General features: G+C 45.1%; 1 protein-coding gene across 1 annotated transcript; it reads right to left on the reverse strand.

The window, feature by feature from the left end:
* Positions 1–19788: 19788 nt before the first annotated feature.
* LOC138582824 (myosin-4-like) lies at positions 19789–63408 on the reverse strand. Its single transcript, XM_069654488.1, has 41 exons — positions 63371–63408; positions 62909–62961; positions 57067–57283; positions 56829–56972; positions 55805–55961; positions 53838–53865; positions 53644–53752; positions 52288–52380; positions 50667–50730; positions 50476–50574; positions 50254–50357; positions 49197–49335; positions 46739–46857; positions 46496–46645; positions 46213–46383; positions 45116–45419; positions 39449–39516; positions 39263–39350; positions 38898–39015; positions 37814–37937; positions 37078–37214; positions 36330–36585; positions 35289–35531; positions 34411–34587; positions 34153–34298; positions 33086–33176; positions 31517–31906; positions 31288–31414; positions 31081–31199; positions 30405–30601; positions 28799–28982; positions 28041–28206; positions 27412–27536; positions 26955–27263; positions 26659–26862; positions 25828–25953; positions 22793–22963; positions 21425–21529; positions 21223–21318; positions 20444–20575; positions 19789–19922 (listed from the first exon to the last, which is right to left on the reverse strand). Exons 3-41 carry the CDS (start codon positions 57268–57270, stop codon positions 19908–19910), a joined length of 5799 nt encoding a protein of 1932 aa, XP_069510589.1. The 5' UTR covers positions 57271–57283; positions 62909–62961; positions 63371–63408; the 3' UTR covers positions 19789–19907.
* Between the last annotated feature and the right edge of the window lie 73471 nt (positions 63409–136879).

The raw sequence follows: 136879 nt of genomic DNA on the forward strand, positions 1-136879 counted from the left end.
CAAGTGTCACAGTAACCAGCGCCAAGATCCCTCTGGGTTCAGCGCGCGCTACAAATGCCAAACTAAATAAAGGATGAGTAGGGGAGACGGTTCTTTTATTTTTTTCAGGGTAAAATAACATGGTCTTGTTGAAGCTGATGTCTGTGTGTTCAATGCAAGCTATTGTCCAGGATAATGCCCAAGTCCTTAACTTTGGGACTAGGCCTAGTACAATGGCTGAAAGAGTCAGGCCAACAGGAAGGGGACCATCCATAGAATTTTTTGTTTATGACTAGAATTTCTGCTCTGTCTGGATACATTTTTAGGACATTTCTATCCATCCAGACCTTCATTGACAGCAGAGAGTTTTTGATTTTGTCTGACAGAATCTGGATGTCGTCAGCATAATTAGAACACTTTACACATGCATCATGGAGAACATCCGTCAAAGGTTGAAGATACAGATTAAAAAGGATGGGAGACAAAGCTGAGCCCTGGGGGACACCAAGTTTGAATGAGGGCGGAGAGGATAAAAAATAACCACATTGAATCTGATGGGTGCGATCGCACAGGAAGGTTTTGATCCACTCAAGCACTGTCGGTTAAATCCCCAATTTATATATCCTCTACTCCAATAAGTGATGGTTGATGCTGTCAAACGCTGCCAAAAGGTCGAGTAAGATTAAGGCTGTTGGTTCTTTATTTGCCTTCCTTTGTAAGTGTTCTAACTAAATCGGCTGTTTTGGCAAAGTTCTGTAGCTGAGAAACAACAGCCCTCTCTAACTGAAACACTTGTGTATAGGCGCGTTATAAATGCCATATCATATCATATCTATCATATCATATCATAACTGTCAAAAGAGGTATTAGGGTAATGATTCTGTAATTTGACAACTCCATAGGGTCAGCCGAGGGCGTTTTCATTAAATCCTTAATGTCTCAATGTTTCCAGTTGAGAGGGACAGTGCCAGATGAGAGGGATGCATTGAAGAGGGAAAGAATATTATTAACAAATATTGGCCTCGTCTCCTACCCAGCTTTAGGTGGAACAAGGTCCAAGGGAGAACCAGTTCTTTTTACTGTTGCTAGCAAGTGGTTGATCTCTGAGGAGCCAAGTTTGAAGAAAGTGCCCATGATCGCCATCATTGGCGATTTGTTCTGATCAGCACCAAATTATAGCACACCATTGGCAAGATTAACATGAGCTAATGATGTTCTAATTGTGTTGATCTGTCCAGTAAAGTACACAGCCAATCGTTCCATCAGACATTGCGACGTAATGATGCCTGAGACATTCGGCTCATTACAGAGCTCATTCACCACTGCAAATATCTGTTTGGAGGTGCTAGAAGTGTTATTGATTTCATGACTGTAAAAGGCCTTTACAGGCTAATTGGTGTTGTTTAAGATCCCTAAGAATGTCCTGATTCTTAGAGCTGTGCAATTTCCTTCCTAAATTTCTCACTTTCCAACACTGAAAATTAAGGTGGCGGGGTAACCGATTTTGGTTTCTGAGTATAAGCCAACCATGGGCTCAGTGGAACAAGAGGGGCCAACTTGTCAATTGTGTTGGTGATCAGACTAGCACGATTTGCAAGTAGGGTATTTGGGCCAATTTGCTCCACTGAATTTATAGTATATGCATTGGGATCCAGCAAATCTAGAACAGATTTTCTAGTGATCCTTACACCACTTAAAGTGAAATCTTCCAATGTAATTCAGTTGGCCCCTCTTAATAGAAGAAAGTGATGAGCATTGGCCCTTCAAAAGGATAATCACCATCACCTGAAAAATGACCCAAGAGAAAAGATGTTCCTATAATGCTGCCAGAAAAATATTAAAGGTGTGTACCTTATATCCAACAATCTATTCTGAAGTATTCCCTGCAAAGCAAAATCCCAAATACAAGACATGCTTTGATGACACTTTCATGTAGTCTTGTAGTTGTCTGCGCTCAGAATGTGATGACCTGGGATCAAATGCTGGTAGCCAAACACACAAGCAAACAAATCTTTTTTTATAATGCCAACCTCAAAATAACCCAAGGGGGATGGCATCCACCTTTTGGAAAAAGTATAGGGTCACTGTCCAACTACATGTGCTCTCAACTTGTACCTTGAAAATCATCACAGGGTCAGATCCAGGGAAAATAACTTCTCCAGTCTCCAGGCCAACAATCTCCCTTTGTGGGATGACTTGATCCTCTTTTGCTCTGCCATGCAGCATCACTGTGTTCTGACGGTGCCAAAAATAGTAAAATGGCTGCAAAACCCTTGTGCGTGCCAAAACCTCTGAAAATCGCGCTTTGCAACACAAAAAGCTGGCTGCCCAATCTGCCATGCATGTTGTCAGTGGTTGAACAGAGATCTCACTCCTGAAACATGTCACTGGGCTCCACAACAAGTGAAAATGGAGTACAGAAGGAAAAGCAGTGTGTTGCTAAAGGAAACCCCAAAACCTTGCTTTAAATCCTTTTTCTTTGTTGCTGAAACTGCAGAATGCCTTTACAAAACACCCTCAAACATCCAAAATTCTTGCTGGGTGCCACAATTCACTAAGTATAAGAAATCATTGTGAACTTACAACGTCCTGAAAAGCTGAAAGCATCAAGGGATTTCCACAGCAAAAATGGCCTATGGATCTGTCAAAATCTGGGCGCAGTACTCTCGGCCGCCTGAATGACAGCTGTCAGAAGCCTGCCTGAGTAAACTTTAAACCTGTATAAACTGAAATCAAATGTTTGCAATCTAAGTGGCCTGTTATTGTGAGTAACCTATGTTGTAATTGTTTTTATCCCATGGTTTAAAACCTAGAATGAGAATTTTAGCTGTTATTTTGAAAGCACAAGTTGGTTTAAGCTAAAGAAAAATGCACCAGAATTAACATTTAAATTTAAGCCTGGCTAAAGCCAACCAAACTGGAAAAACAGGTTTCTTCACAGAGGCCTTCTTCTTCTCCAGCACGAAATCACACCTATATGATACGTATAGGGTTTGGAAAGAATTTGGGCTGCAGTTGGGAAGAAAGCAATGAACAGCTGCAAGCAGGAAAGGCTAGGTGTGAGGACCGTCGTAAAATGGCCTCTGCCAAGAGAACAGACAGGGGACTGCTCCTGAACTGAAGTGAGACAATAAGAGGCGGAGACAAACAACCATCTGTGGCTAAACATTCACAAAGAACATTTTATTTTAACACATATAACTTGCCACTTTAAATTGTCAAAAACACAAAGGTAACAGATTGTAAATCTAAATTTTGGCTGCACATTTCAAGAGGCGGCAAACTCGTGTGACATAATTTGGAAGGAAATGGCAGAAAATATGATTTTATACCAAATGTATTTCTGCTAGAAGTATGAAACTTTATACACTTATGCCCACGTTATACACGCACACTTGTAGAAATTTGCTGATAAATGGGACATTGTGTTCCTGATGAAAAGGGGGAAATTCTGGGAAAAGCAGACACAAGATCCCACAGCTACGGGGTTTGGAAGAATAGCTCCTATATAAAGTATGTGACCTATATATGTGGTTGTTATAGAGGTTGCATATGTGTAAATACGTATTGTGTCAAAAGTAGATTTTGTGTTCAAGAGGCTAGGGGTGGACTCTAAGCCTCATAAACCCACACCATAAAGATGACACACTGTTTTTCTCCTCCTATCAAGGCAGAGAGGAGATTCTGACCAATCCTTGTCAAAGGGGTGAGCTTAGGCTAAACCATCACACACACCCCCTGTATCATAGCATAAATAGAGACAGCAGAGGGCAGAAAAAAGACAGACAGATTCACCCACTATCCGAATGCTGGCAGAGCACCCTGCTGCAGAACTTTCCATCTTCCTTGCTCCAGACTCCAGATACTTGGCAAAGCAGAACCCATGTCATAGCTGAACCACTTTCAGCTAGGCCTCAATTTCCAGAACCAGAACCACCCCCACAAACCTAAGGGGAACTAAAATGCAGCCGGGCTGCGCTGTACTGCTTGCCTGCTGAAATAATTATCATCAGAACCAAAAAGGGCAGCTCCAATCCAGTCTGGTGCCGTGCTGTGACCAGAGTGCATTGCAGATCAGATTCAGTCCTGTGCTGGGCGGTGTCCATAGCGCCTTGATGCTGCCCAAATCTGATGTGCCCAGCAGTCTGTCTTGACCAGAATCCCTGACCAGAATCCTGACGGTTCTGTTTGAAACATATCTAGTGAGTATCTATAGATAGAACTGTGCCACTAGCATATGTACCTTGCTTAGTCCAATCCCTATCTTAAATCCATCTTATCTTGTCTTCAGAACCTGCATTGTTAGGATTACTTTTGAATTGCCTGAACTATCTATCCAATCCGTCCTAGCTTCCTCATGTGCTAGTATTGCTAAAACCCTCTTTGCGCTGATCTTTTCTCATCTGAAGAAGGCGAGTCCCGGGCAGGCAGTCGCCCTGATCAAGTGGCTGTGTTCTTGTGGGGATTCGTTTTATTCGTAGTCATCCTCTCATGTTAGAAATCCTATTTGTCATTTTAAAAGCGCATACCCGTTTTTCCATTTTTGCAATTCTCAAAAAAATGACCTCCACAAAAAAGTCCATAACTTCCTCAGTTTATGTGCTGGAAACAAAATTCCAACTTCTGCTTGTAGCTAACATCCTCACCTTTAAATCACACCTAAGACCGCTCCCAATTCCATACAGTTATCGCAATTATCTTGCAGTGAAAAGTTTCCCGAGAATTTCGTTTTAGGGAAATTCTTACACGTGTAAAACAGCTTAATTTTAAGATTTCACATTGTTTCTTGGTATTGAATCATTGCTCGTGTTTGTGTGCAACTATCCAAAGCAGCTCCCATAAAAGTTATAACAATTTCATCAATTTAAACTATATTTAGTGTTTTTGCCCAATCCATTTTCAAGATAACTTTAAAAGTCATTCAGACAGCCTGACAGTCAATTTTGCTTTCTCTTGTGTTTGCTGGGGGAAAGTGGGATTGTTAATTTGTTTGAACTATGCCATTCCTGAATACCTGTTGTCTCCTCCTTTCTCTTTACATTGCCTATTGGGGAGGTTGAGGGGTGTGCAGGGGGAACCTTAACCACAGTGCAATCTGATCTGCACACACACACAAAAGTGTTATTTCTGTGCTTCATTGTTTTGCTTACTATTACTCCGAGTGTATTAAAGAGATTATTCTGTGTTACCTCACCACATGGGTGATTAAATTGTAAATACCTAAATAAATATTTTAACTTTGCAAACCAACCTGATTCCTAGTTCAGTGTGACCGGGGGGGGTTCCTGGAGAGGGGCGTGATATGAGTGGTATATCGTTCAAAATAAAGAACTTTTAGACAAAAATAAATAAGTATTTCAGCTGTGCATTTCACGGTAGGCATTGACTTGGGTGTGTGCCGGATTGAAATCACTTACAGCTTGGGGCCGGCCACGTCGTGGGATCCTGAATTAGACATACCACTTGTGACAGTCTAACACAGCGTGCTAACTGACCGGTACATACAGCTTGTTGGGCTACCACACTGTGCTACACTGTAAAAACACCCTTCAAGAAAAATACTCAAAGGAGTTGGGCCTGTTTTGTAAAAATAAAATAACCCTGAGATAAGTCAGAAGGAAATTAATATTTCCAGAATGGCGACCCCAGTGGAAATTAATATGGCAAAAGAACACCTACTGCACACATTTTTTGTCAGGGGTGAATGGTTTGAGCAGGATGAGAATGCTTGGCTGCAGGAAATCAAACAACAAGCCACTGTTACAGAATTAGATAGATGGCAGGACCAGGGTCCATTACACCAGGCACTTAGTGGACTGTATATGTCCCCAAGAGTAAAAGAAGAGCAATGTAAAATTGCCAAAATAGCGGCGTACCTTTACCTCCACATTGGATGGTAATACAGGAAAAATATGCCGAAAACCTAGACCTGGCAAAAAGGCAAGTACAATCCTTAGAAACGACCCAAACTGATCTGGACTCTGCAGAGCAAAGGCTACAAAAGTTCCAAGAATCAGAGAGTGAAACCAGACAGTACCTGACAAAAGTAAAAGAAGATCTGGATCTCCTGCAGCAAGAGAGGGTAGAGCAAGACACCAAATTACCGACAGTGCAAAAAGAGTGCCAAGAAAGGTTGGATACTCTACTACAGAGCCAACAAAAGCTGGAACAGCAATTAAATTATAATAGGGCCTGTGCAGGGCAGATAATTGCCCTGGAAAATCATATTGATGAGATAAATGAGGAAAATAATACATTAATTGTGAAGGAGCTCCACACTCAAACAGATTTTGATGAGGAGCACCAGAAATTATATGCCATTAGGAAACAAAGGGACGACCTGGCTGCACAGAGGGGTACTCTAATTTAGGCAAGAGACGCCTTAGGCCAGGAAGTCAGCCAGTTAAAAACAAAGAAGAAAATCACCTGGCCCTTCAGGGGCTGGGTGAACTCAAAATGGACTATGAAAAGCTGTTAGAGCACACCAGGAGGGTGGAAGATGCTCTGGAAAAGAATGACCAGGCCAGTAAGGACAGGACTCAGGAGGTGAGTCTCCTGCAGCAAAAATTGTCCCAACAGACCCAAAGCAGGCAGGAAGCACAGCGAGACTATGAGGCTCTCTGTGAGAAAAATGACAGGCTCCATAGACAAATTGCCATGCAGGAACAACTAATAGAGAGCAGTAAAGCCTTAATAGAAGAACAAAAGGGTCAGATTCTTGCATGCCATCAGAGAGTAGGGGATGAGAGAGATGAGGTCAGATGGGAGAGGGAAACCCCTGAGCATAACCTCAGGAACCCTGGCACCAGAGACTTTAATCTCTTCAATTCCATCGACTCTGCCACCCCCATGTCCACTGGCTCACATGAACCAAGGGCCACAGGCATGGTAGACTTCAACCCAATGGGGAATATGGGGCTAATAGGTCAGCTCCTCCCAGAAATGGATGGGTGGGCATCTATGTACAGGTTCCCAAGTGCTTGGCCCATCTTCTCTGAACAGGGAGACTCCAGTGAGGGGAGAATCAGAGAAATGGATCCTCAGAAATATTACTCATCAAGAGATCAGGCAGTGCAATTTGGTGGGGAATTCCATGACAGTAGGCCCGACAAGAGCATACTAAAAACCTCTTCCCAGCTAGGACAGTGGGGGGGTACTCAGCGAATCCTGGGAGCAAGGAAGAGTCCGAAGACTCTTCTGAGTGCCACAAGTCCCTAGAGACTAGGCCCCCACATTCTGCCTGCCATTCCCAAGAATCCGGGACTGTCTAGAAGACCAGACAGCCACCTCTGGTAGCAGTGCCTCTGAGTCAGAGGATGAGTGGACCAGGGTGACCCGAACTAAAAAGGCCAAAAAAGTCAAAAGGGCTTTACTCAAGTATCCCCTGAAACAAATAAAAGCTATTAGGGGCGTCATCACGCCCTACCACAAAAAGGCTAAATATTCAGTTTGGGAGCCCCTTGAATTATTTGAGTAGATGATGGAGACTTTCCATCTGAAGGACAGCCAAAGCTGTATTCAGTATGTAAAGTGGATGTTTTCTCCTGAGTACTCCAGCTTCTTTGTGGGGCTGAACGATCAGAACCAGTCCAGATGATCCACCTATAGGTCGGCCATCCCGAAACATTTTTCCATTCATAGGAACCCTCAAGAGGCTCGCAAGGCAGCCTACAACTTACAATTTGGGGAAGACCTGGCCCACAAGAATTTATTCAGGAATTGAAACGCGCCTTTGCGCAGAACACTAGAAGGGTGCGCACTGACAGTAAGGAATTTGTGAACACCTTCTTTCATGCTCTACCTAAGTACATTATGACCCAGCTAGTGAGGGACTTTCATGAGAAAAGATCACTAGACTGGTTCATTGAACAAGCCACGCGCATCTATGAAGTACAGAAGCCGTTGGAAAGTAAAAATCTTAGCAAAAGCCCCAAACCAACCAACACCCCTGCTGCTGCTAAGGTGGAGGAGGTGAAGGTTGTCCTCATTTTAGATCTGGAGATGGGGGGACCTAAGAACCTTCCCGTGCAGAATCCAACCAACCCCAAAGCCAGAAGGCCCTCGGGCCAATCCCAAACAGGGAGCCAGGGAGGTAACCCCACAAATGGGACTGCTAACTCTCCCGACAACATCGGCCCACGCTGCAAGGGAAATAGACCCATCCTGGGCTATGTGTGGACTCCTCCAGCCCAAGGGGGGAGGGGATACAACCAGACAGCTGGGAACCCAGGAAACTTCCCTCCTCACTTTCCCCAGGAGGGCAGTAATCCCCCAAATACCAGACAAATTTGTTTCCCCTATTCCAGCCGAACCTCAACCCCAAAACAACCCTTCTTTCTTTCCCCACTTTCCTGAGCCCAGACAGCCCAATCCGGGCGAGGTGAGGCCAAGGGTGGAGGGGTACCCAAACTTTCCTAACCAGGGGTATTTTGCGACAAGGGATAGTTACTCTTCCCGGGATCAACCCAGGGTAGATCTGAGGACCCCGTACCAGCCAGAGCGGGTGTCCCAACTAGAGCGCCAGGTCCAGAACATGGCACAGGATATTGGTCGCATGCTGAGGGCTCAACAGAACCCTCAGATGAGCATGGCGGCTCAGAATTCCTCAAATCCAGAGTCTGGTGCTCCAGAACAATGACAGGGAAGAACCCAGACAAACCACCGGTTCCCAGGGAGGAGGCACAAGGAGAAGGGGGGTGTAAAGCCTTGGAGGAAGTTTCCTTCCCCAATTGTGAAAAGCCCCTGGAAACCCAGGAACCGGAACCAAAATCTGCTGCCCCCGAAAGTCTGCAAACCAAGGAGCAGCGGGTGGGTAGGAGAAATAAAGAGCCTAAAAAGACCCATTTTGTGTAGGAGGTGCAAATCTTCCTGTTTGAAGGAAAGGATCTTCTCCTTCAGGGATGGGGGCACTCTTCCCAAAGAAAAATGGGCCCCAAAGGATCCCAATCCAGACTGGGTCGATGTGGGGACCGAGTTAAAACCACCCATCATCAGTACCCAGAATGACCAGCACGAAAATCCCCTGGTTCAAACCCATGCTGGTGACTGCCTCCAAAAAGGAGGGGCAGCCCAGAATCAGAACCAGGGGAATCCAAAACTTCCCCCATATCGAGCGGTCACCTTTTTCTTACAGGTTTCCAAGATCCCAAACAAAACCCAGCACAAATCACCTCTCTGTCGGTATACAAAGCAAGAAAATTAACCCACCAGTTGGCCAAAAATGTGCATTATCTTTGCCCCCTTGAGGAAAAGGAGGGAAGATTTTATGCCCCGGTCCAAATCAAAAAAGGGCCTTTGATCAACTGAATTTGGGAAGGGGCGAGAAATACCAAATTCCTCTCACCCCTCTTCCTGGACAACTTCAGAACTTCGATGGGAAGGAAATTCCTGTCGAGGGGACTGTGGATTTAGACATTAAAATTGGGCGACACAAGGTGAAGCACCCGGTCATAGTTGTGACTCCAGAGGGCACACCTTGTTTACTAGGAAATGACATCCTGTGTAGGTTGTCTCTCCTCATAGATTGGGTAAACAAGGTCCTCTGGACCCAGACTAACTGACCAATAAAATTGAAATATAGGGCCTCATTATAAGGCTGACGCTCCCGTAATGAAGGGGGCCGGTACAGGTCGGCCCCCTTCATTACAGCAGTGCCGATTACGAGTTTTGCATCGCGGGACCCTGATCAGACTTCTTTTCCGGGTCCCGCAAGGGGAAGAGGGAGGCAACAACGGGACGCTTGTGATGTGCCCGTTGTTACCTCCCTCCCCATTCCCATTGAGCCCTATGGGGGCTCAAATGAGAATGGGGATGGGTTCCTGCAAGGAGGACTTATCGGGTCCTTCTATGTCGGAGTAACCCGGTAAGTCCCTATTGCAGGAACCTGGTAATGGAGCCTGGTACGGAGGCAGCCCTGGAGCTAATAGCTCGTATTGAGGCCCATAGTGTCAACCATGTTAGTTTAAATGGTACATGCCACATGGTTGAACAAAATAACTGACCAAATAGAATTTCACTTCCAGAATAATCAAATCCCAGACGTAACAGTAATCGCAGTAGGACAACAAACTGGTGATGGGGAGTCCTCTCTATTTCTGAAAATCAACCTTCCTTCCAGTTTAAGGTGGCATTCCACACTAGAAGGAAACACTCTGAAATTCTATACAAATTCACAATCAGAAAATCCCATTCCTATAGTCCAAAAGGATGAGAAATCAGCTCAAAGCTTGGCTGATATTCAGAAAATTGGAGAGCAGTTGTTCATCCCTATTCAGTTAAATGAGGGGAAGGACTCTGTTCTCGCCCGAGTGTGTGTGAACAACGGTAAGAGCTTCATCAGCGAGGCCATGTTCCGCAAACTCCCAAAAGATCCAGCCATTCCCACATTTAAACTGATAGACAAATGGGAAATGGACCTGGAAACACCCAATTCCAAACATCTCCTGCATAGCAGGTGTATGCTCAAAATTTCCATAGGCAACAAGAGGATAGTCCATAATTGTTGGGTTGTGCGAGATGTCCCTGCTGCATTTTATTTAGGCAGTGACATTCTCAATCGCTTTGCCATTAGTTTGGACCTAATAAACTTCAAAGCTTGGTCCCAATTAGCGGGTAATCCCATGGACTTTGATGACCCAGAGAAAGCATTTCGGTCAGCACAACTGCTGCAATATGCAGTTGAAATTCAGATTGTAGAGGAAGTGACCATCTGAGAACGGACCCGACAATTCTTACTGGAAGTAAAAATTAAAAGAGGACAGAAACTGAAAAACCCTGACACCTATGTCCATCTTAATGTTCATTTCCAACAGCAAGGGTTGGTTGGATAAACCCAATACCACTAGTCAACATAGAACACAACACCATTCCAATAGAGGTGGATAACAGCGACCTAAAGAGTATCACTCTGGGCGCAGGCACCATTATTGGAATGGCGGTTGATGACTGACATTTTACCATAGATTTAGGTAATTAACTGTTAGGACCAATCCCCAAGGAATGTTTTGACAGTGATAGCGACGATGACACAACGCCAGAGAGGATCTTCACCCAGCATGGGGGGAATTTCCTGGTGTACTCTTCCTGCCCTTATGGTAAGGAAGATTTGACATGTGACTTCAGGAGGGATGAGGTGATCTTTCAAGTCCACGAGGACTGCAATCCACACCTGAAGCCATTAGTCCAAATCAGCATTTTGACCAGGGACTTCGCCACCCAGCTGGAGGTGGCCACTGAGATAGCCAAACCAGAAGTCTTTCCAGGCTTCAGGCAGATGGTTGAAGAGAGAGTCAACCTAGCTGATGCCTATGAGACTCTGGAGCAGAAGCAAAAATTGAAACAAGTTTTCCTAGATTTTCAAGATCTCTTTGCGGTGGATTAATATGACTGTGGTCGCACCAAAATCCATACAACAACAATTCCCACAGACCCTGGCATGACTCCAAAAGCAAACGTCTCAACTCTTCCTCGTGTTGGTAGTGCAGCAGAACAATTGCTTGATATTGAACTCATGGGGCCATCCCCATTTCACTCTCAATACAGACTCCATGTTGAGAGTCATCTATGAGAGGGCAGGCACTTGGCCAACTGGCATACTTTCTGCCCACAGCTACCCCTAGTGTCCATGGGTAAAGGAGGTCTATTGCAAAGAGATGTCCATCTCGCATCCAGCAACCTTAATGGTGAGGGGCCACAAAACACATTTTCAAGGGGGTGTTGGCATAACACAGTTTGAAGACCACTGCATTAAGGCGAAGCAGAGACAACTCACTGCATCCCTTGCCTTTACCTTTTCTATAGGCAGAGTGTGGCATACTATATGGTTAAGTGCGTGAGCTTTCAAAAATCCAGATCATTGTGAGGATGGGGAGTTAGGGATTTGAATGAGCAGCAATAAGTAGAAAGGATAAGGGCCAGAGTAGCTAGTTGGAGAATTTGAGTGGAGAATGTGTGTTATGGTGATGGGGAAATAGCAACTAAAAGCTGATATGGGGCCATATTACAGAAACTGTGCACCGGTGCAAGTGCAAAGTTTGCACGGTATCAGAACTAGGGCAAAGTTTGCCTTATTTTTAAAAACACGGAGACACATTAAAAAACCATTGCAACGGGGGGGACGCTGTTGCGTACTGCAGTGTTGGCCGCCAGATTTCAGAGCTCCCGCTCCACTAAGAATTCCTGTGCCTAATTATCCTCTTTGGAGCAGCCTGATGCGCTAAGAAGCATAGGTAGGGATTGTTCAAACATCAGTGTTTATTTCCTGAAACTCCTGGCAAGCTATGATCAGAAATCCCGAAGCTATGGCTGTGTGAACCCCAGCCGACTCACGCTGTGGGCAGAATCCAGCTGGGAGTTCCGCAGGTTTCTAACCCGAAGCCATGGATTCAGAGAGGCGGGAGCCGCAGTGGGGCAGAGCCTGCGCCTGTAACCAGCGCCCAGCCTGAATCCTTAACAGGCCGCTGGGGCGCTGACACGGAGAGGGCGAGTGGATTGAAGGAGAGCTGGCAGACCTCCCGATATGGCCTGGGCCTGCAGCGCTCTCCCGCTGTGGAGCCCAGAGGCCGCTCCTGCATCCTGCTGCCCACCGCGGAGCAGGTCATGCGGCGGTACCAGAACACCGCGGGGAACAGAGACCCGGAGAGACCACGACACACTCCATCCAGAGCCAAGTAAGGAGGGTGGAGGTGTGGCGGAGGGGGTGTGGGACAACTTAGACACAACTTAACCGGCGAGGGCCGGCGCACCCCACCCCCCTGCACGCCGCTGAACGGGCTGAATGTTGTCGGCGATTAACACAGGCGCGCCTTGCCCAGCCAAGCGCAGGCTGCCCGATCGCTAGAAGGATCATAATAACTGATCGAACAGGCCCGTGGGGCCCTCCTTCTGTGCGGCCGCAGAGGCTACCCATGTACTACAACTGTAGGCAAACGCGGACCACCGCACGCATAAAAAATTCAACATAACACGGAAGTGCGAGTCTCTTAAAACTGCACACCGGTGATGGTCCCTCAGACGCTTCACAACATTTAGGAGCACACCACCCCAGGCCGTCAGGAGAACACAGGCAAGCGGCTGGGACTAAAAGCTCTTAATAAAAAAAATTAAAAAAAACAGATCCAAACACCGCACACTAGCACCAGCTCTGTAATCCATCAACAAAATATGTTGGAGAATGCAGTCCACTCGTGGTGAGCGAACACCTAGCTCTAAAACCCTGTCCGGGTCCCCTTACAGGTACAGCATACGAGGAGCAGAAGTGAAGGGGCGCGGGAGTGGGACGAGCCCTATAACAGACCACTGAGGGCAACCAAACAGAAAATAGCACAACAACAATATGGGCGAGCCACACAAAGCAGGCAAAGCAGGCAAGACTCCTAGTAACAAGAAGAAAGGCCCAATGGATGCCTGTACTGGCAGCCAAACTCAAACTACTACTGTGGATATCCACACTAGCACCAATGAGGCCTTGGACCCAGAAGCTGGAGATCAGGAAGACAGGCTGACAACAATAGCGCCAAATGGATTTCGTGCAGTGAACATGAAGCCTGATGATATAGTATTCACTATTGGCTCCCTCAAGGCTAGAGTGGACAAACAGAGCGCACGTGTCACGGAAACTGAAAATAGAATAAGCACTAATGAAGATACCATTGCACAACATAACCGCGACATCACTCAGGTTAAAGACACTATGGGCCTCATTACGACCTCGGCGGTAGCCATGCCGCTATTGGCGGCATGGCTGCCGCCGAAATCACATCCGGGTTCCTAGAATGAGGAATTACCGGGCCATTCCGAGGTCGGAGGGCCTGGTAATTCCTTCTTCTAGGAACCCGGACCTTCCCCATTCCTATTTCAGCCCCATAGGGCTGAATGGGAATGGACGAGTGAGCAAACAATGGGCCGATTACGAGTGGCCCGTTGTTTGCTCCCTCCTCCCCACGCGGGACCCGCTCTGCACGTCTGGTGAAACCAGACATGCAGAGCGTGTCCCGCAAGGGGACCTCGTAATCAGACAGGACCGGGTTGACGCTGCTGGTACCTTTACCGGCGCCGTTAACCCCGTCCCGCCTGGGTTATAATGAGGCCCTATGTCCAAACTAGACAATAAATGCGAAGACCTCGAATCCAGATCAAGGCGAAACAACATCCGAGTAGTGGGCATGTCGGAATCATTCGGAAAAGGCCAAATGGAAAAGCAACTCGAACTACTACTTAAATCCTTATTCAGACCGGAGGTATTTTCGGAGCACTTCCTAGTCGAGAGAGCACATCGCACACTGGCCCCAAATCCCAAACCAGGCGCACCGCCACGCACGATAGTTGCAAGACTCCTTAATTATAGGAACAGAGACGCAATCCTGCGATTAGCAAGGGAGGCTGGAACACTCCAATATGAAGAAAACCGGATACATATATATCCGGACTTTTCAGTCGGGGTTCAGGTGAGCAGAAGATCCTATGAGCCAGTCAAACGACTCCTGAGAGAGCACCAAATTCTGTATGCCTTGATGTTCCCCACCAAGATGAGGATCCAACACGCAGGAAGGTCACATTTTTCGAATCCGTAGCCAAAGCCTCACAGTATATCGAAACCTCCATACCTCTTCCTCCCAGAGGGGGCAGACCAGCACAGAATAACAGGCCTCGGCCAGTGGATTAAAGGACACTTGATGGACGAATATGTGCTTAAACTACCGTACCCTTGAAGCTGCAGCCCTGACAGTTTGATGGCTAGGGCGGCCCCATGCAATGTCGTAAATTGGAGTGTTGGAGCCAAATCGGCGGCCATGTGGAGCAACATGGCTACTCCTGGAATACACCACAAGTTCAGATGGGAACATCGTCAAGTTGGGGGTGATGATGTGGGTGGAAGGGAGGGACGAGGGAGTGCAATTTGTTATTTTTGTCTTGAAATGGACCTATTATGGTACAATGAAGGGCTTTGTTGCCACTGGAAGGCGCTAGGTTTAAAAAACAGGTTCACAAAGGTTAAAGGTTGGTTGAATATTGAAAAGTCTGGCGCTGGCCGAATCGCACAGATATTATAACATAGTCCAAATATCTCCCTATAATTCACAGGTGACGGATTGAGGATACAACTGTTGACATGGAATGTGCGGGGATTAAATAATCAGATGAAAGTCAAAAAAATTGGTAATTACGTCACCGGACATTGCCCCCATATCCCAATGGGAGTGAACAACATGCACATACTGCCCAAATGGGGGAATTTGAGATTCCATACTGACTACTCCTCTCAATCTAGAGGGGTTATCAATCTCATTCATCTAAATCTGGGATTCAGGCTGGAGGGTCACAAGGTGGATCAGCTGGGCAGATATGTTATGGTATGGGGGAAGGTCGCAGATAAGCAATTGCTGCTGGTTAACACATATGAGCCAAACCTAGATGACCCCGTTTTCTATATGGATGTGTACCAGATGATTGTCTCACTTGATGTTTCCAATGTGATTTGGGGAGGGGACTTCAATGTGGCTCTGGATCCTGTGCTGGATAGGTCCACGAAAACTGTTAGATCCCCGAGCAAGACAGCTCAGACCCCGGGCCACGTTCTAACACAGCTGTCGCTGGTAGATGCCTGGCGGGAAATACATCCTCGCAGCAATAGATTCACATACTACTCCTCAACCCACGAATCTAGAATTGACTATTGGTTTGTTTCCTCAGCTATGACTGCTGCAATGAAAGCGTGTGAAATCCTGCCCCGCACACTATCAGATCATTCCCCAGTGTCACTGGAACTAACGCTGCGGGGTTGCCCCTGTCCTGCAAGGAGGTGGAGAATGCCGAGTGGAATGCTGGGGGACCCTGGGGTGGTGGAATCATTACATGTCGAAATAGCAGAGTTTTTTACTAATAATGTGGGGTTGGTTGGTAGGCTCTCCACAGTTTGGGAATCCTTCAAGATCTGGATAAGAGGGGTCCTGATGTCCAAGTCAGTCGGCATGATGAAGGGTGTGCGGGCCGAGCTAACAGATATTGAAAGTAAATTAGACACATTGGAAGAGGCTTACACCCGTACACAAGACAGAGAAATACTGGCGGATATACACACTCATCTCCAGGAATTTGACAAACTAGCCATCAGAGAAGTGCGCTATGTGGCAGCCCCTATACGGGTGCGCAGATATGGGGAGGGTAACAAGGCCGGCAAAACACTGTTCAACCTGCTCAGACAAGATAAACAACAAAATCAGATCACTAGCATACAAAATTAGCAGGGGGAGGTACTCCTGAGGGAAGAGGATATAAACGGGGAATTTGTTAAATTCTATAAAAATTATACGCAAATCAGGATAAGAAGTCGCACGACGAAATTAGGGCATATATTTTGGCTCTCCCCCTTCCAAAACTCACTGATGAAGATCGTCTAGCAATGGATCAGCCAGTAACTGCGGAGAAAATGACAGAAGCAATCAAAGCACTGTCATCAGGCAAGGCACCAGGGTCGGACGGGTTGGGAGCCGAATTCTACAAAGAGTTTCGTGAGGAACTCGTTCCGATATTAATCCAGGTATGGGAGGAATCCCTCAAGAGTAACATATTGCCCCCAACCATGAGAGAGGCTGTGATAACTGTTCTCCATAAGCCCCCTCGACCACCACAAGATGTATCGTCCTATAGGCCCCTGTCCCTTATAAATACTGATGCTAAAATATTTGCAAAGGTGCTTGCCAATCGACTTCTAATGGCTGTACCCACACTTTTCCATCCCGACCAAAATGGGTTTATCCCCACTAGATCCACAGCCTTGAAACTCTGCAAGCTCTTCGGCATAATGGCACAGATAGACCAAAGTAGAAGCGCGGTGGCTATATCCCTCGACGCCGAAAAAACCTTCGATTCGGTCTCATGGATCTATCTCCTGGCTGTACTGGAGGCATTTGGAGTGGGCCCCAATTTTATCAGATACGTTGAACTATTATACACCGATCCTGGCGCACGGGTGTTAACTAATAGATCCATCTCCGAATTGTTTCTGTTGGGCAGGGGCACTAGACAGGGATGTCCATTCTCGCCCCTGTTATTCGCATTGACCATAGAGCCAATGGCGGCTGCGGTGAGACTAAGACATTCAGACAGGGAGATACAAATGAAAGGGTCCACTCAGCTGATTTCATTATATGCTGATGATACATTATTATATATGCGGGAACCCGAGTTGAACTTAGCACCCATCATGTCAGAAATACAGGAGTTTGCAACTTACTCCGGATACACCGTGAACAGGGCCCAGTCTGAAATATTCCCACTTATACCAGCCACAAATGCCCCAACATAACAGACTCAAGTGGTCAGAACAACATATCAGATACTAGGGGTCCTTGTGTCTAGGGATAGACTCACATTATATGCAAACAATCACGAAGGCGCACTGCAAGCTCTACATACGAAACTTCAGATTTGGGGACAACTCCCAATCTCGCAATACGGCAGTATCTCGTAATTTTACCCAAGTTGCTTTATTTTTTTGTCAGTATCCCCATATGGCCTGTTAGGACTTTTAATCGCCAGATTCCAATCCTTGGTGGTAACATTCCTTTGGAATGGGAAGACAGTGAGGATAGGGTGGGAAAAAATGACGGAACCACATTCCCTGGGTGGTATAGCTGCCCCTGACTTTGAGCTTTATTTCTATGTCTCCCAAGCCTAATTTGCAAAATACTGGTATAATGTCTCAGAAAGAACACCCCACACATGTATAGAAGAATACACCACACACCTCACGAACATACAAGCAATTACCTTTGATTCACGATACAGAGACACCTGTGAGTACAATCCGGTGATCTGCACAGTCAGGGCATGGGAGGCCATATATAAAAGGCTGAAACTGGAAACACCCTATAACCGGGAAATACACTTATGGAACTTCCCGGGTATACCGCCTACACACGACAGCAGCATACAAGAATCCTGGGACCCAAATAGTGAGATGAGGGTGGGTGACATGTTGACATGTTTATTAATGGGAAATTTGCAACCCTGAGAGAAATTCTGAGGGCACTGGGAGATGGACCACTCAAGAGAGTGCAATACTACCGCATGAGATCTGTATTTCAGAAAAGATGGCCACTATTCACAGACGAGCCTCCACCACACCCATGTATACAGTTGATAACTGCTTAAGATGGCCTAGGAAACTCTAAGCTTTATTCAGCAATTCAGACTCACACCCCCATGGTAAACCAAATCAAAGAAAAATGGGAAAGGGACGTGCAGATCCCTATCAACGAGGAGAAATGGGCCAGGTATTGCTTGCTCACTAAGAATGTTTTACTTAATGCTGGGCGACGGCTAAACCAATTCAAAATCCTAAATAGACTACATTATACACCAGCTAAAATAGCAAAATTCGCACCAGATGGCTCTGATTCTTGCCCTAAATGCAATTCACCCCAAGCCGGAGCCTTTCATATGTATTGGGAATGTCCGGTTGTGGCAGGCTTTTGGAATGCTGTGGCTGTGATGTTGAAAGAGATAACGCAGATCCCCCCTGAACTAACTCCTCAAAAATACTTGTTTGGGGACATTGGCAAGTGCTCTGAGAAAGCTAGAAGATTGTTTAATATTTCATGCGCAGAGGCCAAAAAATGCATCCTACAAAAATGGAAAAACATAGGCCCACCCAGCATGGAACAATTTCTTCGCGAATTAACATATGTCAATGAAACAGAAGAACACTATGGCCTTCATTCTGACTCAGACGTTAAGGGGTTTACGGCGCCGTAAACGGCGCCGACCCTTAACGCCTGATTACAAGGTTCCCTTTGCGGGATGGCTTTTAACGGCTGCTTTTTTGCAGCCGTTAAAATCCATGCCACAAAGGGACCTTGGCGATAATTACGGCACCGTAATTTACGGTGCCGTAATTATCTCCTTTCGCCATTCCCATTATGCCTTATGGGGCGAAAATGGGAATGGGGAAGGGTAAAATGGGAAATGGGGATTTACCGCCCCACTCACCTTGGAATGGGGCGGTAAATCCGCCAACCACCATGGCGTAAACATAGTTTACGCCATGGTGGTAAGGGTACGACCCAGGCGGTAACTTACCGCCTGGGTCGTAATGAGGGCCTATGTCTTGACACAACCAGCGGCATCAGGCCAAAAGACATTTGGGGCCCTTTCAGAGGATATGTGTGCAATATGATTTCTGATAATGACGAGTCTCTGTAGAAACTGAATGTATAAATGAATTGAACAATGTATATTTGTGTAATGTTGGAGGTGCAATTTGGAACGGTGCTATGTATCTCTTTGTGACCACTAATAAAAAGAGTTAAAAAAAAAACATTGCAACTCGACAAGTGCAGTTTAGCATATTAAAAGCACCAGGGCTAAAATTGTCCAGGTGCAAAAATATGCATGTTCAAAAACATTTTTTCACCAGGGCAAAGTTTACCCTAGTGCTAATACAGAATGGTATTAGCATTAGGGCAAACTTTGCCCTAATGCATAAATGCATCAAAAATGTATCTTTTTAGCACTAGTGCAATTTTAACCCTGGTGCTTTTAATATGTCAAACTGCACTTGTGAAGGTGCAATGGTTTTTTAATGTATCCCTTTTTAAAAATAGGGCAAATTTTGACCTAGTGCTAATACCGTCCAAACTTTGCACTTGCAATGGGGCAAAGTTTCTGTAATCTGGCCCCAGGGAGCTATGCATCAGCACGTCCAAATCCTCAGCAGGGAATCTGCAATCCCAAGCATAGATTTAGGATTACATCCGCTTCTGGGTCCACAAGACAATACATACACATCACAGATTGATCAGAAACGGGTTTCTGCATATAATTTATTGTCACCTAGACCGCTCTGTATGGTACATTATGTACAATATACATTCAATCCCAAAGCCGTTCATATTCTATGAACCTCTTCAGCATTCCGCCTCCACTCCTCATTCTTCCACCTTCTGCAAGAAAATCAAACATGACATTGATTACCTTGGGTGCACTTCTATCACGTTAACTTACATTTAATAGCACATATGTCAGAAATGACTCAGAACTGTTTGGTGAATTGCAAGCATGGCATAGGATTCCAAGCTGGGCACGTGCTGGAGCCGCCACCTGGGCGAATAGCAGCTGGCCCTCTCTCCGAGTGTACCCGGGCAGCCATCTTTTGAAGGGTGAATGGGCAGACACCTGCCACTGCCCCGCTCCCCATCTTGGCATTATGAGAGAGAACATGAATCAGCCGCCACAATCATTTATGTTCCTCCCAATTATGTGCAATTCAACAAATGTGTGTGTCTAAAATTAGGATAGCGCAGGCCCGTTACGGAGGGTGTGGGGGGTAAACTCACCACTCAATGAAATTATTAAGAGAATGAATGAGAGAAAGGCACACACTAGCTACGTCTTCCACTAGGACAGGGTGGGTGGCTGGCCCTCCTCTCTCATCCTATGATAGGGATATCACAGTCTCTCTCACCTTGCCAATGTCTCGGCTCTTCACTCGCAGTTTGTTGACCTGCGACTCGGCGATGTCCGCGCGCTCGGAAGCCTCCTCCAGCTCATGCTGAGTCTTTCGGAATCGAGACAGGTGGGTGTTGGCCTGTTCCTCCTGAAACAGAGAGAACATTGCATCACAACATTAGCAATTCATGAGCACAACATCAACGTAGGCATCAACCTATTATGCTAAATGTAGAAGATAATGTGAAGAAGCATGGGAACGGGCAATGCATTATTGTGAGTACATATGTGACGTCTAGAAGGGCTGCAAGCAACGAGTATGTTGACTGTGATGAAACACGTGTTAACTCTCTTGCTCAATAATATCAATGAATATAAATGTGACTTGTGATACTGAACTTTCAGACTGATCACTGTTCAGTACCTGGCAGTGCATTTAACTAAATGAATACCCAATCTTGTGACCCTCCATTACATCAATCCCTATTGATCAACCCTATCTCCCCTTGCATCCTTACTGAAGAGCACACTCTAATCATCAATAGGTGAAAGAAGCTATGTCCCTAATTATATTCTCAAGACATGCTACAAAGACACCACTCACCTAAGAATAAGCAGGGCACTGTATTACCCAAGTGAACGTGCCACGCATGGATCTTACATGACTGTTTTGTAGAATTAGCGTAGTTCCACCCTGCTTCTAAATGAGGCCTGTGAACAACCGCATTGGTGAAGGGACGTTTCATGGGAGTCCTAGTGCTTGTAAAAAAAAGAATGCTTGAATTCTTCACTTACGGCCTCTTCCGATTGTCTCTTGTAGGCCTTCACCTTCAGCTGCAACTTGTCCACCAAGTCCTGGAGCCGCATCACGTTCTTCTTGTCCTCCTCAGACTGCCAAAGATAGAGAAGTTGATGAACAAGTGTTTGGCCGAGTAGCAAGACGTGCTAATAGCCTTGTGAAGACCATAGTGATCGGTCTACAGGGCTCTCTGATTACCTGGTAGGTGACCTCCTTGAGTCGTCGCTCGTACTTCCGCATCCCCTTAATAGCTTCTGCTCCACGCCGCTGCTCTGCCTCAAGCTCGTTCTCTAGTTCACGCACCTGCAAGAGAGTGTACTTTCATAAGAAGCAGTCTAGTTCCTGCAGAAGAACACCATGAACTGTGTTTCACCACACTCAGAGGCCCCTTTAGGAATGAGGCACTGGTTCCAGCAGGAGAAGAGGAGCAGCCGGTGATATAAGATTTAACAAGGAGCAAGGCCGGCCACACTACAGGAAACAGGGCATGTTCTTCAGAAACCCTTGTCACTTCTTCAGGGTAGAACATATTTTTGGATGTTGAAGTAGCTTTTATGGCTCATAAAGGTGCAGTGTCTGCATCTACTTGAATAGTTTTCTTCCACATAGGAACAATTGAGACTGTTGGGATAGGGATGCAGTAGAACAGGGGTCTGTAAAGTTGGCTCTGCATATTTCTTGGGCTAGAACTGGCATCATCCGTAGCCAGCATAGCCAATAGAGAGGATTCATGGAAATCATAGTCCAACACATTAGGAAAGCCACAGGTTGCAGACCCATGCAGTAAACTGTGAATTGGACACGTGCTCCAATGGGCGCTCCTTTGTGTGGAATAAGGTGATTAAGCTTTGTTTAAGGGGGACAGAGACAACAGTAAACAGCTTTTTCAAAGTATCCAAGAACACACACTTTACCTTTCCTAGATGTGTTTTTATGTTTTATTGTGTGGTCCTTTGAATGCACTGTTTCTATGTTGATTGGCTATTCTCAGAGAAATAGAATTGTATAGCAGCCTAGTAATGTCATGGCTAGAATGTTGGAGATCCAAGTCCAGCTCTGGTACTTACACATCTAATGAGTTTCACTTAACAGGTGTTCAGTGTAGCTCAGTTGGCAAGCGAACGCCACACTGGCATCACTGCAAGTGTGTTCACCTTTACAATAAGTGACTGTTTAATAGCTGGTTAACCTAAAGCGAGAGGCACTTCAGCATTGGCGGTACAGGAATGACTGCCAAAACCAAGGAAAAACCGCCTTCCTGGTATGTATCAATATTGCAACCAACTTTGACTGTGACATTACCTGCACTGGCACTTCCTACTGCTGGACACAAAAGAAAGCAGTGGGGCAGAAGTCGGTGCAGTCCTTGCACTTGCTCACAACTGTATGAGTCATTGGCACCACCGGATTATGGATCCCATTTGCAGTTCAGTTGTGTCAAAGCAAAAAGCCAGAACAAATTGCTGCTCCATCATTCCTCACAGTAACTTTAGGACTATAGGTTTCAACCCAGAGCATTTAAAATAGTGATTGTTAATCCAAAAGCGCTTCTAATGTGATTCATACCCTGGCCTCTAGTTTCTGGAGCTGCTTCTTGCCGCCCTTCAGCGCCAGCTGTTCCGCCTCGTCCAGGCGGTGCTGTAGGTCCTTCACCGTCTGATCCAGGTTCTTCTTCATCCTCTCAAGATGGGAACTTGTGTCCTGCTCCTTCTTCAGCTCCTCCGCCATCATGGCCGCCTAGTGAACGAAATACATCATTTGTAACTTCCATTAAAATACTTTCCCCAACAGCATTAACAAAGGTAAAAGCGTCTCTGCTATTATTGTACCATTGAATAATGGCAGGTTTTTACATTTTTTATTTAGAGAATTTTTGAAACAGTGTAAAGAAAGCAATAAAATACAAATGTAAGACAAAGCGAGCTTCATTAGTGTATAGCTTGTGACATAGCAGCAGGCACTCCTAGTGGAATACATGTTCATATATATCGCAACTCATTTTGGCAGAGGCATTATTAATTAAACAAATAAGCAATTTGCGTGCTCACTTCCGCTTAGATGAGCAACAAAAGCGTTCATTTGCTGATGAGGTTTATTGATGTCCTAGTCATAAGTTTGGGAGAGTCATTATCCTAAGTCTTGACGACCTGTCCCGAGGTACAAAGGGCAATTAGCGATTAGTGGCAATAGAAATACAAGTTTCAGGGTTTTGATGGTGAAGTAAATATTTAATGTAATAGTGAGTAAAGTAAATAGAGAGTCAGTAAATTAAATATGCTTTTATTTTATTTTGTAGTATTCAACTAGCAAAGTTTAATTGCAAACTTGGCTAAACTGGAGTGGGTTTACCATGAGCATGCATTGGGTGTCAAGTAAAACAAACAGTTTCTCGATAAGGGATAGCACTATCCCATGTTTCAGCATGATCGTTGGTGTGTTTTAGTGGAGCAAATGGTCCTCGGAGAGAGGAAGTGACTTGTTGGTAAAATTCTTTGCCTGGAAATTGTATTGTTGATTCTGTTTGTTTTTAAAGTTACAGTTACGAATGGAGTCAATACTAGTATTTATTGACTGCACTCTTATTTATTGAGCATCTGAACATTCTGATTGGCTGAGAGGAGGGCAATAACGATCTCCATGTGCTAATAGTCATTATATGTACCCTGCCTGTATAATTGTTGTTGTGCACATAACTGATGTGAATTGTCGATTTTGCAATCCAGTTAGTGAAAGGCAGTGGGCGAGGAGCGGTATTGGTGTGTGGGGGGCCTATGAAGGGGCAAAGAGACTGACGAGTGAAAGGGGTGACGGAGAGGCACGGGAGAGTGGGAGGAATGAAGTGGCAGTGGTGTCCCCAGGATAATGAACGATTAGAACTGGGGGCAGAGGGAGGGGGTTTGGTGGCAGGGGGCAGGTTTTCTGTGGGTGTCCCTGAAGAGTGAGGATAGGAAAGAGTGGGTGGTTGTGGCAAGGAGTGAGAGAGATCCCTTTCAGAGCTCCTAACGTGCAAAGGTCTATGCACAATAGGAGATTCAAAAGGGAACATTTTGCAACAATCCCATACAATCCAGAACAGTCCTATTGTTATATGTTCTGTGTAAAATAACATACATCAAGGTTTGCCCTGCATTGTCTTTGACTGTGTATCCCATAATGAATCTGCGTGATCACTGCATCGCCTGTAACGGCGCCGACGAAAATGTTGACGCCAATTACAGCGCGGCGCAGTGATCAAATAGATCACTTTACCCACGTCCTCTGGGCCGCATTCCCTTACCCGAACCCCCCCACCCCACTTACCTTTATGGCAGAACACTTATGCTTGCGCTGCCGACTCCCCGCTATCCCTGTGGCGTCGGTTCCTCCCACTTACGTGGGTCAGATCTGAAGCTGCAGGGTGGGTTTATTTGTTGCTTTTTCTTTCTTTTTTACTTTCTTGTCCCCCGCAACCCCTGACTCCTGTCACTGTGCCCAAGGAGAGCAGGGGACACCTCCGCAACGCCCACGCTGCTTTGGTGCAGTAAAGGGAGTGAGTATTTTGAGTGCCCCCAAAGTTGCAGTAACTGCGGGAGCGCACTACTGAGGGCGACATTTTTGTATATTTCCTCCCATAATAAAACATGTGGTGATATCTGAGCATTTTACATGGGCATTCAACACAGTGTGTGAGTCTTCCCCAATAACCATTGCTTAGGCCAAGACTTTTTATGAATTAAACACATCTTCACACTCTGCTGAACCTGGTCTAGAGCCACCATGTTGGTCTCTCGCAGATCTCTATTGTTAGTAATAGGAAAGCTCCAGCCCTGGAAACCTGTTCCTCAGTTGCCAGGACTGGAGCTTCCTTGTTACTAAGAATCCTACGCTCGCTGTTCCTACTCTTTCTCTCAGGTAGCAATGTCCATGACCCTGTCCATGCGCATTACACTGTTTCTCTACTTCCTTGTTGCATTTGATCATGCACTTCTGGCTCTGATTCTAGTTGGGAATGGTCTCTTTCTGGGTTTGTTCTATGCCAGCTCCGCTCTTCCTTCTCCCCCTATATGCAGTGGCTTCTTAGCATTGCCTGCTGCTGGTTAACCCATCCATTTAGGTAAACACACACTCACTTGGCAGGCACCTTTTCTGACCATTCTGAGACGGATGTTCTCTGTCTTTATGACCCAGCATTGGAGTTGGTGAACATCTCGGTGTGCCAGTGTTTCATTCCAGAAAACACTGTGTATGCACCCTAACAATGCACACTTTCCAATGCTTTAGCTCGAATGGACCTACAAACCATTTAATTCTAAATACTGATGATACAAAAGCAATAGGTTCCATATCCAACGTATCTGCCAATCAAACACTGTCTTTATTGATAGAAACACTTGTATACAGGCGCGTTATGAATGCCATATCATATCATATCATGCGTCCCCCGATATTAACACATGTGGACACAGCTGATGTCACAATAGACACTGCAGATGCACATCCCTAGGATGGCCTCTGACTGCATACTCCCAGAAAAGTTCAAGAGCAAGTCTTGGCTTTAAAATAGTAAAAGGGCCTTACATCATCAAAATGAAAGTGTATTTTGGTAAATAAACATAACTTACATCAGTGATTGATTTTTTGGCTTTTTCTTCTGCATTTCTCGCCTCCTGGACGGCTTCTTCCACTTCAGTCTGAAGCTGAGAGATGTCCGCCTCCATCTTCTTCTTTGTGTTGATGAGGCTGGTGTTCTGTGAATAATAATGTCATCATATTTAATCATTCATTTTCTGTATGTATATTTTCTTTTCAAGTTTTTTCCTAAGCATCTCTTTGGTTTCATGAATTTCATTCTGTTGCCTTTCACTACAGTCCTGAACCACGACATAGTAGAATAGTACCAGTGAAGCTTAGTTATCCGACACACTGCTTATTTAAATGTTCTTTTAACTGGCACGTGTCATGGCCATTAATAGTAGCATTCCAGAAGATACATTGCTGGATAACAAAGTTAAAAACTCAGGATAATATAGTACTGCGGATGGTACTGTGATCGTAAATAGAGAAGATGCATTGTAATAGTCTTTGTGCACTAGTTCTCAGCTCTCTGTCATCCAGAATGTAGACATTCTGTCATCCGGAAAAGGTTTGTCGTGCAACAACCTTTATTCACAAATGGGTGTGGAAAACCATGTATTTATTCTACGGTTGAATAATGACTATCATGAGGAACCTCAGTGCAGAGAAAACAAATGAAGATGTTTTTTGAGCCAGTGCCACAGAGGGGGGGCATCAAGAAATAAAAGCTGGTGGTGCCAGAAGATCTTGCAAACAGATGATGTTTGAAAAGAAGCCGAGTAAGATGCGCCAGAGAGTATATCCAGATAATGTCCTGCGGGTGAAAAGAAGGGCAAGCGAGAAAGGAGAATGGAAAGCCCTGTGCAGACGAGGTGTACCTGAGAGTGTAGCAGCTGCACACGCTCAGAAACATCGAGAAGTTCCTGTTCAGCCACTTTGCGGCCGCGCTCAGTCTGTTCCAGGGCCGCTCTCATCTCCTCAATTTCTGCTGCCATCAGGTTACTTCTGCGCTCAACCATGGCCACCTGTTCCTTCAGATCTTCATTGCTTCTGAGAGCATCATCCAGGTGCAGCTGGGCATCCTTTATGAGAAAGCAAAGAAAGACTATAATGTGTAATATTGCACTCTCTAGAGCAAACATCAATAGCAAATATGTCTGTAATGATGCATTACCTTGAGCTGTCCTTGCACATTCCTGAGCTGTTTCTGTGCCTCGGCTGCTTGGCGGTTGGCGTGTCCCAGCTGGATTTCCATCTCATTCAGGTCTCCCTCCATCTTCTTCTTCAACCTGAGGGCATCATTCCTGCTTCGGATCTCAGAATCCAGCGTGCTCTGCATGGATTCTAGAGCCCTCTGGCTGGTCCTCTTTATTTGGTCGATCTCCTCGTCCTTCTCAGCAATCTTTCTATCAATCTCACCTTTCACTTGGGTCAGCTCCAGTTGAATGCGGAGGATCTTTGCCTCTTCATGTTCCAGTGAGGCCTGTAGAGTTTAAGATGATTGGTTTATATGGCAACATTGCTTTGTTTGTATGCAAGTTGGAATTGAAGCGCTATCATTTACAATAATACATTTGTTATGTAATAATTTCTAATGGTTTGCACAAGGAGTGAGTCAGTCTTATACTTGCCTCAGCCTCTTCCAATGCAGAGTGAAGATCATTCTTTTCTTGCTCAAGTTGTTTCTTGGCTTTTTCCAATTCATGAATGCTCTTTCCACTTTCAGCAATTTGTTCGGTGAGATCAGAAATCTCCTCTGCAATTGGAATACATTTCGTTAAATGACTTCAGAATCTAATCGGTTTTGTGTTTCATAAAATGAGGACAATGTGTACATATAGGCAGCTCTATAGTGCCCAGCACATCTAAAATGGATGCTTCAGAAACAACAAATGTTAGAAACATGCTATTACAATTTTGTGAGTTGTCAAGTGTATGCACAAACCTACCCAAAATAAAAATCGGATGTTGCCCAAATTAGGAAATCCATCAAATTTTTTAGATAGATTGTATTCAGTACGGCACAGGATAGTATGAAAGAAAAGGACAAAAATACTGTCCACTTTAATGAGCTGTATTTTTTCTCAATGATTCATAATCCCGGATGGAGACGGATCAGAGAAAGTTATCAGCCTCTGAATGTCAAATGGGAAAATGGGCCAATCAGCTTATTTTCTTCTCAGATGGTTTTGGTTCTACCGGGGGCTCCCCTGAACAGTCAAAGCCAACAAGCTCCCACACCGCCGACACTGCAACTTACGTTGAAGGTTTTTGTTTTCTCTCTTGAGGGTCTCAAGATGTTCCAATGACTCCTCATATGCGTTCTTTATTTTGAAGACCTCTGTACTTAGCGATCGTGACTCTTTCAGGGCTGATTCAAGTTCTGCCTGAGCTTCATCGTGCTTTTGCTTCCATTCTGCCAGGATCTATGGAGTCAGGGAAAGCAAACATTATGGAAGTTCGGGCTTTTGGACAATACTCTCCTATTGCCAGCGCTTAATGAACTGATACAATATTTGTGAAATTACTCTTTCAATTCTATTGATACCCTGATACCCTGGCATCCTTCACAAAGTACATTCTAAGGCATTTGTTCTTTACATGAGAATTTCTACGTCTTTGTTAACCATTGTAGGGGCTTCAAAATGAGTTCAACCACAGAATCAGTCCATTGCATGAAAAGATATTTAAAGCTCAATTTCGGATACATGTAGAGTTTCCCTAGATTCTAGGTATTACTCAGGTTCATCTCCCTGTTTTGCGTCTGTTCCAATTTTTCCATAATACATCATTAAACATTACAAAAGATCATGTCTTAGTACATACTACTGAACATTGGAGTGAGCATGTTCCCTAGTTCCATGTGTGGCCTATGTGTTTCCAAAGACTTCTTTATATAGGGAAAGGCTAGTTCAGAAGCCTCCAGCATGCAATGCAAGGGATCTGAAGGAAGGCTCTTTGTATGTCATCGTCTATAGAAATGACCCCAAGAACGAACTATGTTGCCCTTTGCAATACCTTGTCAAAGTTCTTCTGTTTCTTGTCCAGAGCTGCACAGGCTGAGTTCGACCTCTCTACGTCAATCATGAGATCTTCAACTTCACCATTGAGTCTCTGTTTTGTCTTTTCCAATGAAGCACACTTTGAATTAACAGCCTCAATCTGTTCCTCTGCCTCCTGTAGTCGTTGGGCTAGCTTTTTCCTGAAGGAGAATAAACATTTATTTATTAGCACAGGACATTTAAAAACAGCGCAGCAAGCTGTGGATCAGATCATTTAAAAAACAAAAATTATGCACAATTGTGGTTGACAATAAAACGTCTTTTCTGTTTTGTATACAATATGTTGTCCCCATCAATAGTCTGTCTTGTAATTTGGAAATGTGGCTAACACGCCTCCTTTTTCAAAGCCACCAAGTCAGAATGTCTTCTTCCCTCAATCGTTGCACTAGACTGCTAGGTTTCTCCTTACTGCTCCACACCAGGTCTGGGAAAACGCCTTAAAAAGTGGCCCATGAATATTATCAGTGTCTTCATGCAAGCTATCCCCAACATAGAGATGTGTGCAGGTCAATGCGGGCTTCGGAGTAACACCACCCACTAGCCGTAGGATTTGGGAGCCTGTGCAGCACCTGTGCTAGAAACTGTATTTTTTCTATTTCTAATGCAGGCCAACCTACACTGAAATCAGAGAGCAAATAAGCAAATCCAGGGAAGAGTTCCCCATGCTGAAATTAGAAATCACAGGGGCCTGCGCTAAAAATTGTATTTTCCAAATGTATACTACCCTGGAGCCCATGCTAGGAATTGAATTAGTCACTGGTTAATGTACTTCGATTCAGCACATTTTAGGTGATTCAGGTTTGGGGCAAATTTGCTTTTTCAGGAGTGCTGCTCGCTGACTGCGAGCCCACACTGTATTATTATTAACTGAAAAAGACTATTATTTAGGTCACTTGTAGATCGTCTAATGTGCTGGCGACCCATTTTTAATTCTTCAGTAGCAGGCAGGTGAGCTGCCAGATTCTCTGTGGAATGTCGGTCCTTTAAAACATCTGCGTCAATAACTGTCATTTGGCAATGACCGTTACACTAATGTTCAGAACTGTCCACACTCTTCACCCCTGCTCAGGGTTGACCAAACCACATTCTTTTCTGCACTCCAACACCCATGGGTGTCTGGTTTGCAGAACATACATTCACAAATCACATTAAGTATATAAATACATTCCAACAATGTTGATGATTGCATTATGTATGTTAGAATTATTAGGATATATATCCCCATAACACATCTTTAAGTTAAGATAGGGAGGATAGCTCAGGGGCAACGTGCTCGCCTTGGAAGCAAGACAACACAGAGCAACACAGGTTCAATCCCCGCGTCCGCGCTTAGAAACCTCTGGGTATTATGCGCATTATAAATAACCAATTATAATTATAAAGATGAACACTAGGAAAAGGCCCTATCTTTATTGCAGAGGCAGTGATGCTTGAAAGACCACCACAAACAATGCTTTCATTGAATGTATTATGGGTATGTTGCAAAGAACCCATACACTACTCTCAAACACAATCACTCAAAAGCAACCCATGAACATTGTAAAGAGTCTTAACAAACTTACTTGGCCTCTTCCAGCTCCTCAGTGCGCTGGATGGCATCTGTCTCATACTTGGTCCTCCATTGGGCAACTTCACCATTGGCTTTAGACAATGCCCGCTGCAGCTCCGCCTTGGCCTCCTGCTCCTCTTCATATTGTTCCCGGAGCAAGTCGCAGTCATGGCGGGAAGATTGCAGACCATGCGCGAGAGCATTCTTAGCCTGCAGTAAGGGACACCAGCATAAGTTTGAAAAGAAATAGAATGACGTTATGGTTTCTCACCCCAAATAGAGCACAGTCTCAACAAATGTATTAAACTTAATTTGTATCATAATTCATCCAAACGCCTATTAATACATTGTGTTAATGTAACACAATGAGCTCCTTTTATCTTCACACCCAATAATGTATCATCTGTGAAATATGTTCAATTAGTGTTATAATTCACCCCAAAGATCCATTCTTGCATAAAGCTCTTTGCCTGCATACCTACACTTTACTTGTGATAGAACTTATCACAGCATTTACTTTTCTTAAACTAAGAGTTAGGGTTCCATTAGTATCTACCTCTTGTAATAATAACGTGGAGAGTGTCACTGAGACAAGTAAGCTGTGTTTTATAATTTGCTTAAATAGTGGCATATCTTGAAATAACATTGAAATCTATGTAGGCATGTTGCTTGAGGGTCACATCATCTACCTTTGTCTCTTCCTCCAGATGTCTCTTCAGCTCCTCCAGCTGCTGGGTGAAGGCTTGCTTGGCCCTGCTTAGCTGTGAAATCAAAGACTCCTTTTCATCTAACTGCCGAGAGAATTCACCTAAAGGTAGAGATTTTTAGAAAATGAACAAAGTTGTCTTTGCATTATCATTCTTATAGAAAAGTCCTGAATAGTATGCATGTTTTACCATTCTCTGTTGCCAGGCGAGCCCTGTGTGTATTTAGGTCAATGATTTGTCGTTGGTGTTCTTCATCTTTTGACTTCACTTCACTAAATTGGTCCTCTAGAGTTCTGCATGTTTTTTCCAGGTTAGCCTTTTTGAAAAAGGAAATTATATATACATTAATGATTTGTCAGTTTTGCAAAATAACTGAGGCAACAGCAATAAATACAAAACAAAAGTCAAATAAACCTGCCTTGGTTTTGGAGACGGACTCCATGTTACTGGCGAGGTCATCGATCTCCATCTTCAGCTCACTCTTCTCCTTCTCCAGCTTCTGTTTGACTCGCTGCAGGTTGTCGATTTGCTCCGCAAGTTCTGCGGCACTGTCCGCGTGCTTCTTGCGTAGAGCAGCAGCTGTAGCCTCATGCTGCAGTGTGGACTCTTCCAGGTCACGGCGCATTTTCTGGTATTCCGCCTCTCGCTTCTTGTTCATCTCAATCTGAGCTGAGGTGGCCCCGCCGGCCTCCTCCAGCCTCTCGCTGATCTCTTCAAGTTCCCTGGAGAGATCTGACCTCTGCTTCTCAGTTTTCGCACGGGACGCCCTTTCCGCCTCTATTTCCTCTTCAAGTTCTTCAATACGAGCCTGAAAATAGAAGTATAAATGCCTCAATGATATGACGGCCAAAAAGTATGGAATATTTTGGGTAATGTGGACGGTCTTTTAATGTTAAGAAAGTTTGCAAACCAATGTTTGGTGTGTGTGTCTATCACCCACGACATGCCTGTACAAAAATGTAATGAATGCATTGAGACAATATTTTCTATATATACCAGAAACCTGTTATAAAATACTTTCCAATAAGGTAATTTCTCCAGATTACTACCACCTCAATTTCTATCCCTTTTTTCACTTGAAAATAAGATCTTATTATTTATTTATTTTATGTATTACATTTGCGTGATGCCCAAACCCGTGGGTCTCAGGGCACATGAACCAGGTAGGTACAGTTGGTCATTCAGGCAGCGTGAGTAAAGGTCATAATGTGTTGGTTTGATTAGTTCGATTTGTTAAACAGCCAAGTTTTGAGAATTTAGAGGCAGTCAGAGAGTCTGGGTATGATTGGGCCAGCATGGCTTCCAGCTGCATTGTAACCATTTTCATGCGTGAGAGCTTTAAAGTCAGACTGTTGCTCAGGAGTGTTGTTATCAGCAGGCCACCCATGGTTGCTAAAACAAGCACAGTGGTGTGATGCTGGGCACCACAATAATGAGGACAGTTGTGGCTTGAAGTCACATCTTTGACTAATAAGGCATATTTCGTGGTGTCAAGATGTTTGTCAACTTTCATTCTGTTACTATTTCAGAGTGGGCAACATGTGGAATGTGCCTTTTAAGCTTCAAATTCAATATGGCTGAATATGTGTGCCGCCCTTCGCCCACCAGTGACTGGTGTTTATTATATTAGCAGTTTGTGATGGGAGGAGATTAACCTCTTAAAGTCCTTGGCAAATGCCCGACCAGTTTAGGAGATGTTGTATGCCAACAGGCTTCTCCTCTTTGTGACCACTTCCAGTATACATCCTGGCTTCGCTTAGAATGCAATCTTCAACTCAAAGAGGTGCTTATGGAAATGGTCACCCCGTACTAGTGCAGTCGAGTGATGGGACACAGACAGAGTTCCCCATAGTTGGCAGGATGCTATAACAGTGCAGTCTATTCTGTGCAGTTACTCACTGCATCCTAATTCCAAGCTTTTCAATCTGAATCTGTGGGAGACCCTATGCTCTTCCTGTTCTCAGAAATCAGAAATATTAAAACATACCTGCAGCTCCTTGATCTTCTTCTGCAGTTGCACACCTAGGATCTGCTCATCCTCAATCCTACTTTGGAATTGACTGATTTCAAACTCCTTCCTGATCAAATGAAACAAGTTAAGCACATTCACATGAGCACGATTTGTCTATCGCCATTCATAATCCTGGTGGAACAAAAACTGGTTAATTAACTGCAGTGTTGTGCACACTTACACACGTTTCCTGTACTATGCACCTTAAAACTCTGATGAGCACAATGATGTCATTTCATCTTTCCTCAACATGTATATGTTTTGTGGCCAAGAAACAGTTTTCACAGATCACCCTAAAAGTGATATCTGAGTTGAAATGTTGAAGTTGTCCCTCTTTTTTTAAGCAAGTAGAATTATTAACTTAGTGGTTGTCCAAAATACTGTTTTAGCTTGTGTCGATAATCCGTTTTTTTAATAAGAAGTTGCAAACCATGTGACCAATTCACTATACCATAGCTGGGCTTTGTTGGGATGAAGTGATTGAGTTGAAATCTACCACATGAACGAATGCTCTTGGCGATGACGCCAGCAATGTTTGGTTACCACTAAATGAGCTACTCTCTATCCCGGAAAGCTATGCCACTGAATTACCACTAAAGAGGAGAATAGCAATGGATATGTGAAAGTCTGTATCTACCTGACATATAATGGAGCTATGGTACGTACAATTGATACGTTCCTTATTGTGTGGAGATTAATTGAACACTATTGCACTGTGCAATTATTATGCAGTTTTGCAAAGTACACAATCCAGAAGAAGATAACGAAAATATGTTGCCCCACCCATACTATCCCTATACATGTACTAGTCATCTCTCCATGCAGAGTTCTCTAATCAAGATCACTGGTAGTGCAGGCCGAGTGAAGCCAACCTGCAATTTCAGTTACTGCGTGTTTACTGCACGTTCACTACTGGCTACCACTGGCTACTGACTGCATGTTTGGAAAGGGCCAGCAATTACTAAAGGTCACACATCACTTGTCATTCCAATCTGTTTCGTGCTAGAATTCTCATTCCTATGTGCAACCTTTAATACTCTTACTTTTTATTCTTTTCATCAAGTTGCTGCTTGTCATTTTCCATGTCCATAAGAGATTCCTGGGACAATTTAAGGTCACCTTCAAGCTTCCTCTTAGCTCTTTCCAAGTCCATGCGGAGCTTCTTCTCTTGTTCCAGGGAACCTTCAAGCTACAGTAAGGGAGAATGGAGGAACTCATCATTTTGATTATTTCAGGCAACTGTGAGAGATATTGTTATCTGTGATTGAACAGCTGTAGCTTTCTGTATGGCGGTGACTTACGTCATCCACTTGCTGCTCCAGCTTCGATTTTGCTTTGGTCAGAGTGTTGACTTTGTCTTCTTCAGCTTGAAGGTCATCCAAGGTCTGCTGATGAGCTTCTTGGAGAGCCTTCTTCTCCTTAGAGAGCTTAGCTATATTTTCATCCAGGATGGCCATTTCTTCAGTAAGATTTTTAACCTGTGATTGAAAATTGATAATTCATCTTATCTTAAATCCATACATCATTCAAAATCACAGTGTGTTGTACTCCCTTTCAGCACTAGCCTTTCATAAGGCCATCCCATAAACATTTTGCAGAAAAGTGTTGTTTGTTCTGAACCAGCAGACGTTTGGTGTGGAGTTCCCAATGTTGGTTAGGGTCATATTTATGCAAAATATTACAACTCCAAACAACATTCAAGCAATTATGTTCACTCTTAAAGATGAGACTTTAACTTGAACAAAACATGTGAACTTAGTTAATTTGACTTACAGATAGGCCACAATGTTGGGCCAAAATGTACCATAGCCTTGTTCTGCATCTCAGGTCTGATTATTCTAATCAATAACTGCTCAACTTTTTGTGCATTTCGTTCCTTGCTCACAGGCAACTTCCTCCATGTTTTCTTAGTTTTAAAAATTCACATTTATACATTATTTTTCAAAATGCTAAATGTGTTAAATGAAAAGCTTTCAACTTCTTTGTAAACATTGAGTTTGCTTATCTTGGTAACGCTTGTGGCAACTGCGCCTAAGTATGCACATTCTAAGTAAGCTCACAATAAGCAAGAAGGCACCTCTCATTGTGTGCTTTTCGTCAATCGGCAAAGAATGGCGTATTGATTTGATCAAAATCATTTTTGGGTGTGTCCTAAATCAATTTAAAACATATATGTTACCTTGTTCTCAGTGGCATGCTTCTCCTTTTCCACTTTGGCCAGTGTCAGCTCGAGGTCGTCGATGTCCTTCTTGAGCTCGGAGCACTCGTCCTCGAGTTTCCTCTTCTTGGCGGTCAGCTCAGCGTTGGATTCTTCCTCATCCTCCAGCCTTTCGGTAATTTCCTTAATTTTAGCCTCCAGGCCAATCTTGCTTTTGATGAGCTGCTCACACCTTTCCTCAGCATCCGACAGATTTTCTGTTTCCTATGAGATTTTAAATAAAATTACACAAGCACAAATGTAATATAGACCATTCATGGTTTTCGAATTTGACTAAATCACGTTAGTTATATGCCATTTAATAACATAAAGATAAAACAGTGAAATTGGAGTCTTATAAATTCTACTTCAATATTTGTAGGTGATATTTTTCTCATCATTTAAGGTAATCTACAACATTTAAACTTTCAAAATGTGCTATGTTATTAAATTTAGAAAGAATCATTGAATTCAGGTCACAGTTCAAGCAAATTAGGCATTTGGTACTTATTATCATGTGTCTCTACATTACGGGCCTTCTTTTTGCTGCACACCGCTGGCTTCTTCCTACTCCCACACATTGCACCCTAATCCCCCAGCCCAGCTCCCTCATAATCCCCACCCCCACCCCGGCTCTCACTAATAAGCCATTACCCAAAATGCAGTTTCATCCTTTGATGCCAGCTGTTTTCATCACTTCCTCGTGTTGCCGATTGTTCTACCACCACTGCTACCACCTGCTAGTTTGACGGTGGCTGCTAACAATGAAAACTATTGATATGATGTTAAAGTGGGCCATGGTGGCACAACCGTGAAACAACGACCTTCTCCCTGTTGGGATTTGATTCTATAATAAATAGTGCACTTATGGATTCTGGACACTGCAATGCTATTTCAGCGTCATTTTGAACAAATGTATTCAATTTACTTATTTTCCTTTTCATAGAACAATTCTGACTTTTTGCATTGCCTTTGTGTGTTATCAGATTAGAATACTGTTCTAGTATTATAGTTAGAACTTACAGACTGGACTTGAAGCAGCAGGTCATTCTTTTCCTGCATGACAGCAACCATTTTTTCTTCCAGTTCCTTCCTTCTGGCCTCGGATTTAGCCAGACTTTCTTTGGTTTTCTCAAACTCTTCCTTCATGTTGGCCATCTCCTTCTCAGACTCAGCGCTCTTCAGGAGGGGCTTAATCTTGAAGAACAGCTTCATCCATGACCAATGTTTGACATTCATGAAGGAGCGGACATTGTACTGAATGGTGAAGACGGCCTCCCTAAGAATGAATTAACAAATGTATTGATGGAGTATGTTCACCCCACTGGAGATTTGATGTTGAATTAAACTTCAAAACATTTATTTGTTGAAGTAGTTTCAAAATAATGGATGTATTTGTCTACATTGCACATATTTTGAGGATTAGTGTGTATTGATGAGTTCATTATAAGCAGCTTCATTAAAAACACATTTTTTTCATATTTAAAAAGGATTATTCCAATGAAGGCCAGGAAATACCCAATGAGAAATAGTGAGAAATCGACAGGTGAAAATGCCTCCTTGCAATGTTACAGTGCTCCAAGTGGTATGCTATACACGCTCTGCAGAAGGATAACGCCACAATCTGAATTAATGGAGTAGAAGTTTTTATGAAAAAGAAAGATAAATAAAGTAAGCCTCTACACTGGTCATTCCAACAAATGCAAAACTAACGTTTGATGAGTTTTCCATACATACTGAAAACTAATGTTCTCGTGTGAATGAGGTTTACCTCCTTTGCATCATCTTCTGGAATTCTACTCTCATCAGAAATCCTCTGCACATGGCCTGAGTTTTTGTGATCAGTTCAGCTAATTTTTCATCTCTCATCTCTTCAAGAACACCCAGAATACCAGCTTTGAAGAATACCTTTAGAACAAAATTAGCTGGTTAGACATGATATTTTTATAAGTCCTGGTAATGCCATCCACCTATGTATTTTCTTAATATCAAAGTAAATTCTTGATACATAAATATGAATAGGTAAACATTTGATAGCAAAGGTTTTAATTAACATTTTCGGGGGACGTCACAGCATTCATCGATTGCTGAATTATGCAACATATATGTAACAGTCTGAAGTCCATCGTGTGTCCTTCTGCATTCATACACCTACTATGCATGTAGACAGCTGTACTTTGTTCTTTTACAGGCTGTTGTTCTATATGTGATTCTCAATGTTTGTTTAGCTTTCTACTATATTATATTTATAAGGATATTTCATTGGATTTTCTGCAGTGCAGCAGACTAAGCAAACATCAACATATTTGAAAATGGTAAGAAGAGAATATCTAATTCTGACAGGCTACATATTCTCAAATACTCAAAAATAATGATGTGAAATATAGAAAATATAAAGCAAATATAAAGCAAGCAGACAAGTGTCCATATTTTAAGATCTCAATGGAGCCCAAACATGCAACACAAATTAGTTGGGAAGCACTGAAAAGAAAAGTTGAAATATTTACCTTGGTGTGTCCAAATTTGTACTGAGTATGATCAATATCAATGGAGCCAAGTAGTTTCTCAGAAGCCTTCTTGCTGTCAATAAATTGCCCCTCTGGGATAGCACTGGCATTTAAGACTTTGTAACTGTAGATGATAAGAAACATGTATTTACACATTATTGTGAAAAACATGCACCATGTGATGACAACTGAAGGACCAGTCTACAATAATTATGCATATATTGGCAAAGCATACGAATGATCATCAGGTATGCAAAACCAGGGCATGTGGTCTGAAGAAAAACGCAGATTGTGCTCCAAAATCTCCAACATTTTTAGAATATGAACTTCAATTTCCATAGATTTGTGGATAAATAATGTTAACATCAAAGCAGATTTTAAGCATTTCAATTTCTTTGTGTCATGTACAGGCAGAAAAGAGTGCATTAAACTTCCTCTATTTGTATACATGAATATAAACAAGGAAAATATATATATGATAGGTTATTCATAACACGCTTAATACTCAGAGGTTTCTAAGCACGGACCCAGGGATCGAACCTGTGTCGCTCCGTGTTGTCTTGCTTCCAAGGCGAGCACATTGCCCCTAAGCTATCCTCCCGAGACTTGGTGTATGGTGTATGGTGTAGTTGCTGGGAGTAAAGTGAATTGTGTAGGAGTGCACTTTGTTTACGCAGCTACGTTTTGTTTTGAGATTGAACTGAAACCATTTTTCATTAGGTGAAACTGTGTATTAGTTGATCGTGCTATGAGATTCTAGAAAGCAACCTGGCCATCCGTAAATCTCCACTCAGGCTCCCTGGCCTGTTCTCCATCCACCCACCTCATCCCAGTTCTTGCCTCTATGCATGTACACAATACAAATTACAACAAGCAAACGCCTAAATAGTGTTCTCTATATATCAATAGCAAACTATTTCATGAGCATTTGCTATGCTCAACTTGGAGAAAGACCACTCATATAATTTCAGAGATATCATCAAAAGAAATGTACACACATACATTTTTCAGACGTAATAAGAAACAATATTCCACATGATGTAGATATTTATCAGTTCACAGATATTTTGCATGCCCCATTTACCGTTGTTTGAAGTCCCCGTAAATGATTCTGCTGGGGAATCCCTTTCTGCAGATTCTGATGCCCTCCAGCACCCCGTTACACCTCAGCTGATGAATAACCAGGTGGTGATCCATGACACCTTAAAACAATGCAGATAACAGACTAAGTCGGTGTCAATAAAACATTTGAATCTAAATATTGCAATCTGATATAATTCCTCAACATGAATATATGAAACCTAGTCATATCTTAATAAATCAATAAACTGTGATATGATTGTCAACTAAACATGTACCTGGAATACCGGTTGAGGTAATCCGTCAGCGTATCTGCTTTACAAATGAACATGTCTGAGTGTTGTCAATACTGTCAATGCTGTCACTCACCGGGTGTCTTGGTCTCATTGGGGATGAGGCAGCGCACAAAGTGAGGGTGGGTGCTTCTCAGGTTGGACATCAGTTTGTTCAAGTTTTCCTGTAGTTTGAAGGAAGAGCTCATGTCAGCATTTAGGGGTACATTTGGCGCATTGGAACTGGAAAAAAAGAGTTCATTCTTGAGAAGAAATGACTCACCCTGAAGAGTGCAGACACAGTCTGGAAAGAGCCACCCTTCTTCTTGCCGGCCTTCTTGCCAGCGCCCTCTTGAATGAAAAACAAGCAGTTGCATGGTCAAATATTTGTTGAGTTTAATCACACATGATTGCCTCAGGGGCACTGCAAAATATGTTAAACCCCATTTAGGATGAGGTAAATGTGTCCTTTGCATGTGATTATGGATTAGCTTGTTTCACATGGACATAATCGATACATAGGGTCTGATTTACAGTGTTTCTCAGTAGGATGTTCCCATTGAAAACCACAATTGTAAATTAGACCAATCGTACTTTGGGGTGTGGGGGTTAATGCATTGTTTTGTAGGTTATCCTACATTGCATTCCTTATTAGTTTGGTTTCCCTTTCTCTTTAGATGCTAACATACCACTCCATAATAATTCCTCCAAAATGTTTTCAATTAATGCTTAAATGCAAACAGGATAGAGCAGGGATTGAACTCATAATCTTGCCTTTACGCCCAAATGGAGGATCTTGTCTCGGGTCTCCCTCCACCTGTACCCCATCAGGACAGCTCTCGTGGTACATTGAAACATTTGACCAGACACGCAATATTGGAGTGATTTCAATTTATTGACGGGAAGGGGTTTGCAAAAGATGGAGAGATACTCCCAGGTCTCCTATCCTATTGCCGAGGTGATGCTGCCAATGGATGCATGCAGGCTGCTGGTACCCATTCTAGGAGACCGGATGATCTCAACATTGCTAGATGCTTCCTAGCATTTGAAGAACACCCTAGTGATCATCTGCTACGTGTGCAAATTCAGAACGCAGAGGCTTAACAAGAACACCTTTAGTGTGGGGACATCATTAACTCTCTCTCACACCAGTGTCTATCACAGCTATGGTGTATGTGCTCCATATTTCTCAATTTCCATCTAGCGTTTTCATATTGGTAGCCTATTGTCCCAATGAACACAAATTCTATTTCAATTCATACGAGTCACTGTAACTTAAAGTGTATTCCTTGTCAAATCCGTAAACATTTTTAAAATGCTTGAGTTTATTAACACATATTGCAACTTTCTTAAGTGGAAACTAGCATATTTATATTTTAGGTAGTGTTTGCATATCTGTTCATTTGTAGCTCCCTCTTCATGTAAAATATGCTAATGTGGAATTTTAAATATTGCTGATTTTATACGGCTAGAATCTAACTACCATAGTGTGAAAACGAACTGTGTGTTTAGAATGATCAAAAATATATGTAAATAGTTTCCCTTGAAATCCATTATATGTTCATGTTTGTCACATAAATTAATTGTGGAGGTTCTAAAAACATAACTTGATTTGACTATTCAGCGGATCAACAAGCCCAACGCTGTTTTCTTGACCACAAAGATAGACTTACTCACGATGCCAACTGTATGGGGATTGGACCAGCTTGTGTGTTGGTAGTTGGTTCAAGATTGTGAGGGAATGCGGTACATACCAATGAAGATCTGTAGTGGTTATGACCACAGGGTGACCGGTGGAGTCAGAGCATCGATTAAGTCTACTCTTAGTCCTTAGTACTGATAAAAGGGCATGTGGGAACTGAGTGCCATAAGAAACCAAAGCATAACTGATCCTTTTTGATAGTCCTGTTTATTTGTTTGATTTGTGCATTTGAAAATCATTCCCAAATAATTGTTTTACAGAGCCCATTTTTGATACTATTTGTGTTTTATTGATATCTTACAGAGGTCCTCCAATCAAAATGTCTCCCTTTTGTTTCTTGTGGTCACCCATTCCATGAACCGTGGCTTATTATTATATAGCATCCGGGGCTTTAATTGACGTTCAACCTTAATAGATGAACTCGTTATGCATTGGTAGAGATTGGGAAAACCGTATCACATGTACCCATACAAACTTAAACTTTATTGCGAAACGTGCATTATTGGTAGATATCTGAAGAAGAATGCCTATTTTCTTCTTACGGGTCTGCCCTGTTTATCTATTGCTAGTGATATTGATAAGGGGACTCAAGCACAATAGGACTGATTTACAAAGACTTGCACTGGAGTAAATGAGGTGATGCAAATTAACAAGTGGGGGTCCTGGGAGTCCCTCTGCCAGACATTAGTCCTCCCAGGACCCCCCCTTGTCAATTTGCATATTTTTTTTAAGTAACTTTGGGTCTCACCCTAGGTTACTAGGGGAATCCAGACGTGGACCCCTTGCTCACTATTTTTTGGAGAGGCACATCTCCTACCTACTGATGAGGTCCAACCAGACCAAAACACGTGTCTGGGGATGCTGTTGGTACTCTTGTACTGATGAGGTCCAACCAGACCGAAACACATGTCTGAGGATGCTGTTGGTACTCTTGTACTGATGAGGTCCAACCAGACCGAAACACGTGTCTGGGGATGCTGTTGGTACTCTTGTACTGATGAGGTCCAACCAGACCGAAACACGTGTCTGGAGATGCTGTTGGTACTCTTGTTCAGAGGAGAATTGTCTAGCATTTCGGTGCTGGACTGCCCCAGGGCAGGACAAAGACTGATATGTTTAGGATATTTCTTCTCTGTGACAGACAGTGAGCGAAAGACTCTGGGTAAATCCCTCGTAACCAGGAATAATGTCTGGCAGAGGGACTCCCAGGACCCCCCCTTGTCAATTTGTATTTAAATAACTTTGGGTCTCATCCTAAATTACTAGGGGAATCCAGACGTGGACCCCTTGCTCACTATTCTTAGAGAGGCACAGCTCCTCCCTACTGATGAGGTCCAACCAGACCGAAACACGTGTCTGGAGATGCTGTTGGTACTCTTGTTCAGAGGAGAATTGCCTAGCATTTCGGTGCTGGACTGCCCCAGGGCAGGACAAAGACTGATATGTTTAGGATATTTCTTCTCTGTGAAAGATATTGAGCTAAAGACTCTGGGTAAGTCCTTCGTAACCAGGACTAATGTCTGGCAGAGGGACTCCCAGGACCCCCCCTTGTCAATTTGCATATTTAAGTAACTTTGGTTCTCACCCTAAGTTACTAGGGGAATCCAGATGTGGACCCCTTGCTCACTATTCTTAGAGAGGCACAGCTCCTCCCTACTGATGAGGTCCAACCAGACTGAAACACGTGTCTGGAGATGCTGTTGGTACTCGTGTTCAGAGGAGAATTGCCTAGCATTTGGGTGCTGGACTGCCCCAGGGCAGGACAAAGACTGATATGTTTAGGATATTTCTTCTCTGTGAAAGATATTGAGCTAAAGACTCTGGGTAAGTCCCTCGTAACCAGGACTAATGTCTGGCAGAGGGACTCCCAGGACCCCCCTTGTCTATTTGTATTTAAATAACTTTGGGTCTCACCCTAAATTACTAGGGGAATCCAGACGTGGACCCCTTGCTCACTATTCTTAGAGAGGCACAGCTCCTCCCTACTGATGAGGTCCAACCAGACCGAAACACGTGTCTGGGGATGCTGTTGGTACTCTTGTTCAGAGGAGAATTGCCTAGCATTTCGGTGCTGGACTGCGCCAGGTCAGGACAAAGACTGATATGTTTAGGATATTTCTTCTCTGTGAAAGATAGTGAGCTTACGACTCTGGGCAAGTCCATCGTAACAAGGACTAATGTCTGGCAGAGGGACTCCCAGCACCCCCCCTTGTCAATTTGCATATTTAAGTAACTTTGGGTCTCACCCTAAGTTACTAGGGGAATCCAGACGTGGACACCTTGCTCACTATCCTTAAAGAGGCACAGCTCCTCCCTACTGATGAGGTCCAACCAGACCAAAACACGTGTCTGGGGATGCTGTTGGTACTCTTGTACTGATGAGGTCCAACCAGACCGAAACACGTGTCTGGGGATGCTGTTGGTACTCTTGTTCAGAGGAGAATTGTCTAGCATTTCGGTGCTGGACTGCCCCAGGGCAGGACAAAGACTGATATGTTTAGGATATTTCTTCTCTGTGACAGACAGTGAGCTAAAGACTCTGGGTAAGTCCCTCGTAACCAGGAATAATGTCTGGCAGAGGGACTCCCAGGACCCCCCCTTGACAATTTGTATTTAAATAACTTTGGGTCTCACCCTAAATTACTAGGGGAATCCAGACGTGGACCCGTTGCTCACTATTCTTAGAGAGGCACAGCTCCTCCCTACTGATGAGGTCCAACCAGACCGAAACACGTGTCTGGAGATGCTGTTGGTACTCTTGTTCAGAGGAGAATTGCCTAGCATTTCGGTGCTGGACTGCCCCAGGGCAGGACAAAGACTGATATGTTTAGGATATTTCTTCTCTGTGAAAGATATTGAGCTAAAGACTCTGGGTAAGTCCCTCGTAACCAGGACTAATGTCTGGCAGAGGGACTCCCAGGACCCCCCCCTTTAAATTTGTATTTACATAACTTTGGGTCTCACCCTTAGTTACTAGGGGAATCCAGACATGGACCCCTTGCTCACTATTCTTAGAGAGGCACAGCTCCTCCCTACTGATGAGGTCCAACCAGACCGAAACACGTGTCTGGGGATGCTGTTGGTACTCTTGTTCAGCGGAGAATTGCCTAGCATTTCGGTGCTGGACTGCGCCAGGGCAGGACAAAGACTGATATGTTTAGGATATTTGTTCTCCGTGAAAGATAGTGAGCTAAAGACTCTGGGTAAGTCCCTCGTAACCAGGACTAATGTCTGGCAGAGGGACTCCCAGGACCCCCCCTTGTCAATTTGCATATTTAAGTAACTTTGGGTCTCACCCTAAATTACTAGGGGAATCCAGACGTCGACCCCTTGCTCACTATTCTTAGAGAGGCACAGCTCCTCCCTACTGATGAGGTCCAACCAGACCGAAACACGTGTCTGGGGATTCTGTTGGTACTCTTGTTCAGAGGAGAATTGCCTAGCATTTCGGTGCTGGACTGCCCCAGGGCAGGACAAAGACTGATATGTTTAGGATATTTCTTCTCTGTGAAAGATAGTGAGCTAAAGACTCTGAGTAAGTCCCTCATAACCAGGACTAATGTCTGGTAGAGGGACTCCCAGGACCCCCCCTTGTCAATTTGTAAATGAGGTGATGCCAGTCAGTATGCCTGATTTGCACCTGCTAACCTTATACCTGATTCACAAAGCCTAAAACCACAGCAAAACTGGAGATGCCCAAAACTTAAGATGCTCACATAAAAATATGACCCACATAGTCTGCCTCAATGGCATCACAGAGATGTTTGCTTCAGTGTTGGGCTCTGTGAAGCAGAAATAAGGCTAAAAGATACCAAACTGAGATGCTCACAGGAATGTCCTAATGTAATTCAGTGCAAATCTTTGTGTAACATGTTACCTCACCATCCTGGGTTTGTAATGTTATTACAATGTTGATTTGATAGTGTAATCTGTGGAAGTACCCAATGATTGCCTCTATATTTGTGTACTATTAGAACATATTTCTATTCTATGTAACCGCAGTCCCCTCTTCTTAGCAATCACCTTTGATCACTCAGTGCAAAATTAGTTAATGGAGTTCCCTCAATTGATTGACAGCGTGCAAAAAGCAATGTTCGTGCACAGCATGTAATAAACATATTGCAGTAGAAAGGTAGACATAGTTGTGTCTGTTCTATTAATTATTGGCATACAGCACAAGCAATACTTTGGGTTGCATCTAAAAGTAAAACAGTCTTCCTCCGTTAACACATGTCCTAATTAAAGTACCTTCAGCTCCATGGCTGGCATAGAGAAAACACAAGAGCTTCACAGAGGCCTTCTGGTAGAGCTGGATCACAGAGTCGTTCAGTGGGTCCTTGTTCTTCTCCAGCCAGCCGTTGATGTTGTAGTCCACGGTGCCGGCGTAGTGCACCAGTGCGAAGTGTGCCTCGGCCTTGCCCTTGGTAGGCTTGGGCTTCTGGAAGTTGTTGCACTTGCCCAGATGCTGGTCATAGAGCTTGTTTTTGAAGGATGTGTCTGTAGCCTTAGGGAACATGCACTCCTCTTCCAGGATGGAGAAGATGCCCATGGGCTAGAGGATGGGGGAAAACATGGGCATAGCTTAGAATAAAGAAGTTTTAAACATTTACACACAGTTTGTCAGTAAAACCTTAGAACATTAAGTGAAAAGGGTTAATGCGGGGTAAATGGCAGAGGCTTGGCTTATTGCACCTCTAAGGGGCTTTTGTTAATCATTCTTGAAATGTACCAAGTTGATTATGAATTATAATTGATGCAGTTGGTGCCCCCGTTAATCTTCGGCTTCTCCAGGGACCTCTTCCCTCCAAGGGCCCCAACCATTGGTTTGAAAAAAGGCTGGTATCTAGTAATTCATTGGCAAATAAAGAAATAAACTCTGAGATCTCATGCAGTAGATCATGATCCATCTTCAGATTAGTGAATAAATATTCACACCCTTTCCGTTTAATTCTTTCTAATTGCATGGAAATAGGTTCTCCTGTTCTGCTTCTTTGTTTAATTGCTGTAGACAAAGTATAATAGAGCTCGGAGATCTCTAGCGTTATAGGATGAATGTTCATGTTATCCTAAGTGATGCCTGCTATAAGATGAATTGTATTCCTCTGGTGTACTCTCTCTTTTGCCTTGTGCGTAATAAGTGTGAATGTATTCAGAAGCCTCCATAGGGTCTCTGGTATACCATTAAAAAAGCTCCAAACTAATACAGGTTTACCTAGTTTCAGAGTTGCTGTAGTTCCTTACCCATGGGTAGAAGCAGCAAGGTATTTTGTCATATATTATCTTGAAACTACCAGTCACTGCTTCAGGCCTCACAATCTTGATTAAGAGCAGCACACCAACCATACCTTCTCAATGAGCTCAATGCAGGCGGCCAGGTCCATGCCAAAGTCGATGAACGCCCACTCAATGCCTTCCTTCTTGTACTCCTCCTGCTCCAGGACGAACATGTGGTGGTTGAAGAACTGTTGCAGCTTCTCATTGGTGAAGTTGATGCACAGCTGCTCCAGGGTGTTGAACTGAACATTTAAGATACAGGATAGTTTAGTGGATTTGAAATTCCATGCATGTAATCGAGTGACACTTTAGCATTTGTACGGTACAGCTGCAGTGATCGCATAATTTACTTACATCAAAGATCTCAAAGCCGGCAATGTCCAGTACTCCAATGAAGTGCTGTCGCGCTTGCTTCGTGTCCAGCTGCTGGTTAATGCGAATGACCATCCACAAGAACATTTTCTCATAGACAGATTTGGCCAAAGCACCGACATTGTTGTACACCTGATCAAAGAGAATTGTAGCGTCAATGAGTATTTCTTTGGTTTTCAGAACACCTTGGGTTTCACATAGCAAATGGGGGCAACGCTACTGTACCTGGGCGACAGTTTGACCTTTGGTGACGTATTCATTGCCAACCTTCACTCGTGGGTAGCAGAGAGCCTTCAGCAGATCTGCAGAGTTCAGACCCATCAGGTAGGCGATCTTGTCAGCCACTGCAATCAAGGATATAGGTTTTTTTATGGATTGCTATACATTATGTAAATTTTGACAATGCGTTTGGACACGTTTCCAAAAGTCACTGGAAAACTGTTACTATTTTGTTGGAGTTTCAGATCTATGTCAATACTGTATTTTTGATACTGAAGTCAAATAAAACATTGTTATGCATTAGATCAACTGATTTGAAACCTTGCACACTTATATGCTTTGCATCATACTACCAATCGTTCAAACTCCAAATCTGACGCTACACAAAGTTTGGAGTAAAATCATCAACATATTTTTGGCTTTGCGTGCTGTGTTCCTCTGTGTACAGGCTGATAATCCAGAACCAAGAAGACGATTCATCAGCAGCCCTAAACACACACATTAGGAAAAAACAGATTATGTGTCTAACTCGCCTGTGCGTTGTGAGGCTGTGTGTGAGAAAGCAGATCCTTGAAAGTGGCTTGGGTAAGGTATCAAAGATAAATACCCTCCTTCAGAGACACAAAGTATCCTGGTTTCATTCAGTGAAGCACACAGTGTGCATTACAGTATGCAACCACATTGCCCAACACAGGCCATGGGGATGGCTGGCCTGCAAGAGCAAGTGTGATGCAGGGAGTCCCTCCATTTAAATTGCAAATATCAACCATGTGTCTGACACTCGCATGTGGCAGCTGGAAGGCATTCCAGGTGAGGAACCTTAAAGAGGAAGGTCCCTTACAAGAGGAACCTTGCAAGGCCCATGCTGTGGGAACGGGGTCCAAAGGCTAGGAACAAAAGACCGACTTTTAAAGAGGCCATGCATTTCTGTGGCTTACTTTTCTGTCTACCAGAAACCCTTTGCTTATTGCATGTGGCCGAAGTGCTAAGTTCTGGCTGGCAGTTAAGGGCTGGTACGCCATGTATAAGAACCTAAAAGACATACGGGCCTGATTTACAAAATAACAGTCCCATTGAAAACATTTCTGTAAATCAGGCCCCATTATATCATACATTTTATTTCGTGTGATATCTGTGATACATACGTGTTGCACACGTACATTACATTGTTTGTTCTTTACTATATGTTATGTATGACTGTTATTTAAAATAAAACATATATATATATATATATATAGGAAAGTCCATTTGAGGCTAGTCACACATTCCACAACGTCACCTGGTAGCCATCGCTGGAAGTTCACCTCCAGTTCTGAGCCACACAGCAAGGCATTGTGGGTATGAAAATTAGCTGAAATACAAACCTTTTTCTCCAGAAAATTGTCTTTGTCTAAGAGGGCAGTGCCACTTTATGCATAACTTAATCAGCCCAAGACAGACATTTGAAATGCTGCCAGGACAACTACATACCTGGTTTCACCCTATTAGAGATCATCAGTGCAGTATAGTCCTGACAGCCATGTGGTTGGAGCATTTAGCCATGTTTTCAGAACACCAAGAAAGTTATTGTTAAGCTATGTATAAAGTAACACTGCCCTCTTCGACAAAGAAAATGATCTGGAGAAAAAGGTTGCATTTGAGCTCATTTGCATACCCACAATGCCTTGCTGTTTGGCTCAGAATTGGAGGTGAACTTCCAGAGATGGCTACTAGGTGGTGTTGTGGAATATGTGACTCAAATGGACTTTCCTATTTTTAAATTTCAGGTGAAAGGTTTTTTTTTTCAAACCTTTTTGAACCCACTATAACTTTCTTGGTGTTGTGAATATATATATATATATATATATATATATATATATATATATATGCTAGCTGTATGTATCACATATATTTGGGCCATTAAAAAGTATCCCCCATAAAAGAATAAAGGTGAGCTGTGCCTGAAAATGGGCACAGCACATTGTTACTGCCCAGTTTCTACCTCTGTACTCCAGTCAACATTACATTCTGCTGTTACAAATACCTCATAGCAAAACAAAAGGAATGATGGCTGAAAGGTTTTGAATTCATCTTTGAGAACCACGTTGCACATCACTGATGAGGCACAACCAGGCTGAAACATGTCTGGAGTTGCTTGTGTTTCAGTGTAGACGTGGGTGGCCTAGCAGTTCGGACTGGACTGCTCCCATTGGTGGCAAGACTAACGTGCATATGGCTGCTCCACTCTGCGATGGTGCAGACAGGCTTAAAAACAATGATGTGGAAGGCAGCCCAGAGCAATGCCTCTCACAACCTTGCACCCATCACATTCTTTGGCTACAAATACCTCATAGAGCAAGCAGAGTGTCCATTTTCACTTCCTGTCACATAGAGCTCCCCCCACCGAATGTACGGATCAAAATCAGGTGTCTAGTCTCCATGGGTAGTAGACACAAATACTGTAACTTATTTCCACAATTTATACCTTCTGTGCCGTCGGGTTCCGCCTGCTCCTCTCGCTGCTTCTGCTTGAACTTCATGTTGCCGTGGTGCAACACTGCGCCGGTCAGCTTGTAGATACCCACTTTCTCATCTGAATTAAAGCCCAGGATGTCGATAGCACTCTGGGTGTAACAAAAAGACCCTTAGACATTTTGTTTTAATTTTGAAATAAAAATATACATAACTAGATCTATTCTTTTCACCTAATATACCAAATAGAGACATTTTCTAGCATGGCTGTCATATTGTATGCCTAAATATCAAGTTCTATAGTGTCTCAGTTCAGTGGTGACTATTCACTTGACCTTTTTCCTGGGAAATTAATTAATAATTCCAGAAATAGAATACTGGTATCATTACTTCCTAATTTAGCAAAGTTTTTCATGTCAATCGGTTAAACCTATCAATCATCATTTGCCGTCACAAAAAATATCTCTATCAAGTAAACATATAAATGTATTGTGGTGAATGTGTCAAAGCTCTCAGGTGTAGTTCAAATCATTTTTGTTAGTCTCATTTTGAAATGTATACTATGAAAGGACAACTTTTAAAAGATATATCATTTTAGTGTAATTTCTGGTAAAGGGCTGTACAAGAGACATATGCATGATGGTAAAGGTCTGAGCAAGAGATATACGCATGATAGCAAAGCGCTGTACAAGAAATATATGTATGATGTCAAAGGGCTGTACAAGAGATATTTGCATGATGGTAAAAGGCTGAGCAGGGGAGACATGCATGGTGGTAAAGGACTGCATGCACTCATACAAAGAACTCGCTTTCCAGGCATGAGCATCTGAGCAAATGTCATGCAGGAATATTAAGGATCTTTAATGTATCTGAGGCATTGCAGTGAGGCTGGTGAAATGCAATGCCCCAAGTCAGAAGCTCATGGGCCTTTCAGCCCATGCCTTACAAAGAGAGAATATAGGGTAGCATGGGCTAAACGGTGTGGATGCAAACGGGCAGCATCTCTGCACTATTTCCAGAGCTCTCCCATACACCCCGCGGAGAAAAAGAGTCGGACTTAATGTACTTACATCTGTAGCCATTAACTCCTCTGCGTCGTCAATGCTGGCCACAGTGATCTCGCCTTGACTCACAAATCCAAAATCATAGGGATTGGTTGTAATGAGGAGCATATCTGTGGGGAAATTGTTATAGTCAAGTTTAAATTTGAAATGTGCATGTGTTGTAAATTATACAGAATGGTCATAATCATGCAAGCAATTTTGGTTTTTTGTGTCATTGTGTCTACACACCAATGAGCTCCGGCTTCTTGTTGCACATGACCTGGTAAAAGATGTGGTAACTCCTTTCCGCTGACAGCTGGAATGTTACTCTGGATTTTTCCAGAAGATCTGTTCACAAAAAATAGCATCAATTATTTAATGCACAACATGGTACTGGCAAATAAGCGGCTCTTGTGATTAAGTGACTCGCTCGGTCTTACATGTTTCAATATCAGCAGAGGCCAGTTTTCCTGTAGCCCCAAAATGAATCCTGATGAATTTACCCTGTGGAATTATAAATAGGCATATGTCAATTTGTGTCACGTTCCCTCAGAGATCCTGAATTGGGAGGAATTCGTTTACTTTGGAATGTTGAATAATATACACATTTCTAATATCACAGTTTTCCACTAAATCTCGTAGAGTAAAAGAAAAGTATAATAAAGCGTTTGCAAAATCGGATGATCACAATTAGACACTTAAAGCAATACACCAAGGGGCCGATTCTAAGGTGCGTGCAAATGTAAGAAAGTGTTCTTCCATTATGGAGGAATACTTTACTTACAAACACCATATTCTGATGATGAAAGAAAGTGGTGCAGGGACATGAAAGCTTCGGCTTTTGCGGGTGCCTGACTGATGGCTTGACAACAGCCCTAGCAACCGTCAGGAATGCAGGGCAGCCACACAGAGGGGATTCTCCTTAGAATGACAAAAAATGTTGTACAGATATGGTACCTTTGAGGTGCCATTAAACTCCACTGCACACATTTTCCCCTTATAAACAATGCATTTCTTAGACTGCAGCACCACTTTTCTAGTTTAATGAAAGTTTAAGAAAACTTGACAGTCTATTAACAAATGCTCGCAATATCACTGGAGCAGATGTTTCCCCTACAACATGCGATTTTTATCAGCGTTTGCTGCAGGAAAGCACAGCATATCCCCTCCAATATTTCCACCCACCTCAGAGTGATGGTGCTGGAAACTGGAGGGGAGAATGTCGGTTTTCCACACACTTTTTATCACATCTGAATCAGGCCCCCAATCAACATGCATCACGAGATCAACCTATGGATGTGGGGTTTCCACTGAATCAATTTCTCGTCTATTTGCAGCAACTTTGCTGTGGGAAAACAGTGCAACTAAGAGGATGCCCTCTCCTTGAAAAATATGTGCTGCTCCTGGAGTAACTGTTTGCTATGAAAATAGTGCTCCTAAGTGGAATATTTTGCATCAGATGTGGTCCATGCTGCATGCCCCCTCATTATATAAATATGTCTTGTACATGGAAAAACATCTTTCTATGCAAATACTGCAACTGAGTGCATGTCCTCTTCTTCATAGAATATGTCCTGTAATATGTCCTGTACATGGAACAACTTATTGGTATGCAAATAGTGCTACTGAGTGCCAGAGTCTGTGTTGACATGGTCCATGCTGCATGTCCCCTCCTTAATAGAATTTGTCCTGTACATGGAACAACTTCTTGGTATGCTATAGTGCTACTGAGTGCCAACGTCTGTGTTGGACATGGTCCATGCTGCATGTCCCCTCCTTAATAGAATGTGTCCTGTACATGGAACAACTTCTTGATATGCAAATAGTGCTACTGAGTGCAAGAGTCTCTGCTGGACATGGTCCATGCTGCATGTCCTCTCCTTAAACAAATACTTTAAACAGCCTTTCGGCTGATTTACAAACACGTTTTCAATGGGATTTGCCCATTTCTAAACATGTTTATAAACATGTTTTGTCTTTGAAGTCTTTTATGTGTGGGGTGCATTTATAAATCACTTATTCTTGCTGTCTACTTTAGAGCTGAGGAATATCAATACTTACAAAACGCGAGGAGTTGTCGTTCCTCACGGTCTTGGCGTTGCCGAAGGCTTCCAGCAGCGGGTTGGCTGAGATGATTTGATCTTCCAGGGTGCCCTAGGGCCGAAATAAACATAGTAAGTTCATTTCCCAAGTTCTCTTATCGATTATTTAGTCAACAAACATAGAATCAATCGCTTTGTGTGACGCGTAAATAGCACAGAGCGGACCGCAACCACCAACCACCAACACATGGGTCTCTACCACCCGCCGCATGCTGATTTGTTTGTTTTAGTAAAGGGGTGTAAATTGGGCACATATGTCCAGGGCGTCCCAGGATTCTGTGCCTATTTATACTTTATAAGAAGCATAGTAGTTAGAGTGGCAGAGGTGCCATGGTGAAAACACAGTTATTCTTCCACAATCCACAATCATCATCAAAACGAAATTCAGAAAATCCTTTCTCTTGATGGTTGACGGTGTATGATTGGGTTTTGAGGCCCACTGTGACTTTGCCCTTTAAATGCCAGTCTTAGGGTACTCTTACCACGCTCGCCCCACTTTAAGCTAAGCCTGTGCATGTCTTTATCCTTTAAGTTACCCATGCACATATACTGCATATCTTGCCTTTTCTACAAATCCATATACAATGTTTATGTGTGTGTTTTTTTGTTTATGTAGAGCACCTGGGGCCAGATTACAGAAGTGCTGCACTGGTGCAAGTGCAAAGATTGCACAGTATTAGCACTAGGGCAGGGTTTGCACTTGGAAATATGAGGAAACCATTGCACCATGACAAGTGCATTTCGGCATGTCATAAGCATTAGGGAAAAAATTGCCCTAGTGAAAAAAAGATACTTTTTCACCGTATTTTTGCACCAGGCCAAAGTTTGCCCTAGTGGTAATACTGAATGGTATTAGCACTAGGGCAAACTTTGCCCTGGTGCAAATATGCATCGAAAATGTATCTTTTTTGCACTGGGGAAATGTTTGCCTTGGTGCTTATACCATGTCAAATTGCACTTGTCATGGTGCACTGTTTATTAAATATCTTCAAGTGTTTTTAGAAATAGAACAAACTTTGCTTTAGTGCTAATCCCGTGCAAACTTTGCAATTGCACCAGTGGAGACCATGCAAATGGTAGAGGTGTGTGGTATAATTCAACATAACATAACATGTACCGTGAATGGCCAACAACTAAATTGCCTTTAGGTGCTGTATTTCCAACTACTTAACTAAAGAATTTGGAGGGCAGCAAACACATGCAACCGTTCATCGGCAAGAAAAAAAGAACAGCTTTCCAGTATATGGCTATGCTGAATTCTCAAGAACTCCACATTTTAAAAGAATCACAGACCTACAATTTGCTATTACAATACCTGTATTTTTCCTGGCTCCTGCTTCTTCTTGTCACCAGAGGCAGCGATTGATGCAAAGTACTGGATGACACGCTTCGTGTTCACAGTCTTCCCAGCACCGGATTCTCCGCTGTGGAATGAAGCGCACACATGTTGCATCCTGATGGACAATGCGAAGCATTACAAATACAAGGAAGGCCTGGACGCATACTTACGTGATCAGGATGGACTGGTTTTCCCGATCTGGGGAAGAAGAGAATCAGAGTTATCAGATGACATTTTGAATACTTAAAAGACGGATTTGATAGCTTCATAGATGGTACCACAAATCATTGCTACTTGTTTCAGAGGGGTCACTCATTGTGTGGCCCTCCAGATGTTGGGGACTTCAACTCCCACTCACTCTAGTGAGGCATAGTCAGTTGTGAGTACACCTGGGAGCTTGCGTCTGTAATTGCCGAAAACATTTCAAATGCCCCCTTGCCATGGTGATGTGTACAGTGATGCCGGTGGTACATGATGGCATGATGTTGGGTGTCAACTGGAAGCATGGCAGCCCAAGAGTAAATGTTTCTCAATAAAAAAGTGGAGGCACAGAGAATCTATTTGTGCCACTTGATTAAATTACAAGTCTGTGGGAAAGAAGCCGCATTGTGTGTGCCATCCATCACAACAATATGAAGAGCACATTATATGGGCCATGAGTATACCAAGGGGGTAGCTCCACCTTTATTGGTAGCCTACACCCAGAAATCTGCCAAGGTGTGGGACATACATGTGAATGCATGAGATGGGCAGGATCCTGAGGGATACGCATGACTTTAGTGAACTGCTGTGATGCCAGAACCCCTGTACTCATCACACCCCCCACAATGGCGTGTAGTTCCTTTCTCAGCACAGCAGCATCCCCCTCGCCTTCTCTCATTCCTTTTGGATGCCTGCAGTAGACCCCCCACACACACTATGAGACATGTATCTCCTCTCATGTGTTTGCCATCAATGCTTTTCACCATCAACCTTTTTTCCAACAAAATGCTCTGAAGCTTTCTCTGGGCATTGCAGGTCGCAAGATCCTGAATCATACTCAGTCTAATCTCAATGATACAGAAATGCTCCCCTGTTGCAAAAAACATACTGCAAGCACCAGGTTTCATTGACTGTTCGAGTAAACTGAAAATCAGGGCCCCGCACGCGTCAGCTAATCATACGTACTCGGGTACAGTATATGGAATGCCTCGGCCATCCCACACCTGAACTCAGCCCCTATATGTTGTCACCCTCGACCTTTGACTCCCCGGACCTCATATTTAGCAGGACTGATTCACCAGTCTAGCATCCTGCTAGCCAATGCAGGCAAGAGGCATCCCTGAGTAAAGGTCTGGAGAAGCAAAGATCATATAGTGGTAAAGTGTCTTGGACAAGAACAGGATATGGGGGGGCACCATGCACCCGTCTTATCGAAAGCAAGGAAGCCGCATTTTTTGCACTGCACACAGGTTGGAAGGGGTCTTTTAGGCATGCGTTTGGCCCGGCTTTTTGTGTATATGTCCTGTGTTGACTGTGTTTGTATTTCCCATTAATGTGAACTCTTAACACTCACTTTAGGTTGATGTTGAACTTTCCTCCAGGACTTGATGTATATAGGTGGTTGTGTGACCTACCGGTGGGACATCTCTGTCTTCGCGAGGGTATGAGCAGCCGGCATCAGATGGCAAGCCACAGAACTAGATATGACACTCCCAGGCCCAGCCTATGGGGCCACTGTGCCAGTCTCCAGGGAAACAGGGGCGCCCGGCTGCTTAATCAGAAGCCCATGACAGGAATCTGACCATAAGAGCCGCATACACGTGTTTTTCTTTCCTCCTGAAAGCGCTATTTCCCAGTGTGCACTAAGCATTCTCTAGGTGGCTGCACACTGTGCCCTCGAAACAGCCCCACACCCTGGCAAGAGGAGAGAAGGTGTCTGGTGCATAGCTTGAAAAGGAATTCCAATACGAAATCAACTGTTGTCTCCTGTGTTGCATTTTCTTTTGGCCAGTTTCAATACCTAAATCTTAAATGTTAGAAATAAATATATTGATAGCCCCTCCGCCCATTCGATGATTTGAGAAATCTGTGTGACTCTCCTACGTTGTTTGAGGTCGTTTTGCCCAAGGCAATGTCCATCGCGTGACTCACTCACCAGTCAGCATGAACTGATAGGCGTTATCAGAGATGGAGAAGATGTGTGGCGGGGCCTCCTGGCGCTTCTTTCCCCGGTAGCCGCTCACCACTTCGGGGTTGTAGACTGGCAGCCACTTGTAGGGGTTGACAGTTGCACAGAAGAGACCTGAATATGTCTGGGAAACACAAGAAAATGCTTAGCATCGTCCACCTGGGCAACGAACCTGTAGAAAATGCTACTACTTCATAATATAGGTTATAAGCAGAGTTTTGGTGTCATAACTGAAAACACGGGAGAGAACATGGCATGTACCATATAAGATTGAGAAGCAATGCTAATTCCTTGCGGCCCAGAATGCATCTGAGAACAGGGAGTGCTTAGAATACTGGTTAGAGTGCTACAAAGCAGAACGCAAGCACAGTGGTCCATGTATCGGGGATCATATTAGGTTCTCCTAGGCTACGTCGACACTTCTAGTAGCCACATTGCTAGGATTGTCCTCCACTAAGCCCATGTTAGTCAAGAGCCCACATTTCAAACTACAAAAGATTCTGGGACCATCCCAGTTGGCAGTGTGGAAGAAGTGTAACCAAGTGCCCTTAATGTCCCAACTATGCACACTCTCGTGTAAAATGTCCTACAAAATATTCTGCAGCAGAACCAGTCTCGTAAACCAATTCACGATCATGTTACAGAAGGTTTTTGTAGAACTATCAGTAGGCTCTGAATTGTGGATAGAGTGGTGTTAAGGGCCCAAAAGTAAGTTCTACAACTGCTGCTCTTGCCAGATAGTAACTTACTAACTCACGTTACCCATGTAGTCACTGCATGCTATTGAGCAATCTCCCAAACAATACAGAAAGGATTTAATCTCGATTTCCTTTATTAAGCAATAAAATAAGACAGTTTACATTTTTTTCTCTGGACATATAAGAAGAGAGCCAGTTGATTGTTCCACTGGCCAGAGTATGTGTATAGAAAATGAAAACTATCACATTATCACTAATGCCACGAAGAGTTGCATTCTTCTCAGTGTACTCACATAGATCATCCAGGCTGCATAGCGCTCTTTGAGGTTATACAGCACAGTTGGTTCATTCAGGTGGGTCATCATAGCCATGTCCTCAATTTTATCATACTTGGGGGGATTCATCGGGAAGACTTGGTCATCCTTGACAGTGAGAGTCTTTGAAGGAATTGAGGTATAGGATGTATTAATATTGGATTGAAGTTGAGCCTTGTTAAAGGATATTGACTAAGTTAAATCAATTTCTACTTACTTGACCGCCCTCAGTTTTTACTGTGACTTTGCCACCCTCTTTACTCTGGATTACACCCTTTACGAATAACTCCTTTGGCTCACAGACAAAGCAGGAGGTTTTAGCATCAAAGGGCCGATTCTGGTCCTCAATTCTTTCCTTCTCAGTCTTTCGGAGGAACTGAGCCGCCACGCCAAAGACGGCCATTTCAGCGTCTGAACTCATGGCTGGAGAGTTCCTGCAGCATCAAGGAGATACAATTTGAATGTGGTTCTGAGCAATGATTTTACATTCGTATATAAACAGCGAAAAGATCATTATCGCACAAAAGCTGAAGGTTTAGAGGTGCCACATAATCATAACACCGGTGCCATCATATTAAGTGATGTAGGAAATGCCACCATGAATATCATAAGTTATAACATTAGCAAGTACACAATATGTGTTGCCAGAAAATTGGGATCAAAGCACCCTCTAGCAAACAGTGCCCAACTGCTAAACTGCCCTTTCCTAACTTTTAAACAACACAGTCAGTGACCATGGACCAAAGTCAGCTTCTAAATAACTTGGTCTCTGTCCTCCTGGAATATTGAAACAGGCCAAATCCTGGATAGGAACGGTCACAATCCCCTAATTTGTGGACCGTCAGTAATGGTGTCAGAAGTGTGACCCTACTTGTCCCCACCAATACTGATCATTCTGATATCTTCGATAATGGAAGACTCTGGATGCCTTGCTCAGCGAGAGCTTCACTGCATAGCATTGTTATGTGATTTCTACCCGCCTCTACAAAGGGACACTGTAAAATGTTCAGGCGACCTCTGATATATCTATGATGATAGCATGGAGACCACGTCAAGGGTGTGCACAGAAAGGGAACACTTCCCCCTCTTGCATCTCAACTGGTAGTGATATGAAACTCAATGAGCTTCAGTTGGCTCAAAAGAACCCTCGTCAACAATCCACCAGTCTCTGAATGGAGGGATGATGGCTATCGGCCCGTGCTTGGCTGAAGCTCCTCACTCAGTGGCCCGTCCATTACTGGTGGACTATGACTTCTCACTTGCTCTCTAGGTTGCATTCCAGGGTAATATTCTGCTAAATATTCACGTTGTGGGAATGTCTAGATCTCACGTGTGCCATTAAATACATGGGTTCCATTTGCCTGACATATTGCAAGAGTCCTCACCAGGGCCTCCAAGGTGCTTGCATCAAACACCTGGCCTGGGTTCACATTGCAGCTATCTGCCTGCACAGAAGCGGTTAGAGTCGAGCCAGCCCTTGCATGGCGCATTCACAGTGCTTCTTCTGGACACTCAAACCCATAGTAGGGTGCACTCAGGCTGCTCCTTCTGTACACTGAGAGCCATTGTACCGTGCTTATTGTGTACATCCCGTGTGGTGTACACTCAGAGAGCGTGCTCTATACACCCAGCACCCGTGTATTCTACACCCAGAGCTCTTGTTCTGTTTGCACTGCTCGCCTACGTGTCCTGTACTGGACTCTTATAACATCTGTTCTGAACACCCAGAGAACCTCCGCTGTATTTCTCACATTAGAATATTGCCGACAACCATCGTCTGCCTTTTGAAGTCTGCCATATTCATTGGGGATATTATGGGATGTTTTAATTTTTACCAAACCATATCAGAAGAACATCAAAATGGCAAAAGGGAGTCCTATAAAAAGTAAAGCTAGGTATAAAAAAGTAAAAAATCAACTGTCCATATCAGTGAGGGAGGAAGTGAGAGAGAGAAAGAGAGAGAGATAGAGAGGGTGGGGAGAAGAAATAGAGAGGGAAAGAGAGAGGGAGAGAGGTACAAGGGAAAGAGAGAGAGGGAAGAGAGAGAAAGAGAGAGAGGGAAGAGAGAGAATGACAAAGAAAGAGAGGGAGAGAAAGAGAGAGATAGAGAGTGTGGGGAGAGAGAGGGAAAGAGAGAGAGGGAGGGACAAGGGAAAGAGTTAGAAACAGAGAGAGTTAGAGAGGGTTGGGGAGAGAAAGAGAGAGATGAAATAGAGTGAGAGAGGGGGCAAGAGAAAGTGAGAGAGAGAAAGAGAGAGATAGAGGGGGCGCGGGAGAGAAAGAGAGAGAGAGAGATGTACAAGGGAAAGAGAGAGAGTGAGAGAGGGGGTGGGGAGAGAAAGAGAGAGAGGGAAGATAGAGAGGGGCAAGGAAAAGAGAGAGAGAATGAGAGAGAGAAAGAGATAGAGTGGGGAGAGAAAGTGAGAGATGGAAAGAGGCAGGAAGGTTGAGGACAGGGGTAAGTGAGAGAGAGAAAGAGATAGACAGGGTGGGGGAGAGAAAAGAGAGGGAAAGAGGGGGTGAGCGGGGTACAAAGGAAAGAGAGAGAGAAAGAGAGAGAGGGGGCAAGGGAACGAGAGAGAATGAGAGAGATAGAGAGTGTGGGGAGAGAAAGAGAGAGGGAAAGAGAGGAGGGAAGGACAAGGGAAAGAGAGAGTGAATTAGAGAGAGATAGAGAGGGTGGGGGAGAGAAAGGGAGAGGAACAAAGAGAGAGAAAGAGAGAGAGAGGGAGAGACAGAGAGAAATACAGATGGTGCGAAAGAGAGAGGTGGGCAAGGGAAAGTGAGAGAGAGGGAGGGTGGGGGAGAGAAAGAGGGAGAGGGAAAGAGAGAGGGAGGGGCAATGAAAAAAGAGAGAGAGAGAGAGAAATAGAGAGAGGTACAAAGGGTGGGGGAGAGAAAGAGAGAGGGAGAGAGAGAGAGGGGACAAGGGAAAGAAGGAGAAAAAGAGAGAAATAGAGAGGGTTGGGGAGAGAAAGGGAGAGATGGAAGAGAGAGAGGGGGAAAAGGAAAGAGATAGAGAGAGAGAGAGAGAGAGAGAGAGAGAGAGAACGAGAGAGATAGAGAGTGTGGGGGAGAAAGAGAGGGAAAGAGAGTGGGAGAGAGGTACAAGGGAAATGAGAGAGTTTGGGTTGGGGAGAGAAATAGAGAGGGGGAAGAGAGAGAGGGGCAAGGGAAAGAGAGAGAGAGTGGGTGGGGGAGGGAAAGAGTGAGGGAAAGAGAGAGAGGGAGGGACAAGGGAAAGAGAGATAGAGAAACAGAGAGAGATAGAGAGGGTAAGAGGGAGGGAGAGGGCAGGGGAAAGTGTGAGAGAGAGGGGGTGGGGGAGAGAAACAGAGAGGGAAAGAGAGAGGGAGGTACAAAGGAAAGCGATAGAGGGAGAGGGTGGAGGAGGGGGCAAGGGAAAGAGAGAGAGAGAGACGAGAGGGATAGAGAGTGTTGGATAGATAAAGAGAGAGGGAAAGAGAGAGAGGGAGGGACAAGGGAAAGAGAGAGAGAAAAAGAGATAGAGAGGTTGGGAGAGAGAGGGAAAGAGAGAGGAAGAGGGCGAGGGAATGAGAGAGAGGGGGCAGCGGCGGAATGAAAGAGAGAGAGGGAAAGAGCAAGGGAGAGGGCAAGGCACAGAGAAGGAGAAAGAGAAACAGAGAGATAGAGAGGGTGGGGAGATAAAGAGAGAGAGGGAAAGAGAGAGGGAGCGGGAAAGAGAGAGAGAGAGAAATAGAGAGAGAGAGGGTCGGGGAGAGAAAGAGAGACGGAGGGGTCAAGGGAAAGAGAGAGAGTACGAGAAGGAGAGAAAGAAACGAATGAATGAAAGAGATAAAAGGGAAATGATAAGCCAGAGAGAGCTAGAGATGGGGAGAGAGAAAATATTGGGGATGCAATTGGAGATAGAAGCGAGGGCGAGCAAGTCAAGCACAGAGGAAGAGAAACTGAAGAAAATGATATTCAGGCACAGAGAATGGGAGAGACAGAGCTGAAACACAGAAAGAGGAAGAGTGAGATCAGAGATGCAAGGTGAAGAAAGAGAAAGCAGGGCAAATAAACCAAGAGGAAGAGAAACGGGAGGGAGATTGAAAGGCATACAGAGTCAGAGCAAGAAACAGGAAGAGGAAGAAAGAGAGAGTCAAGTATGAGTGAGAGAAGGAAGAGAAGGGAAGAGAAAGAGAGAGAGAGAGAAAGAGAGAGAGAGAGAAAGAGAGATAGAGAGAGAGAGAGAGAGAGATATGAGTGGGTGAAAGTATATGCATATGGTTGCAATCAGGTTGCCACAACACTAACCCCAAATAGACGGAGCCCGGAGCCAGGGTCAGAGTTTGAATTAAAACCAAAAAAAAACCTACAGAGACACGAATGTAGTGGCAGTGCAAGGTGGTCCTTGCATTCAGTATCTTCTGCCAGTAAGTGATGTCATGATATTTGATCACTTTAGGTGGAGCACCTGGCATCAGCACTCGACACAAGTAAGGAAGACCAAGGGTATGTTTCCAGTTTATGGGGTAGGTAGGCACCTACACCCGTGATAGGGGCTGCAGGAAAGGAAGCACTTACTGTGCCAGGTAAGTTATTGTTTCTCCTTCCTGAAAGCTAGAATGGAATTGTGATCCCTAGAGGACCCACTAGGACCTTTCGGATTTATCTTTTTTAGTTCTGAAGCAGAGAAGAACTTTGACTGTCTGTGAGGAGCTTTGTTGACCAGGGTTTTAGATTGGAGATCAGGTGGGTTCAGGTTCCAAGAGGAACCAAGAGGGACAAACTTGCGATAACCAGGGGTACGTTTCCGCGATATGTAGGGATTAGAGTCAGACAGGGCGAGCAGCAAGTTTGCCACCTGCTTGCCATCCCTTTCTGAAATGATGCCATTCAATGCAGGACTTGGACACCATTAAATATGGCAGGAGGCGCTGTGCAAATATAAGGTAACATAGCATACTTTCATTTCCAAACTTGGTTGAAAGTTCCAAGTCGCTGAGTAGTATTGGCCCATGGTACTCTATGTGGAAAGCAGCTGGGAGGCAAGTTGAGCAAAGAGCACCAGACAGTGTAAGGCGGGTACTCGGGGTTGACCAGGCATCAGACATGAATGACTAGGTGGGCATGAGTTCCTCTTGCTGGTCAAAGCCCAGACAGAAGGTTCTTGCAAGGGCTAGAGGTCATGCATCCCTCAACACATCATTTTGTTGTAGGCCTCGCATCGCTCAGGGATAGTTTTGTATCTAAAAGAAGTTTGACCAACAAAACGAATTCGGCCATAGTCACAATACAGAGTTACAATCCTGCCATTCAAAACACGAGCATGTTGATGGCGTTCAACATTCACTGGGCCTGTTATAGTGGTATACGTGGTATACCGATAAGGGAATTGCAAGAACGGAATTACAGCAAAAAAAGAACTCTGCACAGACGCAGAGATAGAAATAGCATGTTAGCTCAAGGAGAAGTCAGCACAGCTCAGTAGGAGTCAGCGCCCGTTGAGGTAGGACACATAAACACTTCTGCTGGCATCATTTCTATCTTTAGCTGTAAGTTTGCTTCATGTTAACAAAGAAATATGTGGCCCTCAATTGAATGTTCTTCCCTCCTCCACGTAGAGGTAGAATCTGAGTCTGACTGTACGGTAAAAAAATGATATTACTTCCCTTACCAGCTTTTTGGGTGGAATGGAATTACCACCATTTGTATTGCACCATCAAATTACAAATGTGCCCTTCCAGAGGGGGAATTTCCTCCAGCAATTTTCTGGAGTAAACTCCCTCACTTTAATAGCATAAACTGGAGGAGTTACTGTGGGTGGAATTACCACCCAGAGTATTGCCACCAATGCCCTCCTAGATTCCTATGGACTCCATGAATGAGGGTTCAGAGATAACTCCCCAATACTGCCACCTGTAACCTGACATGAATTCTACAGGAATGGGTGGCAGCATTGGTAACTGAGTTTGAGGGTACCTGAACTAGAATGACCACCCAACTCGAAAGAGGCCCACACTTCTATACATTGTCGGTGCATCAAAGGTTTGTGTACTTGTGTAAAATAAGCAGCGTTCCGTAAAGGCACTTACCTTCACTTACTCCCCCGATGGAAAAACCGTAGGGCCTCGAGGCACCCTGAAAACTGAAGCAGAGAGAGAACAGGTGTAGTCCAGGGTGTTTTATAATTAGTCTCAAGCATTGTTGTGACTCCTTATTTAACTGAGTCATGCCAAGGGAGGTTTAGCAGCAACATCTAAAGCATTCATCACTTAGCATTGCTGAGTTCCCGGCTCCTGGGCACGGACTGGGCACATAGTGTTTGGGAGTTGGGTTTCAGCGACATTATTTCAGGCATGCCCCCCATGGGAAAGGCGCAGATGCACAATGGTCCCACACTCGTATGAGTTCAGTTCAATAGTTACATGCAGATTTGCTACAAATTATATTTAGCTTAAAAGTACCAGGGAGGCACTGCCTGTAGAACCCACTCCTTACACACCAGACTGGTGAGATACAAGGAGCACACACACACACACACAAGTGGTCCTTACCTCTGGAAGCCGGGCTGGAGGCGGAATAAAGGCCATCCCAAAGGCTGCTCTTTTATAAGCTGAGACCTGCCAACTCAGCAGGGCGGCCGTCTATATTTGGTCAAATATTGTCTAGGGATCCGTCTATCAAATTCTCAAGGCTTTGATGTCTCTTCACTTCGTCATCGTGGGATATAATTGGCTGGCAGATGGAAGCTGGGCACCAATGGATGCTTTGCGTTCTTTTGTTCTGAAATTCGACCACATGGAGCAGTCTGGCGGGGAGCGTCGTGGGAGATGCTCGCCCTCCCTCTCTTCAGTGCATCTGTGATCCGGGAGCGGGGAAGACTTACCAGGGAAAACTAAGAAAGCCCAGGAAACACAGCAAGAGCCAGAATCCAAGAAGAAACAGACTCGGGATTCAACTAAAACATCGAGGACTTGCCAATTCTTTCTTCTTATTATTGTTATTTTGTTAATTTCCTAGGAACTCAACTTTTCACTCTTAAATGGAAGGGTCTTGCCTAGTGGGATGGCCAGCAATGTTATATGGTTCGAAGGTAAAAAATCTTATTTCTGGTATTTTGTTAATTTCCTAGGAACTCAACTATTCACACCTAAATGGAAGGGTCTTGCCTAGTAGGATGGACAGTAATGGTACATGGTTCGAAGGTCAAAAGGATGCAGCCTCTGATAGTGTTAGCACGCGTAGTCTGGAAATGGCGAATAAATACACTTCAGGAAACAGATGTCACATTTTCAGTGAAGGGGCCATGGTATTTTATGGCAATTGAACGTGACTGGTCTGCATTTTGTAAACTAGCAGCTGCAGAAGTCTATATTAATGGAAAGTGTATTTAAGTTTTAATGGGCATTTCCTTGGATTTTATTTCATTTATTATCTGTGTTTTGTAAACAGTGCGCATTTCCCAGGTGAAGCCCGTATGCAACACTGAGCAGCAGGGCAGGGCAACCTTTTGCTACTTGAGAATGCGTGTGCCTGCTTGTGAAAGGGGAGTGTGCCATGTGCTTCTTACTACAGTGGTGAATGTATACATGTAGTGCCACTTGCACATCATGGGGCATTCTCTAGTTGATGTATTAACATCTTTTCACATTTATGAAGATAGTCGTTACCATGCCTGGGATTGAATGAAATGTAGATTACTGGTGCTCATCCCTTTTTGATACACCTGTTCGCCATTATTCAGTCCACTGCCTTCCCTAAAAGCCCAACATGTTTCTATCCTTAGTGAGGATAGATGGATATTCATCAGGGTAAGCCGCATACTATAAATGTGAACATTGTTTATGGATGTATCGAGACGGCAGTGGAATTCCAGATTGAGAACTGCCGTCTGATCACCATAGTTATATGTTTCCTTGGGCCAGTGTGTGTCTTCTTCCTCCAGCCACAGGGTAGATTTGGGGCAGAAGATCAAGGCATGGAAATGTGGTATGAGACGTATCTTGATCAGCGTCTCCCCGTCCCATTCTCACCAGTTCTATGTTTTTTTAATAACTAGCTGAGATCCGGAGACTATTTTAAGCACACTGACTTTCCAAGATGCAGACACAGAGTTTCACAGAACTACTCAACATTGTTTCTGGAATGGGCTTGCCTGCACTGCCATTCAACATTGCATTCCAATGTATGAATGTATGTGTGTATAAGCGCGCACCGCGTCAGCTTGCCTTGTCGTACAGGAAGGCGTTGTTAATTGGAACTCAATCTGACCTAATATATCAGTTGTCACTGTCCCCTTAGCAGGGTTCCCACTTGTCATATCATGGTGCAGCTGGAGGCCAGAACATAATGACTGTGATGATGGAATAAACTAGAATGACAACACTAACAACACTCGTCATGAGCCTGTGTCCAGAGGGGTGTTACAGGGAGTGCTACAGTACTACAGTAAGGGGAGTGCTCTTTAAAGTACATGGCTCAAATGTATCGTCCAAATCGAAGAAATGTCTGCAGAGGAGCAAGCCTCTTTATATAACGAGGCAAAAGTGAGGCCACCAACGTCAGGTGAAAACGCCAGCCACTTAAGTTTGACAGGGCAGGGGGGGGGCACAGCCACGGCTTTCAGTGGGGTACAGGTTCTGTCTCTCGCTTTGTTACACACCGTACCCCATGTGAGTACTGGGGCGTATGCATCACTGCACAGGCCACTTAGACTGGATCAGAGGTGCCATCCGCGCAGAGCAGGGAGATGAACACATCCTAATGTTATCAGGTAGGTGTGGGTGGCTGTTGACCTGGGTCCAGATGGCCCCACTGTCTGCACCTTTCACTTTAATCGGGACTCCTGGAGGTGAAGGGTCCCTGGCGCCAATGCATATGGGAGGGGCGTGCCTGAAGGCTAAGGTTTTGGGTAGCCACGCATTGACCTGGGGCTATTGTGGACTAATGAGCCCTATGACAACGTTGGGCATTTGCTTTAGGGTCGAGGCTAGGGAAATTATGTAATAACGCAGCTGTTATTTTCCAGGATGCTTCCTGATCCCCGTGTCTGATGCCAAATGTTATTCAAACTGCCCCGCCAGAGACCTGTGCCTGCCCACAGGCTGATATGTGCACCATGGCACATGCAGTGCTGCACCTACACACTGTGATTCTTAGGAGCACTCATGTCTTGTGCTGAAGCACCGCAGGAGGGAAAGCACAGGAGAGTCACCAGCAAACCTCCTGTCTACTTGTCATCAAAAGCCGCACCACCGAATATCACTGTGCATACATTGCAATGGCGACAAAGATAAGCTTAATAGCCGCTGATTATGATATGATATGATGTGGCATTTGTAAGGCGCCTATACACAAGTGTTTCAAGGCACAACGAGGCAAGGAAGGGGGAACAGAGGGAGGACTGAGACAACACTTACTAAGCCAAGTGACATTGAGATTGCGCAGGTTCAGGGGGGGCAGTGCTGTACATGGGATCAAAACAATAACAAGAAGTGCAGCCAGCAGGTGGCAAGGGCAAGGATAAGTGCATACAGCATGTGTCCAAAAGTGCAGGTAGCGGGACTGCAGGGTTACAGCTACAGACCCAAGGGCAAGGGTTGCCGGGAGGCGGTGCGGGTGTGCAACTGGGCGGGCAGGAACCTGGGCCCGAAATCAGAGGATAACCAGGTGATCAGTGCAGTATCAGACAGGAAATCAGAAGGGGAGAGGAAGAGAGAAGGCAGAAACAAAGAGGAAGTTCTTGAGGTGCTTGCGGAACTGGAGATAGTCCTCCTCAAATTTCACAGAGGCAGAGAGGCTGTTCCAGAGGGAGGCCCCATCCGAGGAAAGAGATCTACCATCAACTTGGTGCTTGCAGAAGTGACTGACCCTGGGGGAGTTGGAGGAGCGAAGAGCTTGAGTAGGAAGGTAATTACGAAGAGAGGGTTGGAGGTATTGAGGACCCATGCCCCAGAAGGCCTTGTGGACAATGCAGAGGGTCTTGAACTTAATCCGTGCAGCCACTGGGAGCCAATGCAGAGATTTCAGTGTTGCAGAGATAGGATCTCTGGGCTTAAGGCCAAGGACAAGTCTTGCTGTCCTGTTCTGGATGAGTTGCAGAGAGCAGAGAGTATAAGCAGGTAGATTTAGAAAGAGGCTGTTGCAGTAGTCCAGCCTAGAGAGAACCAGAGCTCTAGAGACAGTGCAGTGAGCTTCTGGGGGAAGGAGAGGAAAGGAAGAATACCTCTGAGGAGGTGCAGTTAGTAGTTTGACTTCTTAGAGACGTCAGAAATGTGAGGAGAAAAGGAGAGTGTGGAGTCGAAGATGACCCCAAGGTTCTTAGCCTCACAGATGGGAGCAGGAAGAGGGCCAAGGGAGGCCAGCCAGAGACAGGAAAGGAGGGTGCAGGTGTGCCGATGTCATGACCCTTGCCCCTGGCCCTCACTGGCAAGTCAGCCTTCCAGTTAGGGCCAGGTCAAAGGCCTTAAAACCTCATCCAAGACTCTCTTGGAGTCAGTCTTTTGGCGCCAGGCTCATAACCATCATGAACATGAAGACCAACATTAGAATGGGACTATTTACTAGGGACTATTTAACTTGGGGGGGGTTTCAGCCAACATGGAGGCACACACATAGCTCAGTTACAAGGAACTGAGCTATGCGGTCTAGTCCTTTGGGTATGGCAGGCCTGGGAATATTTTACCTGGACTACTTTACCTGAGACTATTTAAACAACACCCAAACAGCAGAACATGCTTTGCGTTATTCTGCTGTGGGCAGCGTAACGCTCACCGTGTCCAGTTCTTTGATGCCAGCTTACCTGAAACCAAGGACCTGCAGAGAGAGAAAGAATACTACAAAACTTACCTGGAACAGTATCCTGTCTTCAATCCATCGCTGACTTCAGTTCCACTCACCTGAAGGTACGAACTCCAACATCCGGCACCACATGCATCCTGGAATACCATAACCTGGAAAGAGGAGAAAGAAAGACAGCATTAGTAAGCGTTTACTCATGTTTCCTCCTGAATGAAGAAAGCCACACAATTCTTACCTGTGTAGTCATCTCCTGGTCAATATTATTGCTGGAACATAACAGCGCTCGGCGAGGAACATCGCAACCTGCAAGGAGAGAAAAGACACAGGTTAGCAATATAAAAGTAGAAACATCGCCGCGCATCGCGCATTACTCACCGGACAGCATCGCGCACACTGCGCTTTCGCCTAACGGCCCATGCTCATCTTCAAACTGCACAACAACACCAAAATACCTTTCCATACCTAAAAGAAAAGAAGCAAGACATTATTATTCGAACTAAGAGGAACATAAGAACTGCATATAAAGACTGAAAAGCAGCAAACCTGCGGAGTCGCAGCAGGCCTGGATTCCCACAGGGGGGCTTGCACCAGTGAAGTAACTTGGTTACTGCTCACCCCCCACATCTACGTGCCACTGCCACGAGGAGCAGGACAGATAATCCACCTCTTAAAATATTAAGGTGAGGAGAAGGCCCAAGGGGGAGGAAGGAGTTGAGGCCAAGGGAGGTGGGAAAACATAAAGACAATCTGGTATTGAATCCAGCTCTCCTATATTGCAGATCCATCTTTAACCAGAGGCCTTACCAAGGGACCGGGAGAGGGTTTGAGAGTGCAAATCATCCAACCAGGGCTAGGTGGCGCCCCCTCGGATACCAGGTGAGTGTAACACCGATGAGGAGAATCTCCGTCTTACTGACATTAAGGCAGAGATCGTTGGTGGCACACCACTCCTGGATAGCAGACAGACAGTCAAAGATGAGAGAAGGAGAAGAGGAGGCAGAGTGGAGCCTGAAAGCGAGCTGAGTGGCATCCGCATAGCACTGAAAGTTGGAGCAGAAAGCGGCAATGTGGTGGGCGAGAGGTGCCAGGTATTGGTTGAAACTAGACGGCCAGCCAGCAGCTCTCTTAACCACTAAATGCCCACTGAAGAGCTATAAACCCTTCTTTGTCAGCAAATGGCTGATATGGAGGAACCAGTGTTTAATGGCAATGGGGTGGTAACACTGATGCCCTTTGGAAGTGATGCCGGAAAGGCTCCAGGAAACGCAGCTTGTAATGTGAGCGCTGCAAAGCGCAATTTTAACCCCCGGAACAACAATGCATAAAGGAATTTATTGCTTTGTTACAAGAATGCTTACTGGCAACATGGGGGCAGTTGCTAGGGGCCCCCCAGAGGCTCGTTTCCCCTTTCATTTGGAAAAGTTGAAAGGTCCTGACGCCCTCTTATGATTTACCACGGATACTGAAATGCTGGCAGCTGGGGCAGTGTCTGCCCCATGAAAGGATGCATCCTCAGCCCTACCAGGTCTGACAGGGAACGTGAAACTGGAGGGCATCTAAAAATCCGGGTCATTGATGGTTGATGCATGCACGGCTGAGGGAGGCTGACGACTTGGAGCATCTGGAGCTTGCAGAGGCAGGCAGGGCTGGGGTGTTCGTGCAGAGCTGGGAGAGCTGGGCAGGGCCGGCATATGTTTGTTCAGGGTTGGCACTTGGCAGAGTCAGGCTGGGCTGGGGTCTTTTGTAGGGCTGGGGGAGGCAGGTGGGTAGGGGTGTTTGTGCAGGGAAAGGGGTGAAGGTCTGGCAGAGTTAGGCAGTGCTGGGGTGTTTCAGCAGGGTCGGGAGAGGCAGTAAGGCTGGGGTGTTTGGACAGGTCTGGCAGAGACAGGCATGTGTGGGGTGCATGTTCAAGGCTAGCAGAGTCAGGCAGGGCTGGGATATTTGTGCAAGGCTTGGAGAGTCAGGCAGGCCAGGGGTGTTTGTACATGGCACAAATATATTGCTTTCCCTTTGACTTTTTATAAGTAAATAAATGGCTTGAAGAGGCTGGGGTGTTTGTGCACGGCTGGGAGAGTCAGGCAACTCTTGGCTCTTTGTGCAGGGTTCACAGAGGCAGACACGACTGTGGCGTATGTGCAGGGCTAGCAGGGTTAGGCAGGGATGGGGTGTTTTTGCAGGGCTGGGGAGGCAGATAGTTCTGTGGTGTTTGTGCAGGGCTGGCGGATACAGTCAGTTCTGGGGTGTTTGTGCATGGCTGGGGGATGCAGGAAGTTCTGGGGTGTGTGTGCAGGGCAGGGGGATAAAGGCAGTTCTGGGGTGTGTGTTTGTGCAGGGCTGGGGGATGCAGGCAGTTCTGGGGTGTTTGTGTGGGGCAGAGAGAGGCAGGCAGTTCTGGGGTGTTTGTGCAGGGCTGTGGGATGCATTCAGTTCTGCGATGTTTGTGCGGGGCAGAGGGAGGCAGGTAGTCCTGGGGTGTTTGTGCAGGGCTGGGGATGCATGCAATTCTGGGGTGTTTGTGCAGGGCTGTGGTATGCAGGCAGTTCTGGGGTGTTTGTGCGGGGCAGAGGGAGGCAGGTAATTCTGGGGTGTTTGTGCAGGGCTGGGGGATGCAGGCAGTTCTGGGGTGTTTGTTCAGGGCAGTGAGATGCAGGCAGTTCTGGGGTGTTTGTGCGGGTTAGAGGGAGGCAGGTAGTTCTGGAGTGTTTGTGCAGGGCTGGGGGATGCAGGCAATTCTGGGGTGTTTGTGCAGGGTTGTGGGATGCTAGCAGTTCAGGTGTGTTTGTGCAGGGCTGTGGGATGAACTATGACAAAAGTGATGGGTAGCAGCTCAGCCCGAACTGCTAGGCCAGGTCCCCTCTGCACAGAAAACCAAGCAACCCCAGACATGTTTCGGCCTTGTTGGACCTCCTCAGTGAGGTGCAGCCTGGTTCCCTATGAGGCAGAGGGAGGCAGTCAGTTCTGGGGTGTCTGTGCAGGGCTGGGGGATGCAGGCAGTCCTGGGGTTTTTGTGCGGGGCAATGGGAGGCAGGTAGTTCTGCGTTGTTTGTGCAGGGCTGGGGGAGGTAAGCAGTTCTGGGGTGTTGGTGCAGGGCTGGTGGAGGCAGGCAGTCCTGGGGTGTTTGTGCGGGGCAAGGGGAGGCAGGTAGTTCTGCTGTGTTTATGCAGGGCTGGGGGATGCAGGCAGTCCTGGGGTGTTTGTGCGGGGCAAGGGCAGGCAGGTAGTTCTGCGGTGTTTGTGCAGGGCTGGGGGATGCAGGCAGTCCTGGGGTGTTTGTGCAATGCTGGTGGAGGCATACAGTTCTGGGGTGTTTGTGCAGCGCTGCGGGATGAGGGCAGTTCTGGGGTATTCGTGCAGAGTGTGCAGAGAGAGGAAGAGCTTGTGATCATAAAGGCTAAGGGGGCTTTTTTAGGCGGGTACCTCTGCTGTGGCCTTAGAACCTGATGTGTTGTGAGTCGTGTAGCTTTGGTGGTAAATTGAGAAGGATACATATCAGTCTGGGATAATCTGAGGACGACGGGGTTTCAGGCCTCGGTGGTATGCTTGGCTCAGGTGTCATCTAACATCTTAGACTGGGGTGTCTGTGGGGTCGTGGATTGTAGGATAAATTGAGAAGGCACGGCGAGTGGATATGCAGCGTTGTGGGAATATCATGTAGGAGGGTACCTGAGTTTTGTGCAGGGCTGCGTGGATATTAGTGTGTGGGGCCGCTGAGGAATGCAGACATACATGGCTGAGGGTCAGAGAGGCCTGGGAGCAATGCCGGGGGGCACATTGGCAGGGCCTGTGGCCTTTGCAGAAGGGGGCACATGTCCCTTCTCTGGTAGTCATACTGACGAATCATGCTTTACCACATGTACCCACAGCCTAACTTGATGGTGCCAGGTGAGAGTCACACATATATTACACATTTGCCCCTTAATGACACTGCACTAGTTTGAAACTATAGTGGGTGGCCCCAGAATATTTTCTTTTTGTCACAGGCCCCATTCAACGGCGTGGCTGCCATGGTGGTAGGGGAATATGGCTGAACATAAGTAAAGCAGGAGTCCTGCTGATTAGCTGGGCGACCCTCGCTAATGGGTCACTATTCAGAACACAAGACAAATACTGGAGGGAACTTTGAGTTATGGCTCCACGCTAATACGTGCACCACCACGAAAGCTATGCCTTTTCTAAATCATCCTGCACTTGCATCACAGTTTCATGGCAGGCAGGTCTAAGTATTCAAGCCTCCTAAACTTTCAGGACCTGATTCATGGAATATTTCCCGGTTCAAAGTGAATTTGCACTGCTGAAAAGTGACTTTGCACTGCCGACACAAACCCTGATTCATGGAACTGTGCAAAGTGTTCTTTTGCCGTGCAAAGTCCAGGCAAATTTATATTGTCCTGCAAAAATGACCATGCGCTGACTTTGCCAGACTTCTCAAGGCAAAAATACACTTTGCACAGTTCCATGAATCAAGTTTTTTTGGTCTTATATTATTTGGATGAATGGGTTGGTGATAGCTGCAACAGTTACAATACAACCCCTTTATGTTGTGCTGTGAAGCCTTGATCTAAAACTGCACTTCATGCACCCATTCATTCATTTGCTCATAGTCCTCGCTGTGCTGCACCGAAGGCATAGACCAACGACTGGGACAAATCAAAAGACCAAACTGCATTTCCACAAGGTGGATCCTGTCAGGTTTGTGCGTGTATTTGTGTATCACACTGGATAGTCTGTAACCCAGAAGAGTCCATTGATATCTAACCTTAAAATAGGACACTATGAGCCAAAGTTCTGTTTCTTTTTTTTTTTTTTTTAATTTGTTGTATTTATCCAGTTTTATGGATTTTAACAAATGCTCGGTTTTGTTTTGATCAGACGATAACTTAGGCTGACGCCCCTTGTGAGCACTGCGCTAAGGCGTCCTGTAGGATTTTTGCTGCTGCAATAGACCAGTTTGTCTTCTGGCCGCTGATTAGACGGACCCACCATGTTTCCTCTTCACTCACGACATGAGTTTCCAGGAGAGGGTGTAGGTAGGATTGTCGAGCCTGTTCAGTCCCAGGACACTGGAGTAGCAGATGTCTAACTGTTTCTGTGTCGGCTTTGCAGAGGCGGCAAATTTTGGAGGGCGACTGACCTCTCATGAACAGGATCTCGTTGGTATGTAGCAAGTTTAAACGTGCTCTTAGGAGGAATTGCCGCAATGGTTTGCTTGGGAATCTTCTGAATAGTTGTGTTGTTTGGTTTAACTTCTTTGGGGTTTGGGGAAAAAGAGCCAGTGTTTTGTTTCCTTTGGCGCTCTCTTGGGTGTCAATCCAGTCCGCCTCTTCCAGTTTTTTTTAAATTTTGTTTTGATTCTTGATGAGATCCTCGTTAGAGCATCCAATTACGGCCAACTTCGATTGTATCTGCTCAGCCCATTTGACGATCATCCTGCAAGTGCCTGCTTTGATCTCCAGGTCTATTAGGTTGTAGTTCTGTTTCCAGTCCAGCATCGTTCAGAAGCATTCACTCAACACACATTCAAGGAAAAATAGGAATGCATTTGTATACTGAACTGTCTTCACTTGAAGTGATTACTAGATGCAAAGCCAGGGTCTTAAGTCATTACCTTTTTTATTTTCCTAACAGGAAAAATAATCGATTTAGAAAGACTGCTCCGTGATCCCATGGATCGGTCTTAATAAATGGAACTGTCACGCCCCTGCCACACACGAGTGCACGCAGGGCCCGACAGGCGGAGCGAGACGGAGAGGACGGGCCACGGGAGTGCTGGGTAGTATATGACTGTGTTTGTGTGACTGTGCGCGAAAAGGGTGGGGGGAGACAGCGGGAAGGAGCAATTGGGAGCTTGGGGGGAGGGGGTGAAACTCCATGAATTAAAAAAAAAAAACACCACAGGTATGTCCTTTTTCCAGCTTCCTGAGGACCGCGTTAAATCGATGGAAAAAAAATGGTTTTCATTTGTGCAACCTTCAGAAAGCGGGAAAATGACAGAGAAGCAAAGCCAGAGATCGAGCACACCAGACACAGGCCCCAGAAAAGGGCACTTTACAATGCAGTGTTAATCAGGAATGACGTGGGGTCTCCTGATCCCAAGATAGCGCCTTTCTATTGAAAGTCCAAGGAGTTTTACAAGGTTACAGCCGACCCACAAAATATCCCCGAGCCTGCTCCCAGCAGCGAAGAAAGCAAAGCAGACCCTGAAAAACATTCCTCCTAGGAACACAGAGCACTGGCAGGAATTCACAAGCACACTTTCGCTGCGGAGGCCTGAGAGTGGCACCGCAAATAGATTTATGAAGTTGGCACTGCATTTTAAAGGTTATCATGGAGGTCACAAGCAGCCAAGTGGCTTCCTTGGTAAAGGAGAAACAAGATCTCCAATTCCCCTTTCCGTGATCCAAAGGTCGTCTGTGCCTTCAATCATCTCGGTCTGTGAGGGTGCTGTGATCCTGCCTGCAGGATGAGTGATTGGAGGGGGGGCTGGGGGAGTCTACTCGCTCTAGCTGGAGCCAAGCTTCAAGTCATTCAAATAATGAGTGCGTCGAGCGGCCCCTGAAAGAGATATAAACCTTAAAAATGCTTGGTTTGACTTTTTTGTAGCCGGAATGCATTCTTACTAGTTTGAACCACAGCCGTATGTTGGTTTCCATCATTTTGTATCGCAAATAAAGAACTAATATCAGAATAAAATAAAATCAATATCAATAAATAATATTAGTAAATACGAATTAAAAATGTGTGGAAGAAGAAAAAGCTGCCAAAATTGGAACCTGATTGAGCCAACAAACAGGGCCCTAGGATGTGTTGGGCCCTGGGTGGCAAAAGCATCACAGAATGAGTCTGTAATACTCCATGTGTTCATGTAAAGTTTCATACAGGAATAAGCATGATAACATATGAGAAATAAAGTATGATATTGACTTTATGAGTGGTCACAGCCAGCTATGACATAATTGGCAATATGGGGAGTAAGGCTTTTTGGAACAGCAGACAATGTGAGCTGTATCACTTATAGAGACTCCTCATTTTGTTAGGCAAGTAAAGGTGAGAAAATGATTTGCCCAGGAGCACACACTTTGGCTAACTGGAAAATACAGATATGAGACTAGTTTGGAACCAATGCACTTTCACAGACATTTACCTAGCCGTAGTTGGTAGAAATGTTGTTTACCACAGGAGCTTTTGCAACTTTGGTTTGAAAACTCCGTCTGACTTTGTAATGCATTGCAAACAAATGTGATTGTGTTCTGCTACATGAAATAAACGTTTATGTTTAAGGCAGTTTCTCTGTTGCTTTTACTTTTGTGCTGTGTAGATTTGGTCATGTTGGTCAAAGTATCAATATCCTTTTCATTCAGAAGTTCAGATGAGGGTTATTTTGAATGAATCTCCGAGCAATTCTTTTAATTTCTATTAAGCTACGTACCTAGAGAATGTCTCCAGCTCTGATCACAAGTTTCAAGGAGGTCAAGGCAGGGATTGTGGCTGCAGCAGACAGGGCAAAATATGCTGCGATTGAAGCAGACCTTATTTAACGGAAAGGCTGTGAGTCAGTGATAGTAAACACTTTCAAAGATCTGCATGTATTAACAAAATCAGCATTGCTCAAGACCTAAAAAAACATGTGGGGGCCCATTGATATACAGACTGGAAGTGAAAACATGTTATATTATATGGTAGATTTTTTTAGGCAAAAACACCTGACAGTATCTCAGCGCCACATAACCTGGAACTAAAGTGAAAACTAGAATAAAAAAAATTAAAAGGTTGTTTCCTCTACGCAACTTGGGTCGAATGTTCCACAGTCTAATTGCCTGGACCTCGAAGGAGCCCACCCAATCGATTCTTCATGTATCCGGGCACAGCTAGTCTTCTGTCAGATCTTAATCTTGAAGAACGCATTGACATACAGAAGTGGGAGGCTCTTAAAAACAAGACACAATCTTTTAAAAGCGATACCACCGGTAGCCAGTGAAGAGAACACAGGGCTGGAGTAATGTGCTCATATTTCTTGTATTTCAGTAAGAATCTTCCAGCAGCATTTTGTAGTCTTTGCAGCCTGGAAGTTCTGTAGTTGGGCCAACTAAGTAAATAGCATCACTAAAATCAAGCTGGGAGGTAACCAGGGAGTTCATATCCAGTACCTGTTACACTGGCGTAACAGGGGCTCCGCAGCCCCCGCGTTGCGGGGGGCCCTGGGACCACATGTCCTGGGAGGTGGCCCCACTTGAGATAAAAAAAACTGAAAAAAAGTTTTCAATGTTTTTTGTTTATTCACTCTGCATTTATAAAGAAATTATTTCTGTAACAGAAATAATTTCTTTATGAAGGCAGAGTGAATGCAAAAATAAACTTTCTTTTTGAAGTCCCGGGGCTACTCCCACCCCATGAGATTAAGACCTAGGCTGGAGGCCTCCATGTCATGGGGTGGGGGCAGCCCTATGACTTCAAAAATAAATAGTTTATTTTTGAAGTCACTCTGCCTTCATAAATAAATTATTTCCGTTGTGGTTCGGCCCTTAACGGAAATAATTTCTTTATGAAGTCAGAGGCCCTCATTACAAATCAGGCGTTAAGGGTTTAACGGCGCCGTCAGCGCCGTTAAACCCTTAACGCCTGATTACAAGTGTCCCTTTGCGTGTTGGTGTTTAACGCCTGCTTTTAGCAGCCGTTAAAAAGCCAACCCGCAAAGGGACTTTGGAGCTAATTACGGCACCGTAATTTACGGTGCCGTAATTAGCGCCTTCCCCATTCCCATTATGCCCTATGGGGGCAAAAATGGGAATGGGGAAGGGCAAATGGTGAATGGGGAATTACCGTCCCACTCACCTTGGAATGGGGCGGTAATTCCGCCATCCACCATGGCGGAATCGTAACCTTAGCGGCATGGACCATAGTGCTAATAGCACCATGGTCCTCCGCCAAGGTTGTAATGAGGGCCCGAGTGACTTAAGAAACAATGGGCCTCATTCCGAGGTTGGAGGTAGTCATGGCGCTATTTGCGCCATGGCTGCCTCCAATACCAGGTCCGGCACTGGTCTTGGGGCCTTACCGGTACATTCCGACCCTGGAGGGACTGGTAAATCCCCATTGAACAAACCATTCCCCATTCCCATTTGAGCCCCCATAGGGTTCAATGGGAATGGGGAAGTAGGTAATAACAGTACCGCAATTTGCGGTACCGTTATTAGCGCCCTGGTCCCTTAGCAGGACCCGTAAAGGACGTGTGGTCAGACCACACATTGTATGAGGCTCCCGCTAAGGGACCTCGGAATTGGGCAGTAAGGGATAACCGGCACTGGTCTCCTTACCGGTGCCTGGTATCTCTTACGCCCAACTTGTAATGACACCCAATTTTTTTTTGTTGACATTTTATGGCTCCCCTCAACCCCATGACGTGTGCATGTGTGAGTGTATGGTAAAAGAGTGCACACAAATGTATGGGTGGCTGGGAATGCGTGTGTGCGTGTACGGTGAAAGGATGCACACTTAAATCTATGGGCGGCTGCCTGGTTGTGTCTGTATGCTAAAAGGGTGCACTCCTAAATGTTTTGGTGACTGTCTGTGTGAGTGTATGGTGATAGGGTGCATACTTAAATGTATAGGTGTCTGCCTGTGTAAGTGTATGGTGAAAGGGTACATACAAATGTATGGATGGTTGGGAGTGTGTTTACAGTGAAAGGATGCATACTTAAATGTATGGGTGGCTGTCTGGGTGTGCCTGTATGGTGAAAGGGTGCACACTTAAATGTACGGGTGGCTGCCTTAGTGTGCTTTATGGTGAAAGGGCGCACACTTAAATGTGTGGATGGCTGGGTGTTTGTGTGTATATACATGGTAATTGGTGTTTGTGCTTGTGTTCAGAGGCGCAACAAAACCTACATTTCAGGGGGGCTAACCCTTCAAATGTTGGGGGAGGCGCTAACTTCACGTGTGGTGGGGGAGGAGCAAACTTACTTGTATGGGGGCATCTAACTTCTTTACGCATTTTAATGAGACTATTCTAGTGCATCCTCAATGTTACAAGCAGTTAACTCGTTCCTCTAAGTCTGAAAGCACCCACTTATGGACTTCTGTGAGAATGACTGGGCGTCTGTTCCCTCTCTACCCTTCCAATCACTCCCCTGGCATGCAAGTAGTAAACCCATATTACAATTTCAATTGCCTACAAAATTTGGCATTTGAATGCAGGTACTAACAGTGAAATGCTGTACATTAGTAATTGCTTGGACGGGCCCTTGTTAGCAGCGAAACCCAGGTGCTGTTAAGCATCTGTGTCCTTTTCTGTCCGGCAACTACTCTGTCGGTCAGCCAGGTCAAGTCAACATAGCACACAATGTCAGGGGAGGGTAAGTGCTGAAGCCCAGTTAGCTCAATAGTGTTGCACCACTACTTGTGTTTAATGCCTGATTACTTATTCGTAATCTGCATTACTCCTAGCCCTATTCTTCCTCATCTCAGTACTTGTGTAAGAGACAGTACTGGGATGAGGTAGATGTTCATGAAGGTAATGCCTGACTTAGCTAGCTGTAATCTTCATTACTCCTAGTCCCACTCTTCCTCATTCCACTGCTTACCTATGAGGCAAGGAGTCTCATACGTAAGCACTTGGACAAGGAAGAGGCACGTGGAGGTAATTCTGGGCCAATGAGCTGATCTTGGAGGTTGGGGTAGGCAATAAATCATAATGGTCGTCCATGTCCATGCTAAGCAGGCATGATATGTGGTAATAGTAGCTAGAGAGGCATTTTGGTGCAGCCAGTCTAGTAATTCCTCCGTTTGGTATGACTTTTTTTTAACTGGGCATTTCTGATAAAGCAGTCCTGCTAAGTGTAATTACCTGGTTAGACTGGTATTTGGATTCTGCCAGTCTAGCCGTTTCTTACTGCAGCATTGTATATTTTTCTGGGCATCTGTGATACAATTAGGAAATTATATGATATGATAAGTCAAATATAGCACGCCTGTACACAAGTGTTTTTAGGCGTGACAAGACAAGCGAAGGAAAACAGAGGGAGGACAAGACAAATGATCTTACTAGGCCTTTAGTCATTCAGATTGTGCAAGTGCGAGAACGAGAAGTGCAAGGGGTGTGGGGAGGTGACAACAGGGCAGCAATGCTCTGAGTAAGGGCAGCCAGGGCAGCGTGGCTCTGGGTAGTGCAAGGAGAACAAGGGACTGTAGGGTTACAGTTACAGCCCCTAACTGCATGGTAGGCCCAGAGGCAGTGCAAGGGTGACTGATCAAGAAAGAGCCTGGACTCAGTGAGACTGAGGGTAGCCAAGAAACTCCATTTGGCTCCATTCGGCTCCAGATTCCAGACACGTTCGCGCAGGCAACAGCTCTGAAAACAAACAACTTTTTTGACTTCAACCATACGACCATACATTTCCACCATCAGTCTACAATCCAAGACCCAGTCTAACTTTCTTGCCTAGAGAAGGAACCTTAGGGTTCGAAACACATGTCGGCTGACCACTTTCTAGACTATGGGCCTCATTACGACCCTGGCACTAAAGGGTTAACGGCGCCGTAAAAAGGCTGCGGCGCCGTTAACCCATTAGCGCCTGGTTACGAGGTCCCTTTGCGGGACCCGACCTTAACGGCTGGTATACACCAGCCGTTAAAGTAGGGACCCACAAAGGGACCTTGGTGCTAAGTACTGTACCACAATTTGCGGTACCGTACTTAGCGCCTTCCCCATTCTCATTGAGCCCTATGGGGCAAAAATGGGAATGGGGAAGGGCCATGGAGGAAGGGGGAATCACCGTCCCGCCAACCTTGTAATGGGGTGGTAATTCCCCCTTTCTCCATGGCGGAGTCAGTAAGTTACTGGCATGGACCATGGTGCTTTTAGCACCACGGTTTTCCGCCTGGGTCATAATGAGGCCCTATGTATGTTGCTGCGTTAATTATTATTCAGTGCAAGGTCACAGGTGTGGAAAGCTGAGCCCAGCATCTTTTATAATGAGAAAGTGGACATTCCTGGTTACCTTGCTGCGAATACTTTTCATAGAGTTTTGCAATTACAAGAAATGACATGCTAGATGCAGTGTCTGAGATAGTGTTTTTTAATATACATATGGTAGCAGGTAGTCTAGAAAGTGTGCAAATAGATGAGGAGCCTTTTTATGGGGGGTACTTTTGGCGGACCTCAGCGCCCTTATTTTGGCTGGATGATAGCTTCTTTTCAGGGACGCATGAGAAAGTAACAACGGAGTGTTTGGCTCCTCAACTCTGTTTATTGAACAGAAATGTATGTTGCTGCGTTAACAAATCACCCATGCGCCCACGTTTTACCGAAAAAAGACGACCAATGGCCCCTTTGTCAGTGTTCCAATGTGTTTTTTAATAGATATTGCAATTGGCCTCTGTGATTACACATGTTCGACGGACAACCCATCTTTCTCAAATCAGGGCTGGTTGTGGTGAACAGTTATTGGTGACAGTACCCATTATCCATACGAATTGACGAGCCATTTGAGTGAGATAATTAGGTTACACAATGATTGAAAAACATATATATAAAAAAAAAACATTTTTGCAACATAAACAAGTATATGCGTTAGGTGGCCGTTATGGGAGGGGTAAGGGGTAGGAGTGTTAGGGGATGGTAAAAGAACATCAAAGTAAAAACTGAAAATGGTGAAATGAAATAAGAGGACAAAAGAAAAAAGAAAACATATTATATTAATGTTTTGATCGATACTCAGGTTTTTGCAAATTGTAGAATGTATGGTAATAATAGCTAATTTGCTTGAGCTTACCCAAACACTGATTACTTGTATGTATTGCTTTAAGTCTTTGTTGCAAGTTTCGGGTTAAATCCAATACTAATTGAGGAAAAAACCACATATTTATACTTGGTGCTACAAGAAGGTGTATGTTGCTCGTATGATAGACATAAGTATGTTCCAGTTAATAGTGGTTCATAGCTATTTTAGATTATGAATTGCCACTTCTTCTATTCCAGTGTCCCCTTACTTTTGGTCCACTCATATTTTAGCACTTTGAAACTGCTCATTAGGTAATAAACGATTAATCATAATCACAAATCTTTGCTCCTGTTCGTTTAAAAAATAATCATGTACATAAAATGTTACAGATTATCTTGAACGGCAAATATCCATTGCATAATTGCAGGTTAAATCTAAATTTCTTAAATGCATATGATTAGTTTAGTTCACATAATCGTGGCTAGGACTTCTATTATTCTCCATACACTCGGCGAGTGTCCATGATTTCCGTGTCATGGCACTAAATATTACTGGTGGTTTTGTTTCCAAAACGATCTAAAAATACCTGCATCTTACGATGCCATGGCACTATGGGTAATGTTGCACGAGTTATGACAGACCGGTCTTGCAATCAAAGAAATGAAATCTAAATCCAAATTTACACCACAATTGATGCCTGAAAACCTAGTGGATACTTTTTACAAATCAGTCACTAAAGACCTTAATGACCTTATGGATGTTAGATTAAAGAACAGTAAACAATCTAAATACACATACGATAATTTGACCAATATGGAAAGAAAGGCCCTTTTTGACCTAAAACAAAATCATGATCTGGTTATTAAAGGAGCAGACAAGGGAGGGAAGATAGTCATTATGAATCGAAAAGATTATGTAGCGATGGCAAGGAATCACCTAAACATACCGGGCTGCTATGTCAAATTACAAACCAACCCTAAACTGGAAATAATATCGAAACTAAAGGATGCCATCACTACTTGCTTGGCACAGACAAGGGCTCATTATGGACAAAGAGAAACACTTTTTGGACATGAAACAACCAATCATGCCCACCATATATTTTTTGCCGAAAATCCACAAGACGTATGAAACAATCCCCGAAGAAAAACCCATTCTGAGTGGAAATGAACATGGCAGACTACATTGACAATGTTTTAAGACCACTGGTGACCACAACTAAATCCTACTTGAGAGACTCAACTTCAGCAATTAACAAATTGACTGCAGTAAAATGGCACAACGACTACACAAGTACTACATACTTTCGACTTGGGATGTGAAATCCTTATACACATCCATTAGACATGATACAGCTATTGAAACAATTGATTATGTGTTCTCTAAGGGAACTGCATCCAATTTTCAATCAGTGAGCATGCTCAAAGAAATGCTACTACTAACCCTACAAAACAACATCTTCAGCTTCAATGGGGACTTTTATAAACAAACCAGAGGGGTAGAGATGGGGATTAAATATGCCCTGGCCCTCGCAAATTTAGTAATGGCCATGTATGAGGACAAATATATTTACGCAGATGAAACATACGAACAGAATGTAGTACTATGGATGAGATATATAGACGAAGTTTTGCTAATCTGGAAAGGAGAAGGATTAGAACTTGAGAATTTCAGGAAGAAAGCTAATCAGAATTCAATGGGAATAGAATTCACTGGAACTGCAAGTGTAAATGACATCAATTTCCTGGATCTAAATATATATGTTTCACAGGACTCGCTCAAGACCAAAACCTTTAGAAAAGATACTGAGGCGAATGCAACTCTGTTTGCCCCGAGCTGTCATTACAACCCAGTAATTAGGAACATACCAAAGGGAGAATTTGTCAGAGCTTGCAGAAATTGCTCAGAACAAGGTGACTTTGAAAAGGAATGCAAACTACACACCGGCAGGTTCGAGGCGAGAGAATATGGCAAGAAAACCATTGCCAGAGCTCAGGAGAAAGCAACAAAACTGAACAGAGAGAATACCTTAATCTCCAACAAAGTGGGGACAGATGGAATGGAGAAAATACATTTTATTACCACCTACTGTGTTGACCATGCAATTTCGAAAAGAATCCTCAAGTCCTCAAGAAAAACTGGCACCTGTTTACAATTGGACCCACATGTGAAGAAGTATATCAAGAACATTTTGAGTCCTTCTCTACTTCCAGAAATCAAAACCGCGAACCCTACAACATGGTTACCACCGTTACCAAAAGGCTTTCACAAATGCGGTACATGCACAATGTGCAAACACGCATCAGACAATACATCTATCTTCAAGGACAAATATGGAATCAAACATAAGATTGAGGACTACATTAATTACAGAACGAAATTTGTGATCTATTCCATTATTTGTTACTGTGAAGAGATCTAAATAGGAAGTACCATTCGTGAGTTGAGAACCAGAATACAAGAGCATTTATCAACCATTGGTAAACAAGATGTAAATTTACCTTTAGCCCAACATTGGCAGAAGAATAACCAGTGGAATGACAAGAGACTGCTGAGGTTTGTGGGCCTTAAGAAAGTGACACTTAGACTGAGTGGGGTAGACCAGGAACTGATTAAGACAAGAAGAAGCAAAATTGATCTGTAAATATCGTTCAGTGGAGAGCCGTCTGAATTCAGACAATGAAATAGCTTCATTTCTTTAATTACCGGTATAGATAGTATATCTAGTAATGAGAAATAGCTTATCTAGTGGAGAAATGAGGATCTTGCAAAGATGAGAATGTATGGTATACAATGCACTTAGACATCAATATGACAGTAATGAAGAGTGTTATTTTCATATGTCAACAATAGCATTTTCAATTTTGAAATGAGGACGTTCAAAACCACAATAATTTGTAGGTTAAGTAACTTGAAATGTTAATTAACCAGTGGACACCAACTAGTAAAAAACCTTTTCCAACAAAGAATGGCAATGGATAGTATTCATCAATATGGGAAAATTACAAACTTCGGATTTAATGCCTTTAAATAGTATGACAGGCTCAAGCACACATGACCTCTAACTACAAAGGTGGAAGGTTTTCGAGAAGAGTGAACTCGCTTAAAATTAACCCATAAATCATATATATATTTTTTCTTATGTATAACTAAATTATGTCTGTGACGTATTTTACACAAAATAAAATGTACTTGGATCAGTGCAGATATATTTTTCTTTTATTATTACTTGTTTATAATTACAGTTAGTAATTTTTACAAGAGTTTTTACTGTTCCTTCCGAGCTAAGAGATTCGTAGCAGAGGTAAAGGGGCAGAAGCCAGCATAGATGAGGAAGAAGAGGAAAGGGAGAGTGAAGATAGAGAAGAAGAGAAATGAAAATGGAAGTCTGAAACTTGACATTTAAGATTCAACGTTCCACAGTTCGCCGTTCAGAAAACCTCAACAAAAGCGGAAAAAAAGTTCACAGTCTTCCGATCAACTTCGCCGAGGCTTCCTGTAATTCATTTGGGATCAATTCCCACAGCCATCGTACTGAGAGTGGTTCCACATTGATTTGTTGCCCTGGGTGCCTGATTGTGCGTTTATTTTCCGAAACGCTGCTTCTAAGATTTTAGCTGTTGCTAATGCCCAGGACATTCTTTCCCCTGAGATCAACCTGTTCCACCATGTCGTTTCTTCTTCTTGGAGTCCAACAAAATCGGTGCACAGGTTGTTTAAGTATGTAGCGGGTATTTCTCTTAGCTCCGAACATTGCATCAGAAGATGATATACGGTTTCCAGTTTATTTGTGTCACCACACAGTCTGCATTCTGTAGTGGCTGTTTTTAGTCTGATTGATTGAATTTCGCGGGTAGGGAGGAGGTTTAGATGCGCTCTCACAAAGGTGATCCTAAATGTGTGGCGGGGAACTTTTTGCAGTACGAGAGAGGCCCATTCAGTCTGTTGAAAGTAGGTGGCAGGTGTTTCGTGAGATTGTTTAGTTGTGCCTTTTCCAGAGTATTAATCCAGTCTTGGGCTTCCAATTTGGATTTTACTCTTGTTGGATTGTTTTGCAGGTCTTCTTCTGTACATGCCACTTCCGCCAGTTTCTTCCTTAGCTTGTCTACCCATCTTTTGAGGATGGTCAGCTTACAGTTTCTTATTTCAGTCCCGATCATCTTGTAGGTCAGCGGTGCCTGCGGGAGTGCAGTGTTTCTCAAGAGTTGCATTGCTCCAAAAGTTACCGATTGTTCAAGCGAAAGCAGGCCTAGCTCACGCCTGATGAGATCCACTGAGACTGACTTAGGTAAACCTAGTAAAGATTTCCAAAGAAATCCTTCCAATTTCCTCCATATGGTGTTTGGCATGCTCAAAGTTGCGCCCATCCCATAGGTGAGTGTCGGCACTACCTTCCCTTTGTAGAATTGAATTAGAGGGATAACTGAAAATTCCCCATATTTTCTATCCAGGGTCCTCATTTGGGCTGCTAGATTCTTTGCTTTCTTCCAAAGCGTCGCCTGCATTGTCCGTTCCTGGCTAGATGCGTCTATGATGACTCCAAGGTATTTGTAGGATGGTACTGCCTCGATATGTACGTTTCCCACATACCATTTGTTAGCTATCTTCTTTTTCGAGGTGCTTTTCCCAAGTATCAGAACCTTTGTTTTTCTCTTGTTTATCTGGAGGTTGTTTTAGTGCAGATATATATAATGTCCAACACTTAGGATTCGGAACAAACTTACATGTATCATGTCACGATTAGACCATATTTGGGTTTTCAGCTCACAAAATAATGTTTGTCTAATTGTACAACATACGAATCAGCCCAAAATATGGCCGTCAGACGAGTAACTGTGGAAGGACTACGTTGCTAGGCAACGTGAACAATGCAACAACAAAATGGAGCCAGGTCTGGGCTCGCGTAGTACGAGGACACTTCTGCAAGCTAAAGAGATATGGAGGTAAGCGGACTAAATCAGCTTCCCTTATCGGTATTTTGAGTTTAGACTCAGGTGTTCACTCGTGCAACATTACCCATAGTGCCATGGAATTGTAAGATGCAGGTATTTTTAGATCGTTTTGGAAACGAAACCACCAGTAATGTTTAGTGCCATGACACAGAAATCATGGACACTTGCCACGTGTATGGAGAATAATAGAAGTCCTAGCCATGATCATGTGAACTAAACTAATCACATGCATTTAAGAAATTTAGATTTAACCTGCAATTATACAATGGATATTTGCTGTTCAAGATAATCTGTAACATCTTATGTACATGATTATTTTTTAAACGAACAGGAGCGCAGATTTGTGATTATGATTAATCGTTTATTACCTAATGAGCAGTTTCAAAGTGCTAAAATATGAGTGGACCAAAAGTAAGGGGACACTGGAATAGAAGTAGTGGCAATTTATAATCTAAAATAGCTATGAACCACTATTAACTGGAACATACATATGTCTATCATACGAGCAACATACATCTTGTTGTAGCACCAAGTATAAATATGTGGTTTTTTCCTCAATAAGGAATGGATTTAACCCGAGACTTGCAACAAAGACTTAAAGCAATACATACAAGTAATCAGTGCTTGGGTAAGCTCAAGCAAATTAGCTATTATTACCATACATTCTACAATTTGCAAAAACCTGAGTATCGATCAAACCATTAATGTAATATGTTTTCTTTGTTCTTTTGTCCTCTTATTTCATTTCATCATTTTCTGTTTTTACTTTGATGTTCTTTTACCATCCCCTAACACTCCTACCCTTTACCCCTCCCATAACGGCCACTTAACGCATATACTTGGTTATGTTGCAAAAATGTTTTTTTTTTCATATATGTTTTTCAATCATTGTGTAACCTAATTGCAATTATCTCACTCAAATGGCTTGTCAATTAGTATGGATAATGGGTACTGTCACCAATAACTGTTCACCACAACCAGCCCTGATTTGAGAAAGACGGGTTGTCCATCGAAACACGTGTAATCACAGAGGGCAATTGCAATATCTACTAAAATACACATTGGAACACTGACAAAGGGGCCATTGGTCATCTTTTTTCGGTAAAACTTGGGTGCATGGGTGATTTGTTAACGCAGCAACATACATTTCTGTTCAATTAAACAGAGTTGAGGAGTCAAACACTCCGTTGTTACTTTCTCATGCTACCCTGAGAAGAAGCTATCATCCAGCCAAAATAAGGGTGCTGAGGCCCGCCAAAAGTACCCCCATAAAAAGGCTCCTCATCTATTTGCACACTTTCTAGACTACCTGTCTACCCTATGTATATTAACAAACTCAGACACTGCATCTAATATGTAATTTCTTGTAATTACAAAACTCTATGAAAAGTATTTGCAGCAAGGTAACCAGGAATTTCCACTTTCTCATTATAAAAGATGCTGGGTTCAGCTTTCCACACCTGTGACCTTGCACTGAATAATTAGAGATAACCAGAAAATGAATATAGCTCAGCACAGAAGTATTCCATCCTAGAGCACATTTTTCCCACTTTAGCCAAGCAACAAGTTGGTACAGCAGACAGGTAGGTAAGGTAGGTCATCAGGGGAGGGAGAGAGAAAAAGCAGATGAGAAGAGGAACGTTTTGAGATGCTTCCGGAACTTCAGGTGGTCCGGCTCAAGTTTAGGAGGGGCAGGGAGGCCATTCCAGAGGGAGGAACCTGCAGAGGAGGGAGATCTACCCCCACTCTCTGCCTGGAGAAGCATCTAACCCTGAGTGCTTGAGAAGGAAGGTATTTTGGAAGAAAGCATTGGATGTAGTGCCAATCCCAGCCCCAGAAAGCCTTGTGGACAATGCAAAAGGTCTTGAACTTGATCCGTGCAGCCACCGGGAGCCAGTGGAGAAATTTCAAGGCTGGAGAGATACGGTCCTTGGGCTTGAGGCCAAGGATAAGTCTTGCAGTCCTGTTCTGGATTAGTTGCAGAGGGCGGAGAGTAGAGGAAGGCAGATTGAGAAAGTGGCTGTTGCAGTAGTCCAGCCTAGAGAGAACCAATGGTCTGGAGACAGTGAGCTTTGGAGGGAAAGTGGGAAAGGAAGAGTCCCTTTGAGGAGGTGCAGCTGGTAATGGGACTTCTTGGTGACGTCCAAGATGTGAGGAGAGAAAGAGAGAGTGGAGTTGAGGATGATACCAGAGGAGAGGAGGCTGAGGGGAGCCTGAAGGAAAGCTAAGTGTCAGCTGCATAACACTGAAAGTTAGAGGAGAAGGTAGAGATCAGGTGGGCCAAAGCGGCTAAGTAGAGGCTGAAAAAACGGGGTGAGAGGATAGAACCCTGGGGAACGCCACAGATAGAGAGAGGTGGTGAAGAGAAAAGGACCAAATTGGACCTGTGAGGGGCAGTCCAAGAGGAAGGAGGTCAGCCACTCCAGGGCCTGATCCATGATGCCCAGGTCGATTGATCAGGATGGAATGGTTGACCGTGTCGAAAGCAGAGGAAAGTTCAAGGAGGATGAGGACAGAAGGAATGCTGGAATCAAGGTTAGAGGTCAGATCTTCTCAGGTGTTCAGGAGAACAGTTTCCGTGCCTCTGGCAGCTCTTAAGCCAGACTGATGGTCATGGAGACAACCAACAGATTCAGTGTGGCGAATAAACTGGGAGATGGACAACTTTTCCAAGAGTTTGGGAGAGGGGAAAGTTCCAGTGGGAAAAGAATGATTACAGAAAATGGTCATGGTTGGAGCATGGGTGTCAATATGGTCCTCGATGGTTCTGGAGGAGCTGGCGAGCACCTGTTTCGATGACACTTCCATAGATGGGACTTGTCTGGAAAGCTTGTCAGGTGTTAGAGAGAAAGAGGAGAAAGGAGGAAGAGAGGGAGGGATGGCCAAAGGGGGGCCGAGAGAGGAAGAGGGAGAGGAAGAGAAGATAGTGGACAGGATGTCATGAGTTTTAGCGGAGAAGCGAGAGGCAAAAGCCATACGGAGGGGCCTGTTGAGGGAACAGGAGATGTAGAGACCTCAACAGGATTGGCCTGTTCCTTGCAGATTTTAAAGAGTTGGCCGTGTTGTTAGAGGCCACAGAGACACAGGCTTGAATGTGTGCTCTCTTCTTGATGAGTGTTATTGCTTCCACTGGCATTTTGGTGCAACCAGTCTAGGTATGTCTAAATGTGGCCTGGCATGCTTTACTGTAATGTTATTACGTGTCTACTCTGTTCTACATTGTGCAGCCATTGTGCAGCCAGTTGGACATGTTTTCATTGTGGCATGCATTTTTAATAGCAAAGCATTAATGTTCGTGTGCACTGTTGGCGACTTGCATATATTGGATTGGTGTTACCCTACAAAACAATAGCAAACACTGTGGCTTTTTAGCCAATTTTTTGCCGAAAGTGTGCTGTATATTGCATTAAAACACATATTTATATCTTTCTCCTAGTGCAGTGTGCGGCATTACCCCTTCAGCAGCACGTTTGTGCGTATTGCGCAAGCGTGGTAATCTAGGCTGGGCCAGATTGTGGCGCGATACGTGATTTTTTGCCGAGTTGGGGGGGGTGGGCCCTTAGCATGGCTTGCAAGCGGGCCCCAGATCTTGTGTTACGCCACTGACCTGGTAAGGTAAGGACATTGATGTATGCAAGTAATACTCATCTTGTAATGTATCAAGGGACCCTCATGTATGCAAGTAACATTACCGCCAACCTGTACCAAGTGTCACAGTAACCACCGCCCAGATCCTTCTGGGTTCAGCGCGTTCTGCAAATGCCAAACTAAATAAAGGATGAGTAAGGGAGTCGTTTCTTTTATTTTCTTCAAGGTAAAATAACATGGTCTTGTTGCAGCTGAAGTCTGTGTGTTTAATGCAAGCTATTGTCCAGGATAATGCCCAAGTTCTTAACTTTGGGACTAGCCCTATTACAATGGCCGAAAGAGTCAGGCCAACAGGAAGGGGTCCATCCATTGATGTTTTCATTTATGACTAGAAAGAGGGAAAGAATATTATTTACAAATATTGGACTTGTCTACTACGCAGCTTTAGGCGGAAGAAGGTCCAAGGGAGAACCAGTTCTTTTTACTGTTGCTAGCAAGTGGTTGATCTCTGAGGGGCCAAGTTTGAAGTAAGTGCCCATGATCGCCATCATTGGCGATTTGTTCTGACCAGCACCAAATTATAGCACATCACTGGCAAGATTAGCATGAGCTAATGATGTTCTAAATGTGTTGATCTTTCCAGTAAAGTACACAGCCAATTGTTCCGTCAGACTTTGTGACGGAATGATTGCTGAGACATTTGGCTCATTACAGAGCTCATTGACCACTGCAAATATCTGTTTGGAGGTGCTGGAAGTGTTATTGATTCCATGACTGCAAAAGACCTTTGCAGGTTAATTGGAGTTGTTTAAGAGCTCTAAGAATGTCCTCATTCTCAGAGCTGCGAAATGTACTTTCTAAAATTCTCACTTTCCAACACTGAAAATTAAGGTTGCGGGGTAACCGATTTTGGCTTCTGAGTCTAAGCCAACCATGGTCTCAGTGGAACAAGAGGGGCCAACTTGTCAATTGTGTCAGTGATCAGACTATCTAGATTCCCAAGTAGGGTATTTGAGCCATTTTGCTCCACTGAATTTATAGTATATGCATTGGGAACCAGCAAATCTAGAACAGATTGTCTAGTGATCCCTACACCACTTAAAGTGAAATCTGACAATGTAATTCAGTTGGCCCTTCTTAATAGAAGAAAGTGATGAGCATTGGCCCTTCAAAAGGATAATCATCACCACCTGAAAAATGACCCAAGCGAAAAGATGTTCCTATAATGCTGCCAGCAAAATATTAAAGGTGTGTACCTTATATCCAACAATCTATTCTGAATTATTCCCTGCAAAGCAAAATCCCAAATACAAGACATGCTTTGATGACACTTTCATGTGGTCTTGTAATTGTCTGCCCTCAAAATGTGATGACCTTGGATCAAATGCTGGTGGCCAAACACACACGCAAACATATTTTCTTTATAATGCCAACCTCAAAATAACCCAAGGGGGATGGCATCCACCTTTTGGAAAAAGTGTAGAGTCACTGTCCAACTACATGTGCTCTCAACTTGTACCTTGAAAATCATCACAGGGTCAGGTACATGGAAAATAACTTCTCCAGTCTCCAGGCCAGCAATCTCGCTTCCCGCATCCCTAACTAATGATCATGACTGGCATGCCCTCGCCTCCTTTTCCCACCTCATCTTAATGTCTGGCTTTCAAAAATACTTTAGTTCATAAAGATAACTTGAAAAGAACACAAATTATTATAAAATACTCAGACAAATATATAAATATTTAAAGAAATGTACTAAGCCGAAAGAGTATGATTGTGGGTTTAGTTTCCCACATCTTCAATGGAAAACTACTAATACCAGAATGCACGTCAGCAGAAGGCTAAAACATCGCCTGTGTGTTTTAAAAATGTACTCTCTAGTCTTATAGTCAGAACAAAAAAGTGTGAAAAGCTAACATGGTTGTTTTTCATCGTTTGACAAAGGCATACTTCATAAAGAATGAGAGGAAAATGTGACTTCCAATAAAGAAAAAATGCGTTTTGGTGTGTCAAATAAGAACACATGAATATTAGGGAGATATTTATTTTTTTAAACTGCATGGCACACTTTGTCATGAAAGAAGGCATTGCTTTAGGTGGCTGTCTCTTTGTGTGTGTATTCCGAATACAAATGCACCTTTTTCAGTTTTTTCCACCAAAACGCTAAGAACAAATTGTCCAAAGAAATGGCCACTTCTGAATAGATTCCACTTTAAAATGTTCTGCAAGACAAAGAGAGTGATGAGTTGTATTTGCGAGTCCCCAGTCAGACCTGCCGACGTGGGGGCGCAGGTATTTGTCTCTAGAGAGGCACGTGGGGTGTGAGGTAACAGGCAGCATGGCCACGCTGGGACATACATAAAAGCATTGTGCCAGATGCAGTGCAGCCCCTCTTGATTTACCAGCGGCAGCTGGTGCCTGCCTGCAGGGCCCCCAAGACTGTGGTGCCCTGGGCTATGGCATAGAAGGCCCATGACTAAGGCTAGCCTTGCCAACAAGGACTCCATCGATTTGAGCCTCTCAAATTAGGCTTTCAGTGTTTCTAATCATGAGGGTCAGCTCCAAATGATCCAAATCGGTCAATCTGATCCATCCCTGCAATTTTGATTGGAATGTTTTGGTGACAGAGTCACCGAAATATGCCAGAAGCCGTTGCCATTCTCACAGAGAAGAGAGAGGTAAGGGGTGTTAGGAAACAAAATATTTGCTTTGCATGGCAATTGGCAATGCTCTGGCATGAATTTGCCGATTGATTAAATATTTGTTCTTGCTACATTGTGCCATATCATCCAAAGAGAGCTTGTTTCAGAAGCTGCATGCCGGTGTTTGCATTGGAGGAAAGGGCCACGAACAGTGATCTTCCTTCCATTGTCTTCACTTGCAAAGATGGATCAGGTAGCAGACCAGTACAGGCATGACCCTCTTCCCTAATTTCCATCTCTCTCACACCCTACCCCTTCAAACAGCAGTGCTCTGGTACCTGCAATCAGCCAAATCAAAGGTACTGGTTGCTCATTCCCCCCGCCCCCGTTTTTTATGCTATTTCCCAACAACAACAAACTCCCACGCCCCACCTCATTGTCCAAGCATACTGTTGCACAGTCTATTGTCATCAGAAGCACGGGGCCTGCTCTGTTTTTTTTTGTAAGTTGTCTTACTCTCAACCATACCCTCATCCCATCCTAACGCAAGCCACTCCAGATTCATGTGACCTAGCTCCATTCTAAACCACCCTACCTCTAACCATGCTGCCCCTAATGCCACCCCACTCTGAAGAGTACCTAAACCCACTCCAGCCCCAACTCCTGCCCAACTCGACCCCCACTACCCCAAGCTTACCCCACTCCACCCCAACCCCTGCCTAACTCAACCCCCGTTCCCCCAATCTTACCCCACTCTACCCTTGCCCACCCTGCTCTACAACCTCCCACCCGATTCTAACCCCATCCTACCCCATATCACTCTACACCACCACTTTACACCATCACACTTGGTCATAAATAAAAAATGGCCTTCAGTCACAAATGGCAATGTCTTCCTTTATGACAGACTATTTGTTTACTAATCATCAGGAGTATTTTGGTAATTGCGCATTTTAAGTCATATTTCTTTAGCAACATTGGCCAAAACGACAAGCTGCACATTGACCGGGGGCATGACACGGCCCGTAATATTCCTGGATCCACTGTTGGATGCTCTCACAGCTCATGGCTGTGATGCCCATGCGTCCTCACCACTGAAAATAAGACTACCGAGATGCCCAGTTTTTTCTGTGTGCTTAGCCCTGATATTGGCATTACCTTTAAGATGGCCGCTCCTCTTTCACCAACTGGTGGCTCTTTCTTCTGCCTGCAGCCTGGCCCCTTCTGATTGGTTGCAGACTTCCTTATTGCCCAATCAGGGACACTGGGAGGCAGGAACCGGCACCAGCAACAAAGGCCCACAACGAAGGCCCCTGTCTGCTCCCTGTTTTTGCCGGGACACAGCGAGGCCTTGCTTCCCCCGCCCCCACTCATGATTGCACCAAAGATGTTGCTACCACACTTTGCAGTGGAGCCTGAACTACCGTGACTTTCTCCTCCACATCTATGGGTTAGTCACTTCTTACCCAATACTCTCCCACCCCTCTGACTCTCACTCCCTCTCTCCATCCCACTTTATCTCTCACTCCTACAGCTTGTGACTGCACTGTGACTTACACTGTCTGCTGCCAGCCTGATTTCAGCTGTGCTTTTCTGCTGCCAATAGAATTTAGCTGAGATGTACTACTGCTGCTGCCAATTGAATTTAGCTGTGTTTTTCTGCTGCTGCTGCCAATTGAATATAGCTGTGTTTTTCTACTGCTGCTGCCAATTGAATTTACCTGTGCCCTGTGGTTGCACTGTGTGCTTTTCTCTTGAACCTGGCTGGCCCAGTGACTGCATTGTGCTACTCTGCCCTGCTGTTCCTATCCTGATCCCCCTCTCCTGCTTCCCCCCTCTCCCTATTCTGCCACATTGGTACTCTCTGTTTCTCCTATCTTCTCCAACTGCTTCTCCATCAACTATCCTACCCTTCTCACTAAGTCTGGCAGGAGAAGTTCAAAAAGGATATCTTGGTCTCTAACCCATATCTCCCTATCGCTGACACTTATACCAGCGCTTCCTCCAGACAGACCCTCACCGACGTCCTCTTTGTCATTCCCTCGCCAGATCTTTGGACTCTTCATATGATCTCTATGCTCTCCCCTTTCTCCTCTTCTCCCATTAATGGTGGCACCCGCTGGGAAGCCCTTGTGGCCTCTTTCGACTCCTCTAAGGTCATCATTAATGTCTACTTGACTGGCACCGCCTTGGTCCAATACACTCAGGCCAACCTCCACTCCTCTTTGATAGACGCTTCCCACGTCTCATCAATTTCCTTTCATCTCCTGCTATCCCCTCTCTCCCTTCCTCTGCTTCCTTGCCCCCTTTGCTTCCCCCTTAACTACCTTGCCCTCTCATCCTTCCTCTCCCGTACCTCTGATCTGTACCCGTCCTCAGAAGTACTTCAAAGATGGCAACCTTCTCCATATTGCCACTCTCAACTGTCGCTCAGCCGTCAAACACTCCTCTGACATCTGCCGCCTCCTAGAAGAACTTGACCTCGGTGTCCTCAGTCTCAACGAGACATGGTTCATGGCCAACTTGGTCACAAGCTTTGACACTCTCCTTCCTGACGGCTACAAGTTCCTCTCTGCACCCAGATCCACCCGGTCTGAGGTGGTGAAGCCCTCATTTTCCCAGAGTGGATTCCTGCCTCTGTCATTCCTACGCAGACCCACTCCTCTTTCGAATACCTTTTCTGCAGGCTTTCTATCTCACCTGGCCACTCTCTTACCGTGGCTACTATGTATCGGCCACCTGGTCAGATCACCTCCTTCTTCTCTGAGTGGGTGGACCTCTCCTCCTCCCTCTTTGCCTCAACCACTCAGATCCTCCTTCTTAGGGACCTCAATCCCCATCTGGACGCTCCCTGTTCCTCCTCTGGAATCTTTCGTGATCTCTGCAACTCGCTCTCTCTTTCTATTCTACCCTCTGGCCTGACTCACTCTGCAGGACACATGCTGGATGTTTTGATCTCATCTTAACTCCCCCTCTCCATCCCTCTGACCAATCCTCTCTCCTGGAGTGATCACTCTCTCCTTTCCTGCCATCTCTCCCTATCCTTCCCCTCAGGCCAAGCCAACTCCTACACTGCCACCTACCTTCTCGGTCATCCGACCCATGAAACATGTGTCAGTTGAGGCTTTTGCTGCCACTTTCTCTCCCCCTCCTCCTCCTCTGTCTGACTCACATCCTGACACAGCCTTTTCCATGCTCTACTCTTCTATCGCTGAGACTCTTTATGTTCTTGCCCCTGTCTTGAGGATCCACTTGAAGCCCAGATCTAAGTGCAACAATTGGTACGACTCTGACCTAGCTACTCTTAAACGCGAGTGAAGGGTGGCTGAGAGGAAATGGCAGGCTTCTTGTACATCCTGGGACAAACTGGCCTGACGCCTGCTCCAAAGGCAATACCTGCTCCTTGTCCGAACTAAGAAGAGAGCCCACATCCAAGACTGTAGGTAGGTAGGCGGTAAGGGTTTACCGGTACCGGTATTTTACCAGTACCGGTAAATCCTTCCCGCCTTACTACGAGGTCCCTTTGCGGGTTGGGGAATTTTTGCAGGCGTTAAAAACCAACCCGCAAAGGGACCAGTGGAGCTAATTACGGTACCGCAATTTGCGGTACTGTAATTAGCGCCTTCCCCATTCCCATAGAGCCCTATGGAGCAAAAAATGGGAATGGGGAAGGGCAATGGTGGAAGGGGGAATTACCACCCCGCCAACCTTGGAATGGGGTGGTAATTCCCATTTCCAACAAGGCGCTGCTGGTATTTTACCGGCATGAACCATGGCGCTAAAAGCGCCATGGTTCACCACCTACCGTGTAATGAGGCCATGTGTCTCTGCGGCATCTAACAACTTGGCGGAACTCTTTAAAATCTTCAAAGAGCTGACCAATTCTGCTGCAGTCACTTCCTCTCCTGTCACCTCCCAGGCCCTGTGCACCGCCCTTGCCTCTCATTTCATCTAAAAAAAACCATGACATCCTATCCACCTCTCATCCTCTCCTCCTCCTCCCTCTTCTCTATCTGCTAACTTTGGTCTTCCTGCAGGGACCCCACTCCCTCTTCTCTTCCTTTCCTCTTTTCTCCCCAGACAAGGTTTCTAGACAAGTACGATCTATGAAAGTCTCATCAAAACAAGTTCTTCCCTGTTAGTCAAAAATCATCAAGGACCACATTGACACCCTTGCTCCTGCGCTGGCATACTTCTGCAACGTCTCATTCGCCTCTGGGGCCTTCCCCTCCCCTCTGAAGCATTCTCTCGTGCACCCTCTTCTCAAGAAACCCACAGCTGACCCCTCATGCCCGGCTAACTATCGCCTTATTTCCATCACCCCTTTCCTTGGCAAACTCCTGGAAAAGATTGCCATCTCCGAGCTTAATCTTCACACCGATTCTGTTGGTTGTCTCCATGACCAACAGTCTGGCTTTAGAGCTGCCAGAAGCATGGAAACTGCTCTCCTGAACATCTGTGAAGACCTGCTATCAAACCTTGACTCTAACATCCCTTTGTTTCTCATCATACTAGATCAATCTTCTGCCTTTGACAAGGTCAACCATGCCATCCTGCTCAACTGTCTCTGTGATAACCTGGGTATCACTGATCAGGCCCTGGCCTGGCTGACCTCGCACCTCTCTGATGGACCCTCCCAGGTACAACCTGGGTCCTTACTTACCTCACTCTCTACCTGTGATGTTCCTCAGGGGTCTAGACTCTCTCCCTGGCTTTTCAACCAATACCTGGCACCTCTTGCCCACCACATTGCCACTCTCTGCTCCAACTTTCAGTGCTATGCGGATTACACTATTGTCATGCCTGCTACCTCCGCTTTCCCTCCTCACAGAAGACGTGTGGTTCCACGGAATGGGCATTATGTCCATAGGATAGATAGACCATTCTATACTCAATGGAAGCTGTTTCACACGCTAAGGCAGCAGAGATAGGGTGTCCGGCGATAGGTCACGTGATCTGTTTACGTGACGTCGCCATACGCATATAAACAATTGATGGTGCTGATTTTGCGCTTCTGATCGTCTGTTTCTCCGCCATTCCAAAGCTCCGGCATTATTGGCCTTTTAACAGAAATTCCTGCTGTTTATTTAAACTGCTCACCACCTTTCTTCCCAGCGGAACATTCCCGCCGCACTCCTTCTTGCGGGACATCTCCCTCCTGCGCTCCTTCAAGCGGGACATCCCTGTGGAACGCCTATCACGGCAAACCTTCTTGCGGAACGTCTCCCGCAGCAAGAACCACAAGCGGTTCCTTCCCTTCCTTACTTAACGTTCACCTGTCCAGCAACTGGATCAACGCTGGTAAAGTCCTGCACACGTCACTTTCTAAGGATTGTTTTCTTATACAAGCACTTACCATAAAGACTTCCAAGTAAGCTCCATTATCCTAAATATTATGCTTTTGTGTCAACTTCATTTGAGTTATTTGAGTTATTTTCAATTGGACATTAACATACAGAGTTCTAGGGCCTATTGGAACTGCTTCCTCAGAAGAGCATTTAATTTTTGTCCTGACCATTGCTTTTGGATACTTTGTGCACTGAACTTTGGGACGCTAACCAGGTGTGCACCAAACCGGCTCTAGCGTGACCCTCGTGTCTTTCGGGAATAGCTTCCTTACTAACCTTCCCTCCTTCTAGTCATTGATTTCAGATTGGATTGCATTATTTCTGTTCTACAGTACTGCAGTTCCTCCACCACAGGTTAGTTTGGGATATATATATGGGTCTATAGCATAGATACATCATAGACATTATACTTATAGTTCTTTCTTTTACAGGTTGGTGTTTTTCTCGCTTGGCCTTTCCATTGATCACTCACTCTGTCTGTATGAATTATTAGATAGAGTGCCTTATCAATTGGAAGGTCTATTATTGATCCTCGCTTCGTCTTTCCGGTATTCCTAGGTGGAACACGCAATACAGCAGGCTCATCATGTATCCTTTATTAAGGTCTGATCGACCCGTTGTATCCTTTACATAGATCTTGTGTTTGATTTATATCTGATTGTTCTAACAAAGGCCAGACTCTGTTTTTGACAGAATCAGAAGCCATGCAAACAGAAGGCGCAGACCCGTTAACAGTATTAACACAGATGATTACTGACTTACGGAATGAGATGATTACCGCCCAAGATACCTTGCGCCATTGTATGGCTGTACTACAAGATGCAGTACATGCATCCCCTCAGAGTGCTACAGCTCCCATAGGGGTAGGCTCTGGTTCTAATCTACCTGCTCCCACACGGGAAAGTGTGCAAGTGGGTATGCACACTCAGTTCCCACTGGCCCCTCCAGAAAGATTCAACAGGGACCCTAAAGAGTACCGCACCTTTGTGAATCAATGCAGGTTGCATTTTTTCTTTGTCCTCCTAGTACGTTCCTTGATCTAACTACTAAATCCACTTTTGTGTTGTCTCATTTGGGTTGTACCGCAGCGGCATGGGATAATCCCTTACTGGAGTCCAATAGTGATCTGCTCTATGACTGTGATGCCCTGCTATCTGCCATGAGTAAAGTCTTTGACATGCGCTATACAACCCAAGCTTCAGATTTAGAGTTGTTAAATTTACAACAGGGAAACCAGTCCTTATTAACCTATTTGGCGAAGTTTAACCAACTGGTTGCTGAGACACAATGGCCAGAGGACAAGAAAGCAGCGGTTTTCTATAAAGGATTGTCAGAAGAATGTAAGGATGCCTTATCCACAGTCCCAGTGGTTCCATCTGGGTTCACAGAGCTACTGGATCTCATTATTCATATGGACGCACGGCGAGCCGCAAGGAAAGGTGAAAAGATACCTACCATGCCTCCTTTGTCACGCTCAGATCCTCCTATGGTTCATAACAAACCTGAACCCATGCAAATAGAGGCTATTCGGGGTCGATTGTCCGCTGCGGAACGAGAGAATCGCCGCAAGAACAATCTGTGTATGTACTGTGGTTCAGCGGATCATTTATTGGTGAACTGCTCTAAAAAACCGGTCAAGTGTTCGGGAAATCCAAGGCTCGACAATAGAAGGAGTCCCTATGTCGGGTACAAAACTGGATTCCCATCAGGTACTTTTGTCCTCTCCGATCTCTATTCCTTTAGAATTAAACTACCGGGACAATTGTAATCATGCTACTGCCATGGTGGACTCAGGGGCCACAAACAACTATATTGACATTTCTTTTGCCAAAACTCATGACATCAATACAGTGGTTAAATCAGTCCCTGAGACAGTTAACACGGTTGATGGCTCTGCATTAGTCTCTGGTCAAGTAACAGAGGAAACCATCCCTGTATGGCTGGTGTTGTCTAATGGGCATACTGAACAGGTGGTATTTGACCTTATATCAGCCCCACAGTATAAACTCATCCTGGGCTTGCCTTGGTTAACGCTGCACAATCCATCCATTGACTGGTAACCGGTCACATACAATACCCTTCTGCCTTCTGTAATGATCATTGCTTTCAAGGCCAAGAAGTAACCAGGGCCGTGTCAGTTGGGGCTCTTCTGTCCAGTGGAAATCTGGTGCCTCCAGAGTATGCATCCTTTTCAGATGTATTCAGCAAAGGGATGGCAGAACAATTACCTCCACATAGACAATATGATTGCCCGATAGAGTTATTGCCTGGGGCCAAGACACCAACTGGGAGAGTCTACTCATTGACTAGGCAGGAGGACCTGGTCCCAAAGGAATATATAGACAAGGCTTTGAAGATGGGGTTCATACGTCCCTCTCAGTCACCAGCGGCTTTCCCTCTCTTCTTTGTTCCAAAGAAAGAGGGGGATCTCCGCCCATGCATTGACTACAGAGCATTAAATGCTATAGCAGTAAAGAACCAATACCCTTTGCCTTTGATCAATGTACTCCTGGATCAACTAGGGACATCAGTGATTTTCACTAAATTAGACCTACGGGAGCATACAACCTCGTATGAATACGAAAAGGTCATGAGTGGAAGACCGCTTTCAAAACAAGATATGGTCTTTATGAGTATTTGCTATAAATCTTAGGGCACCTGGCGGGGTCCCGATTTACCCATGCGGGTAAACGTATTATAACACCAGCTCACCAGGGCATCGCTCCTATTTTTAAGTAGCCGCCATTATTCTGGTCCTCCATTAGGGTACACTATTTCTGTGTATCCCGGGAACTAGTGGCGTTCCCTTTAGATCGGTTACTTGTGCACATACCCCCGCGCTGGGTACTATGTTGTTGAGATGAACCACAAGTTTAGCCTTTGAGATGAATTACTCATGCACCACACTCGAGTCATTCTCACCAACGCTGTACTCCAGGCACTACCACTGAGCTCACTTTTGCACTCAGTGTTTCTAGAGCTATTACAGCACCGCCTCGCGTGTCCACCATACCCAGGGTCACCTTTGATTTTCCCAATGACCCGTGTACGCTCAGGGTATCTCGACACGATTGACCAAGAAGCCACCTTTAGGGCCGGTCACACCACCCGGTACTCTCGAATCCCTACCACTACAGGTTACGATATACCTGTTTTTTACTCTCTTTCCAGACTTGGGTCCAATAACGTCCTACTCCGGTACCGTGAGACTCTGAACCACGTCGGCCTTTAGGAAACTACAGCCGATCCACCAAGTGCAAGCAAAGCACTGGTTATCCTGCACTCCTTGTGGATTTTCCGACAGCACCCCTCTGCTACCCAAGCAGTAGGTAAGCTGTTCTTTAGATACTCCATGTGGTGTATCACCTGGGCACTAATTGGCTCGTATTTAATACATTTAGTACTTTATGACCAACCACCCGAGATCCTAACAGTTCTGTTTCACCCACAGACATCACGGACAGCACCGCCACTGGTGCCATTTCCTGACGAAGGCCAGCATAAAGACGGCTACAACCAAGCCACTTTCTTTGGCCGAAACACACCCTGTGTCACACCCTGTGTCGAACTACGTGACACCACTGTATCACTACCCTGTATTTGTCCAATTCGAAGATTGTTGTGTGCACTTTTTGTTTACCACGCCTCAGACCATCCCCAGTCTCAGGCTCGTGTTTTCCTGTACAAGTGGGTTCTTATACCCCCTCGATCTGCAAGGAAACATGTATCCCAATGTAGTTTTGACCTCTACACTCCAGAGGCCGACACCTATTTGTGCTACTACTGTATAACTAACTTTGTCCGTCGATTTCAACCATCTTTCGTGCCTATCGGAAGAAATGTAAAGTAAATTGTTGAGCCACTAACTACTTCCTGTGTGAGTACATAATAAACACACACACACAACACTTTTGTGTCTCTGTTTTAGATCTCCTCATCCTGATTATTTGTTTATGAGTATTTGGTAATGCCCTTTGGGCTGTGCAATGCTCCTGCTACTTTTCAGTTCTTTATGAACGATATATTCAGTGACTTTTTGGATCAATTCGTCATCATTTATTTGGATGACATCCTGATCTTTTCCACATCATATCAAGAACATATAGAACATGTCTCCAGGTTTCCACAAAAACTAAGGGAAAATCATTTGTTTATGAAGGCTGAAAAGTGTGTTTTTCACTCTCAGGAAGTGGAATTCTTAGGCTATGACATCACCAACCATGGGGTATGCATGAGTCACTCCAAACCATCCTGGACTGGCCCATACCAGGCAACGTCAAAACGCTCCAATCCTTTTTAGGATTTGCGAATTTTTATTGCCGTTTTATACAGTCTTTTTCCAAACTGGTCGCTCCACTAACTGCTTTAACCAGTTCTAAAGTACCCTTTAGTTGGAATGAAGAGGCAGACAAATCCTCTGGGCATTGAAGGAAGCTTTTACAACTGCTCCTATCCTACAACATCCTGATATTGAATTGCCATTAATTGTAGAATCCAATGCTTCTAGTGTTGCAATAGGCGCTATACTTTCCCAGGAATGTCTTGATACCAAATAAGAACATCCAATCGTTTATTTTTCGCGTAAGCTGACCCCATATAAATGGAACTACACCGTTACCGAGAGGGAATTGTTGGCTGTTAAAGACACATTCCTAGAATGGCGCCATCACCTGTTGGGAGCAAAACATCCGGTATTGGTGTATTCAGACCATCGTAACCTACAGTCCTTTAAGTCTATGAAATGCCTTACTGCACGTCAAGCCCGATGGCATACTTTCTTTGCTCAATTTGATTTTCAAATCACCTATCGTCCATCACTTTATCATATCAAGGCTGATGCTTTGTCATGCATTAATAGTGAGGTGCAGGAGATTCAACCAAAACAACGACCGGTCCTCTCAGAACACGTGATTTGCAGTTCTTTGAAACAATATATCCAAAATTGGGTCCTGAAAGAACCTCAGGAATTGACGGATCTCAATCTCGATTTCCACAGCGGTCTACCTTATATACAGGGTCTCTTGTATCTGCCCACAAAGAGCACTCGTGACAAAGCATTACGATGGAACCATGATTCTATGGTTGCGGCTCACCCAGGCCAGAAGAAGACTTTGGATTTATTAAGACGGTGGTGTTGGTGGCCTTCTATGTCACGAGGCGTGACGGATTACGTCACAAACTGCTCTATTTGTATTCAATGCAAAGACAGCCAAGGTAAACCAATGGGACTTATACAACCGCTTCCTGTTCCACATAAACCCTGGCACATGATATCTATGGATTTCATCGTGGAGCTACCTTGTTGGCTCCCAGTGGCTGTAAGGATTACATTCAAGATGCTTTGCTTTGTCCACAAGGCTTTCTGGGGCCTGGGTCCAAAATACCTTCGACTCTCCCTCTGTAAATGCCTGCCCACTCCGCCGCTTCGCTCCATCACCTTCAACTCCCTCAGAGTCAGTCGCTTCTCCAAGCAGCAAGTTGGGGGTAGATCATTTTCCTTGGCTGAGGCCTCCCTCTGTAACAGCCTCCCTGCCACTCTGAAACTTGAGGAGCCCCATCTCTGGTTCCGGAAGCACCTCAAGGCATTCCGCTTTGCTTCTGCCTTCGCTCTTCCTATACCCCGCTGACCTGTCCACTTTGGCACCGTGCACCTGGTATCCTCTGACTGCAGGCCCAGGTCCCTGCTCACCCTGCCACATACCCGCACTGCCTCCTGGCAACCCTTGCACTTGGGTCTGTATCTGTGACCCTAAAGTCCCCTTGCCTGCACTTATCAGACACCCCTTGTCTGCACTTTAAACCTTGCACTTGCCACCCTGGTGGCTGCACTACCAGTTGTTGGTGTTTGTATCCCTTGCTCAGCACTTTCCACTCCTCCTCTCTCCCATGCACTTTCCCCCTTCCCTCCGCCCTGCACTTGTGCATTCTCAATGTCACTGGGCATAGTAAGATCCTTGTTTTGTACTCCATTGTTCCCCTCCCTTGGCTCGTTGCTCTCTGAAACACTTGTGTATGAGCGCATTACAAATAAATATAATATCATATAATTAGTTCAATTATCAAACTAGCCCACTTTGGGAAAAAAAAGTCCCTGCCCCATTTTGACAAAAACACTGTTCCAAACTAGCAGGTTGGGCCAGCACTTTGGAATGCCGGTATTGCCCCATAGCCCAGTCCAAGCCTGTCTGCTAATATAACCCACTTCCCCTTGCTCTGCCCCACCTCTGCCCCACCTCATCCTACTCCATCCTACCCCATCCACTGTACCCACCTCACTCCTCTGCACAACTTGCTTCACTACCCCACCCCACTACTCTTCCCCACCCCACTGACTGCCTCACCCCGCTACTCTAGACCACATTGCCACTCTCCCCTACTAATAAACCTCATCCATTCTTCCCAGCCTTTCTACTCCTGTCCATCCCTTTGTTTTCTGACTAATTTTGCACCTTCTAGTCTACCTACCCCACTACTCTTTCCCACCCCTCTACCGTGCCCCACTATTCCACCCTAGTATCACACCCACTACAGTTACCTACATCACCAGTCTACCCCACCCTACTCTACCCTGACCCTCTACCCCACACCAAGTCAATTCCCCAGCCACTTTACACATACCTCATTCTACACCACCCCCACTCTATTCCCTTCTACCCCACCATACACCACTCCACTCTACAACTGTACTTCTACCGCACCCAACTCTACCACTTCTCCCCCTACATTTGACCTATATCCCACACACCTCTAACACTACCCTCTTCAAACCACTCTACCCTCCCCAGCTGACCAACCCCATCCAACTCTACATTGCCCGACCATACTTCAACTCTATCCAGCACTGACCCTATTTTAACACCCACCCTCATTCTTCCCCCAATCTCCTTTACCCGCCCCCACTGTAACCCATCCCATTCTATCCAAACCTACTCTACCCTTATGTACTACTCTATTCATGCTCACTCTTCTACCCCACATGGTACCCACCCACTTGACTACACCCATACTACCGCCATCAGATTCTAACCTATCTCATTACTCTACCTCCTCTACCACTATTCTATTATCCCAAACCCTACTCTACCACACCCCACCCCATCCCACTACTCTACCACACCCCCTAACACACTCATACCGCACCACCCCATCCAACCCACTCTACCCCACAACAGTACATTGCTGTACTACCACCCCACTACTCTATCCCAGTAAACAGCCAAATACTTAACCCCATCTCACTACTCTAAAACACCCCTCACACTAATACTCTACCTTCATCCACTCTAACCCACACACTGCGTTACTATATTCCTCTCTATCTAGGCATAGCCCACCACACAGTGCACTACTCCCACTACCAACCCCCACTCAAAAACAGACCCACCCCATTCTACCAACATCCAACACAACTCTACCATTAGCCCTTTCCCACTTTACCCTCACATACCCTACTTCAAACCAACCTAACCTTACACAAACCTATGTCACCCCATACCCTACCTCACTATAACCATGCCCCACTGTACTTCACCTCATTCTACTACCACCCACCCTACTCTACCACAACAGCCCACTTAACCAGCCACCCTCAGTTTTTCCAAACAACCGGTACACTATCCCACCCTAACACCCACCCCATTCTACCCCAACCCACTATACCCTAATCCACTCTACTCCACCCCACTCTACCCTCACACACTTCCATATCCCACTCACCTTGTTACTCCCACCCTAGCTCACACACCGTACCCTGCCCACTTTACCTTTATCACTCTACCTCCTTGCAAGTCTACCCTACCCTGCAACTCCACCTCCTGAACCACCAGCCGCTAGACCCCACCCAAACCCATTACTCTATCAAAACCCTTCTTCCACAATCAAAATACCCACATCACTACACTGTTGTCCCATACACCCTATTCCACCCTCTCTACCATCACCCACTCTACCCCAACTACTCTGCTTTGCTCCACTACTCTTCCCCACCCTCTGCTCTACCCCACCCCGCTAATATACCCCAGTAACCAACCCATCTACTTTCCCCATCTCACTACTGTATCGCGCCACTCTACCTAGCCCTGCTACTTTACCTCCATCCTTCCTATTCCACCCACTGCTCTATCCATGCCACTGCTCTACTCACCCCATTGCTCTACTCAACCTCACTGCTCTAAGCCACCCACTGTACCCAACCTCACCCTACTGTATCCTGACCTCACCCGACTGTATTACCAACCTATGTACCCCACCTCATCCTGCTTTAGCCGTACACCATTCCCCAGTGTAGCCCACCCACACTCTGCCCCTCTCTACCCTACCAGCCCTTATTCACCACACTGCACTCTACCTCTCTCCTCTTTAGTTCTTCCCCACCTTTCTCCACCTGCACTGTTCTCATTTTACCTCACTCCCACTTTATCCACCCTACTTCACCCAACTCTACCATTACCCACCTCAGTGTGCCACCACCAATATCACCCAACTCCCACCTACCCCACTCTAGACCCATTTCACAACTGTACCCTGCTACCCTACCACTGCCCACACCACTATACCAAAACCAACCTACACCCACCCAACCACTCTAGCCACAATCTCACTACTCTACTCTGTCAATCTTAGATACTCTGCCACTGTACCTCACCAATCACTCATTCTACTAAACTACTCCACACAATGTAACCCCTCCTCACATTCCACACCTTATCCTGCTCTACTCTGCCCAGCCAACCAATTTTACTCCACTGCACCCTGCCCTACCCCTCTTATTGATACCCCATACCACGACAGTACCCCACTGCCCTACACCACTCAACTATCCTGTCCCACTACTCTACCTCCACCCCACTACTCTTCTCCAGCCCACGAGTCCAAACACATCTACTCTATCCCACTCAACTCTACCATACCCCCCTCCACCCATCGACTACTCTACCTCACCACTCTTCTTACCCCACTACTCTACCCCACCTTCTTTACTGTACTGACCCCACTACGCTGACTCGCCCCACGGCTTTGACCCACCCGACTGCTCTATCCCACCATACTGCTCTACCAAACTTCTGAACCACACCTTGATACTCTATCCAACCCCTTACTCCGCTCTTCCCACTCCATCCACCACTCTACCTACTTACTGTTTGCACTCCACTCTACCACATTACCCAACTGCACCCACTTTACCCCACCTCACACCCCAGTACAACCACCCACTATCACATCCCCAACTTCATTTTACCCATTCCCACTCTACCCCCACTGTACCCATGTTTTTCCGATTCCAACCAACTGTACCTCTAGTTAACTCCATCTCTAGTGCCACACTACTCTACTTCTCCCTCCGCCCCTTTCTACCTTCAAACATCCTGTATCACCCTACTCTAACTTTTTCACCCTATTTATCCAGATGCACCCTCTACCCGCCCTTCTCTACCACCACCCCATCCGCCTCACTGTAAACTCACTCAACCCCATGCAACTACTGTACCTACACCCCACTACTCTACCACACCCAGCACTCTAAACCACCCCCCAATCTACCATTCACTTCTACCATACACTGCCCACTCTACCCCTCCTCAACCCTCCAGCCCACCTCATCCCCACTCTTCCTGGAACCTCTGTCTTTCTGTCAACCTTAATGAAACATGTGTGACGAAATGACGTTCTGTTACATCTTTATTTTGATTGGATGCTTGGATTGTATGAAAGGCCAACCAACTACATGCCCTACACCTGATTGGCCAACATAACAAGAACCTTTTAAGATGGGAATGATGTTCTCTCATTGCTACCCCCTCTGTACTGGAGAAGTGAACAGATGTTCAAGTTTATTCCTCCTCTCAGAAAAATAACAACACCAAAAGGACAATTTAACAAAATAAGCATGAGGTTAGTAAACAGATATTTGCAATAACTTCACTTTCTTTTTCAAAATAACAGCATTTGACTTTTCAAAATGAGCTGTTTGCTAACATGCATATTAGATGAAGCTAGTGTAAACAGGAACATAGTTATCAGCATTCCTCTTGCATACTTACATATGGATGAACTACCTTCAACATAACATATTTGGAAAGCCCCCCCTCTCCAGAAAACTGACATAACTTTGGCTTTTCTTTAGCTAAAACCGCTAAGGAGATAAACTCCTATATAACTATTTAAGTGTCTACTTTCAAAACATGACTTACATTTTCATTTCTGTCTTTCGGCATTTCCCAGTTTCAATGCATACAAGTTACAAACCTGTGTCTATGAAGATAAGATACATTCATTACCTTGGGAATAAAACTCCCCAAACCTCAAGGTTGTAACAAAAATATTTTGAAGGATTTAGAATGTTTACACTGTAGGTTTTCCATGGTGTAAAATGAAAGTATTGATGAATAGCACCTGATCCTCTGTATCTTTCAAAAGGCTATAATGCAAGCTTTACATTCTTGGCAAGATCTGGCAGGTTGTAAAAAGTGTCCCTTTCGAATAATTCCCCACAAAAGGAAAGCAGACTCAACTGCAGCTATATTTCTTTATTTCTAGTGCCATTTATTTTATATTATGTGTTAGTGAGCACATTTAAATGCATCCCCTAGTACTTTGCAGTCAGGAAGATTTGATATATTCAGCCACCGTTGTTGTGGCCTTTTGACTTCCCCAGCATCTTCCCAATAGCTTGGAATTCCTATTATACTTGTACTACTTATGTCTGCAAAGAACATATGTTGTTTGAAGACCCAGATAGCTGGCTCCAGAAAGACACATAAACACTGACAGCATTTTAACTTTCTGTTAAATATACACCAATGAGGATCGGGTATGTTTGCAGATTCCATAGAATTTACTTCCAGCCCGACTCTGCCCAGGTCGCCTTTAAGAGCCATACATCCTCAGGGAAGTTCACGATATGTTTGGGTAGGTTTAGGATGGTTCTTGGGAAGGAAAAAAAAAACATTCACATTGTGACTTAAAATGCTTCCACATGGAAATAAATGTTAGGGAGTGGTCAAGTGAGGCTGGAGTCCTGTGCATCTGTGAATGTTATCCAAGTAGGACAGCACATTAAAGACAGTCATTGGAAATTCCCTGTTTCCTGATGCCATTCAGGAGAGGACGGCGCTAGCATGACTTGGGAGAAAAACAAAGAAAACATTTCTGGAATTAGCAGAATCCCAAATAAACTAAGGCCGATGAAGTTGTGGCTCATTCAGACAACACACCAGAGAAAGGCTGGGATACAGTGCAGGAGAACATGGTGATATGGTGGCAGTTGTGAAAAGGTCTTCTGGACCTCAAAGACATTAAAAAGCATTGGATTAACCTGAAGAGCAGGATCCACAGTCTCCTGGCAGACCACAACAGATGGAGACAGCTGTCCTGGGGGAGATCTCTGAACAGCCCCCAAAACTGAGCCCCTGGGACGAGACAATGAGCACCCAGAGCTGGCAGTCAAGTTGAACTCAGGAAGTAGATGCATTTGCCAGTGACAAATCCCATATTGAAAAGCAAGGCATACACTGCCTGTCATCCAATAGAACCTGAGTCTGACAATGGACATTCACAAAAAACAGAGCCAAAACCGTGGGCCCAGTAATGAGGCCCTAAATCAGGACACATCTTGAAAAATGTTAGAAAATTAAATGAATCTCATTAATGTAGCTAAACGGCCACATACATGGTAACCCATTCCTCCTGACATGTCCCCAAGGTGCGCAGACCTTTGGCACGCACTGTGATGTTCCCCTCACACACATTCATCCCCAAAGCAAATCTAATGTGCTTTATGCCCTATTCTGGACATATGTAAACTGCACATGCACCAACCACATGCATATCAAATATGTATACATCTGGTCCAAATGCATGATTGCAGCAAAGCCTGTGTGAAATAATGATGTTTAATGATGTGTTATTTATATAGCGTATAGCACCCTAATCCAAAGCACTGTACAGAGCACATCTTTACATACAATTTCACCCAACCGCAATTGGTATTCATTTATCGACCTCAGAAGAATGAAAGTCTGAGTTGGCCTTGCCGGGATTCGAACCTGCGACCTGCAGATCACGCTCAGATCATAGCAGCGAGCGCTCAACCAGCTGAGGTATCTTACCGTCTCGCTGAGCTGTCTTACCAGAGATACATTTACTATTACTCAAGGGGGCCACCATGAATATTTACCACCACACCACACAGCTCAGAACCTCACCTGTCACCATTGTTGTGCCACTGGCACATCACATCACCTACAACATGCAGGTTGACTACATACATTGGGAAGAGGGTGTGTACAACCTAGAAAAAGTGTTCCTTAGATCTCTTGGCTGCAAACCTAACTATTGCACCTTATTGCCATCCCAAACAAGCAACAGTCAGAACACTGGGTAAGATATTTATGATGTGATATGATATTTTATTTCCATCGCGCTCATACACAAATGTTTAAGGACTAAGTTATTAAGGATATAAGTCCTAGATGCCACATGTGTTATGTCTACACCCTTCACTACGTGATTTGCAACGAACTGTCTACAAATAGTGTGATTGTAAAGCCCCACCATCTCCTTGTGAACAGTGTAAGTGACAGCACATCAAACACTCCCCACAGGTCCTCAAGCAAGCCAAGGAAAAGAAGAAATCAGCAGACGAGGCACTTCTGCAACCTATACTGCCACCCCCAGCAATTGCCTCCACCCAGACCACAGGGATAGAGGGAACAGTACCAGCAGTCATCAGAAAACAAGGGGCAATACACATTCTGCCAACTCCTTTCTTCAGGCCACCACCTGTTTCCACAGACCACCTTCACCATCTGCACCTCTGGCATCATTAACACGGTGGCTAATACTACTACTACCACCAACATGGCCACCGCCACCACTTCCATTTGTTAATCCGTGTTCCTGCCATGACCATCTCAGCCCCATGTCTGCCCCTGCCAGTTCTCTCCTCATCCCATGCATGCCTGATGATAACAGAGCAGAAATTCAACAACTGAACTCCTCATCCCTTTTCACCATAACCACATTCCCTACTGCTCCTTTGCATTTATCCACTGTGCATGTACCTTAGTGGCTCTAAGAGCAGGACACTGATTGCGCTCCTGATGACGATGATGACACAGCAAATGCAACTGGGAGGAGGCAGTCCTATGTCCCACCATCTCCTACCACCCAACAAACACTGGCAGAGATTCCCCCAGATCATGCAGCAGCTGGAGCACATTGAGAACATTTTAAAGAGACAACTGGGCCACTCTCAGGTTCTGTGTGATACAGCGCAGGGGACACCAAGGAGGGTAAAATCGCCTGGGTAGACGCAAAGCAGAATAATGTCTGATGGCACTGCTGCCATCAGTGTAGCTGGGCACAGGGTGAGGGAGTTGGTAAAGTCAATGGGCCTCATTACGAGGTTGGCGGTAACCCACTGGTGCTGCTGGTGGGTTGCCACCAATCCCGTAACAGCATTTCCACCACCTGATATCCTCGTGCTACCAGGATATCAAAAGTGGCGGCGGAACGGTAAACAGTGCTGGTGCTTCAGTGAGAGACATGCCGGTAGGGGCCTGAAAACACGTCAGGTCAGGCCTGCCGTGAGATCCGTGCCCCAACTGGCATTCTCGTAGTATGGGGGTCCAGAAAGGGTGCTGGTACGTTACTACCGGCATCCTTATTTCCAGATCGCCATACTTGAAGCCCAATGTCTACGAAGGTCAACAAGACCATGCAGTGGTCCATTACACTTGCACTCCTAACACATCCATTGGGGGCCTTGACAACTGCCATAGTGTGATCTGTCTCTAGCAGCCCGCTAAGATGGTCTCACTAGTGAGTGATGCCGTTCTCACAAACATTGTAGGAATGTGGCAACTGCACACAAAATTGGGAGGTAAAGGATGATGGCATGAAGGTGGTGGAAGGCCATGTGTTTTGGAGATGTGGGTGTTGTGAGGTAATGGGTTTTGGGATTGTGAATTTATTTATTGAATCAATATTTGTAAGGCGCCTATTCACAAATGGTGTTTCAAGGCACCACAAGACAAGAAAAGGGGGGAACAAGGGAGAAAGATAAAAATAATGGTCCTATTAGGGCCATGTGACATTTTGGAACATGCAAGTGCAGTAAGAAAAAGTGCGAGGGAGAGGGCGGGAGTGCCAGTTTGTGCAAATGTGAAGTGCTAGGGTGGAAAGGGAAGTTCATGGTAAAGAGGGGCGAGTGCAAGGGAAAGGGCGAGAGCGGGAAGGACAGCCACAGAGACTAGGTTTGTGCAAAGGGGAGGCTAGGAGGGAAAGTGCCACGGGATTGCATGGGGTGCAGGGGGTGAGGGAACACATGCTAAGTGCAATGAGGGGGGTGGTCTGGTCAGGGGGTCCTTGTGCCATGCAGAACTCAGAGAGAACCAGGCAGCAGACGGGGTGTTAGAGGGGGAAGGGGAGAGGGAAGGAAGAAGAGAAAAGGAGGGTCTTGAGGAGCTTCCATAACTTAAGGATATCTGAGTCAAGCCTGAGAGGGGCAGCCAGGCCATTCCAAAGGGAGGTTCCAGCCTAGGAGAAAAATCTAACCCCCACTCTCTGGTTAGAGAAGCGGTTGATCTGCAGAGAGTTGGAGTTAGAAGATCGAAGGGCTCTAACAGGGAGGTATTTGGGAGAGAGAGTTGGAGGTAGCCCCGGAAAGCCTTGTGGATGATCCAGAGGGGCTTGAATTTGATCCTAGCAGCAACCTAGAGCGAGCGGAGAGATTTCAGGACTGGAGAGATACAGTACCTGGGCTTGAGGCCAAGGATAAGTCTTGCAGTCTTATTCTGAATTAGTTGAAGGGGGCGAAGGGAGGTTAAAGGAAGACTGAGGCAGAGGCTGTTGCAGTAGTCCAGCCAAGAGAAGGCCAAAGCTCTGGAGACATTGAGTTTCTGGGGGAAGGTGAGGAAAGAGAGAATGCCTCTGAGGAGATGCAGTTGATAGTGGGCGTTCTTGGCAAGGTTTGCAATGTGAGGAGAGAAGGAGAGAGGAGTCAAAGATGACACCAAGGTTTTTTGCCTCACACGAGGATGATGGGAGGGGACCCATAGAGGCCAGCCAGGAGGTAGGAGGGAAGGATGGAGCAGGGGTCCCAATGAGAAGGGTCTCTCTCTTACTGGCATTAAGGCAGAGATCATTGGCAGCACACTATGCCCGAACAGCAGTCAGACAGACAGTGATGAAAGAGGAGAAATAGGAGGCAGTAGAGGGAAGTTTGAAGGAAAGCTGTGTGTCCTCTGCATAACACTGGAAGTGAGGAGAGAAGGAAGAGATCAGGTAGGCCAGAGGTGCAAGGTAGATGTTGAAGAGCCACAGCGAGAGGATTGAGCCCTGAGGGGTGCCGCAGATGGAGAGCAGGATAGGGGAGAGATGAGGAACCTGGGAAGGACGATCAAAGAGGAATGAGTTCAACGAGTCAAGTGCCAGGCATGTGATGCCAAGAGTGTCATGGAGTCCATTTGTTAGGGTGGCATTATTGACTGTTTTGAAGACATGGGAAAATCCAGAAGGATGAGAACAGATAGAAAGTTGTAATCGAGATTTGAGAGCAAGTCTTCACAGGTGCTTAGTACAGCAGCATCCATGTCTATGGCTGCTTTGAAGTCAGACTGGTGATCATGGAGACAACCAACAGATTCAGTGTGTTGGATCAGTTGGGAGATGACCAGCTTCTCCAGGAGTTTGCCCAGGAAGGGGGCAATAGAGATAAAGCGGTAGTTAGCATGGCAGGAGGGGTCACCAGAGGGCTTTTTGAGGAAAGGATGCACAAGGGGGTGCTTCAGGGGTAGCGGGAAGGAGCCAGAGGCAAAGGATTGATTACAGAAGTTGGCCAAGGCTGGTGCAATGTTGTCCTCGATGGTTCTAGAGGAGGAGGGGAGCACCTATTTGGAGGAGACTTTCATAGAGAGTACTTGTCCAGAGACCTCATCCGGTGCTATGGGCGAGAAAGAGGAGAGTTGGAGGTAAGGGAAGAGGGGGGGCCAAGGGAGGCCTGAGAGCTGGGGAGCAAGGTGGGAGGGGAGTAGAAGAGAGTGAGGACAAGATGTCCTGAGTGTATTTTAAGAAGTGGGAGGCCAGTGAAGTACAGAGCGTCAGGGATGGCCGGGTAGATGTGGATCCTGCAGTAGGATTGGTGAGTTCCTTGCCGATTTTAAACAGTTTGTCCATTTTATTAGTGGCCCCAGAGATGTGAGCTTGGATATGGGTCCGCTTCTCCGAGTGGATGAAGAGTCTGGATTACCATTGGAGCAGTCAGTAGGCCATTTCGTCAGAGGATGCGTCTGATGTCCGCAAATTCCGCTCAGCAACTCTGCATTTGCGTTTCAGAGTGGCTAGGTTGGAGTCATGCCAGGTGTTATGCTTGGAGACAGGCTTCATGCCGATCCTCATGACAGGGGAAAGGATTTCCAGGGTGTTGGTGATACAGAGGTGAAGATTTGCAAGGGCAGAGTCAGTGTGGGAGTCTGGGCAAGAGTGGGAGGGGGAATGAAAGTGGCGGCAAAATCAGGAACTGACACTCGCTTTATCAGTCGAACGACAGAGAAGGAGACTGGCAGTGCAGAGAGAGGCTTAGCCGGGGGAACTAAGAGATCCAGGTGAGAGGACAGGACAGCATGGTCAGACCAGGAGAGAGGCTTAGTGATAGGTTTGGAGATGGGGATGTCTGCTGAAATGAGAGCATCAAGGTGTGTCCGGCTGAGTGTCAGATAGGAGGGATGAATGGTGAGAGAAAGCAAGCCACAGAGGCTGCGGAAGAGTCCAGTGGCTGAATCAGGAGAGTCAAAGTGAATGATGAAGTCTCAGAGGAGGAGAAGCTTGGAGGTGGAAGCAAGAAGAGAAGAGCTGAGGTCAGACTACTGAGAGAGGAAAATGGAGACCAGGCCAGTTGTCCTGTAGGTGGTTTTGAGAGTCAACGAGAGAGTTGGAGAGACACCAAGCCTGCAGATGAGACATTTTAAGGAAAAGTAGGTCTGAGTGGGAATCATAGTAGCAGGGACACATTCAGGGAAGATCGAGGCCCCTCCGCCTCCAGTCCAGTTAGGCCTGGGTTTGGACAGGATATTGTAGCCCTCAGTGAGGAGTGTGTCAATGACAGAGACAGAACTGGCAGTGAACCACTTCTCAGTGAGAGTGAGAATTCCAAGGTCAAAGTTTGACAGCGGAGCAAGAGTTTAGGGTAGGCTGGTGAAGCTGGTTGCCACCTTTTAAGGTCTTCAGAGGAAGGGTACAGGGATGTAGTACGCCAGTCGATGATGGGGAAGGGGCAAAAGGGGTGGCAGACAGAAAGAGGCAGGAGAAGGGAGGAAGTTGATGTGAGACAGAACACACATATCAAGAAGAAGGAGGTTGGGCTGAGAACCCTGGACCATGACAGTGCCATTTTTATAGACATTAATGATGCACATAGAGGATGAGAAGCATGCCACGAGTACTTTCCATCTGGTGCCACAATTAATGGGTGATGAATAGAAAGGTGAGAGGAAAGAGACCATGTGGGGAGTCCATAGGTCCAGAGAGGGATCGACAAAGAGGATGTGTATGACAGTCTGCCTGGAAGAAGCATTGACGTAGGTGTCAGTGAGTGGAAGGTCTGCGATGGAGACCAGGAGAACTTTCTTGAACTTTTTCCTTCCAGGCTTCGAAAGAGAGGTAGGGTAGGGGATAGAATAGAAGTCAGAGTAAATAAGAGAAATGGAGAGCACCATGGAGGGAGAGGCAGGGAGATCGGAGGGGGAGAGAGAGACAAGGAGAAACTACACAAAGCACAATGAACTCACCAGGTGACCTAGCAGCAAGTCAGGCACAGATTAATGAGGGGCAGGACATCAACAGGTCGCCGAGCTGGGTATTGCGCTGCTCCAGCAACAGATGGGAGGGACTGGGTTTTGGGATTGCGGATGGTGGGAGAACATGGGTGTTGGGAGTGTGGATGGTGAGAGGTCATGGGTGTTGTGGATGAAGATGATGGAAGAGCATGGTTGTTGTGTTTGACAGTGGTATCAGGGCATGCTTGTTGTGTTTGATGGTGGGAGGGCATGGAAATGTTTAAGTCATTAAAACATCTTAGCATTCTGACTAATTAATGCCATGATCATTTTGGATGTTTCATAGATGTGATTTTAGTGATATATATTAGTCTGGTGAAGGATCCATAATTATGTTCGTGAAAAAGGTTCTCAGTAAGTTGCATGAAGGGCCCTTCTCTTCCATCGGCATGCGGTCCTCAGCATCATAATCCTCCTCATTGTGTGGGTGTGATATGTACTCCTCTCGAGGTATGCAGATTTTACTCGATTGCACATGTTAGGCAGCATTGCACACAGCACAACAATATTTCCCAATTATTCTGGGCTGTATATGAGTGCCTCTAACCCCCTTGTGATGTTGGCATTGGAAACTTACCCCCAGCAATCCAAAGGTATGCTCAGTGCACACCAAGGTCCTGATGTGGACATTTGAGAAGGCCATCTTTTGTGACATCCCTGCGTTCCTGATGTGATTCATGAGCCATGGTAGCTTTGGATAGCCAGCAGAGTGAACAGCAATAGAATAAACAACTGATGAATGGGGTATATGGAGATGAAATACGGACCTATCTCACCTAGTAATACTGTGCTAGTGCCCTTTGTCTCACATAATGCATTTGTGGGAGTTACTACTGTTACACATCTTAGGATGTTGTTCTGTTTGCCTGGGGGAAACCTTTCTCATGTGGCCAGGGTGGTGCAGCCACAGTCCAGAAGACCCCCCTCGAGGTGGCAATATGAGGGAGGATCATATGGGTAGGGGGTTCCCCAATGCGCTATATCTTATTGTTATGTTGAGAAGGACCACCCTTTTATGAGCAATAGGGAAGTTCCTAAGTAACCCCCATTGACTCTAACTCAAAGTACTGGGATGAAGAAGAGGGCCAGGGCAATGAAAAAACCTGGGGGAACCAAATGATGTACTCTAGTTGTTGGACCAAGCCTATTGGGGCCAGGACATTAAAAACTACAGAGCTTAGGAAATCAGGGTGTTTTCTTTCTCTCGATGCGTATCGAGGGACCAGAGAGCTACATGCAGAATTGCAGAGCCGAAAGATTCAGGGAGATGATGTCCCAGCAAGAGGCAGTTCCGAGAGGGTTCTGCTGTGCAACAGTCATAGCAGGAGGAAGGACGTAACCTTCCCGCAGACCGAGCAGACCAGGAAGCTGGAGAAATGCTACTAGAGTACAGAGGGAAACCGCAGAGCCAACCAAAGACCACCAGAGACCCAGAAGCCACCACGAAATGCCGCCCATAGAAGGGAGTTGGGACACTGGGGAGCTGCATGGGGTCTTGGAGGGGATTAGAAGCTGGGTCAGAAACCCAATCATTCACCCTAAAGAGAAAAAATCTTCTTCGTGGTAGAACTTGCATGAGAAAGATATTGAAATTATATGAGACTGTAAATGTTACTAAAGTCCTGGCAGGAGAGTATACCAGGCAAGAAGATTGCGAGTCGGGAGACCTGCACCCAAGACTATGAAAGAGAGTAACCCAAGTCCTGGTAGGAAAGTATTCCAGGCAAGAAGATTGTAAGTCTATGAATCACACACAATTCTGTGTGTACTGGCATATGCATGATAATCAGGGGAAGAGTGTCATACCCCCTGGTCCTGTGGAGAATATGGAAATCCAGGAGAAGAGGAACTAACTCTGGGTCTTGTGAATATTTGTGTATCTGGTATCCAGGGGAATGGAAGCAGTACTTAGGTAATGACTGTGAGTTCTGAAACACCAAGCGTGACAAAACAACCTCTTGGCCCTGTGTACATTGGTGCATCTGATATCCAGGGGAAGGGAGGATGTAGCCTGGTATTGACTGCAAGTTTTGAAACATCAAGAGAGACAAGACAACCTCTTGACTTTGTAAAGATATATGCTTATGATAACCAGAGGAAGAGAGGCAGTACCCTGGTGTTGAGTGGGGGTTGTTAAAACCAAGAGAAGGAGAACTACCTCTTAGGTTCTGATCATTGTGGCAGCAGGGAAGAATCCTTTGTCTCCACTACTAGTTGAAGAACCTTTTTGTTTTGAAACTGCAAACTTTACTTTCCCCTTTTTGCTACACCTGGAGCAGTGGAACAAACTGTTAAGGATTTCAATCAGGTGATGCACTCTGCTCTCGGCCTAGTGTACAGCGCAATGGAAAAACGTATGAAGTGGGAGAATGGAAGAACAAGCTCCCGCCCTTCCCCTCTCGCGCTTGGCATAGAGGATCACGGCCTAGGCACCCGCCACGAGAGGAGTTTGCCTATCTACCAGACAACCAAATACCCTGGTACAGGAACATACGGATGTGCCCACCTACCTGCCCAGCAGCCCGCCCTGCCCATGCCGACATCTGCGGCATGGATCAACTCGACTAAACCTACACGTCGTTATTGATGCCACGACGACCTAGCCAACGGTCAGCACACCCACCTGTGCACACATGCACACCGGACACTCCCACATCAATCCACACGAAGAACATACTCAGTGCTATGACATAGGCGACAGACATACCCACGGACGTGCATCTTTATTATTTTCCACATAGGCTCTCAAAATGCAGAAACGCAAGATGCATAATGAACTTATCTAAAAAGGCTTGTTCACGCTTCTTCTAAGAACCATGTACCATAATAAAGAATATAACGGTGACACGATACTGAGGATAGAGCAATATGATACCGTAACCTAAAGAGCTCTGCATCAAACGGTTCCACCTATGCACCAGGCCCAAGTAGGCCACAAGCAAAAGTTTCCATGAACATTGAATGAGCGAGAGCTCGGTTGCTGACCCTGCAGAATGAGCCCGGCGAATGCACACCGCCAAGGGATCGATGTTGCAATCTTGCACGCTGCAAGCCGACGCCAAGGTCGCACCTGCAAGATAAACCAGGCTCACAGTGGGAAAAACAATATTAATTGTGCTGAATTCGACCTCAAACACGGTCCCACCTCACGTGACAAAGCCAAACCTAACAGGATGCCAAGCCCAGGAGGAAGGAGACGCCTGAATCCCACGTTTCAAGACACAGGCAGATACAATTAAAAGACTCATTGGACATCTGCAGCAGTGGGAGTAGTCGACCTCCCAACATATGAATAAATCCTCACATTGTTTACACCTACCCATAGTAAAAACATTGTTGCAAATGACAGGTGCACCGCGAGCTGGGAACAGCGATAGTCCCAGATTGGGAGGCTCGCGAGTGGACCAATCAGAACATGAAGCTCTTATCATTGACGCCATTAACATTGACCAATCCTCAAAGGTCTTCATGTAACAATTTTCATGTATCAAATTGAAGGGACAGCCCAAGTATATCACCTGACTAACCCTCAACCACTAATACCGTTCTCTATATGTATGCTATACTAACCCTACCACTCGAGTAACCAATCCAGAGTGGAAATAGGTTTTTTGCTAAACTTTGTAAGATGACGCAAGTAGCGCGTCATACTAAGGTAAAAAGGGCCTGCGAGCCCCACGATTGTGTGTGTGTCAGGACGGACGCGTACGATCCTTGACCCATCCCTGCCGTTTTGTCTAATAAACCGCAGAGTCACCTTGCTTCTTGCGTGTGTCTCATACTCTATCTCTTTTGGGATATACGGGAGGAGTTGGGGCCTCCCTGCCCAGAGGTCTACGGACGGCCCGGCCGACCCCGGCGGAATTTCCCCCCGACAAGTTGGAGGCACTGCTGAGATCTGTTTAAGATCTGCTTTTTTATTTTTATTTTTCCAGGTACTCCCGCTGCGAGGAGGCCCGGCGGCGCGGCCCCCTCTGCCGTTGCCCCCTTCTGTGGACTACAGGACCATCGCGGAACTGCGAGAAGACCGGACAGCGCAATCCGGATATTGGCCTTCGGGAGCCGGTTGAGAAGTATCCCGCCCGCGGTTGGCGAGTGTCCAGACGTGGTCCAGACGAGGGGAAGTGGCGAGCCGCTTGGAGGGGTGCACGCAGTCGAGCGGCCCCACATCAAGAGAACTTGGTGAGCATGCCACGCACAACAAGCAACGTGAAATTGTGAGGGAGGGGGGAGGAATTAAAAACGGGAGGTGTGAGGTGTTGCACAGGTGCGCGGTGAAGGTTTGACAATTTAGTATTGGCAATGAAATGAATGGTAGCCGAACGAGTGCGAGAGCAGTCGGCTACGTTGCGCGAGAGAGGGGGGGTGGAGCACGAAAACATCACGTGCGGCCGCTCGTAGACACTGATTGGCCTAGGTCGCGACTACGTGTAAGGGTGTGTGTGTGTGGTTTCCTGCGATTTGGCATTCATTGATCAATGAGTAGATGAGGATCCCTATTGTTCGAGCAAGAAACTCGATAGGTAGATGACGTTTCCCGGTAGGCGGTAGCTAGTTAGTTGCCCAATACGGAAGATAATTGGCTGGTTAAGCCCTCCTGTCGAGGGGCGTATCACACGCAAGGCGACGCAGCGTGCGCAGTCCGATTATATTATTGATTACCTTGTTCCAGGAGTGACAGGAAGACAGCTGTGAGGTTAACGGGGGTAGATTACAAGTGTATTTTGGACTTAAAGAATATATGAAGAACTTACCAGTAGCTCGAAGAGATCGGTGACTTCACCAGTAGGACTTTCATAGGATATCCCGAGCACAAGGCATCTTTCTTTCTGGGAGTGGTGGGGAAGAGAACTGTGGTAAGGGAGTGGAAACGGAGATAAAAGGTAATGAGTTGATCGGGGAAAGGCGAAACGGGGAACGTGGCTGCGCACGGAGAACGCCGGCCACGGCGAGTGTAGAAGAAGGAGGAGGAGCAATTGAAAATAGGCGACTGTATAAGAACGTCACAAGGGGTACGCAGCCGCAGGGGGCTACGTGCGCCTCGGCCGCAGGGGGCCGTAAGGGTGTTGCGTAAAGGAAGAAAGAAAGAAGAAAATATACAAATGTAAATACTATATTTTAATAATTTTCCTTAGCGGACTATCGCAAGTCCCCAAATTTACGGGGCCAGGTAAAGGTATAAGGCTGTGTATTGTAAGTATTAGTAAGATAATAGCTACCAAATAGGGGAAGGATAACAAGTGGAGCGCTACAATGTCACATGGGACAGGATCGGGAGGGTGGGGGAACACCCTCACTACCCCACTACAACACATATGTACCACACTGTCACCCCATAGGGAGAAACTGATCAAGTATAGCATAGAATGGACACAGGGGACGGACAACAAAATGATAACACCATGGCCGCCTAATGGTAGCTTCAATCCATATACCCAACATTCACTATTAAACCATCTGCATAATACATACAAAGGGAAGAAGTTGACAAACCACGTAGAGGTGTTTAACTTATGGAGGATGTTCCAAGGGACCCGACCAGGACCAAATGGAATGTTCACTGTGGGGGAAATACCGGAAGAAAAAGAGATTAAGGAGGAAGGAGAGAATGGGAAAAAGGGGGGTGAAGACCCAAAGAACACAGGGAACGGACAAGAGGGAGGAGACAAGAATAATAATTCAAAAGAAAATGAAATAAAAAAGGAACAGAGCAACGATATACCCCTAGCAAAGGTAGTGAAAACAGAGGGAGGGGGTTGTACCCTTTAAGAGAATTAGGAGAAATAGAAAGAGGACAGTTAAGGGCGGCTGAGGGGTACTCGAACCCGGCATACAGCCCGCCACCATATGTGGCTCATAGGAAGATGCCAGCAAGGGAGGGGAGGACTGGAGAAGAGCAAACTGTGGAAATAGGACATGATGAGTGGGTAGCTGCGCAGATACTATTAAAATTACGAGGTTCATTAACAGGAGAAGAGAAGGAGGTAGTAAGGAAAATAGACGAGGATAATACCAGGGAGAGTGGAATGAGAGGGGAAGAGCTGTTACGACAAAAGGAAGAGATTTTGGAGGAACGACTAGCAGAGTTAAGGGATGAGCAGAATGAACTGATCAAACAGCTCGAGAGGGAGGAAAGAGAGAGAGCGAGGGGAAGGAAAGAAGGTAAGAACAAATTGGAAAAAATAAGGGAACGAACTGAGGAGCAAAGGAGAGAAGCTGAAAGGGTAAAAGCAGCAGCAGAAAGAGTATCAAGAGCAGTGCTACGAGAGAGGAAAAGGGAAGAAGAAGAGAAAGAAAAAGAAATGGCAATGTGGAAGAAGAGATTACTATCAGAAACGACTAAGAAATACAAAGAAGGGAGGGTGATAGAGAGTATATTAGAAAGGGAGAGGGTGAGATGGGAAAGGAAGAAAGAGGATGAAAGGATATTTGAAAAGGTGAGTAGCGACGTAATGGAGGAATTAAAAAGGAAAAGGGAGGAAATTGGTAGAGAGATGGAGGAGAGAAATGAAGGGGAAAGAGAAGGTAGGAAAAGGGAGAGTGAAGTAAGGGGGTATGTGTATAGAGACGCAGAAGCAGCAACAACATCAGCGCAAAGGGGAACGGTTGGTAAAGGAGAAAAGGGAGAACCGGACCTAATAGACTTAAAAGCAGTAACAATCAAGGGGAAAAAGACAGAGTGGGGGCTGCCGTTTGTGAATGACTTTTGTAGTGAGGAAGAAGAAGGAATGGAGAAGGAAGGAAGAAACAGTGAAAGGGAAAGTCTAGATAAACTATACACCACCCGGACCAATACAGACTCACCATGGATCTGTAGGAGAAAGGATCAATTGGAGAGAAGTGAGGAGGAAGAGCAAGGGATAGCGGAAAGACAGACACATGAAGCCACACCGTCACCATCACACCCTCTCCCATCCCACCCCACATGCTCAACCACCTCACGCTCATTACGTACAATCAAACTTGCACCCTTCACAAACGAATTGACACCCTATGCAGGTCGGCTTAGAGACCTCCCTAGACGCAGGCAGGAAGGACGAATACACACGCCCACATTACATACAGGAAATGGTGGAAGAAGGGGAAAAGATGGAGAAGAAAGAGTTATGAGTAGGGGAAATACGGACGAAATTGACGATGTAGGAGGGAGGGAAGAAGAGGAGGGGTGTGAGGACTCGATTTTATGGAACCCAAGGGATAAGACGAGACACAACTTAATGCCACTTCTGGAGAGGGGAGGGGTTAGACCACAGTACGTCCCTTGGAAGCATACAGATAAAGAAAATATAAAATGCAGGCTCCCATCATTAAGTGGAGGTGCAGGTAAATGGAAATATGAAATGGAAAAACACACCGCAGGACAGAAACTGGCAGTGGGAGATGTAAAGGGCCTCCTAATATCGATATTAGGGGATGCAGCGGATGACATTTGGAAGAGAGCAGGATTCCCTGGGGTAACAAGAGCAAAAACAACGCACGATGGGGCACCATTCGCAAACTGCAGACATGCACTATGGCAGGCACTGAGGGTACAGTAGCCAGACACATCAGATATAGGAGCAATTACCTCACGCAAGATGCGTGAGCACGAAGATCCTGTTGATTATATCCAGGAAATCCAAGAGAAGTGGCGCATGGAAACTAGAGAACAATGGGACAAAACACCAGCAATATTTTATCATATACTAGTACAAGGGCTCCCAGAAGGAGTTCAGAAACAACTGAAGAAATTAGTGGGAATGGAAGCAAAAGCATGGCCAGAAATACAACTGACAATAGTGCATCATTGCAGGACATGGCAAGGGAAAATGAAACAAAAGGAAGAGGACAGGAAAACGGAAGAGGCTAAACTAGTACAGAAAAAACTTACTAAATACACATTGGAAGGGGCACTAATAACTACACCTACAACAATGACCCAAAGCCCCACACAAGTAGTGGCTGCACAAGATCCCTCCCAAATACCACCTTCACAGACTATACCACAACAGGTGGTGCCACTCCAACCATACACGACCAACATAGGAGGAGGATACTCAATGCCAGGAGCTGGGTATTATAATTACAACAGGGGAAGAGGAGGAATTATGAGAGGGAGAGGATACGGATATAACACACAACAGCAGGTGGGAGGACTTAGATATTCCTACCCCACCGGACAACCAGTATACCAAGACAACACAGGAAGCTTTCCATGGCAGAGTAGGGAACCACCGGTGTGTTGGAGTTGTGGATTAGTAGGGCACATGTCACGCACGTGTAGAGTAAGACCAGGAACACCATCATGGAGCGAACAGGGACAACCAAGGCCCACACAGGAACAGCAGGGCATACAGCAACAGCAGACGTTGCAACAGGGAAATGAACAGCAACAACTAATAACACAACAACACCCACAGACATATTCACTGCCACAACAACATGTAGCGATAACACAACAACCCCAAGCACAACAAACACAACTGGGTAGGGTGACGGTCCTGGGACACAACCCTTACACAGGAAATGGTCAATCGTTGTACCCTCAATAGGACAGCCCACAGACGGCCTTGGTGTGTCCCATCCTGTCAGTAACACCTAATAGTGCGGAGGAACCACGCATAGAGGTAACGATAGGTGACAAAAAATTATCATTCCTTGTTGACACCGGGGTGACCCGGTCTTGCATAAGGGAAGGTAAATTTAAGATGTCGGGCGAAGCCATGAACACCCAAGGATTCTCTGGGGCTAGAGGGTTGGTTCCCTTTACTGATAACATTCCCTTATCTATAGGAGATTATGACATGTCAGTCCCACTTTTATATTATAGTGCCTCACCAGTAAATATACTGGGGAGATACATCATGAACAGGTTGAATATGACAATCTCCTTTACGGAGGACGGCATAATTTGCTCTACTCCAGGAATTAACATGCTCACAACACGACAGATTATGCAAGCATACTGCGGACAGACAGCGATTAGGGCTGAGCCAGTAGATGGTGAACTATTCCAGTACGGGACAGACATGGCATTTGCATGGATGCCAGGGATAGAGGGAAATATCTGGAGGAGGCCAGCCGCCTATTTGTTCAGACCAGAAACACCAGTCAATGAACCAGAAGGAAAGGTGGTTCCAGTGGACATTGAGAGCATTATAGCAACAGCTGATTACATTGCGGTACATGCCCAAGACAGAGAAGGAAGAGCATGGAGGGCAGTGATAGCACTAGCAGAAGGATGTAGACTCACCCAGGTGTCAGATGAGGAGCTGTTCTCAGAAGGAAAGGAGGAAGGTGAAATGGTGTTCATGATGAGTGTGGAAATATGGCTAAAAGTGGCGTACAAACAAGTGGCACAGAAAATTGCAATGGCACTTGAGGCACCCACATCCACCCCAGTTCCCTTCTTTGAGGAGGACATGACAAAAGTACCCGCATCATTATGGACTACCGGCCCCTATGACGTGGGGTGCATAAAAAGTATAGGGGGAGTAAGGATAAAATTGAAGAAAGGTGCAATACCCCCCGAGTGAAACAGTACCCACTATAAAAAGAGGCAGATGATGGCATATATGAAACCATAACGGCTCTTATAAATAATGGCATATTGGTCCCCTCAGAATCACCATGTAACACGGCTGTATACCCAGTGCGCAAGGCTAGAGGGAGGTCTTGGCGCTTCATTCAGGATCTCAGGTCCTTGAACAACATAGTAGAAGCAGAATACCCTATAGCCGCAAAACCGGCCACAATATTGTGTGGCATTCCAGCAGGAGCATCACGATTTACAGTGATCGACCTTAAAAATGCTTTTTTCTCAATACCATTGCACCCAGACTCACAAGATTTGACAAGCTTTACTTACAGAAACACAAAGTGGAAACACACCAGATTGCCACAAGGGTACTGCGAATCACCCTCAATATTCAACAGAGTAATACAGATGGATTTGGGTAACATTGAAGTGGAAAGCACAGTGTTGCAGTATGTCGACGACATAATAATTTGCAGTACAAACGAAAAAACATGCAGAGAGGACTCATTAAAGATGCTGACGCACTGGCTGAAAAAGGTTACAAGGTAGACATGGAAAAGTTACAGTACTGTGAAGAACAGGTACTTTACATTGGTCAGCTCATATCCCAACATGGAAGAAAGATTTCACCACAAAGAGCACAGGCCATTTCAAAAACGCCAGTACCACAAACAGTGAGGGAACTGCAGCAGTTCCTGGGTCTGTGCAACTACTGTAGAGCATGGGTATTTGATTATAGCTCATACATAGGACCCCTGCTTGAGGCGTTAAAGGAAGCCAATAAAGGGGAGAAAAAGTTGGGGTGGACAATGGAAATGAAAGAGGCTTTTGATGAACTGAAAGATGCGATATCAACTGCTCCGGTACTGGCAACCCCAGACTATGAGCGACAATTCTTTATATTTTCACATTGCGACTCAGCAGTAATGAAAGCAGTGTTGGCTCAAAAAACAAGCATGGGCTACAAACCAGTAGCATTTTACAGCGGCCACTTAGACCCTGTGATGTTAGGTCATTTCCCTTGTGAACAAGGTCTCGCCGCAGATGCTTTTGCGGTAGAGAAAGCATCAGCAATCACCATGGGGTGCCCGACTACACTGTTTGTGGAACATGCACTATTTGCAATATTGAATAAACCACGCAAAGGGCATCAGGTTATGAGATCATCTTGTCCAGAGCTGAACTATCAATTGTTAGATGTAGCACGGTCAACCCTGCAAGGTTCCTAGCAGAAGTACTTGAGGAAGGAGATTATGCACACAATTGTACGCAAATCACTGAAATGTACTCATGTACTAGAAAGATTGAAGAGAACGCACTAGAGGGAGGTGAGCTCCTGTTCATTGATGGGTCATCAACTATCGATCAAAGGGATGGTATAAGGAGGACTGGGGCAGCAGTGGTAAAAATGATGGAGGTACCGGTGTGTGTGGCAATGACATGTGTACAACTACCACAGCATTATTCCGCTCAAGCAGCAGAACTAATTGCACTGATCTTGGCGTTGAAGGAAAGCTTTGACAAACGAGTGACCATATATTCCGACAGCGCATATGTTAGGCCACTGTCCACTCAGGGCTGTCGAAATGGAGAAGAAGAGGGTTTAGGAGAGCTGATGGGACCCCAGTGCAACATGCCCTCCTATTGGCTGAACTAATTGAAGCAATAAATGACCCCCAAGAAGTAGCTTTGGTCAAATGCACCGCACACACCAATGGTGAAGACTACATTTCAAAAGGAAATGCAGCAGCAGACGCACATGCGAAGTATGCTGCATATTTTGGTGAGATATGGAACCCCCCAGAGTCAGAGAGAGGGAGAGGGAGGGGAATGGCTAAGGAGATGTTGATAAGAGAAGGGTACACCCATCTCCCAGCCACACAGATAATGGAGCTACAAGCGGCTGCACCAATGGCAGAAAAAGAATTATGAGTAGAAAGAGGATGTACAATGTCACCAACTGACGCACTATGGCGCCAGGGTGACACTGGAAAGATTGTAATACCACTGGCACTATTGAACACCGCCCTGAGCCAACTACACCACCCAGCCCACACAGGCAAGGAAGTAATTGCAGTACGAATTAGGGAAGACTGGTTCTGCCCTGAGTTAAATTCGCATGTGTCAAATTTTATCAGCAATTGTCTCACATGTCAACAGTTTACGGCCGGTCACACTCTGAAGGTGATAAGAGGTACTATACCCCAGCCAGAGGGACCCTTCCGACATCTCCATATTGACTATGTTGATATGATCAACGTATGTCAAGGAAATAGGTATATGATTGTAGTAGTATGCCCATTCTCGAGGTGGATTGAAGCAGGGCCCTGTTCACACCCAGATGCATTTAGAGCAGCTAAATTCCTAGTGAGGGAGGTCTTCCCCAGATGGGGAGTGTGCGAGGTACTGCGGTCAGATAATGGCCCACATTTCGCAAACGAAATGTTCCAGCACATCACATCCTTACTGAACATCAAGCATAAATTTGCATGTGCATACCACCCACAGGCCAATGGTGTATGTGAACGCCTGAATGGCCTATTAAAGGAGGCAATTGCAAAAATACAGCAAACAACAAAGAAGAGTTGGTTGTATTGCCTTCCACTAGCCCTATTTGAGCTAAGGATAGACCAGGTTCCGACCACCACCTCACCCCTCACGAGGTGGTTACCGGACGTCAAATGCGCCTTCCCCTAACGCCAACATCAAGAGCATTTACCGATCACGAAAATACTGCAAGTGTCCTTGGTGATGAAATGTACCAATATGTGTCTTCTTTGATTACTAGTGTAGTGTTTGTGTCTCAACAGCTCGAGCGCACACGGGGCGGGTCTAACAGCGATCAACAAAAAGACGCGGATAAAGAATTGGAAAAGGAAAGACTGTGCAAAGTTGCTAAAGGTGACCACGTACTACTTCGCAATTTCAACAGAAAGTGGAACAGCCCACGCTTCACTGGCCCCCATCTGGTAGAGGAGGTATCAACGAGAGCAGTAAAGCTACAGGACAAACGTGCCTGGAACCACCTACACGACGTAAAGATCTAAAAACTCCAGACCGGCCCCAGCGCCACCGACAGGGCCACTGGAAGAACAACAACAGTGTTACCAACGGAGGAAGAGACCTCTACTACAACTAACGGCCTAAGTGTCCCCATACCCTGCCACCCCTCAGATTCCCCAGAGACAACTACTAGAAAAGAAAGGGGTGATCCCCATATCGCCCACTCCATGGTTACACGATTAAAGAGTAAAGAGACTTCCGCCAGTTGAGCCCCAAACCGTCTGCCCATTGACCCCCTACCCATTGTAGTAATAACTGAACTGAAGGACATTGTCTTGCACATATACACATGTAAACACCTAAATGTTCTCTTTCTTTTCTCTCGCACATGCAGGTACAGCGTATTATTGTACTATTAAGAAAGTAGATAACTAACCAATTCACTGCCAGGAGTAGATGGTACCCTCAGACGATAATTACCTGGAAGAATTGTCACACCAATTTGTATATGAAATAAAAAGGCCAACGTACCTCAAAAGAAGGAGGGTACATGTCTACTACACAGCATTCCTCTTGGCCATAGAACATTCAATGCCCCACCTCCAACCATACTTGCCTGCCCTAAAAGATAGATCGCTTAGATTAGCGTGGGAACAGCTCTTCGCCTGGGCACTGAATGACTACTTGATAGGGAGAGCTTAAGAACAATAACTAACATTAATAACGAGCATATTAAGAATTTTCAGGCGGGCAACTGTAACGTCGCAAGAATAAGCTGCCGGACTGCAGCAAGGTAAGAGCAAAATGCCGGTGAAATTAGCATTTGTAATAAAATTGATGGGGATTTTAATGACCACCGGATTCTTGGCTGCCTCTGTATGGCAGTACAGCTATGCTATCAATATTATTGCTGTACCCAAACCTAATACACCCCCACCCCCAGCTGCAACAGGTGTTACGTCAGGTGGTACTAGTAAAATCCCACACAAGGAAAATAGAGTTAAACGCAGAACATACTAAGATAATAAAGGTATTGATGATTACATACAAGATTCAGCACACATCTCAAACAACATATGGTACCAACACATGACCCACATAGGTAAGCAGACAACAGAAGACAGCTGCTACGTTTGCTCATTAATCCCATATGCCATGAGCACTTCTCGAACATTTGTTGCCACGGAGATAGATGAAAAAATAGCACGATGTATAATATACTTGGCACTGTTCCAGGCGAAAGGAAGATTTCAAGGGACAGTGGTGCAACTGGTGTGGAAAACACGAGATACATATCCATATGAAAACAACTTCCTCAAGACTTATTTGAGTTACCACAAGAGCAGTTTACATGCTGAAGGATTCAGATACATAACAAGTGGTCCTGAAAAAGGAGAAACAAAGAAAGTAACACTACAGTACCTACCATGTGATTGGTACGCCACTGAAGTCCCTGGTAAGAACAGATGTTGGGAAAGACCACTGGTGATAATAACAGGGAAGGTTTACATGAACAACAAATGGGACATAGGAATGGTTGGCAGCAACATGGTAACAAGAGAAAATATTTCAACTATTGATGGACACAACCATAGATGTTGGATGACTTGGGTCAAGTACGTACCCATTCTCACGTGGATGGAGAAGGATGACCCAATAACAATACTGCCGCTAACTGCGCCTAAGGTATGCTACCAACATAAAGGGGAGGTGGACGTAGGATACAACACCAACTGTGAAAGCGTGATGGAGCTACCTGAGGGGGGAGCAGGAACAGCAGTAGTAATGGACCATTACTGGGCCTGTGGAGAAAAAGCATACCACACACTGCCCCCTCTGTGGAATGGTATATGCACAATAGTGCACGTTAATGTACCATCACTAGTGGTACCCCAGATACATGTCAATATGGCGAACTTCCCCAAAATGGATGAAGGGAACAAAAGGAAGAAGAGATCTGTACAACCTCAGAAGGAGCCAGAGAGCAAAACCGACAGCAATAATACTGTCCTGAATAGAAAGAAAAGACAAGGAGAACCTCTGACAGGAAATTACCTATGGGGAAGGTTGGAAACAGCACTCACTTCAATTCCACCAGAGCACAGACTATTCAGCAGAGCAGCAATGTTCTTCTCCTCAATAATACATCCAGGACTACAGGCTTACGCAAACGCAAAATGGCTCCAGATAACTCGATGGGAACTAATGATGACTATTAATTGTATGGTAAATTAATTCAACGCAATAAAAGAGGAACTGCGAGCTGTGAGGATGGTAGCACTTCAGAACAGATATGTACTGGACCTCCTCACAGCAATGGAAGGAGGAGTTTGCGCTAGGATAGGACAATCATGCTGCACATTTATCCCTGCCAACGATGCTGACAATGGTACACTGACAGAAGCAGTTTAACAATTGGCCCAGATGCACTCAAAAATGATGGATGAAAGTAAAGGTGTGAAAAAGGATGAGAGCTGGTTTTCAATATTATGGTCATGGATGCCATCTTGGCTGTCAGATGGACTGAAAATTATTGTTGGATGTACTACACTGATCATAATAAGATTTTGGAAGGCCCGGAAGGCAAGCACCACAGACGAGATGATCGAAATGGTTGGTATGCACCTCTTGATGCCAACAGATGACGGCCAACACACAGGCACAATCATAAAAGAGAGAGAGAAGTTGCGCAACCAGATCATCACCAATCACCTGGACCCACCATCTGTGAAGCTCGAAAACCCAAGAAACCCAAGGAGCTACATAGGGAAATGGGTATACTGCACTCCTGGAGGAACCTGTGAATATATGTATTGGTCATTTGAAGACCATGTTAACCACTATGGACATTTGGGAGGAATAACTAAAATATGGAGAGTAAGAGGAGATAAAGAAAAGGATATGTTTGTGGTCGACAAGTCGACCTGAGGGGGGACTGAAGTGGGAGAATGGAAGAACAAGCTCCCGCCCTTCCCCTCTCGCGCTTGGCCTAGAGGATCACGGCCTAGGCACCCGCCACGAGAGGAGTTTGCCTATCTACCAGACGACCAAATACCCTGGTACAGGAACATACGGATGTGCCCACCTACCTGCCCAGCAGCCCGCCCTGCCCATGCCGACACCTGCGGCATGGATCAACTCGACTAAACCTACACGTCGTTAGAGATGCCATGACGACCTAGCCAACGGTCAGCACACCTGTGCACACATGCACACCGGACACTCCCACATCAATCCACACGAAGAACATACTCAGTGCTATGACATAGGCGACAGACATACCCACGGACGTGCATCTTTATTATTTTCCACATAGGCTCTCAAAATGCAGAAACGCAAGACGCATAATGAACTTATCTAAAAAGGCTTGCTCACGCTTCTTCTAAGAACCATGTACCATAATAAAGAATATAACGGAGACACGATACTGAGGATAGAGCAATATGATACCGTAACCTAAAGAGCTCTGCATCAAACGGTTCCACCTATGCACCAGGCCCAAGTAGGCCGCAAGCAAAAGTTTCCATGAACTTTGAATGAGCGAGAGCTCGGTTGCTGACCCTGCAGAATGAGCCCGGCGAAAGCACACCGCCAAGGGCACGATGTTGCAATCTCGCACGCTGCAAGCCGACGCCAAGGTCGCACCTGCACGATAAACCAGGCTCACAGTGGGAAAAACAATATTAATTGTGCTGAATTCGGCCTCAAACACGGTCCCACCTCACGTGACAAAGCCAAACCTGACAGGATGCCAAGCCCAGGAGGAAGGAGACGCCTGAATCCCACGTTTCAAGACACAGGCAGATACAATTAAAAGACTCATTGGACATCTGCAGCAGTGGGAGTAGTCGACCTCCCAACATATGAATAAATCCTCACATTGTTTACACCTACCCATAGTAAAAACATTGTTGCAAATGACAGGTGCACCGCGAGCTGGGAACAGCGATAGTCCCAATTTGGGAGGCTCGCGAGTGGACCAATCAGAACATGAAGCTCTTATCATTGACGCCATTAACATTGACCAATCCTCAAAGGTCTTCATGTAACAATTTTCATGTATCAAATTGAAGGGACAGCCCAAGTATATCACCTGACTAACCCTCAACCACTAATACCGTTCCCTATATGTATGCTATACTAACCCTACCACTCGAGTAACCAATCCAGAGTGGAAATAGGTTTTTTGCTAAACTTTGTAAGATGACGCAAGTAGCGCGTCATACTAAGGTAAAAAGGGCCTGCGAGCCCCACGATTGTGTGTGTGTCAGGACGGACGCGTACGATCCTTGACCCATCCCTGCCGTTTTGTCTAATAAACAGCAGAGTCACCTTGCTTCTTGCGTGTGTCTCATACTCTATCTCTTTTGGGATATACGGGAGGAGTTGGGGCCTCCCTGCCCGGAGGTCTACGGACGGCCCGGCCGACCCCGGCGGAATTTCCCCCCGACACGTATTTGATATATGGATTCAATTATTTGAAAGATGTACCACTCGTATCACACCCCTTACTTAAATCAGGCTGAATTACTTATTTAAGATCAACATCACAATATAGATTTTAATAGATACAACAATCACCAATGGGGTGATAGAACACTGAATAAAATCTTTAATACATTTGGAATGAGTAATGAGCAAAACAAATGCAGCACAGAAAATAATACTTTTGAATTGGTTCAGATCAGATAGCACCATGGTTAGAGGTTCCCTCTGCAACACCTCTCAACCCCCAATAGGCAAAGCAAAGAGATGGAAGGAGAGAGCAGGTATTCAGGAATGGCACAGATCAAACAGTGTCTCACTTCCCCCTTCCCCTTACACAGAAAGAGAAACAAAGTGGGCTTTTCAATTGTCAGAATGACTTTTAAAGTGGCTGAGCAAGAACTCTAAATGTGTGGAAAAATGGTTAAATTATTTTAAATTCCTACCGAAGCTAGTTAGAACAGTTGCACACAAGCATAAACAATGATTTAGTCAGCAGAAAACATTTGCAATCTTAAAATCCAAGTCGGAAACAAATGGAAGCTATTCACACGTGTAAACATTTCTCAAAACGAAAATTTGCGGCAAACTTTTCTGTGCGTGATATTCCCGATAGTGGGAGAATCGCACTGTTTTGGGTTCCATGAATAGCTATGGATGTTAGGTACAAGTAGGAGGTGAAATGTTGTTTCTATCACAAAAACTGAGGGAGTTATAGAGGTTTTAGTAAATGTTGTTTTTGCGAGATGGGCGTGAGAATGGAAAGAGGCTTCAGTTTTAAAATCAGAAAAATATTGACTATGGACTAGAGCATCCAAGTTAAGCCACCACGATGGCACAACGTAAGAGGCGGAGTGATTCGCGACTCAATCCTGGTTCCTTGCTGTCCACCTTGGAGCGCTAGGCTGGTCACTCGAATGAAATTAATAAATCAAAGTTGACAAAATGACTAGAAAAAGGATGCTTTTACAGATACACAAAATAAGATTTCACTACGGATTTAAACAATATTACTGATTAGGGAAGTTTCTGGAGTCTGGAACAAGGAAGATGGAGATTTCAGCAGCAGGGCGCTCCGCCAGCATCAGGAGAGTGAGTGGATCTGTCTTTCCCTATGTGCTGTCAGCTGTCTCTATTTATCCTTTAAAAATGACATCACCAAGGGTGTTTAGGGTGGCTTAGCTAAGCTTGCCCCTCTGCGCAGGGATAGGGTCAACACTTCATCTCCGCCTTGCATTTGGCGTGATTGGATCAATGCCGGCTGATGTCACATTTTATGATTTGCTTTACAGTCCTCAGAGACCTCCCTTTAGTCACTGGTCTCAAAATCGGATTTTACACTAAACACACATTTCTACATTTGTCACTTTTATACAAATTACTCACAAAGATGTCATATTTTATGTAGCATCTTTTCATCAAAATCTCGCAGCTGTAGGATCTTGTTTTAACTTTCTACAGAATTGTATCCTTTTCGCTATGAACACAAATTCCAAATTTTAAGGAACTCTCTACAAATGTGTGTGTTTAACATAGGAATGAGTGTATAAAGTTTCACAATTCTAGCAGAAATACAGACCCCATAAACCCACATTTATTGCCATTCCTGTTCAGAATAAGCTACACGGTTGTACTAAGTTTTCAAAGGTAGTGCTAAAAATCAGTTTTATTAATCTGCCATTTTCAGATTTTGCACCCCTTTTGATAATAAGTTATACACCTTTTAAAAATGTCCATTACATATCTTGTTAACACCAAATGGTCAGTATTTGTCACTCCTTGAAGAATGTGGTGGCCACCTCATTTGGAATGTGCTTCTGTCAGCCAGGAGCTTCCTGGGCTGCAGCAGTTTTACGGCCTTTTCCACCTTCCATATCCTGGGTTGGAGGATGTCCATTGTTCCTTAGCTTTCTATAGACAAAAGTCAGGACTACCCAGCAATTAACACCTCCCCGTGAATTTCTGCTGAGAGGAAGGCCCTCCTTCCAGGAGAAAAACCTGCTTTTCCAGTTCTCGCAGCCCCAGCCAGGCTAATTAACTTTTAAATCCAGCAAAACCAACTTTGTTGCATCAAACATAAGTACATTATTTTCATAGCCTTAAAATCTGTGGGATAAAAACACAACTAAGATCTGTATTCCTTCTTGACAACAATCCTTTTTCTGTTTGGTAATCCAGCAGGCTTTTGAGTTTTAGCTCACTTTTAAAGTTTCATAAGTAACTTCTCTGACAGCTGTCATTCAGGCGGCCCAGGGTACTGCACCCAGATTTTGGCATAGAGGCTGTCAGTTTTCAGACTTTGTATGTTTCACAATGTTTCATTTGATACATGAATGTTAGCACCAGGCAAGATTGTGAATATTGAAAATGTTGTGCTGTTGTAGGCATTTTGGAGTTTGTGGCAACAAAGCAAATGTCATTTGTAGGCATTTTTTGGGTTTAATTTGCAAAGTGCTGCTTCTTTCTCTGCACTCTGTTTGCTGGTCATGGGACCCACTGGCACATTTCTGCCGGGTGTGCTCTATTCCCCTGCACATGCACCATGTGTGGCAGGTTGTGCATCCCTCTTTTTGTGTGCTGAAGCACACGGTTTTTGTAGGTTTTTGTAGGTTTTTGGCACGCACAAGAGTTTTGCCGCCATTGTTGCTGTTTCGTTCCTCATAACTAGCAGGGTGATGCCGCATAGCATATCGGAGTGAGTCAATACATCCCACAAAACACTTAGATTACTCAGAGGAAGGGAACCATTCATCTGCAGTTAGGACGTCCCAGTTTTCCCTTTGTATATTAGTTTAAGTGTAAGGGTTGGCAATAGGCATTTTGGAAACAGGGTGGTGGACTATTGTTTCGACGGACATTCTGACTGTTTCCTTAGTTTGTTTTGAGACAGGGAATCCCATCTTAGATTTAAGAAAAGGTAGGATTTTCATTTTTCTGTTTAATAAAAAGGCTATCAGCCATTAAAATGCCACCAATGTGTCCGCAAACTGCTTCTGACCACTTACACTACCCTACCACATTTTTGGTGCAGGTGCCTTGGAATGGGGAATGCCCTAAGTGTAGAGATGATTTGACTCCATAGCATTTGTGTCGAACCTTGTTTTACATGTCACCACCCTAGTGGCATACATCTCTGATATCTTAAACACTGTCCTTACATATGTCATCTGTGCAGACTAGGTCCTTCATTTGTGTTGAACATTACGTTTTGTTTTAGGATGCCTTCCATGATGCGACAGTCCCTGGTTAATGCACGTGTTGAGGTTCCTTCCTCCCTGCATACCTACTTGACTAACTGTGGTGTAACATTATATGTGAATGTATTTGTTCATGGAACGTAAATAACCATGCTAACCTAAAATAAGGTGCAATGTGTGTGCAAAAATAATGGCCCAGGCAATAAAGTGTTGTTGGTGGCAGAATGTTTGTGACATGGCACACAGAAGGCAAGTCAACACTTCAGCCTTTAAAACATATCACAGAAATGGTTGCACGTGGCATTGGCATCCCATTGGCAAAGCACTTTACACAACTATCTGGAATGCAATGAAATGGCTGTCATGTCCCTTTTGAAAAGTTACACAGAGCTATGCCATATGTGAATAGATACAGGCCAATCAGTGATTATGCAAATACAATTTCACTAAGGATGCTCCAGTGTATTAATGTCTCACCCAGGGATAGCTAATAATAATCTAATGGTAGTCTTTAATGAATTTCACTAATGTCATTTTTTACTATTGTGTTGGAAGAGTAGGAATTCAAAGCACAGTGATTTGGGTTTGAATTTGGATTTTGGATTTGAACCGCACATACCTTCTGAAGGAACCACACAGCAAACCTTTAGCTGGGCTTAGATGATAGTACAAATGTTTCCAGGGAAATGACTCACTGAAAAGGGAAAATATTTGTATTGTTTTCTAAACTTTAAAAGGTAATTGATATTGTGGAGGTGCAATGGAAGCAAGTTACAACTTCGGCCCTGTGCCACCAAATCATTTATCCCCACGACAGTGGGGATAATTGTCCTCAAATTGAAATGAATGAGTCAGGCAGTATTGGAAATGTTTCTTTCATAGATAAAGAGGAGCCAGACCATGCAAGCACTTGAACAAAAGGCAGAGTAATTTAAACCTGACCTTCTGCTGGACAGGTAGCCAGTGGAGTTGTCTGCGATAGGTGAAAATCTTGGGCACATTTGGGAAGTTTAAAAATTAAACACACAGCCACGTTTTGGGCAGATTGCATCTTGTGTAACAGGTTCACAGCAATACCTGTATGGAGAATGTTTACATAGTCAAGATGGGGGTTTGCAAGCGCCCATACCACTTGAGCATGTAACTCTGCAGGAACAAATTGGACAGTCTTTCTTATTAACTGTAAAAAAAAACTCTAACAACTTCATTGATCAGTTTAGAAAGGGACCGATCAGTGTCTCTGAGGATAAGGGCCTAGCAACATAACCTCTGTTTCATTTTATTATGAAAACGTACAATTTATGTAATTTCAGGTGTCAACCTTACAGTAAGTAGCGATCTACGCTTGTGATATTCCTCATTTGGGTTTAATGGACCAGTTTACTCATTTATTTTATTTGATCATTTATATCACCAACCTAACTATAAAGCAGAGGAGTGATTGACAACATGTGGAAGCCAGCATGTGTCGGGGGTCTTCAAAACAGGAAACCACAAAGACCAGGGCTTTCTAGTTGTGTTGCCCAGGGAAGGATTCCAGATGCCACATTCCAAAGGTTTCTACTGGATTGATTTGTAGCTTTTGGGTCTTTTTGACATTGGACCATAAAGATCAAGTGGAACAAAGAAGGGAAATAGTACTGGTTAAATACTTACTGTCAATAGACCCTATTCAACACCAGTAACCAGTTACAAGAAACATCTTAACTTATCCAAAGCTGTTCAGTAGGTGTCCACAAACCCGTGTGTGAGCGACGTTTGGTCTGGTATTGAAGAGAGGACCCCACTGTTTCTGGGACATTGAATATGTCAAAATGCCTTCACTGAGATCTTGGGTTCAACATAAGCATGCCACAAAATCAGTATCAAGGGAATTATGTGGTTGTTGAGAGCGGTCAACTGTGTGAAAAGACTAATCCTTGGGGTATGGAAAGAAAGGAGCACGCCATCAGCAGATAGGTACTTATATGTTTGGCCAAT

The sequence above is a fragment of the Ambystoma mexicanum genome, chromosome 3q (assembly GCF_040938575.1).
Source record: "Ambystoma mexicanum isolate Mex_15411 chromosome 3q, UKY_AmexF1_1, whole genome shotgun sequence".
Classification (NCBI taxonomy): Eukaryota; Metazoa; Chordata; class Amphibia; order Caudata; family Ambystomatidae; genus Ambystoma; species Ambystoma mexicanum.

Coding starts and splice junctions, on each gene's coding strand:
- LOC138582824 (XM_069654488.1), bottom strand. CDS start 57,270: ATGAGTTCAGACGCTGAAATGGCCGTCTTTGGCGTGGCGGCTCAGTTC. Junction 50,575..50,666: donor CTCTGCTGATATTGAAACAT/GTAAGACCGAGC, acceptor TTTTGTGAACAG/ATCTTCTGGAAAAATCCAGA. Junction 36,586..37,077: donor CAGAAGATGATGCAAAGGAG/GTAAACCTCATT, acceptor ATTCATTCTTAG/GGAGGCCGTCTTCACCATTC.